The sequence below is a fragment of the Rhinolophus sinicus genome, linkage group LG13 (assembly GCF_036562045.2).
Source record: "Rhinolophus sinicus isolate RSC01 linkage group LG13, ASM3656204v1, whole genome shotgun sequence".
In the NCBI taxonomy this organism is placed as follows: Eukaryota; Metazoa; Chordata; class Mammalia; order Chiroptera; family Rhinolophidae; genus Rhinolophus; species Rhinolophus sinicus.
The window spans coordinates 26,762,586-26,906,764 of record NC_133762.1 but is presented as its reverse complement, the minus strand read 5'-3'; the positions used below and the strand labels follow the sequence as shown (position 1 = coordinate 26,906,764).

General features: G+C 48.0%; 2 long non-coding RNA genes across 2 annotated transcripts; both read right to left on the bottom strand.

Moving 5' to 3' along the window:
* Positions 1-74,175: 74,175 nt before the first annotated feature.
* Positions 74,176-82,233, bottom strand: LOC141568253 (uncharacterized). The gene is made up of 2 exons (XR_012491345.1): positions 79,628-82,233; positions 74,176-74,901 (listed from the first exon to the last, which is right to left on the bottom strand). It is a non-coding gene; the product is annotated as an uncharacterized LOC141568253 (long non-coding RNA).
* A 4,372-nt stretch (positions 82,234-86,605) lies between these two features.
* LOC141568198 (uncharacterized) lies at positions 86,606-141,564 on the bottom strand. Its single transcript, XR_012491244.1, has 4 exons — positions 141,320-141,564; positions 138,113-138,195; positions 89,278-89,386; positions 86,606-87,614 (listed from the first exon to the last, which is right to left on the bottom strand). It is a non-coding gene; the product is annotated as an uncharacterized LOC141568198 (long non-coding RNA).
* Positions 141,565-144,179: the final 2,615 nt, after the last annotated feature.

The following is a 144,179-nucleotide window of genomic DNA, read 5'->3' as shown; positions in this document are numbered from 1 at the left end:
CCTCGTGCCAGGGTGTTGTGCAGGGAGGCCTGCGGGGTCTCTGCTCCCGCTCCCCATACAAGAACGCAGGATATGGTGAGGCTAAAAAGGAACACCCACGGAGCCATAGGTAGGGGAGTCACACCACTACGGTCTCACTGGAGGCTGGGTTCACTGGACGTGCGACCTGCTGTCCGTTTTGTCTGCAACCCACCGACGACTCTCTTTCACTCTCCTCCACTCTCCTCGGCTCTCCTTCGTAGCCGCAGCAGTTATATTAGTGGCCAATGGCTCAATGGCTACAGCTGACGGCCAATCAGCCACAGCTGATGGCCATCTACTACCCGAGCCAGCACCCCTCCACGTGAGGCCGAGAGCCTGTAAACTACTTTCTGGGACTCTGCCCCCACACAGGCGAAGTGACCTTCAGGATCTGGGCAGGTAGGAAACTGAAGATAGAGGTCATTGTGTCAAACTAGGATTTGTGGGTGTCTCCTACTTTTTCCCACCCTAGACCGCATCGCTTTCCCGGTGAACTCAGAACTTCCGGGGCTCAGCAACTAGATACCGTTCATCGAGCTTCCCTGGAACACGACGCAGTGCCTGGCACCTCGAGGGACTCCATTAATGCTGGTAGAACGAATGAATGAACTACTATACAAGTAATGGCAATGTGTGTGTGCACGTGTGCATGTGTGTGTATATGTGTGTGTGCACGTGTGTGTGTGTGTGTGCACGTGTGCATGTGCACTCAAGTCTGTGTTCACTGTGGGCAGGTGCTGTGGGTCGGGTTTCAGGTCAGGCCTTCACTCACCAGCTCACTCACCGGGTGGGAGGGACTGGCCACACTTCTTTCCCATAATCCACAGCAAACTCCATGGTCCTAAGTTTTCCAGGTTCCTTCCAGGCAGGTGGGGACTCCTGGCCCCATTCAGGAGCTCAGTGTCTGCCTGGGAGACTCGAGGGGCTTCAGGGGCTCAGATGTCCCAGCCTGGGAAATCCCTCAGCCATGACTGAGCCAGGCCTGGGTGGGGCCTCAGCAGAATTCTCGGGGTCTCCTGGCCTCCCGATTGTCCAGCCCCTGCCCCTCTCCAACCACACCGTCGGGGACAGCCTTTCTCTTCTGGTGTCCCTCGTCATCCTAACGACATTTCTCACCGGATCACCCTGCCTGGATACTGGGACTTTCATACTCCTCACGCCACTCCCTACTCCTCACCTCCTTGCTGGTTTAACCTGGAGGGATCTTTCTCTTCGCACCTCCCCTCCTTCCCACCTTCTGCAAGTTCCTCGGCGGCCCTCTGTGCAGAACGCCCATCTGGTCTGTCTACCTTGCAAAGCCAGACTGCCGTTCTAGTTCCTTGACTCCTATGCCATAATTAAACAACAAAAATATCACTCCTGCTCTGTTTCTTTATCTCCACCAAGAGGCTGAAACTCAACCTGAACTGTTTTTGATTGAGCATTTTCTGGCCAAGTTGGAGCTGAGGGGATTTATGAGGTTGTAAAAGTCAAGCTTTCAGCAAGTCAAACAAATCGGGGTGTGACGGAGTAGCTTTAAGGCGTGTGAAGGAGAAACTTTAAAATAGGAAAAATGGCTGTGGCCAGGTATGCATTTGGAAGTTCCAGAAAAGAAGGGCACAGAGCTGGAAGCAAGGGGATTTTCATGACCACAAAGCTTGCCTGAAACTTGCTTTTCAAGAGCAAAAGATGCTGCAGAGTCACCCTCAGGGTATTGGGGCCAAACTCCTCAGCCCCTGGGTGTGGAGCATCACCCCCGTGTTTTAAAATAGAAATTCCAGCACCATCTGTAACAGTGCGTGCTCATGGTTAATCCTGCCTGAGTTTTCATTTAGACATAAGCTGTCTTGTATGTAGAACTGTAATTGCATTAGGGGGGAAATCTGTTTATATGTCTTGAAAAATTACAATAATGAGAGAGAGCAGCATAAACCCCCATTAAGTCAGAAGAAGGATAATTGTGTTTCACACTGCCTCCCCAGGCCGGCTCGCTGACATAGAGATGGATTTACTTCTGCAAAACAGGGCCCATCTTTGCAGCGTGGTACCCATTTCCTACTTAAGTACACATAACTGTGTAGTTGTATTTCTACATTAGTTAGGACCAATGCCTAGCAGTACAACTTCATGAAGGAAGAATTAGCTTGGGAGATGGGAGAACTATAGGCTGGTTTAATTATAGTTCTCCATGAGCTGTTTTATGTGTGACCTCAGACAGTGATGACAGTTCCTCTAAACTCTCACTGGTGAAAGACAATAGGGCCGTGACCAGTTTAAGACACCGCTGTGAGAGCAGAGTGGCGATTTGTCTAGTTGCTTAACCATCCACCGATAGTTCTCTTTTGGAAAAGTGGACAAGGAAGATTAAACACGTGGATTTTGCTGTGTGGTGAAACAGACACAAAGCAGCTTTGGTGCACGTGTGATTGAGTGTTAAAATGAGTGAGGCGGCCCCGGCAGCACGGCTGCAGGTCTCTGGGGACAAGCTACAGCTTATGGGTCGTCAGTGGATAATAGCATTCTAAAGGGGAAAAGCTGAGTTCATTTGACAAAAAGTGCAATTCAAGCTAGGGCTCTCTCTGTGACAGCATATCTTCTTTTACAATCACCTTCCAGAACATCCACTTATGAGCTGATTAATAAAAGTGAGCAGAGCAGCCCCAGGGCTGAGGTTCTAACTAACCTGGTTCCTGCCCTTCGCTGGCTGGTGACTCCTTAGCTGACCTCCCTGGCCTCAGTTTCCTCATCCTCAGGATGGGGCTAGTATCAACGACATTGCAGATTGTCATGTGGATTAGATGACGTTAACAAGGCTACAAATGCACAGCACAGGACAATTCCAATCCTCCAATGTCATTTCAGAGTAGGAAGCCATGCCTCCCCGTGAGAGACGTTGAGATCTTGCAGATGGTGCTTTGATTTCAGGTTGCAGGATGCAAAACAAACTTGGATATCTCTGATGAGACTCTTGCTCATGTATTTGTTCATTTGACAAGTCATCGCAAACATGGGTTATAAGTAGGATCTGTCACCTGTTTTGGGGTCACACACTAGGACAATGATTGGCACAAAGTAGATACTAAAATATTTGTTGAAGAAATTGATACTGAAATGAGGCCCTGCCCCTTGAACTTTTAGCTGACACAGTTCGACTTCAACTTTAAATAAAAGAAGTTTTTGGAAAACCCGATGAGAACAGACACAGCGTGAGCCAAAAAGCCTGAGTCTGGGACTGGGTGTCCAGGCTCTGGGTTCTAGTTCTGGCTGGATCAGCAGCTTTGAGATGTGCCCCGATGAGATATTTCCCTTCTTTAAGTCGCAGGCTATCTGTAAAATGGACAGAGACATAATTTATTCAGCCCTGTGTGCCACAAAACTCTACTGAACAACTGCTATAAGCTACACGCAGACATAGGTGATGAGGACGCAGTAGGAAACAAGACCATGTCTGCTGTAACATGTTTAGCAGCTTTAAACAACACACATGTGTTATCTCACAGCTCTGTAGGTCAGAAGTTCGGCACAGTGGGGCTGCATTTTTTGCTCAGCATCTCACTGAGCTAAAATCAAGGTGTTGGCCAGGGATGTGGTTCCCATCTAGGACTCGGGGCCCTCTTCCAAGTTCACTGATGTTGGCTGAATTCATTTCCTTGTCACATTTTCCACGTGGTACTCCCCGCCCCCGCCATCTCCAAGCCAGCAAAGGCACATTGAATCCTTCTAGAACTTTCAATCTCTGACTTCCTCTTCTGCTTTTAAAGATTCATGTGATTACACTGGGTCCACCCAAAGAATCCAGGTTAATTTCATTATATCCCCAGGTTCCAAGGATCAGGGCATGAACCTCTTTTTGGGGGAGGGGTGTAATTACTCTGCTTATTTGCACATATAGATGCATGTGGAAAGCACATTCCAGACAGAGGGAACAGCCGAGGCAAAGGCCCTGAAACACTAAAGGGTCTGTGGAACTCACTGAAACATTTTAAGCAGGGGTGCAAAAATATATAACTTTTTTTTTTTTTTTTTTTTAATATGACTGGCTTCTATATGGCAAAAATCAAGGCTGGAAGCAGGAAGACCAGTTAGGAGGCTAAGGCCATAGATGAAAGTGGCTTGGATTAGGCTATTGGGGCTGGAGGTCGTAGGCACTGGTTGGAGTCTGGATATCTTTAAATGATTTTAGAAAGTAGACAAGCAGAATTTTCTGATGAAGCAAAAGTTTTCTCAGTTCTCTCCTGGCTAACAACAGAAGGGGTGGCTTTGGAGAAATGTCATCTCTCCTGGACTCCGTGTAACCTCCAACCAAAACCACCTGGAATAATAGTAACTAAGCAAAATACACATTCCTGTGCAAAATCACCTTCCAAAGCAATCCCTTCAGCTTGCCACACTGAGAATAAGACCAGGTCTTATATTAATTTTTGCTGCGAAAGATGCATTAGGGCTTATATTCAGGGGATGTCATCCTGAAAAAAATCATCCTAAGGCTTATTTTCCGGTTATTTCTTATTTTCGGGGAAACACGGTAGACATACGAGTACACATCAATGGATACAAACTCGATTTATCAATAATCAGAAGATAGGAAAAAAATGAGGACACTTAGCAAAGAGAACCCTTTAGCTGGGCTTTGATATTAATAATAATAATAACACAGAGAGGCTGTCTTCTGACAACGACTCCATTGTTGGTTGGAATAAGTATGATTTCTCCTGGAGACCACGCTGTGGGAATCAAGAAGCATTGGAAGCATAATACGTTTGTTAAAAAAATTAGCCTTTACGATGCAAATGCTGCTCAGAAGTTGAAGGGTTTGGGGGGCCACCTTTTTACTTCTGCAGCATCCTGGGCAGCACACACAGACCTTAAAAAGTTCATGGGCAAGTTTCTGCATCCTCCTTTTGCTCATTCTGAGATCAAACCAGGCGGCCTTCGGCTCTGGCTTTGATTAGCTATGCATGGCCCGACTGCCTGGGACTCATGCAATAGACATGAATGGAAAACGAGGCTTGTAATTATTTTCAAAAGGCACACAGCCTGGTTTCTCCCCATGACGAATTACAGGCCTCTGGAAACGGTGATGGCTTCATGCAGTCGCACTCAGCCTCTGCTTGGAAGGGCCCCGTGCTTGGTTTTAATGCTCTTCTGTCTTGAAATTCCTAAGAATGTTTGAACAAGGAGCCCACATTTTAGTTTAGCACTGGGAAACCTTCCTCATTTTGATTTCAGTTGCTCACACCCTTCTCTCAAAGTTTTCATAGAGGAGGGTGACCTGGGGACATTCCTGGGACTGTGAGGTGGAGGCGTGTGTGTTCTCACAGCAGCTCCTGGATAGTTGAGAATGAGGGCCCTGGGGACATGAGTGAGGGCTCAGCTGAAGGAGACTCAGGACAAGCCAACCAGGAGATCCATCCGTAAAGGAAGGAGGCATCATTTTACCCAAGCATAGACAATCTGGGACACAGAACTGAAACTGCCCCAGCCCCAAACTTACCAAGAGAGCCATCAGGGTCCAGGTACCCTGACCAAACCCATCCTGAAGCAGAGGGCCTGGGCCAGGAAGTGGAAGAGGAACAAACTAACCAGGAGGCCCCTGACCACACTTCAGTGATGTTCCATGCCAGGCCAGCCTCACTGATTGAAATTCTGACTTGGTTTTCATTGTATGAGCTGAGTGGTGTTTGTAAGACCTGTGTTGTTTCACAAACGCGACGGCACTTATGAATCCCAATGAGCACCGTCTTTTCTGAGGCGGACCCTCGGGTGACACACCCACTGATCAGACACTTGGTTATTTCTCTTGGGAAGGGAGTTGCCTTTCATCTGGAGCCTGTGCTTCTCAATGCCTGAAAAGGGGCAAACCGCGGTCCTTGGAAGGTGGCAGGTACAGCTACACAATGTTTGGGGCCCAATGCAAAATAAAAACGCAGAGCCCTCTGACAAAAAATTCTTAAGACTTCCAAGTCAGTGACAGCAGGGCATGAAACCCAGCACGGGCCTTTTGAGCGTGGGGCCTTGTGCAACTGTGTGGGTTGCACGCCCATCCAGCTGGCCCTGGAGAGTGAGCTTGGCATTTACAAATGTCTGGAGGTGATTGAGGTTTAAGGTTAATGAGAAGGAAATGCGTTCCAACTCCGAGTAAGTTGGAGGCTAGGTAAGCAGTGACTATGGAATAAAGGGACAGATTTCCCTATGGTTACCCCAGCTCTGAGCATCCCGGAGGATGCCCTGGTCACCTTGACAACGACTCCATTGTTGGAATAAGTACGATTTCTCCTGGAGACCACGCTGTGGGGACCAAGATGCATTAGCTGCATAATACGTGTGTTAAAAAAATTAGCCTTTACGATCGCAGCTCCCTGAGTTCTGGTAGAATGTAAGGGACCATTACGGAGGCCTGGGAGAAAAACCTAGGAGACCAGGGATGGTGGAAATCTGCTCCTGAGATGTTTGAGAAGAAGTTTGGGCAGTGTGCCTCAATTCCCCCCCCTGTGAAATGTGGGTGATAACAGTACCTACCTCCTATCCTGCTGTGAGGCCTGAATGAGTTGGTAAGTGAATCACAAGACTGGAGGTTTATAGAGCAAGTAGATGTCACTGCTTTTGTTGCTCCTTCCACTCTTCTCAGATGGAAAGAGTGGCAGCTGTTTAACTGTCTGAGAGATGACTGCGCTTAAGTGTGTATCTTTGCATGTGACTCCCATGGCCTCAGTAGGAATTTCCAACAGTGCTTTGCATAGAGTAATCTTTCTGGGTTGGGGGAATCTCTGGACTCCTGTGAAATCAGTGTTAAAAATATCTTCTAGGTCACTCAATCCAGAGCCTGGGGTCACTGATGAGGCTCCGAAGGTGGACATGCTGGCCACTGTCTTGCACCCATTGCCGATGGAGCCGGGACGTGAACCTGACCTTTGAACATCAAGGCCACTGCTCTTTCTCTATCTTCATGGACTGCTCAGTTCTCATCAGAACAGTAGGAGGGGGACCGTGGGCCAGAGGAGTCATGGCTTCTTCCAGGACAGAGACCAGGGCTGGGGCTTGCATGCGTGGAGGTCTCCTGTGACCTCAGCACAGAGGAGCGGGAGCAGATGGGAGAGCACTGATATTTACTTGCTTTGTAAGGACCATTGGGAGGGGACCATGGCATGACGACAGCCCACCTAGTGGCCCAGGTCCCGCTATATACATCACATCTGTCCTTCTGGAGCCCCAGCAGGCCCTGCCAGTGCGTCCAACATTCTATTATCAAGCTGTCTGTCTCCATCAAGCTCTTAATTCGCATTTGGCCACACACTCGCAGCTCTCTGGGGACACCTGGCTTTTCCCTATTTGTTCGTTTATTCCTTCAACAAAAACTGGATTATACTCTGAGATGTTAAGTCCTGGGAATGGGACAAGAAGCAGGACAAACAAAGGCTCTGCTTTCCAAAGTTTTCTGGTCTAATGTGGGCAGTAGCATTCCAAGGGGTGGGGGCGGGGGCGGGGGTGGGGGTGGGGGTGGGGGTGGGGGGTAGGAGCCATCTGCCCTGGAGGGGAGGAGCGTTTTACCACTGAATTTGCATCAGTCTTATTATTTATTTTATTTTAAACTTTCTACAGATAATGCACTGTTGGCTGCCTACACCTGGGGCAGGCTGTTCCTATCACCCCTTGCTTACTATACCCTTGGATATAGAATTCCAGGAAATACATATGCAATTACCAGCTATTTCTCCAACATGTGAGATATGTCTTGCCTCAGGGCCTTTGCACTTGCTGTCCCAGCTGCCTGGAGCTCTCTTTCCTCATTTAGAAGCTTGGCTCATGCCTTCACTTCTTTCTATGGTTGCATGTCACTTCCCTGACAAACTCATAAACAAGGACACCACTCCCAAGGGTACTCTTTACTCTGTTTTACTTTTCCCCACAGCCCTGATAACCACCCGATGGACTGTGTATTTATTATTCCCCTCGTCTGTCTTCCTCAACACAGACCACTAGTGCAGGGCTTTGCCACTTTTGTTCATTGATGTTTCTCCAGAGTCTGTCCATTTAAAGAAGCTCAACAAACCTTGAATGGATGACTGGGTAAAAAGGGCTCATATGTGCCAATCCTGATGCTGCCCATGCCAGCTGTGTGACCTGGGGTGAGTTATTGCCTTTCTCTGAACCTCTGTTTCTTTTTCTGAGAACAGAATCAAGGCCAACCACAAAATGGTTGAGCCAATTAACCCAGGCCAGAGGTGTGAACACCTGTTCCCCTCCAGGAGGTAATGAGCATTACCTTCCCTCACCCTTTCTCCCCACAGCCTCTGATTTCATGTCCCAGGGGAGGAAGGGGGATCCTCTGAGCCTGTCCAGGCAGGACCAGGATTCCTCTCTGCTCACCAGACCCCCAGCCTGGCCTCAGAGGCCCATGCAGCCCAGCAGAGCAGCAGAAATGGTCTGGGAAACAGGTTGGATTTATTTCCTGCCTTCCCAGCAAAGTGCTCTAAGAATGTGCACATCCATGCTATCATTTCCCTCACGAAGACCAGGGGACAAGCCAGATGGACAGAGATATGCAAGACTTTCCCCCCTTGTAAAAATCCAATCCCGTTCTGTGGGGAAGTGGGCACCATAATCAAGGGAAGGAGGGATGGGAGGAAGGAAGGAAGGAAGGAAATATCTGAATGACTTGGGGAAGAAGATCCACTGGCAGCTAAAACAAACACACACACAGTCATCACCAGGAGGCTCGTCTCAACGGGATGGTGACAAGTAGAATATTGGGCAGTTGACCTTGAGGTTTCTAGTTGGATTCAGGGATGAGAAAGGAGAGATCACCACCCCATCCCCCTTCTCTGCAGTACATCCCACCCTCCTGCTAGCAGGTGAATCCAGCACAGCACACATTTTAACTCCAATTTCAACTTAAACTGCAGCTGCTGTCATTGCCTGGGGACCCCTATCTTTATACATGTTATTGTAGATCCGCTGCCCGCCGCTGCAATAAAGAACTCTCAATGGGTTGTCTGGAATTTCTAAATCATCACTGCGGACAGCCTGGAGGATAAAGAAACAAGACAGGTTGCCCTACAAGCATGATAAGTGCTCATAAGTGCTCTACTCAAGCAGGTGACCCTGGGGTCCTGGCCTCCTAAGTCAGCCCCTCCCAAACATCAGCTCAGAAGGAAATGTGCTTTCCTGTTATGAGGGCAACGGGAGCGCAACTGTGGCCACATACCCTTTGGTCTGGATGCGAAAACAGTCGCCAGCTTTTTAAATGACTTTTTGGTCCCAACATTGTTTTTGCAATTATCGAGTAGAGGAGAGAGGGGCAGATGGTCAGGTATTAGGTCGGCGATCCTCTAATTGAAGTCCTCAGACCCCCCAGGAGTGCAAGGCCATTTTCTAAGGCTCACAGACAGAGCGTTTCAATAGAATCCATTTCCAGATCCTTGACAGACATGTGTACTCTGTGGGTCATTTTTGTCCACATCCTCTTTCACAAATGCCCTCCTTCCACTTTATGAAAGAAAGCTGGATTCGTGGGGATTCCAGCAGGAAATGGATGGCACCCTCCTATTGGCTAATTTGAGGCTAGTTTTGTCCAGGTCCTATTTAAAACTTGTGGGCAGGATGCTGCATGCTTAGAACCCGGATCAAGGTCAGGAACAGAAGAAGCACTCAGGAAACGTTGGATGAAAACATACACGAATGAATGATCAAATGACTGATGACTGAATTCCAGAATTTCTCATTCTCTCCTAATTGTAGAACTCTGTGGCTTCTAGGACCAGTATGCACAGACTCGGAAGGGAAGCAAGTAGGAGAGACTTGGAAGCTGGTGAAATAACAAACCCTCTGAGTTCCTCTTGCATTTAGACTCAGTGCAACCATTTTTCCCCAGGAAAGGTTCATCAGCCCTTCTTGAAGAATGGGCCCCCTGCTTGCCATCAGATATTTTCAAAGTGCCAGCAGGAGATTAGTTGATGGGATGGCTCAGGTCTTAGAGGATATTGGGCTGCGTCTGTCACTCCCTGGGGAATTGTCATTTCTCCTCAGTACAGATGAGCTGTGATAGGGGGACAGAAATCCCCGAGAAATTGTAAATTTAAAACACACACCAGGAGGGAGCTTAGGTGGAGGTATCTGAATTAGATCAAATTTCACCCCTGGAGTCCAATTTGGAGGCATTGATAAGTGGCCCATTTTTTTTTGTTTTTTTTAAAATAATTTCAAATATTTGGTTAAAAAGCGGATATAAACATCCGGGTTAAATCCAACTGCTATCACTATTAAAAATGTCATAAGGTTGTTTATTCTTATGGCTTGTTCAGAAAGCAGCCTACCCTTCACAAGCCCGGCTGAGCTATTTGTAAGAAGGTGCACAGAAATGAACAATATTAAATTAGGTGCCTGTTTTTTCCTCCAAGCTACCCATATTCCTTGATTTATACTGAAATTCTTGCCCCATGTTTATTCACACTGTTTCTTTCCACGTAAAACTTATTACACACCTTCCTCAGGGCATTTTTTTCCCCCTCTTTTCTTTTTGTTTCCTTTCTTGACTCTGGTTAAATAAACTATTGATTTTGTTTTCAAGGTAAACTAAGGAGGTAATACAGTTCTGATTTGATAACTATAACCTTAATGCATTCAGAGTAAACACTCTTTAGGTGTTCAATTAGGGGTGTTTATTTTGTTTGTTTGTTTTGTTTTGTTTTGTTTTTTAAAATCAAACTGACCAAACAATGACTAACTGCCATCGGGATATCTGGATGGGCTTGATGGGCAGGAAGCTGCATGAGATGCTAATAATACAGAGACAAATTATTAAAACGAAAACTGATGTTAGTGGCTGGCGAGGCCATTCCAAAGGCATATGTTCTTCAAAGATAAATTAACACTGGGTGTCTTGGAGTGAACTGAAAAAAAAAATCCCACAATATTTGAGAAGCCAGCAGAACTTATTCTAAAACAGGCCACAACAAGCTACTTGTCCACTCTAAGACATTGAACATCAGGCTTCAAAGAGGCACATGCTACCAGGATACACTTGGCTGTAAGTGGCAGAAAACCCAAGTCCAACTGGTTTAAGCTTAGGAAAGCATTTATTGGCTACTGACAAGGAAAGGTTAGGGATAGAGCTGAACGTGGGCATGTCCAGTTTCAGAGGCTTCATTATCAGGACTCCCACTCTCTTTCTGTCTGCTTGGATTGACATCCCACTGAGGCACCTGCTATCCCCATGGCGACCTTAGCAGTGTCTGGCTTACATGCTTCCATCCCCAGGTTCCTCTGCAAGAGAACCCTTCCCTCCAGCAAAGGCCCAGGATTAGCTCTGATTGGTTCTGACTGTGTCACATGCAATTCCTGAGCTAATCACTGTGGCCAGAAGCATAAGATGTCTGATTGGCCAAGCCTGGGTCACATGACACCCGTGGAGCTGGCCTGAGATTAGCAAAGCCAGGGTTCCCAGAGCTAACTCAGAGTCCTGTTCCCAGAAGTGAGGGGGATGAATGCTGGGCAGGCCCAAAGACCGCGGGCTACCACACATCCATCCTGATAAGCCATCCTCCGGCGTCAGCCTGGAGTCCTTGTACTCCTTGGGCCCCTCTTGGCCTTTGGTGCCTGGACTCCATGTCTCAGGACCTCTGCCTTCCACCATGACCACCTGCGTCCTCCCTGAACCCCTGCTTCCATCCAGATCGTGCCCTTTCTCCACTCTTTCTCGGCTCCCACTCTCCAGGAGTGTCCCACGTGCCCTCTTTGACCCCAACTCACTTGCGTTTCTTCACCAGTATCCTGACTCCAGGTTTCCAGCCATGTCAGTGTGTAAGCATCTGAGCTCCCTGATTCGTGTGTGGTCTCTGACTTCAGACTGCCAAGGGCCCGTGGGCACTGGGTCCAGCCCTTCTCTCTCTCTTGCTCTCATGAGGAAATTCTAAACATGCACCCACCGTTTTCTCTGTTAATCATTGAGTGGCCCTGGGCCAAAAGCAATAAAACTCTGACACAATCAAAATTTTCATGGAAACAGAAGGAAATGGGTAGTTTGCCTGTATATTTCATCATACTATATTTATTATATTACATTACATTATACATATGAACACACACACTAAAATTATGGAGTACAATGGAAGATTACTTTTTCCATTACTGTTGAAAATTCAGCTGCTTATAAGTTACAGAACAACACCACATTAGCATATCACTCTTAAACACACGTAATGATTTTGTATAGCTGTCAATCATCATCATCTCCATCAGCAGCATCATAGTTAGCATTTGTTGGACACCATTCTAAGCACTGAACATTTATCTCATTTACTTCTCTTATCAATCTTCTGAAATAGGTACTATACTCTGAAACCAAGGCACAGAGTAGTTAAGCAACTTTCCCAAGGCCACACAGCTGGTAAGCGGTGGGGTCGGGTATATGATAGGATTGACCTTTGTTACCCTGTGAAATTGGAGGTGGCCTTAGCCTGGCTCTGGCCAGTGATATGTTACAGAAAGTGTGTGTTACTCTGGGAAGAGTGATGCTACAATCCAGTACTTTGTTTGCTTTTCTGTCTTAGTGGCACATGCTAGATGGTTGAGGAACTGCCTTCACGGGTATATAAGTGGGATGTTATAGAGTCAAGATGCCCATTGCCCTGGAATGGACATGGATTTGAGCAGGGAATAAACACTGTAGCTTTAAGTTACTGAGATTTAGGCTTTTTCCTTTTATGTTAATGCAGAATAACATCAGATATCAAAGGGAACTTTAGCCTCATCCAAATGTCTTCATTATTTTTAATAAAGGGAATGTATTCATGTATCACGTATGTAATTAAAACAGCACTTAATTAAAAGAAACCTGAGGTGCTCTCATGGCAGTAGAATTAATCCTTACCCTGTAACCCTAATAAATTAAGGCGTTCTAGATAGCTCTGTGTTCTCAATGGTTAATGATTAACAACTAACAGTTTCATTTTTATACTTAAAGAATTTGGTTATTACTGGTGTCCATGATTCGATTCTTTGAACTCTTCTGGTATATTCTAAGGTAAGATATTCAGCTATGTCTCCTTAAAGCATAATTTAACTTCTTAATAACCCATGTCAAAGAAAACGATCCTTTATTATCAAAGGCTTCTATAGCAACGCTTCTGTGCCAGGTATGTTGTAAATGCTTTGCAAATATTAACTCATTTAAACTTAACAATAACCTTTTGAGTCAACTGTTATTATTAATTAACTAGCCTGTGGTTTATGGGTGAGGGAGCCAGGATTTGGTCCAAGGCAGTGTGGTCCAGAGTCCTCTGTAGAGTTATTATATTCCTCCATGTTTCTACACCCAGGGATCTAAAACAGTGCTTGTTCCCATTATACCCTGTCAATAATTATTTGTTGAGTGAATGAATGAACCGTACTTGACAAAGTCCTTTCATTTACATTATTTCATTTGAATGTCACAGCAATCCATTGACCATTGACACGTATGCTTAGTATCCCCAAGTTACAAATGAAGAAACTGAGTCTTGGCAAGGGGAACAGCACAACTGCACTGTCAGGAGGTGGCAGAACTAGGCCTCAGATACAGGCATTGTAACTCCTCATTTACTGTTCTTTCCACTTAGCTCGGAAAACGGACCACTCCAGGCTGAATCCAGACCACAAGCTACACTGCACAGAACTGTACAGTTTGCAGAGTGTTTTTAAATATTTTAAAAATTCACTTCTCAAGACAACTCTTATTAATAGCATGTACACAAGGAAACTGAGGCTCAGGAAATTCACTCATTTAAGAGACATTTATGGAGCCCCTACTTTGGGGATGTTCCAGGTCCTGGGGGTACAGCAGGGAGTAGAGCAGATGCAAACAAGCCCCAGTACACTGGGGCTGTCTGGAAACCAGACAGTCATCCAGGTGGATGGAAGGTGTGGCTGCCTGAATCCCCCAGGATTCCCTGGGGTCACCTACTCTGGTTGTCTCACTCCAGATGGCAGCAGAGGTGCTACAGGACAGCCTTCTCCAGAGCATGCCAGATCTGTCTGCATGGTCATAGATTGACCAGAGGTTTGCCCATTCTGGCATTGCCCTACCAAGAAGGAAAAAAGAGGAGACCATTTCTTTAAAAAAAAAAGAAAATGTTTTGGTTCCCTATTTGTGGCTGTGGAATTGTTACATAGCGTGTTTCCCTGAAAATGAGACCGGGTCTTATATTAAGTTTTGCTCCAAAAGATATATTAGGACTTATGTTCAGGGGATGTCATCCTGAAAAATCATGCTAAGGCTTATTTTCCGGTTAGGTTTAATTTGCGGGGAAACACGGTAGCAGATGGCAAGTTGGGTTGAAAAGGATATGAGAGAAGCTTTGATTACTCATAAGCATTCTCCCCTCCTTCCAGAAGCAGAGGCATGACACTTACTGTCCCTTTGAAGCTAAGTGGGGCCATGGGACTCGTTCTTGACAACTGGTATAGATGAAAGAGGCATCGCGTGTCACTTCACTGAAGCATTTCACGGCGGGTGCGTGAATTCCGGGCATCCCTGCCCTGCCCTGTGATGGTGGACGCCAGGGCTGCGAGGGCCACAACACAAGATGGAAGTCCCCTGAATGATTGAGTCCACATGGGGACACTGCCCTTGAGGGCCACCCAGACCTTCAGTAGACTTCACATGAGGGAAAAAGCATAGATAAGCATGTAAGTTACTAGGCAAACAAACACATTTTTGATGTCACTACCACTGAGATTTGGGGGTGATTGTTATTACAGCACAAGTCCAGCCTTATTTGTTTAATAAGGGGCTATGATGGGCATAGGATACCTGTCTTGAAGCTGCCTCCACAGAGCATTCAAGACATATTTGGAGGGTATGTCTCAGATCAATAAAATTAAAATGAAACAGTTTTATAATGAAAATTTTATTTTTACTTTAAATACATATTTTCTTGGTGGGGCACTAATGGGGGAGACTGCAGAGAGTGGCGAACCTCCTCTTTCCAAGCCTTTGTTGGCACTACCACTGGTAAAGAATATTAAGAACACCAAGAACTCAGGTGTTTGGGGGTTTCTTAAGGGCCAACTCTTATTGCGACTTAATTAAGAAGTGTGGCTAAGAGGCGTCAGGCTATTAAACAGAGGTAGATGGAGCCCGGGGTTGACTGCATAGAGACATGGCCTTTATTAGTCTTCCTTGCTTCTAAGAAAGCAAAGTAGGTTTGTGTTCCACTTGGGGGCTAATCCATTAGTCACTGTGAAATCTCTGAGGACAGGCAGGTCCATTTCAGAACTAATTTGCAGTTGGCTTTTCATTTTAGTGGTTTTGGAATAGAATTCATCTATCTAAACCCTAGAGTGTTTGGGTACCGCATGCAAATATTTAATACCCACAGCGAATTTTCAATATAACACTAACAATTTGTTTGCCCTGATATCAGCCTCATTTGTCAAAGCTATTGACCCAGGCCCATAAAGAAATGTCACTCTTGCCCCCTTTGTAATGGTTTTATGCAAATAGCTTTCAAGACTTAATTCTGTGGAAATGTTTAGGGAGAAAGAAGATAGGGAGAGAGGATAGACCAAGACTGGAGATAAATAGAAAGATGGAGGGGAACGAAGAGGTAAGTGATGAGAGATGGAGTCATGAAGAGAAGGGAGACAGAAAAAGAGGAACAGTTCAGAGGGCCAGGAGCATATTAACTTACTGTTTTGCAACACAGAGGGGGTGCAACGTGGAGATGAATTCCTGTTCTGTGTACATCACAGCAGTGCTGTGAGGAGACACGTTCACAATGCTTTTGAAAGGATCAGCTACAACTCAGACAATTTTGACTCTTACTGTTTGAGCAGAGAGAAGCGGGAACAATATTTTGTAAGTGGAACAAAGATTGTCTGACAGAAGAAGGCAAACCCAGGGCCCACCACACTTTCCAAGAGATGTACGTATGGGCATAGATGGTTCACCAGATGCCACCTACTCTTGTTCCCTAACCTGATCTGCCCAAGAACACTCTTGATGTGTTGTCAGCGTGTCTGTTCTCTCCTCTCATCCCCTTTTCACAATTCTCCTCCCATTTTGCAAAATGAGGGCATGGTTTCCAGCCATCCAAAGCCTTCGTATGGTGCTTTGCCTCGAGGTGTCCACAGCTCCTGGGCCTCCAACAAAGGGGCACCTCAGCACGTTGGCATCTGGGGCCAGGCTCCTCTAACCAAGACTACATCATACTCTTTATCCATCTTTTGAAAAGATGCATTTCCAATATAAATATTCTTTTAACGTTTAAAAGCCATTACACTCCACTCTTTATATTGTTGGCATCAGTTGAGTACTACTGATCATGCCAGTGAAAATTCAATTCAAAATACGTTTTTAAACACTTAGAGACTTATGTTCACTATAAATTTATTTATATTTATGTATGTATGTGTGTATGTATGTATGTATGTATTTATTTATTTTTGGAGACCAAAGGAACAGAGCTGCCCCAAAGCACCTAGGCCACCTGCTTGTACAGACTTGTTTTTCAATATGCAGGGGGATCCTGACTTCCAGGGCCCAGGGGGGGGGCTCCCACATTTGCAAGTGGAGCTGTGGCCTAGATGAGGTCCCCACCTTAAATGCAGCCATTTCCCCGGCTGCCTTCCCACCGAGATGGTTTCATGAATTGGTTTTTTAACTTTCCATTCGGCACTGAATCTGATCTCATCCATTTCATTAATCTTGGTTGCATTTGCATTTTACTGTTTCAGTTTTTCTAAAAGAGCCATTTCCTGTCTAAGACCATTAATCTTTTAGACTTCTCCACGTCCGAGACTGTGTTGAGAGTTTAGCTAAAATACTCCATAATATTGAAAATCCCCTGAAAGACTCCAGTAATATACACAGATATTACAGACTCCACTTTTAGCTCTCACACTCAAGGTCATGTATCTGGGATTATTTATTTCATTTCATTTCAGACTATTGTATTAATTAGCCCTGTTAAGGCTAGATAGTATTTTGCATGGTCAACAGCACCTCTATGAAAATGTCCATCTTTCAAACAGTACCCAGGATCCAGGCTTTATTCGAAAAACAAAAACACAAAGCATCCTAACAAAATTTATCTAAACATGGGAAACTTCTGAACAGTTACAGACTCTGAAGATAAAAAAATAAATTAAAAACAAACCACTCCATAATATTGTTGCCTCAGCATCCATTTTGTGTGGCCAAGCAGCCTGCAGGGGCTTTTACCTGACACCTCCCATGACTAGTAACAGCTTGCAGAGTCACAAGTAAATAGAATTTCCTGAAATGACTCCCGCAATGACCCTTGTGATAAGCATCTCCACCAGAGCCTTCCCCTTAGATCAGATACACCCCCACCCCCACAAAGCTTACCAAAATCCCCAAACTCTGCTCTTTTGGATTTAAATGGACCAGTGGCCTTTGGGTAAGAAGCCCAAAGCACTCCTTCTGCAGACTAATAAAAACATGTATCCCAGGTCCTGTTACACTCTCTGTCCGAACCCTGCCTTGACTTCCCCATGTGGCCCCTCCAGGACCTGTGAGTAATAAACTCTCTTTCACTTTCCCCTGCCTCTGGCTCATTTGACACCCAACACCCAGGTCTCTACTTAAATGTTAATTTAACAAAGTCACAACAATCTGGAAGCTAGATTTCTGTTCCAAGATCATTGTTTACCAAGAATCTGAATTTTAATCAATTTATTATTTATTTGAACACTACGTGGATGGGAGACAAGTCCAGCCCTTTTGGGGTTCCAAATGCTGGGCCAGCCTTTCTCTCTAGCTAAGAGGTCTTGTCTCACCCACCAGCTCTGCTGTACGAAAATCAAATTCGTGTCTCAGCAAAGCTACACACTGTTGCATGTGATGGGCTGTGGTCATCAGTATTATCGGCTAAACACATAAGGGCCTCCTTCCTTCTTGGTAGTATTGCACCTCCCTGCCATACTTGAAGTTTGGTGCAGTTATGTGATTGGCTTTGCTGGTGACACGTGAGTATAAGTGGTATGTGTCATTCTTGAGTCAGTGTCCACTTAGGCACCTTATCATCTGCCTGCCTTGACACATTTTTAGAAACATGTCGAGATGAAGCCTGGGTCCCTGGATGAATGTGCAGAAATAGCTACTGTAACAGAGATGGAAATGTAGCATTTATGAGAATAAACTATTTCTTATTTTAAACCTCTGAGATTTGGGGATCTTTTGTTACTGCGGCATAAGCTAGGTTATCCTGACTAATACACCAAGTCATTTACAACTAGGTAAAGTTTCATTTACAACTTGCTCTATCTGTGAATTGAAAAGTTCTATATCCATCTTGCTTTGGGATGCCCTTTTTTTTTTTTTTTAACAGAACCTCAGTCCTTTACTGGGCCTGAATTTTACATCTGCCTTTTGAAACAAATTCTGCGACTGCCAAGCTTGTATTCTCTCCTTGGTATACAACATCAGAAAGGATGCAGGAGTTTACCACTGTGATGTTTTCTGCTGACTGCCAAAGCCCTTGGAGCATTGGGTCTGTGCTTATAGTGCTTAATCCTGGAGGCCATGACCTGTGTAACATTTCTCAGCAATTCTATTTTCTGCTTTGACCCAGGGTCAGAGACACTGGTCAATAAGCAAGCCCAGGGTCCACCAAAAACTGATTTAAATGTAAACAAGAAGGTCTTTACAAGAGAAATGCTATGTGCAGTTAATGGAGACCAAAGAAAGAGACTCATTAGCCCTGGAAATTCAGGAAAACTGATGAGTGAGACCAAAGGGCATGACCTGTAATCCCACTAAGCAGTGACAGACTCGCTGCCATCTTGCAGCTGTCAGTTCACCTGGTGAACAGTGAGCCCTGAAGGCTGGTGGGAATCTTCACTCCTTTAAGTCAACAACACAACAAAAATACCCCAAATCCATTTAAACAAGCATCAGTTGCAGAACAATTAAACATCTCTTTGCGACCAGGTGGATATTTTTCTCTCCATGCATGTACTTATCTCCCCATTTGTCTGAGGCCTTAGCAGATCAGAGATCCAACATACTTAAGCTTTGAGGAGAACCAGACCATCTGATCCAGCATCAAAGTCCTGAATGAGGTCAGCCTCTCCTGCAAAATTCTTGAGAGTACGCATTATCACATTCCAGTGGATCTGGCTTTCACTTTTCCTCTCAATTTCTTAGCTGTAGGCTTAATTGAAACCATACTAAGTTACTTGTGTGCTGTCTTAAAGGGACAGAAGGACACTTCTGGAAGAATGGAGGGAGAGAGTTGATAACTTCATGACTCCTCTTGCAGAACAAGCCCAATCTAGAGACTGAGTAGGAACCAGCTATTTGGTGTGATGTCAGAGACCCTCTACCAGCCATGGCCTTCCTCCCTGGACAGCCAGGTATCTACAATCCTATCATCTGTACTCTTTCTAGGCTGAGACACTTAACACCCCTTTTTAAATGCAAACATCATATAACTGAAAGATTTGATCAGTCAGGACCCTTGGTTGCATGTAACAAAAAAGCTGAGTTAAATAGCTTTAAATTAAAGGAATGTATAACATCAGATAACTAAGCAGTGCAAGGCATAGTTTGTTAGTTTCAGGAACAACTGGATCCAGAGGCTCCTATAGTGTTATCAGGTCCTGCATCATGTCTCCTGCCCTTTCAGCTCCTCCTCTCTCTCTCTCAGGCCCATTCTTAGACAGCATCTCCTGTCATGGCTGCACAGACTAAGTCCAGTAGAAAAAGACCTGCCACAATCCCAGAAGCTACAACCATAGTCTGGTTGTACTTCATTGGTCCTGAGTGTGTCACATGCCCGTCCCTGGACCAATCACAGTTGCTGGGAAAAAGGAAAGCCTTGATGGTCTTAGTCTATCTGACACAGGGTGGGTCGAACCATTTGTGTGAGAATTGAGGAAATGGTTTCCCAGGGGCAGTCGGGGTTTGATTCCCAAAAGGTGTTGCAATGGATTCTGGGTAGCCAGAAAAATAGTGTACATTACAAAAATCATATTCATTAAAGAGATTTATAAACTGAAGTGGGATGCACAGAAAGAATGTTGCGCTATCCTCTTGTCTGGAGATGAAACTCATGAACATATTTACCTGGGTTGACTTCTCAGATTAGGTACCTGTGACTTTGGGAAGAGAAGTCTCTCAATGCTGGGACAAAGAGTATGAAAGTTTGGACTGTAGGAAGGAATAAAAAGGTCCCAAGGTGGAGTACTAATCCAGGTTGAGAGAGGGAGCATAGATATTTTTTTTAACAATAATGCAAAAGGGCGCTGTGTCCAAAATGAGGGGAAAGCGACTTGGAGAGGCAGAGAGGTACACGTACCACACCCAGCCTCCCGTGTGAGGAAATTCCATCTTTCTTCCACCTACCCGCTCAGTACACCTTTGATGAGTGACTGTACGGTTAGGGATTTTGGTTACAAACAACAGAAGCCAGCTCTGGCCAACCTAAACAAAATGAATTTATGGAAGTTTCACTGACTGGAAAAAAAAATCTGAAGAAATATTCTCAAGAAGAGCAAGAACCAAGTCAGCTCTGGAGTTCTAGGGAAAAGTAACTGGTGGGTCATCTTTTCAGGGCCCCCAAAATGGGTTCCAGTCAATACCAGAGTGTGTGTCTCTTCTCCACAGATCCAAGTTCTCAGGGGAAAGGGTCCTTGATTTTCCTAGCTGGGGTCAAATGCTCACCCCTGGCCAGGATGGAAGTGGTAAAAGCCGTCTTGATCCACAAATCCACTAAGGTGTCATCCAATTAGTGTAGGAACTAATTCCTCAGAGCAAAATCCAGGTGCTGTTATCAAAAATGGTGGGGGTGGGGTGGCATGGGGGTGTCAGGGCATAGATTCTGGCCTGCAACATAAAACATTTCTAGATGTAAACCATAATTGACCACTGACCACTTTGGCTCTAGATGACCTTTGTTCTCCATCTCTTCTTGGTTTGTCCAGGCATAGACTAAAAGAGTGACCCCTTTCCTCTTGAGAACCTGTACAAGGACTCAGGTTCCAGAACATTCCTTGTAGCTTTGTCTGTGATAGTGAAAAACATGGAGCCAGTCTGAACGTCCATCACCTGGAGACAACAGCATGGAATACTATACAGAGGTTAAAATACCCTGGAAAAGTGGGAGTACCTGCAAATGCAATGAAAGTGAAAATTAACCTCTATCGTAGTAAACACCAAACTCGGGGTGGTTCACAGGTAGAGGGAGGCAAATGTGACAATGGAGGGTTATACAAGATGCTTCAACTGCACTTAAGATTGCTCTCTGGTGCAGTGGTTTATTGCACAACACTTTTCTATATGCCTGCAATACTGTTTTTTTAAAAATCAAGCCACAGTTATCCAACCCATGTCCAGAGCATCATCGGCTTTGCCCTGAAATGATTTCTGTCTCTGTGACTCTGCACGACTTCCTTAAAGAACCTCAGAAATGTGAGCACTTGCTCATTCCACTTAGTGGCCAGCTCATGCCCACTCCACCTTCAGGATCATGTTGGACACTTTTGCTGTGTAGTTGGGGACTGAGGCTGCCCTCCTCCCTGCAACACTTTGTCACATCATCATTTGTCTATTGATCATCAGTCAGGACTCAGGATGAGCTGCAGGCACGGCCATCTCCCCACGGGGACCTGGACATCGTCCAGCTGCACAGAACCAGAAGATCTATTGTCAAGTCTGATTCTGCTGGAATCGTGTGGGCTTCCAGGTGTTTGTAAGAGGACGCGGAGGCTATGATGTGCACAGAGAGATGCAGCTGGGACCTGGCCCGCCTGCCCTGTCTTCGTCTCCCAGCCTGGAGGGGCAGAATCCTGAATCCTCCTCACTGAGGCTGATGGGGGCGGTGAGACTGCCAGTCAGCCCACTAGCTTGCCCCTGGCCTGGAATTCCATCATCAGAGATTCTTTTTTTTTTTTTCCTTTTGGCTTCCTACCATTCCCTTCTCCCGGGCAGGATGGCTGGTAGAGCCATATCTGCCTACACCATAGCAGGGGCTTCTGGACAGCGATGAGAGTCTGTCTGGAGGTGGGACAGAGCATAGAGTGGGGTGAGTTGGGAGAAGGGAGAAAGCCCTGTACCTTCTAGAGGCTGCGCAAGCTTGTATCCTCTCTGCTTTTCCTGGGGCTTACACAAGCCTATGCTGGGGGCTTAGGGACTAGGGGAACTGTATTATCTCCAGGTCTCCTCCTATCACCGTATTCCTGAGTACTCCTATCACAGAGCATTCTATACCAATCATCTGACCAATGGTTCTTATGGAGACTTTCAGGCTGACAGGACGGTCCTCAGAGGGCATAACGTGATACAGGTGTCAAACGAGCCCCCACCCTCAGTTCAGCCAAAACAGTTCCATTTTTGGCCTGGTTTAACAAATGAATTTTTCCAATAAGGCTTCATTGGAAGAAAATCTTCGCATCAAAAAATTTTGAGAATGGCTGCTTCAGTTTAAGCTGGGATTATTTGATTTCAAGGCTGTTAATTTCAGCAGGAAAATTTAGTCTAATATTACTGTCAGAGTCAAGGTCACATGCTCACTAGATTTAGCCCTGTGTACTAGTTATTTATAGCTATATATCAAGATACCCCAAATTTTAGCAGCTTAGAGTAACATACATTTATTATCTACAGTGTTGTGGGTTTGGAATCTGAAAGTTGCTTAGCTGGGTCCTCTGACTCTGGGCTTCTCACAGGCTGCCACCAACATGTCCGCTGGGGCTGCGGTCTCATCGGAAGGTTCGCCTGGGGCTGGAGGATCTGCTGAGCTGACTCAAGTGATTGTTGGCAGGATTTAGTTCTTCAAGACTGTTGATCTGAGGCCTTCGGTTCTTTGCTGTTGGCTGGAGACTCTCTTGGTTCCTTACCTAGCGCCTCCACAAAGGGAGCTCACAACATGGCAGCTGACTTCCCGAGGGAGTAGGTGAGAGGGCAAAAGAGAATGTGAGCAAGATGGAAGTCACAGTTCTTGTCCTGCCCCAATTTCAGAAATGACAGCCATCCCTTTTCTGTATTCTCTTTGTTAGAAGCAACTGGCTAGGTCCAGCCCACACTCAAGGAGGGAGTTGCATAGGACACAATACCAGGAGGTGGGGGTCATCCAGAGTCATTTTAGAAGCTGCCAACCACATCATACCTGACTAAACTTCAGAGAGTTGTTAGACTAAATTGTGAGTAATTGACAGACTGCATTTTCTTCTATTTCCCAATGTTAGGAGGCATCTCTCTTCTGGAAATAATCCTTGTTCACACGACAGTTGTGAAGGGAACTCCTTTTGCTTTGCTGGCCTCAAACTCATAGAAAAATGTGACATGTCACACAAAACGTTCCTCACTTGTTAGCTGAATTGTGTGGGTTTTTCCCTCTAACTCATGCTTTTATGGAATGTTGAGGAAGATGGGAGATTTAGATTTTTTTTTTTCTTTATTCCTCCTTTTTAGGGAGATAAAACCTGGCTAGAGTTGAGTGCCTCCTAATCCCTAATAGAAACCTGACATTTTCATTTGGCTTTTTCACCCTCTCTAATCTTCACATAGCCTGAGGTGGGGGTGGGTTCCGACCAGCAGAGCATTACAATAATCCCACCCAGTAATAACAAAGGCTCCCCTGAGGGTTGCAGGGGAGATTGACATGTCACAAGCCCTTCTCATTTCTAAGGTGATGAAAAGTTGATCTGGGCCTGGTACCAAGCGTTGATTATCAGATTCCAAGCGGCACTGTCCCTGGCGCCTGGCCTTACTGGTGGCGCTTGTTGAGGGTGGGCTCCGTCGAGCAAGCAGGAGGGGTGACCGGGCACCAGGTTTGGGGGATTCAGGATTCCTGGAGCAGTTCCTGACTGGGATGGCTGGTTCTGGCAAAGACCAGGGCACCATGGAGACGAGGAAACAGACAAAATGACTCGTCTTGGCTCAGAGCCCAGACAATGTATGCTAATGCCTTCGTGCAGACAAAAGTAAGATTATAGAGATCCCGAGTACAAAAAATGCCCAACCTCAGATAATACTTCTCTTTAATCCATCCACTCAGAAACCCAATAATTTGCTGAGCTCCATAGTGTCACAGAGAAAACCATCACGTGAGTGAAATTGTTTTTAAGTTAATTTGTTCCTTTCCACAACTAGTACTCCTTTAGGGTAGATAGCACCAGTGCTCACCAAAATTCCAGATTCCCCTCCTCTTCCAGTCCCGCAGGAGGGTCATACGTTCCCACCTCTTGAAGTTATGTGTGGACATATGATCTTGCTTGGCCAATGCAATCTGAGAAAAAGTGACATGTGTTTTTGTTAGATAGAATCATTAAAGAGCTGGTGTATGATTCTCTATGGTTTCTTGCCATCCCATGGTGATCGTGGGAGCATATATTCATATGATAGCATCCTAAGATGTTAGAGCCTCTGTCAACCTAGGTCCCTGAGAGATGACAATGACCAGAGCCCTTCTAATAATTCCGTTAGACATATAGAAGGAGTTTTATGTGTTAAGCCAAAGAGATCTGGGTGCTATGTGTTATTGCAACAGTTCTGTTATTGCAGCAGTTCTTGCAATAACAGAACTTGCCTATCCTGACTAGTAAATCCTCCAGCCTGAACCCCAAAATATTGTTTATAAGTACATTAAAATCTTACAGCTTCTCATAAACGTGCTCTCAAATCAAAACTGGTTCTCAAGATCCTCCAAACAAAAACACAGAATTGTTACAGACAAGATGGCAGCTGACTTCTGAGAACAAGAATTGCTGCCCCCAAACTTGCAAATAATGAAAGGGAAAGAAGCGTTTAAAATCTCTGTCGCTGAAGACAGGCTCTTTAATGGTTCTGTCATTGGAGATCTAAAGTCGAAAATAGCCAAGTGTACACCTTTCAAGATCTATATTTCAAATGAAATGACAGGAGTGAACATGTGGGATTTAGGTGCTTTGTGTCATTTGGGAATTATTTGAGCTAAATAATTGCTGTCATACACATTGTGATGCATATTTTTCATTTCAAGCTTTTAAGAAAAAGGAAGTAGAAGGTAAGATAAAAATATATCCTACACAAGAGACTGGACAATTGTTCATTAACCACAGCCTCAGAAATCAAAGGAGCTCAGATTGTTTTTGTTCCCATAAGAAGTAAGCTATGAGGAGATGTGAGAAGGTTACAAAATTATAAGTATAAAGTGTATGAGCATGAGCTTGGCATAGTAGGCAAGTATTGCTTTTGCTCCCCAGCATTCATTCACATGACTTTTAATAAAATGATGTCCCCCTTTTATTTTCCTGGGGATTGATTTCCAGCCCACACTAGAAAGCATTAATTCTACCCTCAGGTCCAGGAATGAATTGTGATGGGCTTAGTTCAGAAATCTATTTCATTCCACCCCAAATCTGTGATTGGTTCAGAGAGGAACATTTAACCCAACAGAGCTCTGTAATAAAGAGTCCCAGAATCCTCATGGGTTAGAAAAAGCTAATCTGTATTTTTTCTCACTCATGGATCTGTAGGTCGTCAACTGGTGCATCTTTGCATCAGACTTCAGATCAGAGTCAGGTCCCCATGTCTCCATTCTGGGCTCATAGGGAGTCCAGAGCCTGCTCTTCGCATGCCCATAACATAAGGGAAAGAGCCTGAGCATCCCACATGAGCATATTTAAAACCTCTTACATATCACATCCACTAATATCCTATTGGCCAAGCAAATCACATGGCAAAGACCAAAGTCCCTGGGCTGAGGATATCATGCTGCTCACTCTCCAGAGAAATACCCAGAGGCCACATGGCAGAGAGAAGAGACTGGAAACAATAATCCAGTGTGCTATACCCACATGGCTCTGAACCATTGAGTGACAAGAGCAATAACTTCTTCCCTTTGTTGTTGAATTCAATTTTCCTGTTATTTGCAAGACAGAGGGTGCTGACTGAGCCCCTCAGGAGGCCTCAGAGTTCCTGGCCACGTTTGCACACTTGTTAATTTCTGTTTCAGAAGAACCTCGGAGACTCGCCAAGTGGAGCAGCAAGTTGGTGAAAGATCAATGACAGATGACAACAGAGGTGAGGATAAAAATTCTAGGATTCAACCCCTTCTCACTTCTGAAGCGGTATTTGGGCACTGGCGTCCAGCTATGAGCACGAACATCAGAAAATGTAGCCTGGGGCCAAGGCCACCCTGGATTAAAGGGGTGACTGAATCAGAGACTGATGAAATGAAATGAGCCTCTATTCATTTTAGACCTCTATGGTCAGAAACACACAGTCCTCTTGTACGCTTGTTGACAAAATTAACGTATGGATGTTAACCAGACAACTGAGCCATGCCTACAAATTGGAAGGTCTTGGTAATTGTTATTGATTCTCTCCCCTCATCCCTGAAAACATCTTAAATTTAAATGGAGTTGATCCAGTTGACAACCGTCAGCCAAGATCCTGCAGGGCCATGCCCTCCGCCACACAGGGGTTATAGAGCACCGGCTAGAACTAGCCTGCCAGGGTCTGACCCCAGCTCCTCCTCCTCCAGCTGTGAGATCCCGGGCAAGTGGCTTCACCTCTCTGAGCCTCAGCCTTCTCATCTGTAAAATGGGTCCATCACCCTCATGTCAGGCAACATGGCTGAGAGCACAGACTCTGGAGCCAGAGTTTTGGGGTTGTAATCGAAGCTCCACTATTTCCTGGCCGTGTGACCTGGGCAAATGACTTCATCTTTCCATTGCTCAGTATCCTCATTTGTAAAATGAGGATGATTACAGCCCCCACCTAACAACGTTATTGTGAGAATTAAATGGGTTACTAAGTAGAAATGCTTAGAAGAGTTCCTATCATATATTTATCACTCAATATATGTTGCTATTACTATTAAAAGTAGTAGTAGTAATAGTAGTAGTAGTAGAATTTTCCTTCGTCTTACAGAAGCTTAGAAATAATCATGATGTTATCATAAGTATAATGACCATTTCATATGATTCAAACTAATAGTGACCTTTATTGAATGAACTTGCACGTGCCTGGCACTCTGCTAAGCAAGTTATATGCTTTTGCCATAATCAGTCTCACTTGATGGTGACGGTGATGATGTTGACAAGCATGTCGCCTCCATTAACTACACAGATGACAACTACACAGAGGCTCAGAGACACCCAGTGATCCAAGTGATCACACAGGTCACAGAGTCAATCACGACAAGTCCAGGATTTAAACACAAGCCATCGGATTCTAGAGCCGGAATCTTCCCCACGTCACCATCCTACTTTTGTAGGACAGGAAAGATAAAACACATCCTCTTTCATCCCTTTGTTCATTCATTCAGTAGTATTCATGGAGCCCCTCCCATGTTCCCAATATAGCACAAGACAGAGAAGGTGCACTCACCTGTCTATCTATCTATCTGTCCACCCATCCATCTATCCATTCTTCATCCATCTATCATTCCATCACCTATCCATTTGTACATAAAACCTGCTATTTCTAGGATATAATATCTCTATCCCTAGCAGAGTCTCCATCATTCATGGGATGAACCATGGGTCTTCCTAAGGGGCTTCCCCATAGACGTCCCACTGGAAACTACTATGTCTAGACTCTGTTCCTTGGTCCATTATGTCACTCTCTACTGCCCAGATCCTAAGATTCATGCCCTGCTCTCCAAAATGCAACCCAACCCCCGGAATCCCATTTGGCCACTGGTTGGGAGTTTGGACGAGTCCTATTGCTGCCCAAGAAATGACCATGACACTGCTGGTTCATTGTCAGAGTTACCTGGCTCCTATCTCCAAACTAGTCAAGTTGTCTACACATCTCAAGATGTGGACTGATGCAGGCCAAATAGCTAGAGTGTCCTGATGGTTACGTCTCAGCCTCAGACCATTTATCTTTTGAAATGTACTTTCATCTTTTGAAATGCCATGAATTAATAGTGGCTTAAATTTTAAAGTTTATTTGGTTTAAATTGGGCTCCCATACTCAGAAATTTATCTGGATGAAGAGCTCTTTCAAGAATATTTAAATAATCTTTTAGTGTTAAAGTTGAATCTTCAAAGAAAATCTACATATTCAATTCTTTAATGAGCCGGATGCTAAGGTTTGGGGGTATTTTTTTAAGGAAATAAAGTTTGACATTTAGTTTTGGTTCTGTGATTGGCATTCCAGTAACTTAGCACAGTTCATTTGGGTGTTTGGTTCAATGCAGGTGACCAGAAAGACTTATTTATATAATTAAATAATACATATGTAAAACACTCACAGAAATTTTGAAAAATCACATTTTGGCAACAAATGAAGGTCTTGATTTATAATATAGGGTTTTCTACTTCAGAGCTCTGATGCTGCATGTGTGACCCAATCTGCCACCAAGGCCATCTCTTGGTTGTGGGAGGGACACTGGAGTTCAGCGTGGTTTTATCACTTGGTGTGGTTTTGGTTTTGTTTATGTTTTTATGTTTGGAAGGTATAGAACACCGTGCAGAGGACCTGCCTGGACTGAAAGGTCACATACGCTGTGCCAGTGTTGGCGTCTCCTCCAAAACTCACCCCCGGAGCGAAAGCAGCGGTGCAATTTCTGTCGCCTTCCAGTACAAGCCGTGTGTCAAGTTCCAAAGGGGACTTGATGAAGTGCAATATCCTCTGCCACGAGACAGTTGGTGGCCTTGTTTCCTTTTTCTAGGATAATATTGGCTTTCATATCGAGACCATCAATAACAGAGAGGCACGTACCTAACGATGCATATCTGCAGAACATATGTTTCCGCTGAATGTTTGCACCTTTATTTTTCCATGTGCATAACAGCCTGACTCCATTCATCTGTCTTACATCTCATTCAAGTTGAAGTCTATTAGGCAATCCAATTCCTGGCCTATTTGTGTTCCCTTGTTGCAAATCATTGTGGCTGATACTCTTGCACAGTTTTGTGTAGGAACCAATAGCTGAAACAATTCTGATGATGCTGAAAGAGCTCTCATAGTCCTTTTCAATGCTGTCGTAAATGAAAGGTGGCAATACAGACTCCTCATGGGAAAACAAGTGTCCATCTGACACAAACAGTGTACTGCAAATTTTTTTTTAAGCAACCGTAAAGCAGGCCAAGGCGTCTGCCTTTACTTCCTCAAATGCAAAACGAAATCTTTGGGAATCTCTAGATAAACTCATACCAGGACCTCACAGCTCAAAATTCAAGTTGCTCAGACCAACAACTTTGGGGCCATCCTGACACTTGTGTTGCTTTGGTTTTATTAGATTGGTGCAAAAGTCATGGTGATTTTTGCAATGATTTTTAACCTTTTAACCGGCAATTGCTTTTGCATCCAATCCATTTTACAAAAGCTGTTGATTCTACCTTTATAATACAGAGGGTGCCAAAAAAAATGTATACACATTTTAAGAAAGGGAAAAACTGTATTAAAATTGTAATACTCAATATATACCGATAAAAAAAAAGCTGAATACAAGTCAGTGTATACATATTTTTAGCACCCCTGGTATACCAAGCTTCAAGCACTTCTCCCAACGCCCCAGTTGCCACCACCTTGGTCTAAGCTGCTATTAAGACTCTCTTCTCACTGGTCTCCTGGGTCCATACTTACCCTATCCTTGCCCCTTTCTCCAGTCTGTTATTAACAAAATGATCAGAGTGGTCCTTTTAAGTATAAATCAGATTATGTCACTCCTTTGCTCAAAACCCTCCAAAGTCCTTCCACCTCACTCAGATAAAACCCACATTCTCACAATAGCCTACAAGGCCCACTGTGGTCTGGTCTCCCCACTTCTCTGCTGTTCTCTGTCCACTGGTCTCCCTTCTTCACTCTGCTGTGGTCACACTGGCCACTCTCTACTGCTCAAAAATGCCAGATGAGTCCCTGCCTCAGGGCCTTTGCACTTGCTGTTCCTTCTGCCTGGAATGCATACTCTCCCCAGATAAAACCGTCTCTCTCCTTCTCCACCTTCAGGTCTCTGCTCCATGTCAACATCCTCCAAGGAACGCCAGCCCCACCATTCCCTTCCTCACCTTCTTTCTTAGCACCGCCTCCTGATTAGTTCTAGATACATTGTATCTTTTTATCAATTGTCTCTGACCAGAGGCGAGCTCCATAGCATCAGGACCTTCATCAATCCTCTGCTTTAAACATCAAGCCCAGAACAGTGCCTGGAACACAATAGCTACTTGATAACTCGTTCTTAAATGAATGAATGAATGAATGATTCAGGGTTTAACTGGGAAACCAAGCAAAACAGAGCAGTCATGGAAATCCCAATGCCGAGCGAAATGGGCCACATGAACTTTAATGCCCATAAAAAGAAAAAGCCAAAACTAGGCAAAAAAAGAGTTCCATGAAATTCTTTTTTAGTACATCCCAATCTTCATGTTTTTTTTAAGAGACCAAGTAAAAACACTTTCATCAGCTTTTTTAAACAAGTGTTTCTTTGCCTGCTCAGCAGCCCCTGGAGCAGCTAGGTCCCCAGACGCCTGTCTAGTCATGGAGTCATTTGCACTTTGGAGAAAACGAGGCCGACGTGAGCACTCACTGCCTTGGTTGGTCAAGGCCAAGATCCACAGCACAAATGTCAGCCAGAGACGGGCCGTGTAATCAGGGGCTGCTGTGCTGGAACAGTTTGCATAATTGGAAGGCAAGGATGACAGCAATGAGGAAAATTAACGTGGACGTCCAACGGCTTATGAAACAGATGCTGGAAAATACATAGAGCAGAGGGCGTCCAACTAGCTCAGCCCGACTCTATCATTTACTTATTTTTTTCAGTGACGGAGCAACACGGGGGAGTGGGAAGGACTCGTGTTTGCAGAAAGTCATGGCTGTGGAATCGGTACGAAGACTCAGGTAGAAGTCCAGCTGCCCACTCTCCAGCTGTTTGGCCCTTGGCAAGGCTCCTAGCTCACCTCTCCCCAGTTTGTAAAAGAAGCCTTGTTGCCTATTTAAGCCCCTGGGATTTGGGGGCGGGGGGAGTGTTTGTCCCTGCAGCAGCATCTTGTCTGTCCTGATGGATGCAGATTCTTCTAGGTCACGTGAATAACAGCCCCCGATGCTGTCCACAGCCCTAATCCTCAGAGCTTGTGAATATACTATCTTACAGGGCAGAAGGGACTTTGCAGATATGACTAAGTTAAGGGTCTTGAGATAGGAAGGTGAACCTGGATTATTCGGTTTGGGCCCAGTGTAAAGCAAAGGGTCCTTATAAGAGGGAGGAAGGAGGGTCAGAGTCAGAAAGTGTGATGTGAGGACAGAGGCAGAGAGAGACTGCACTGCTGGGCGTGAAGCTGGGGATGTGTCATGAGCCCAGGAGTGAGGTGGCTTCTGGAGAGGGAAGGAGTGGCCCTGTCGACCCGTTTTGGGCGTCTGACCTCCACAGCTGTAAGAGAACAGATTTGTGTTTTAGGACATGGAGTGTGTGGTCACTTGTTACAACAGTAATAGGAAACTGATATGTCCCCCGGTGTTTTTTTGTAAAACACACAATGCTCCAGGGAACATTTTCTCTACATCTCTTTGGTATACGTGGCTGTTTCTCAAACTCAGATTTTTAAATAAAGGATATATTCTATGAAATTGTCTTCTTTTTCAAGAGTGAAAATGAACTTTCTGGCAAATGACAATTCTGCTTTCTGAATTTGAAGAAAATTTCATTCAAAACTGCTGAAGTGCCTGAGGTTAAATGCCCAACACCACTTATTAATCCATCACTCCCAGTTGAATGTAAGGCTCTGGGTAATTGCCATCCATTCTCATCATGACATTTTTTTAAAAAAATGGCACAGTTAATGGTTGGCCTGGGAATGAGAATTCTCAGACCTGGCCTGAAGGAACTCAGAGAGACGAGACCCTCTTACTGAGAAGAGTCCGCTCCCTGTCTTTGCCCCAGCCATAAACGTGTACCGGTGTTGTGTTTAGATCTGCAGTTGCCAGAAATGGCAAGACAGTCACCTTGCAGGATGTCTCCTGGTCTCAGAGCCCCATGTCACTTTGCATTTTGCTCCCCTGTATTTAACCCAGAAAGGGGTTAGGGAAAGTCACAAACTATCAGCACAATAAACGGTCCTCAACCTCGCCAACTTTGGTCTAGTGTGTCTGCACATTTCCACCATTTATGGCTAAACCACTTCTCTTTCTTTCTTTCTTTCTTTCTTTCTTTCTTTCTTTCTTTCTTTCTTTCTTTCTTTCTTTCTTATGAAAGTTTGTTGGGGTGACAGTTGTTAGTAGAGTTACATAGGTTTCAGGGGTACGATTCTGTAATACATCCCTTTTCATTTTTCTCCCCAGGAACCTGCGGTGGAGCAGGCTGTGGATTAGGCAGGATTCCGAATGGCCGCTTTGATGGATCAGGTCTGAGCCATTCTCTCAATTTGGTCACAAAGGTTAACAGAGCGCCATCAGCAAATCAATTAATCACTAACACATGCGGGCGTATCTTCATTCCCTTTCAGGCCACAGGACATGTTATAGACAGACTGCCAAGGCATTTTAAAGCTGTGAACATTCAAATTGCTTCTGAGCTGAAATCTACTACAACACAGCAGTCACTCTCCCACTGTCCATCATGAGCTTCAGGATGTGCTAACTCCGTGACTGGGCTAAGGGTGGTGCATGTGACCTGGCCTGGCCAATCAGATGGCAAATATCCCAGACCCGGAAGCGGTTCAGGATGAGCAGGGACAAGAGTTGGTCCAAGCTGAGTCCTGATGTGTCTGTAGCAGGAGTGACTGGGTGAGATGCTCCCTGGGGCAGGTCTTTCTGGAAATCTACCCAACAGCTCCCCACCCCTTATTCCTACCAGCAGAGCCCAGCCCCCAGTCCAGAGGCTGAGACTGCATTACTTGCTTTCCATCCTCCTTTGCAGTGAGTAAAGGTCACATGACCCAGTCCTAACCAGTGGAATCTGCGGGAGGATCTGTGGGGAGCGTAGGTGGGGATGAAGGGGGTCCTGGGAGAGAGTTGCCTGATGTGATAAAAGTGAGATGTGCTTGACAAAAGGTTTTCTTTCCCTCTTTCACTGGATGCTGTTGCATCAGTACACAATGCTTGGAAATATTGCAGCCATTTTTTCAAAGTAAAGAAAGGAAGTTACTCAGAGGCCTTACATTTTGAGTTACTGAATCACTTTCAGAGCTAACTATATTAAGTCTTCTTGTGTAGAAAAAAAAAGAGCTTCATAATTAAGCCACTATTACACAAGATTTTGTTACTATATTAAGTCTTGTAAATGCAGCTATTGGAAGCCATGTTGCTACCTTTATTGAACTCTGGGATGACATTCTTGTGAAAAAGGACAGAGCTGGAGCAGTAGTGCCCTGATGACATTGGTTGAGCCCCTGGATCCACCTTCACCTGAAGCCTCATGTCTGAGTTGTTCAGTTACATGAGCCAATACATTTTCTTTTTGCTACTTTTGTTGGGGTTGGGTTTCTTTCAGAATCGAATACATCCAAATTTTATAACTTCTGCATAACAAAGGATTGCATAAACAAAGACAAAGAGGAGATATGTAGCTTATACATAACAAAAGATTAATTTAATATGCTTCTGTAAAGCCATAAGAAATAATTATATAATAAATAATAAATAATTCAATAGAAAAATTGATAAGGGATATGAATGGGCTTACAGAAGAGAAATGCAAATGACCACTAAACATATGAAAAGATGAGAATTTGACCTTTAATTAGGCAAATGAAAATGACAATTAAATATCCTTTTTTTTTTCACTTAGATTGGCAAGGCAAAGCTTGCAAGAGTAAACAGATATTCCTATTGGTCTAACTAAATAAGAACAGGCATTTTGATGGGTAACCTGCAAATAGCTATTTAAAAATTAACAAACATAAGAATGTTCATCTCTTTTGTGTAAATCAGGGTCCAGGCTGGAAAATAGAAACCATTCCAATATGAAAAACAAATAGCAAAAATGGGTTACACAGGTGATGGAAGACTTGGAGACCAAATAGTACATACTGACCAAACTAGAAAGCAAGGAAGCCACTACCAGCTTTGACGATAATGAGAAAACGAGGAAGTATAATTCTGGGAACCCACGGCTGGAGTCACCCGGAAGAAGATAGAATCACACACAGATTTTTCTTTAGAAGCTACAGCCATGAAAGCAAGACCCAATTACTGCTCAGGGCAAGGCAGGAGAAGGAAAAAAAAATGTTCAGACTTTCACTTCCAGAAAGATGGAGTAAATACACTTTTCCCTATTCCTCCCTCTAAGTACAGCTAAAGTCCCTGTAAATTATGTATAAACAAATATTAGCGAAGCCTTTGCTTAGTTTCTTAGCCTCTCAGCTGCTCACTTTCTGCTTGTCCTTTGAGCCTCTTGGGTAGCTTACGAATCACAAATACTTCGTATGAATCACAAAAGAGAATAGAATACTACAGAAAATGAGACTTACTTCTAGAAGCTTCCATCTTCTCTGAGATCTCAGGCCCTGAAACACTGGCATTCTTGATAGCCCCAAATGCCAAGTCTTCTGTCCACAGATTCATGAGCTTGCTGAAAAGCTCTCACATCCTGTGATGCTTACCCATGCCCCCCACCCCCTCATCCACTTACAAATTGGCAAATTCTCAAAAGGGAAAAGAGACGGAGACCGTGGGCCTCATATCTCAGTTGCTCTCTGATGCATTCAAATCAGGTTTTCTCCCAGCACGTTGCTGTTTTCCTCTCTTGGTCTTTTGGAAAGATGCGGTTCTGCTTTTGAAGGCTGCCTAACAGACAAATGGTAAATCATGCCAGTAATTACTGTTTCATGGAAACACAAACTAGTGATAGTACAGAGATGGAAACCCTTAGAGAATACCTAGCCAGAGCTTCCAATTTTTTAATATGTGAATTCTATTTTTACAGAAAAATACAAATGTTTTCAATTTTAGTACCTAATTACTTTGGAAACACTATCCTTGAAAAAAATATTCATGAATGACAATTGTGAGGAATTCTTGCACAGATGTGAAAGCACAGCTTTGGAAGTCAGACCACCTGAGTTTGAATCCTGCCTCACCGGTGACCCAGAGTAAGTCAATTGATCCCTGTTGGTCAGAGTTTCCCCATCTGTAACATGGGAACGCTAAGCATATCTACCTCGTGGAGCAGCTGGGCGAATTAGACAAGGTAACATCCATGAAACACAGACCCGAGATCGTGAGTCCAGGAACATGTTCGTAAACAAATAAAACAGTTTGCAGGACAGAGTCCCTCTCTAAGCTGATTGCGGCCCTTGGGCACCATTGTTAAGCATCTGCCCTTGTCCAACCTCCTTACACTGCAGATGGGGGCACATTTAGGGGAGGGAACCTGCTGGGGCATGCATACAGCTCGTTAGTCCTAAAACTGGGTCTCGGGCTGCAATTTCCTTCTGATGCATTTCATCAACAATGCCGCGTGCCCTGGAAGCCAAGCAGCTCATTTCCGTGGAAGGCAGAGGGGTCGCAGCTCCCTCAAACTGCGGACACTTCTCTCATTGCACGTCTGCCCCAAATCTGCTGTGATCGTTAGCAGAGCCCCTCACGCTCTGGCTGAGAGAGGACAGGGCAGCCCAGACGTATCAGCGCTCATCTAAATTTTTAATAATGCTCCGATCTTCAGATCATCAGGGTAATCAAACCCAAATTAGCCCGATACTCAAAGCCAAAGCATAACAAGGGGAACGAAAGGGATAATGTTTCTTTAATGAAAATTTCATCAGAGCAGATTTCTCATTGAATATTAAGGGTCTCGGCTTGAAGCCAGCATCAGAGCAGCCTGCTGTGACATTGACCTTTGTCCTTCAGAGGGAGACACAAGTGCAGAGTCTGGCTGGCTTCACCTGCTCAGGGACGACACAGGTGGTCATCCTTGCATCTCACCTGAAGGACGCCCTTGGGCCGCGGGGGTGGGGTGCAAGTCAGCTCAGGCCCCCCAGTCCTTTCCAGGCACCTCCTGCTCCCTGGTCTCAGCACCTCCCTTGTTTCTCTGCATCTCGGTCCCTCCCTGCCCCCCAGCACTCCCCCTGAGACCTCCCACACCTGACTCCATAGCACCTCCCTTCTGCCAGCTGCTCAAGCCTAATCCTAGGGGTCATCCTTGGTTTGCTTTCCTCTTCCTCTGTTCCACCCATCAGCCTGACCATCACACATACATCCCAAAGCTGGCATTGGTGACCCTACCCTGTACCTCCCTGCCCCTGCCCCATTGTGGCCTCTTCACAGGCCCGGCTGCTTCTGCCCTCAGTCCACACTCAGCCCGTGTGTGAGAATCTCAGTCCTCCTTGCTGTGGGCTATACATTTTCCCTCGCAAAAAAATAAAAATAATAATAATAATAATAATAACAACAACAACAAAATAAGTGCAGCATGCAGCTTCTTTATTTTATACATATTCAGTTACACAAAGCAGGGAGCCATCAGTATTCACATTAAGCAAAGTTCCAGCTTCAGTGAAGAAGTGATTTATCTACTTATTTTTAGGGCCTTGTCTTAGGATATCTTTCTCTCATGGGAAGGTTGCAATCCTGGTTCTCCCAACTATGCCTCCTGACAAGCCTGGGTGGAAAGATAGGAATGCTTGAAGGCCTTTTCCTCCTCTCTGATGTAGACAGAACAGTATGTATCCTCAAGCTCCATTTTATTTCTTTGAGAAAAAAGATTACATAACATAAGAGTGGATTGATTAGAGGGTATTAGGGAAGGAGACAGGAATTATTTTTTTTTAACCAGATTTTTGTTTCGAGGCAGCAAACTATAAGGTGAATAAGAAAGGGCATGAACATAACTCTAAAACAGAAGGAAAATCACTGTTTTTAAGAAACTACCTAAACAGCAAGAGAATACATAACAGGATGTGTTGATGGATTCTGAATCTTGCCAAAACTAAAATAGTTTTTAACAAAATATTTGAAGCATCGCTGTAAACCTTGACTGCGTCATGTTCTAATGTATTTAGTAGAGATGGGGCCCTCAGGGAATTAAAGCCAATATTTAGGTAGAAATGAACAACTAGACTGGAGTTAATTTTTGATTTCATGATGGAGGCGAAGAAAACATGGGGACTATACAAAGGAAGTCCAGACAAAATAGTACTCATCCTGAAGTTTCAAAAAATTAAGCTAATTTTATGTAGTTTTATTTCAATTGTATGTATTTCTTTCTGTCAAACATTAATATTTATGCATGTTGTATTTTTTTTTCTGTGTCTTACGGGAAAAAGATAAATAAATGATAAAGAGGCAATGACCATCAGGAGTGGTTCAGCCTGTGACATCTCCATGATCTACTGGATTTTCACAGCGTCGGGACTTAGCCAGGAGACCATGACCCAAACCAAGTCCTCCTGAAGTGAGAACAGTGTTAAGATGAGAACCTAAATCAGCTCCAGTTAAAAGGCAGCATTTTGTTCTGACCAGAGAGGATACTGTCTGTGGGGTCTTATAGTTGAAGTCTCTAACCAGTAAATTGGTATCTATCAGCACATCTCAGATCTTTTCTAAGTTGGTCTTTGTATTCGTCAGACTATCCCAATTACAGTGGACAGAATCTAAATTGAAATGACTAAAAAGGGAAAAAAGAAAAAGAAAAAAAAAACACAGGGAGAGGAGGAATTATTTGTTCATGCCACTAAAAAGTCCAAAGGTAACAGCTTCAGGCACAGCTGGATCCAGGTACTCAAGTGGTGGTGCCAGGAAGTGGTCCCCTTCTACTTCTTGGCCCTGCCTTGCCCTCAGACAGGCTCTTCTTCGGTCCTGGCATCTATTCACATCCTCAGCAAACCACATAGAAAAATGATTTTCTGTCCTAGTTTCAGGAGAAGTCCCAGAAGTGAGTCTCCCTAAATCACATGTTCATCCTCGATCCAAACTCTTTGGCCAAGGGCATGGTATACGGATGGCTCAAGCTTACTGCTGTTGCAGAAAAAGAATCTAGCCTCGAACTTTCCAAGCAAGGCTTTGCTGTTCAGAAGAGCTGTGCTGCCCGAAGGAAGTAGGAGAGAGAACTCACAAGTTTTTACATAACCTTTTTATGACCCAGCCTGAGAGGTATCATAGCAAAATAAGCCCTCCGAAATTCGAGGAGAGGGGACAGACCCAACTCTCATGGGAGGTGTGTCCAAAAAGGTGCAGTCATGTTTTAAAACCACCGTACACGACAATCAACTTAAAATACATCCTGACACTTTCTGCTGTGTACCTCTGTAGTGCCCTCCCACATGGACGGAGTGGACGTCCCACCTTACTTACACTGAGCTTGGCCATGTAACTTGCTGTGGCCCACGTGAGCGGGCTTTGTATAGAACACACTAAGCAGAGGTTCCATATCTGCCTGATTTGCAGTGGCCTCTTGTACGCTGGCCTTTCACCTATGAGCATGCTCCTGCTCCAGCCAGAGTCCCAAAACAACAGACACACGAGCTAAACTGAGACCATTTATAGCCTGTAGCCAAGCCCCGCTGGTCTCTAAACTGAGCCACAGATGATGAGACAAGGCCAGCCAAGATCAGCCTAATCGCAGTCAACCCTACAGATGCTTGAATGTGAAAATAAATGTTGTTGGAAGTCCCTGAATTTTGAGCTGGTATGTTATGTATCACTATTGTGGTAAAAACCTACTACAGTTCCTTCCTACTTGGAAAATGGGCCTTTCCTTGTCTGTCCTTACTGGACACTGGCTCCAAGGAAGTCCCTCGGGCCATGGTCAGACAGAAGCAGTGGGTGGTGGGCACATTGCAAGAAGGGTCTGCTCTTGGCATCCGTGGGAGAAACCACAGGTCTTCCTGGTTTTCTCAATCCTTCTGCCTTAAAGCAGGTCAGCCAAGTTCACAAACCATCTCCCTTGAGTCAGGCAGGGTCCAAGGACCTGCCCCTGCAGTGGATGACCCAGGAAGGAAAAGACAAAGAAGAAGAAACAAGATGTTCTCCGGCTCACTTGCTCCTCATCTTCCTGCTTTTCACTCCCAAAATAAATAACTCATAAACATTTTCACTCTGATCATCTGAGACAAGACAGAAATGGGTACAGAAATGAATCTATCGATTAAGCATCGCTCACAGATCTGCTTCCTTTTTTTGATAGAGACCATAATTAGAGGGCTGTGATTTTCAAGTCAGTGAAATGCTAACACATGTCATTGGGCTATAAAAGGAAAACCCAAAATAACGTCACGGGGAGTGGATCTTTTGATAAAATATTCCTAAAGGGATTGAAGCTGCATAACATTTTCTATCCCTGAATTGACAGCTTCTGCCTCCAGTTTCCAGATTGACATTCCGGAATGTTTTTTTTTTAATGTACCAAAATGTGCTTACTGCTTACCTCACCCCCTCCGATGAATTATCTCTTTTGCATTTTTCAGTTAATTTTAAACCTGAGACTGATAACTTTTGTAGTGCTGAGTCACTGGTATACCAATGGCCCGATTTTCAGCTCTCTGTAAGCAGAGACATGGGGCCTGGAACTAGTAGAAAAGCAACACTCAGCTTTTATATCCCTTAAGAGACAAACAAAACCCTCTGGCCAAAGGAATCTCCAGTGCTTTCTGAGAATGATTCTTCTTCTGGTAACAGAGAAAGGGAGTCTTTCTGGCCAACTGTCAGAATCTCAACAAGTCAAGAAATACTTTAGTAAGTGTCCTGGGAACATTTTAGTGGTTATAAAAGAAACACAAGGAGAAGGCTCTCTCTTTGGGGAACCTACAAGACTTAGACAAACACAAGATTTTAAAATTTTACAAGAAGGATGTGTGTGTGTCTGTGTGTGTGTGTTGTTACCATGCCAGACGAATGTGTTAAAATTAGATACCCTGAGCCTCCACTCCAGAAAAGTGCTTCCATTATAAACTGTGTTTTAATTAAGCATTCCTGCTTTCCCAGCTAGAACATACACGCTATGAATTCAGGGTCTAATTTGTAAAGATCTTAGCAGCATCTATTCCCTCTCAAACCAGAGAACAAGGAGTCTTCAGTCAGTTCTGGCCAACAATTTAAGTCACGACTCTAGAAAGCCTGAGAAGACACATCTCAATGCAGGCTGGGAGAGTTTAAAAGAAGGAAAACTTTTCATTTCACGAGGAATTGTCATGTTCCCTTGCACAGGGGTTGTATTTTCTCAAAGGCTGACATTGCTCTCAGGCATGAGGCCCAGGAGTGAAATATGACCTGTTTCATGTCAAAGCCAAGAGTGACCCCAGTGTAGACCTGAGTCCTGCTCTCAATTTGTGCCTGGTCAGACACAGCTGCTGAAAAAGGCCCTGTTGCTAACAGTCTAAAAGGATTTGTACTCCCAAACAGAGAAAAAAGTGAAGTACCCTTTCAATATTAATATTTGGAGCGCCCTCCGCCTTGGCCCTCCCCGCCCCCCCCCCCCCCCACACACACACAGACTCTTGCCTTGCCTCTACCGTGAATTAATCTGAGCCGAACTTGCAGGCCCTAAAGTGAAGCTCTGAGGCCCGAATAGCTACTGAGCAGTGGGTACAGATAAACCAGGCAGATGCCAATTCCTTCATTTATGTTGTACAGACCTGGCAACAACAGGGTGTAAGCTGAGAAAACATGGTAAATAAGAAGGAGAACATTAGAGTAACCCGTGTTTAGTTCCTGCTGAGCGTGTGCTGTTCACTATTCCTAGATCACTGCTTTTCCCACTTCCCTGTTCACAAAACTCCAGATCACCTTAAATCACCACTTCTGAGATCCCACCTGCTTTCCCAGACTCCCCAAAGCATGGCCCCTTGCCCCCTGCTGGCAGCCTCTCCCATGAGGGTCCCAAAGCCTGGGTGGGCATGGAAGGGACACTCTTATCTGCGGGTTGGGGCACCCGTAGTGGAGGGGCACCCAGGCGGCAGCTGAGGTTTTTTATTAACAGCTGAGCGGATTGTGATCACAGCCCAATGTCACACCCGCTCCCATCAAAATTAGAAGCGAGTTGGGGCATCTGGGCAAATGTCGCAACCTGTGGATATTTCTTTCACGTCAACGCTCCAGAAAGGGGAGCTGCTGTCTTTCTGAAGTGGCTCGTGCCACGACAGCCCAATCAGAGAGGAAAGTGCTCGGTGCCTCTCTCCATCTTCTTGGTCTCGATTAGATGATTAAGAGGTGATTGTCTGTGCAGTGGAGAGGAGCAGCGAGAGGCCCCAAAGTCAGCGGAGCCCAAGGCCTGTTCAAAAAACGATGAGGCACTTAAGTCTTGGAGGGATGGTATTGATTTCGCCTGCGCCCGCCTGCAGGACCGGGAGCCCGCACTCCAGGCGGGATTAACCAGAGCGCCCTTCAGTGCACTGCTGTGGCTCTCACTGCTCCGTAGCCCTGCTGAAACCTGGGCCTGGGGTCTTCCGGGGCCTGGCAGGGGCCCTCCCTGCAGGTGGCGACAAGCACTGGGCTGAGGGCCGGGTGGGCGTGGAGGCCGCTGATGATTGCTGACACCCTGGTGGTCAGCACGTCTCAGTGGCTGACTGCCTGGCCTCGAGTAGGGGCTCCTGGGTCAGCACCTGCAGCTCGGCCCCCACTCGCCCACCCTGCTCTGTGTGGGGTGTGCGCAAGCCTTCTCCTTTCCCTGTAGCCCAGTATCCCTGTCGGCCAAATGGATAGATTATCTCAGAGAACAGTGGATGGAAACGGGAGGTCCCAGCAGCGGGATCCGTGGAGGAGAATGTAAAGCGGCTACAGAGTGTGGAGCCTCCAAGGCCACATGGTGAGATCACGTCTAGTCATTCTTAAAAACAGACAGCCAGTGGAGAAACTAGGACCCTGTCTCTTTCTCTCTGAATCTCAGTCCAGTGCTGTTTCCAATAAACCACAGCTATGCATCCAACTTCGGGGCTGGAGCCCTTTGGCTCATGCACTTCAGCCTGGACTACTGGGTGTCCCAATAAATAAAAATAGTGGTGCTAATGAAAATCGTCTTAGCGCACGTTCCCTAGAAAACGGAAAGGAAGAAAACGGTTTTGTGCTGAAGCTTGGAGGAGTGCAATGCTAGGATGCAGGAGGGAGGGGAACAGAGAATGAGGCAGGAAAGGAAGAAGAGAAAGTGCGGCCCAGCGCCACCCAGCTGGCCACAACCCAGGGCCTCAGCTCAGGTCTTACTGGTCCTCAGAGAGCCCGTGAAACTGCTGTAGAGATTCTTGGGGTGGGACAAGTCAGGCTCACTTCCCTCGGCCACCTCTTGGGACACTCCATGGGGCACGAAGTCAGTGGTACCACTACAGCTGTCCACACAATGACCCCATGAAAGTCACTGCCCTCAGGGACCAGGTTATAACATAAACAAATGACTACAGGAAGGGTGGGGACTGGGCAAACTGGGGAGCCCAGGTCCCCTCTGAAGGAGCTCTTGCCACTCAGCTCTAGCCCCCTGTTGCTCTGGAAGAAAATGGCCACATTCTATAATATTCTTGTTTTTCAATGAGTGCCTGTAATTGGGACTTTTTTCCCCTCTGTTTTAACTTTATATATTTGTTTTGACTGTGCCCCATTTTTTCTCATGTAATTTTTTTTGTTAGAATAGAATTTGTACACCTAAAATTCATCAATGGCTTTTAGTATATTTGCAAAGTTGCATAACCATCACCGCTCTTTAATTCCAGAGCATTTTAATCACCCCAAAAAGAAACCCCATCCCCATTAGTAGGCATTTTCTGTGTCTCTCTTTCCCCAGGCCCCCACCACCATGAATCTGTTGGACGTCTCTATAAACATACGCCTGTTCTGGATACATCACAGAGATTAAATTATACATATGTGGCCCTTTGTGACTTGCTTCTTTTAGTTAGCCTAATGTTTCCAAGGTTAATCTATGTTGTAGGACTTCATTCCTTTCGATGGCTGAGCATTTTATTGAATGGATATACCACATTTGTTAATCCGTTTGTCAACTGACGGATAACACTAAACTCCTTCGTTAGAGTTTTTAAAGCTTAAACTCCATGGACCTTTCCACAAAAACTGGAGGATGGTTTTAGAGTGTGGTGGTCACGTGGTGCAGAATGAGACGGTGACAAGTGTAGGTCAACGTTGACGGATCTCTTCTGTACAGAGATGAAACTGCCAAAAGTGTTCCTTGGTGATGCCAGAATGTCATTGGTCCCATTTGCAGAGTGATTTGCAGTCAAGTTCCATTAGTCCTCCCAGTCCCTGCCCAGGGGCGAGGGAGGGAACTGGTGCACTCCTGCAGGAGAGGGCATTGCCAGGCGTGCAAGCAGCTTTTGGGACTAAGGGATGGAGTCCTGAGCTGGCTCTGAAAGTCGGCCCAGGGACTCTTGTGTTAGGCACGCCCACCACTGACGACTGACAGGAGATGCCTGCTGCTCCCACAGCCCTAAACCTTCCTCCTTGGGAAAGGGGCAGTTCTCCCAGTCTTTTCCTCTGCTTTGTATCAGATTCAGAAGCACAGGCTGGTTCTTATCAGGGCTCCCGTGGCCTGGAGCCAGGATGGCAGAAAGCCTGCGTCTTTGGAGGGTGGGGAGTACATGAGCTCAGGCCAAAAGCTGCCTGCTCTGCTCTTTCTTTTTTCATAGGATGCTGCAGAGGCTTATTTCACATTGCCCCCTCTAATACCATGTTTCCCCGAAAATAAGACCTCGCCAGACCATCAGCTCTAATGTGTCTTTTGGAGCAAAAATTAATACAGACCCGGAATTTATTTTATTATATTATATTATATTATATTATATTATATTATATTATATTATTACATTATATTATATTATATTGTATTACATTATATCATATCATATTACATTATATAAGGCCTGGTCTTATATTAAAATAAGACCGGGTCTTATATTAATTTTTGCTCCAAAAGATGCATTAGAGCTGACGGTCCAGCTAGGTCTTATTTTCGGGGAAACATGGTACTCTTTCATCTCTGCCTTAACTCTGCTCACGTCAGCATACTGTCTTTGAAACACTGCCACAAAAAGATCCCTTTTGGAGAATATACTCTGGGGGAGACCTGGTCCCCATCTTCTCCTACCTGCCAGCGCATAGAGCCCACGTTTCAGCTCATAGCAGCCTGTAATTAGATACCCAAGCTTCACACCACAGGAAAGCTCTAGGACGTTACTTAGAAGAAGGGTTGTACACAAGTCAGGAAGACAACTATTTTATCCTCTGAGGGCAGAAGACAATTTTCCTCCTTGTCCCACAACACATTTGTAGCTAACAGATGAAGTTGACAATTGTCAGAAAATAGGCAGTCCCTTCGGGCTGGACCGTGGCACTTGCCCCGCTCAGCACCAGCCATCAAGGAGAGTTTTGTCTCTGGGGGTGTCTCACCCAAGTTGGCCTCTCAGCTTGCTGCTCTTCACTTATCTCCCTGAAACAAATTCCCTAAAACTGATTCCGTTAAGTCCCATCACTTCTAAAGCATACAAATCTCCTTCAGAATTTTTTAAAATTGGCCTCCAGCACTATGCTTTCTCAGCAGCCCAACACAAATTTCACAGGTTTCCAAACCTGCATTTATCAAAACTGAAAAGATCTGAGCTTAAAAATAAAAAGGACCAAATAATCATGCTCTCTGAAGCTTCAAGAAGCATTTAATTGGGGTAATGGACATAAAAGCACTTTTGCAGTCATTTCATTTTATTCACTTGTAAGGACAAATGTAACTGCTCCATTGAGAAGTAACTAATTGATCAGTGGTATAGTGATTCAGCACATATTTTTGGAACAACTGCTCTGTGTAAAACACTGTTAGGTGTGATGAAGTGTGCAAAAAAATGTACAATTCCATCAACCGAGGCAAATAATGTCAGGTTGCTTTCCTGCAGGAGAATTCTGCTGGGCTCTGAGACACCGTGGTGAGCAAACGCAGACCTGATCACTGCCGGGAGGAGGGAGTGAAGCATTGCATCCACTCAGTCAGGAACTGTAATTTAATAAAGGCTTGTGCTAAATAGGAGGTGAGTTAGCGCCAGAGACGGCGAAGGTGGGAAACGCCTTATTTCCGGCAAGTGATTTATACCCGGCATGGAGAACGTTGCTGTTGTCACTGTTACTGGGTCTCAGGAGGTTTGGGTCGCCAGTGGATCTGCTGATAACTCTGTCATACGCCGCAGCCAGCAAGCGTGCCCTGAGCAGATAGGGCCCGTCCTGCTCAGGGACCTGGCATTGCACACAGACGTGGTACCGAGCAGTGAGCCTCCCAGTCTGGGAGCGGCTTCAAAGCCAACTGACTAAATGTGTGACTGCACGGTCCTCGGTCCTCTCCTCCTTAAGCCACCACCGCACAGTGTGGGGTGACTCTAATGCACAGTGGGGATCAAAGTGGTTGCCTTCCCGCCTGGTCCCAGTCTGTTTGTAGAGGCGATAGGCAGATATGAAAAGTTAAATGAGTGTTTAAATGGAACTAGATGCAATGGCAGGAAATCTTAGTGATGCAGGCTCAGAAACGGCAGAGGCTCTCAACCAGGGACAACCCCCTGACCCCAAAAAGGGAACATTGGGCAATGTCTGAGACGTTCTCAGTTGTCACGACTAGGGAGGATGTCACTGGTGTCTGCTGGGGAGAGCCCAGGGATGTAGGCTAAACATCCTACAACATACCGCACAGCCTCTGACAGCACAGAATGATCCAACCCCAAATGCTAACTGTGCTGAGGTTGAGATGAGGGAAGCAGAAGTGGCTGGGGCTTATGAGAGAGGAGGGTGGTGTCAACTGGGTCTGGAAGGAGACGAAGTCAGGCAGCAACAGGAGAGGGAAGCCTTCCAAGAGGGGATGACAACACCAAGAATCACCAAGGTCTCCCTGGCCTCAGGGCCTTTGCACCTGCTGTTCCCTTAGCTTGCAGTACCCTTCCCAGGGCTCGTTCACTGACTCACAAGGGCCCTCCCTGACCACTTACATGACCACCTCGATCAGCTCTGTTGTCCTTTATAGCAAGTATCACCTCCCTACGTGCCACACAATGGTTGGTTCAGTGTCTATTGCTTGTTCTCATACTAGAAAGTAACCTTCCTGAAAACAAGGACTTATATGGTTCCCTGTCCTGTCCCTGCACACAGAGTGGCCCCCGGCAGGCGTGGGTGCTCTGTAATCACCGGCTAGTGAAGGACTCAGAAGCAGAGCCCTCTCCCTCTAATCTCATAGGTCCACCTTATGTCGAAATGGAATGGTTCTTCCTACATCACCCAACTTCTTTACTGATTCTTAGATCGTAGAGACTCAGAGCTCCGCTGGGCAAACAAACAAACAAACAAACAAACAAACAGCCATTTCCAAAAAGGAAACTGGAAGGTGACATCGCCTTGTGCTGGGACAGGCACAAAAGACCCCTCCAGTTCCTGAGAGGAGACTTTGAGTCACGCCAGATCCCCAGGGTGCAGGCTTCACGCGGTGACCCTCCATTTATGTTTCTCTTTCTGGCTCTCAGCAAGCCAACAGCTCTCTCCTGGCTGCCATTTTCAATCATTTAAGTTGAAGAAAAGTGAAAAACAAGTAAAATGCACTTAAGAGACTCCTTCAGGGGTGGCACTCAGGTTGAAATGAATGGTCTCCTGTAGGGGTCTTTGTGACGATCACTTATTTATTGAGCCCTGATTATGTTTCTGGTGCCACCAAGACAGAAGGAGATGGGGGGCCCCCTTCCTGGGGGCTTCCCAAATCGGAAGGACAGTTTGTGGCTCAGAAACGTCCCCGCTGAAAAGACAGTGACATGTCATGGTGAAAGTGGCCTTATGCCTTTATTACATGTTTATTTTTAATGATGTTCGTTTATTTTCTGATCTAAAGGTAATATAAAGTTGGTAAGATATTCTTGGAAAATAGAGAAAAAATAATACCCGACTCCAACATTTTATTGCATGTGTAAAAAGTCTATTTGGTTTATAAAATGAGGGTTTAGTTTGAGAATGCTCCCTTCAGATTCTGCCTTGATTCTCACCTCATAACAGCAGGTGCTTTCTCTGTACCGAGGAGTCTTCAGCACCATAGACGTTAACGGCTGTGAAATAGCCCACCCTGTGACGTACAGCGAGTCCTCCACTGCTGGCACGTGGGCTGTTTTCTCTTTTGTGTCTTTTTCTTTTTTGTTCTTGGTGTAAACACACTGCGGGGAACATCCGTAGCGACCTCCAGTTACTCTCGGGATCATTTAAGCTCCTAGTGGGGAGCAGGCGAAACCTAAGGCTAAGCTGGGAATAAATCCTAAGCTTTCCCAGGGTTCTGTCTGCAGAGGTGAGGTGGGCGTGAAGACGTGTGAGACCCCAGAAGCCGCCCAGGAGCCACGCCTGGGCACCCCAGCATCACCGGGAGGGTCTCTCCCCAGAGTGCCCACCCCCAGCGCCTCCCTTCTCAAGGGAGAGCCCAGGGCAGGGTTCGGGCACCTGCTGGGTCCCAACTTTCAGCACCAGGAACCACTGGGCACAGGAAATACTAAAGGATTCACAGAAAATTCACTTTTTAAAAATAGAGTGTCTCTATCTGTTCTTCTCCTGTGTTTTTGCTCAGTAGACGCAAGGGTCAGTTCTGGGGCAGGTCCATGAGGCTCTGAGCTCCATCGACAACAGAAGCTCTACTGAGGCAGAACAAGCCTCTGGTTGTTCCGTCTCCACCGTGAGTGGATGGAGGAGACGCGGGGCCCCCTCAGCATTGCTGGGTGGGGAGCCTGCCTCACGGGGACATTTCTCTCTCCCAATGCATTGAAGCAGACGGGAGAATGGTGGAAAACTGGACGGACATCTCCAGTTTAAAATCAACATGTCCATGAGTCTCTTTGCTCTAAGAAATCAGCTCACATATTCTCAAGCTCATTTTGAGTTAATATAAAAGCTCAAACTTTTGGCCTGATAGCTTAATACTGAAGTGCCCCTTTTAGGGAGCTATGTCTAAATGACTTTTCACAAGTGCCTTTTCCTTTTGGGAAGAGCTGTGTGACGTCAGGCAAGTTACATAACCTCTCTGTGCTTCCCTTCCCTCTCCTGTCCAATGGGCATAATGACAGTGATGTCCTGTGTAGCTGGGAGCCTACACCGTGAGATGACACACCCGGTCCCACCAGCACCTCTCAGAGGAAGCACTGATTGGTGAGCAGTTCCCGTCGCTTCTCTCTTGACTCCTAAGAGGCAGAATGGAACTTTGCCCCCTGCCTCTGCTCCCAAAGATGAGCAATGACAATGACGCTGATGGTTAGTTCATAACAAGCTCCACAATAAGAACAGTCATCAGGCAGGGACACACTTGGATTCTCTCCAGCAAAGATGTCAGGAGGAACCACAGGAAACAGAGTGATGTGTGATCCAGAGCAGACAGACCTCCCCTGCCATTTCCTTGTCACTGGGAAGAGACCAACTCTAAGTTTGACAAATGCGTAGTGAATAAAAGGTTGGAAGTAAAAAATGAACTGACATAACGATATCCACACAAATGTTCTCAGCATTAGCGAGACTCGATGAGCCTTGAATATCTGATTAGAGAAAAATAAAACAGACAAACGCACGCTGGGCACATGCACGGAGTCGGAGCTCCACTGAACGTGGACAGACGATCCTGGTACTGCCGCCTGGGGACATATGCGGTGGTTGGGGACCCACCGTCTAGTATGAAGGTGCTTGGGGGGCAGCGGGAAGTGCGTTGTGTTGGGGACCCAATGGGCTGCTTCCCCTGGAGCTGAGAGCAAGGAGATCTGGATGCTGTTGAGGGCGGCAGTGTGTCCAGTCACAAAGGCTGTGTCAGTGCTGTCGCAGGCCTCCTCCTGCTCCTGGCTCAGAACCCTGAGAATAGATCCAAGGATCTCACGATGGACGAGGAAACACCAGCTCTTACGCATGAGGCTGGTTTGGAGAAGGCAGCTTGACCGTGGGCCACAAACCAGCTCTCTGGTGTGACCTCCATGGACAGGATTCCCTGCAAAACCGGACATAGAGGCATCTCAGAGTTAACTGCCAAGTCCGTGGGCCTGACGCTGAGCTCTGTTCCACTATCAGGAGGGAAAGTTATCATCTCCCAGCCTCAAATGACAGTAAATTGCTCATTTTAATAACAGCTTCATAAGCCCCAGCTTATTTGTATTGTAGTTGGCCAGTGAGCCCATTAGGAAGAGGCAGAGTCAAGTCTGAGTTTGTGATAAGTCAGAGGAGGCCAAGGTCGTCCTTGGCAGAAGCACTGAGTCAGTGGAGACTTGATCTGGAAGAGGCCCTGGGCCACTGCTTTGCATGAGCCCATACTTGTCCCCAGATCACCAGGACGGTAAATTACAGATGTCAGCTGGGTACACCTGGTGTGGCTACATGAGGAAGCAATCCACCTATTCGAGCTCCATTGGAAGGGTTTACAATAGGCCGTGGTGCTCATGGAATTGCAAACACACCCTGGGGTCAAGCAGAGCTTCAACCAGGAGTGACTTGGCGCCCAGGGGACGTCTAGCAATGTCTGGAGACATTTGGGGTTGTCACAACTGGGGGATGCTATTGGCAGCTCATGGGTAGAGGTCAGGGGTGATGCCACACATCCCACGACGCCAGGACGGCCCCACAGCAAACACTGACCCTGCCCAGAACGCCAGTCGAGCCGAGCTTGAGAAGCCCTGAGTTACAGCCACAGTTGACTGTTCCTTCTTCTCGATATTTATTGCCAGAGTGATGACACTCAGCTGGAGGGCTGGCTTTTCATCTGGGCATCGCCGCTTCTCACAGAACCAAAACTGTGCGTAAATCAATTCTCCTGTTTGCTCTCCGGCTTCTTCCTATTGTAATGATCTCATTCCCACTTTTATCTTTCTGTTACTGAGAAAACAGTGAAAAATAAAACAGACTGGAGAGTCACTAAACATTTTGCTTTTCTCACTTAAAAAGAAGTAATGTGGAAGTGACTCATGGAAAGCAGAAACTAATGAAGAAAGATGACATGGGTCCGTCAGAAAGTTGCTCATCTCAGGAGAGGAGCCAAGAAGAGTCTACATGTGAAAGTGGTCAGTCACGTGAGTCACCCACACAGAGAGGAGTGGGGGCAAGGGGGTGGCCACCAGGGAAGCAGACTGCTCCCCCAGAGCTTCTCAAACTGAGATCCATTCAGTGGGCTGCGGCCAGTGTTTTAAAACGTTAAATAACAGAATTGAGTAGAAAATGTCAGAAGGTATCACTTATGGTATAAGTGAATATTGTTTTATGAAACTTTAGATTAATACATATATATTAATACATATCTATATATCTGTATAGATCTATATATCTATGTATATATCTATATCTATATCTGTATCATCTATATCTATCTATCTATCTATATTAGAGAGAGAGAGAGACAGAGAGACAGAGAGACAGAGAGAGAGAGAAACTAGTTGTAAAATAGTTGTGGTCAAAAAGCTTGAAAAGCAATGGAATCGGTGAAATGATGGAGGACTTGAAAATAACTAAGTATCTGTAAGCAATTTTGCAAGGAAATTACTAACTCCGGGGAAAACAAAAGATGCATAAGAAAGAAAATGCAACCATATTACAATAATTGGCTCTGCAGAGAATAACAGCTCCCTGGTCACATGACGTAAACGCTGATTATGATGTAATTAAAATAGTGGTTTGCTCGTGGACAGTGATGGGAGGTATGGTGGCAGGTGGGGCAACAGCCCCACAGAGGGGGCAGCGGCAGGCAGCTCCCCCCAGTATCCGACCCCTGGGTATAACCCTAGAAATCCCAGTCTTTAGCTGTGCACATGGCATTCCAGGCTAAAACTCGATTGCCCACGTGCTCTTGCAGCTGGTTGTTCCTTCCCAATGCTCCCGCAAATACTGGGTGCGCCCAGTTTCCCTCTCCCCTTCCTTCCTGCCTAATGTAACGTGAACCCCCTTGGGCCAGGTGGACAAGAACAGTGTCCTAGGGTGACAGACAGCAAGAGAAAAGGATGTCAGAACACAGCCTGTGCAGCTGCCCAGCCAGCTCTGGGCCGACCGCCCCGAGGCTGCCACTCGGCAGGGAAACCAGCTTCTGTCCCATTTAAGCCGCCGGTTTTTGGGGTCTCGGCCACAGCTAGTGATCTCGTACACCGATAAGTAGGGAGTGCACGTGATTTGGATAGTGATTCTTTTCACTTTAATATGAAGCAGGGATGAAACTCCAGCTTCTTCACCAAACTCATGATTCCATGAAGATGGGGGATGAGGTTAAAGTACATGGTACCATGAGGAACGGATTTGTTCGCGTAAAACTGGGAGTTGGTTTGCCTCAAGGAAAATATTAATAGGATGGGCACGGGCATGACAAACTTTGTGAAGATACCCTCGAGGGACTGAAGCTTGGGGAACCGTGTCTGACAGGACCTGTCTTCCATTTCCTGGCTCCATCTGTGGACAGCCTGTCCTTCAAATCCATATCCACTTGGGAAAGGTGACAGGAGGGCTCTCAGAACGGTGAAGGAACTGGGGTCAGGGGTCAGAGGCACAGAACTCTTCTCAGGAAAACACGAGTGAACCAACCAACAGTCCAAGATACACTGAGGCCACCACAGCCGCCCCCCAACTCCTGACGCCATGAGGTCTCTGCACGAAGCCCCCTGATGCCTGAGCTGAGCTCCTCCACTTGTGACTCTAACAGGAGACTGAACCTGTTCCCGCAGCAGCCCCTCCATTTGTGGCATGAAGTAGGCTCATATTTCAGAGCCGCTGGGCTGTGCTGTGGCCTGACCTCTGAGGGTCACTCTCTGAGTTTGCTCCCTAAGGCCTGTGTCGCAGACCCTGCAATTAAGCCCTTGTCTCTCCACCCGACCCTCCCCCAGGAGCATGTGCACAAAGGTTTCATTGTCCCCTAGGGTCTGACTCAGAGATGCCCTCGCCTTTGGTTTCCACAAACACCCACTGCCTACCTGGGTCAGGGGTCACCCTGAGAAGCAGTGGAGTCTGGACTGGTGGGTCCGAGTGACCCGAATTCCTGTGTGACACCAGCTCGCCAACAGGAAGCCAAGGGTCCAGAGGGGACCAGATGCAACGTAGATGGTTAGAGGGTAACGTCCACATCTCAAAACACTGGGGAAATTGAAAAAGTCCTTTTTATTAAACCGTGCTGTTTCCCCAAGCTTAAGGGGACACAAGTGTCTTTACTGACTGTGTCAATACTTTCTGTGGAGTGAAGGGAATGTTCCCAAGAGGCCTTGAAGTCAGCCTTCATTTTCCCTTAATATAAATCCTCAAATCTGTGTATACAGAGTGTGTTACATCCAGCTTGACCTTGGTCAAGGTCCTTCACTCGTGCTTCTCCACCTGTAAAGTGGGGACAGTGATTGGACCATCCCTGTGTGCTTGTCAAAACCAAATGAGACAGGGCCAAACATCCATCGCCACCAGAGGGCCAAAGCATGGAACCGTGGTGACAGTGAGAGGGGCGCTGGGGAGGGTAGTTGATCTCTAGATTCTGTCAGAGGAGGAAACGCAAGTCCATCTGAGCTTAAAGAATCCCCTTGCCTGGCCAGGGGCTCTGTAGGTGCGGAAATGGGTGGGAGGGCAGTTGTGGAAACTGTAGAGAGTGGGCATGGAGTCACTTCTGCTGCCAGGCCTGGGCCTACCGTCCCTCGGTCCCCACAGGTCATTGCCAAAGCCAACCTGCTGAGTGGACAAGCGACCGCCCAGGAAGGCCCCTCACAGGCATTGATCCCCTGAAAGCTCAGTTTGCCTAAAACATCCAAACGATGCCTGAAGCAGGAAATGTCCTGGGAATGTGACTCTTGTCAGAGGCCCTGAGCGGGGACCTCAGTGAGGCCGGGACGTCAGGAGCCACCGTGTGACTAGCATGAGCTGACTTACGGTTTGGGCAAAATAAACATGTCTTAGCTTCACCCAATGGGGACGAAACTTCAGGCCTCTCTGTGGACAGTCACAGATTCTTCTGTGAGAAGGGAGAGTCCTCCTACCCCCTCCCATTGTGGAGACCCAACCTGGAGATGGTGTCAACCTTTCTCAAAGAGCCTGGGACTTGGGACTATCTAACAACTGAACTTTCTTTCATTTTCTGAGACTCTGTTCATGAAATCAGGCGTGTTTTCAGTGTGCCGAGGCAGACACTGACTTATGAGAAAGGATTCAGAAGTGGCGCCCACTCTGCTGAGCTCATCCTCTCACTAACCCTGGGCTGGGGAAGGTCTCCAGGACTCCCCTTGTCTTAGAGGAGCTGCTTCGCCAGGAGCTGCAGAGTCAGGGTGATAGGAGATGCCCTGAGATCCCCACGCGATGGCACAGTGTGACATTAATGGAAGAAATTAGCAGCCTCAGCAACATTAACAAGTAGAGACCGTGATGTGTGTTTGGTGAAAGAATCATTAGATGTGTGCAAACATTCCACATGCGGTGGAAGGGCCGCGAGCTCTGACAAATGATAAATGAGAAAATTAGAGGCTTCAGGGAAATGTAAATATCATCCTTTGTAAGTCTGTTCCTTGGCAGGAAAAAAAAAATGTTTCCCCAAAGCAAGAGGCCTTCCTTCTACTATTTCCCCATGAAATGCCTGTGACTGTCTCACATACGTTTACTTATCTTGATTTGTCTTTCACGTTCCCACCAATGCCTTGGCAGTATATGGGAGCAAAAGGCTGTCGTTTCAACCGATTTTCCTCTAATTCAGTGTTTCTCAACGTTTATTTCATTATCACCCCCTACGGAGTCATTTTAGACACTTTTTTCTTCATTGCCCCTCATGAAATTTTAATAGCACAGGAATACGGTACAATGGTTTATGTACTGTAGCTACATCTGTGTTTTCCCATAAAGAGGGTAAGATCTTTTCACCTCCCTAGAACCAACTTTTGTCCCCCTGGGAGCAGTATCACCCTGTTGAGAACACGTGTTCTCATTCATGCATTCACTCACTCAAACATGCAGCAAGGATGCCCCTTGTGCAGGCTCTGGACACCGGGGACACGGCCATGAGCAGAGCAGATGGAGATGATATTCTGTGAGGATGATGGATAGCGACAGATCAAAGGGTGAACATACACCACATCGATGCAGATAGATCGATAAAGCAGAGTAACTGGAGAGGGGGTGCCAGGGGCAGGGTTCCAGGTTGACCAGGTGTCCCGAGAAGGCATGGCTGATGAAGGTTTGGTTTTTAACTGTGGCAGTGGGCCATAAGCTGTGTATGATCCAATTTATGGAAGCAACTCAGCCTTCCTGTATCCTATGACATACTTAGGTCAGTGAATCATGAAAAGTCTCTTTGTTGGTAAATTTTATTTTACAAACAGGGTGTCACGCAGGGTCTCTGGTCCCGCTCCCCACATAAGAACGCAGGATGTGGCTAGGCCAAAAAGGAACACCCACGGAGCCATAAGTAGGGGAGTCATATCACTATATTCTCGCTGGCGGCATCCGCCTCTCTGCAATCCGCTCTTGTTAGCTCAGCCACCATCGTCTTGCTAGCCCCCATTTTCTGCTAGCATAGCCACAGCAGTTATATTAGTGGCCAATGGCTCACTGGTTACAGTTGACGGCCAAGGAGCCACAGCTGATGGCCATCCAATCACAGTTGATGGCCATTTACTACCTGAGCCAGCACCTTTCTATGTGAGGCCGAGAGCCTGGAAACTGCCTTCTGGGGCTCTGTCCCCACAAATCCACCTCTCTGCAATCCATAATTCACACTCCACCACACCACAACTACACCACCACCTCGCTAGCTCAGCCGTGGCAGTTACATCAGTGGCTAATGGCTAACCGGTAACAGACGATGGCCAACTAGTCACAGCTGATGGCCATCTACTACCTGAGCCAGCACCTTTCCACGTGAGGCCGAGAGCCTGGAAACTGCCCTCTGGGGCTCTGTCCCCACACAGGGCATCCGTTATCACTTAGGGAAGTCACTTAGCTCCTCCAGACATTTGTATTTTTACAAAAAGAGATTTGACTATGATGGTTATGATGTCATCTCATCTGCAACAATAGTGTAATTTCAGGAATTTAGAAAACAGAGATGGAGGAAGCAAAGAGAAACGAGAAGTCAGTGGAACTTTCACGAAGGTGGTCATAGACTGAGTAGAAGTTCAGCCTAGCGTTTACCTACTCTTTGTGACCTAGAACTGGGTCATAACACTAATTTGATGAGTTGGAACCACTGTAAAAACAATTAGCATAAAATAGAGTAGAAAATATCATAGTGAATCACATGAAATAAGGATACATATTATATTGTAGAAATTTTATTTCAATTTGCATTTGTGCCCATGTTTGTAAAGTAGGATCCATTGTAAAATGTACTTCTTTATTGGGTATCCTTTGCCAAATGTTTGAAAGGTGCTAGACTGAAAGACCGCAGTGATTTCACGACAGAACTTTATTCCTCTTTTCTGGTGGGGGATGTGCTTCAGCTTTACCAACTCCGAGCACTGGCTGTTTTCTATGCTAGAGAAAAACTGATCTGAATTACCCCATTCCAGAAACTTCCCAGAATCTAAGGAGCAATCAGACAAGACTAAGGGCAAACTCCCCCAGTGGTGCCTTTTTCCATAGTGTGTTTTAAGGGACCATGTTGGCATGACGGTTGTTAAGACTATAATGAAAAACATTAGCAGAAGCAGTGAAAATGCAGGACTGGAAATCAGTGGGACACCTGGAAAAGGCCCTGAGCGAATCTTCGTGTGGTCTCAGACCTTCACCAACCTACAGCAAGCCCTGCCCCTACCATGGACCACTTCCAAAGCTGACCTCACCTTCAGCCAGACTACACCTCTAGTCTGGCTCAGGCCCCATTCCCATGAGGGGGCTCTCCTTCAGCCGGGCCCCGCCCTTGCCATGACCTGGCTCATGGTGTGGCCCACCCTCCAAGTCTGGCCACATAGCTGCCTGGCCACACCTCCTAAAACCTGGCCACATCCCTGACCTGAAGCACACAGTTTTATCTGTGGTAGACCCTCCCAGTTTTCCAAAGCAGAGAGCATTTCAATCTCCTCTGCCTAAGCAAATGAAACCAGTCCAGGCCGTGTTCCTGCATTTCAACCACAGCCACCTCCAGCTCACTTTCTACTGTGGTGGAGACAGGTGGACTCTTTCGTGGACTAACAGAGGACTGCTGAGACTTGCTCTGCAGGGTGCTTGGGCTCAGGGCACCCATCAGAGAAGGAGGTGGACAAAGGTCCCACCCTCGGAGGTAGCCTGTCTCAGAGATTCTGTGGACAAGAGCAATTCTACCATGAGCACACGGCCATGGTTTGGCGCCTGTGAGTTCTAGTTTACATCTCACCTGGGAAAGGCAGGGAAGCTAATTAAAGCGACTCCCCCAGAACAGAGCTGAGGTGGAGGGAGGCAGTGGTGCTTGGGAGCAAACACTGGCTGTGCCAGTTCCACGACAGGCCAGGAAACGTTCCTAAAACACCTGCAGTCACTTTCTAAAGCAATTGCTGCAGCTGGCTCCCCAGGTTCCAGCCCCCAGGCTGGGTTCCTCTGAAACCATGACCCCTTCCAAGGTCCTCAGGGGCATCTGCTTCTCCTTCCAGGGGGAGGGAATGAAAACGTGACACCACGAAGCAGCAGACAGACGCATCCAGGATGTGGGTCACCCACAGGGCCACTGATCTGGAAATTCAACAAATAACGACATGAAAAGGAAGATGAAGCAAGTGGTTTGGAAAAGGAAGGGAAGCACTCAACCAGGAGGTTTTACAGACTTAACCGCCAAAGGCCGGTGGCCCTTGTTTGCATCCTGATTCTGCATAAGCACTGAGAGAGAGACACTGGGAGACAAATGGGGCAATTTGAACATAAGCAGTGATGAGGATACTGCAGCTCTGCTAGACAACGTCCTCCTGAGGGCCTGGGATGTGCTTTGAAACACGTTGGCAGAAAGAGGGGGTCAGCTGGAAGGAGTGGGGCAAATCCTGACTGAGGTTGAACCGGGGCGATGGGTACTTGGCGGTTCATTATATTCTTCTGGCTGAAAACATCCATAATAATTGTTTAATTGTGCTCAGTTTATTGTTTAAGATTGCTATTGACTTGAGGAAGTACAGCAGAATGTTGCAAGTCATTTTGGCTCATGCCCAGGTAAACCCGGCATGAACAGGGCACTTCACATGGGCATGAGCCCGTGGCTGCGGACATCCCGCTTCTTCTGTAGACGGGACTCTGGGAAACCTTCGGCCTGGTCCCGTGTGCCGGGGAAAGAATTTTATTTCACTCCATCTGAAGCTACCAGCTTGCTCATTACAGAAGGGGCCCGCTGATGGCGATTTTATGCAGAACTGAGCACAACAGCCGGGGCCTGTCACCCCAGCTCTCAAATGAAGATCCAGGGGTATTTTCAAGCAGAAATAATGGGCCACTGTGGCTTTTTAAAGAGCTGTGATTTATCTCTGGGACCTTGTCCAGGCTGGAGCTGTTGGGGACCATCCCAGGCGTCCTGGCCAGCAAGGAGGTTCTAGTACCGCCCGGCTTGTCTGCAGATGGAGGACAGCTGAGGCTTTGCCTGTGGAGGTGACCTGGCATTGGGGTGACCCGTGCTGGGCACAGAAAAGCAGCTAACCCAGGTCGCGACAGGAGCATGTCTGTGCACTCCACGGAGATAGGAGATTTGGACATTTTCTGTTGGATTTGAATCACGTGATGGTTAACTGGGATAACTGAGAGTCCAGGAGGAATATTTGCAGGCGGGACCATGTGGTTTGGTTGCCTTCATTACTCAAAAGCAGGAATTTGTGTTTGCGAAGATGTGAATTATGTATCTTTGATTGAAAACAGCTCCATGTGGCTTCTGCACAGAAACGCACATCTTTAGCCAGTTAACTGGCCTGTGACGGACACCGCCCAGGGCTCTCCACCCAGGGCTGTGCCCTTCGTCCTCACTAACAGGACCTGGTGGTCACTCACTCCCTAAACCTGTCCCGCCCCTGCTGCTGTACCTGTGTGGCACCATTAGAGCCATGAGGTGGAAGCCGACGGCTGCTAGGGATTCTAGGAAAGCGCCATTTTCCTCCTATTAAGCCTCTTCCGCCTTCTCCCTGCCTCCTCCGTCCCCGCTGGCTGGGGGCAGGCAAGAGGTTGAGCAGCAACATCTGCTGTGAGAGTGGAGGCCCAGCCGAGGATGTTGGACAGACTGGCAGAAGGAGCCGGCCCTTGGTGACATCACTCCGACCCCTGGACTGATTCATCCAGAACACGGCAGCCACCGTCTGGTTAAGCTCCTGAAACGGGATTCTGTGGATTGGAGCTGGGCGCAGCCCTGCCTGGAAAAGCATCCACAGCTGCCCTGAAGTCCACTCACCTGTGAACTGGTTTCGCAGCAACTGGAGTCACCAAACTCACTTGTTCTAGGGTGTAGACAGAATGCAGCTGTCACCCTCCACTCCGTGGCCACCTTCACAGGTATGAATCCCCAGGTCAGTGGAATCATCCAAAAATAAATCCCAAATTATCGGAACTTCTGCACCAACCACTTCATTCCCTGGAGAATCTCGGAAGTGTGGGGCATCCTCCTGCATGTGTCCTCCATGGAACAAAAGTTCCCGAAAGCTCTAGAAATATCTAGGACTAAAAGTGGGACTGGGACTCTTGACCACAAGGGCCAGAACACCTATTCAAACTAAAATGAGCCAAAAGAGGAATATTTTTGCTGCAGAAACTCAATGGTACTGCACTAGCTGGCTGCAAGCACAGCTAGATCCTAGGGTTAAATGACGTTATGGGGATGGGCTCTGCCATCTTTCAGGTCTGCTTTCTCCTGGTTGGCTCCATCCTTGGTCATGTTTCTCATAAGGTGGCAAAGGTGCCCCCCAGTTCTCCAGACTCCCACCAGCCTAGGAAGGACGGTAGAAAAAGAAGCCTCTTTCCCACTCCAACCAAAGTCCCAGGACTGACTCAGTTCAGCGCTGGGCTCACAGACCCACCTCTTGATAGGTAATATCCCTCCTCCTTGTTCTGCACCTCCTACGCCCCTGCCCTACCCCCTGTATGACTGTTGTCATCTGCCTGATAACAAGGGGTGATGACATGTACAGTATTTCCTCAAAGCCACTTCTGCAAACAGCTCACGCGTCATTCTTCCCACTCTGTTGGGAGAAAGACGGTCAGATCCTCACGGCTCCCAGGAGGCCACCTGTTTCTGTCAAGGCCAATCGGGAGGCCCCTGGTCAAATTCACAGTCAAAGAGAAAAGTGAGGAGCAGGAGTGTTAACATTCACCAGAGCCTCCCAAGGGCCACGTTCTGCGCTCCGAGCTTCCCTTACATTAAACCGACATTGTAGGTCAGAATGGTCGCATGTAAGCACTTCACATGGTTCCCCTGGTATCATGTCCCTTACTCTCTAAACCACGTCCGTCTCCTCTCAGTCCTTCAGCAGATATTTACTGAGCGGCTACCACGTGCCAGGCCTGCCACTCTTTGGGGAAAGTGATGTGACTACTACTTACAGGCATGGAGGGCATTTTACCCAGTGACTCATTAGTCCTGTGTGCGTGTGCCTGTGTGTGGCATGCACATAACAACACACGTACAGCCGTCCTTCCATATCCTAGGAGGGGATTGCTTCCAGAAACCCTTGGGGACACTGAACTCTTGGGACGCTCAAGTCCCTTATACAACATGGTGTAGTATTTGCATATAACCTATATTTGCACAGAGGCCACAGCAGGGGGTGTCTACACATCACTTCATTCCTGTGGAGTCAGCAACGTGCTCGGTGTGTGGCAAACTCAAGTTTTGTGTTTTGGAACTTTCTGGGTTTTATTTTTTTCTCTGTCTGCTGTTGAATCTAGTGCTGTGAAATCCCAGGATAGGGAGAGCTGATTGTATTCACTGGTCCCCCTGGCGTGTGTTTGGGCAACAGGGAACTTTGCATCACAAACACGCCCAGTGATGTCAGAGGCACCATGAATCTTAATGACGGCTCCATCCTGGTATCCAAGAGACCTCAACCTGCAGCTCAGCCACTGCCCCCCACCCCCAGCCCACCCGCTGTGAGAACCGGTGGCTGTATTGGAGCCTCCAGTTGAAGGGATTAAATTACACCTAGAAGGACCCATATTGTGTCCCAGCTAATGACACAGTTAACCTCTGGTTAATTTTCTGCTTCCTGGTGTCCTGGGAACGGGGGTGTTTACTCTGGTTGAGACAAACCTTTATTAATGTACATTAATGTGCCAGTGTGTTTGCTGTCCTGGGATGAGGGTTTTAATAGAAATCAGCCTGTGGAGCAGGGGGCCGCTGAAGTTGCAGAATATGAATGAGGTCCTTTCTTTACTCTCTCTCTTCTATCCTGACTTGCATGACTAAGCTTTGTGCTTTCATTTTGTTATTTTCTTAAATATGTTTGTTGATTATTGATCTGTCTCCTATGGAAGGACAAATTATTTGCCCACTGGGCAGTGGCTTAAATTTGGCAGGTCTCTGCTGTGACTGCAGCAAACCCAAGCCAGACAACTATACTTGTACTGGAAGAGACAATCCCAGGAGAATTTACATGGCACAGGGATGTAAGGATCAAAATTACATTGGTCTCCAGCAAACTCATTAACAGGAATCTTGGCAAAGGAGGGGTTGGTGGGTAAGAAGGAAAGAAAAGATCCTCTTTTCTAGCTCAGTTTAGCAAAAAGCTCCAAAGTGTCTCTAAATGAGGCTTTAGGTTCCCTGGGAAAAGAGAAGACGTTGCTGGTTTTTACAAATGTGGTTCTCAACTCTATTAGACCCAATGCCACCTTTTTATTTTTTGCACAAATATTTTCTAATTTCCACTTTAGTATCTTGAAATGAAATTCATAGATAATATAACCTACTTACACGTCTTTTAAAATTCAATTTAATGCTCTAACTATAATATATAGAGAAATATAAGAAAAGTAATTTACGTACTGTAATTTGTGATAAAATAATGCAGATTTCCACGTGCAAATGTTCTGGCCGTTTGGAAGAATGAAGTCAGCTGTAGATCCCGACTGCTCTCAGGTGTGTTGAGGTAGCATCTCAAATGCTATGAGGCTCATTGGTATTCGTGATGTGATGCTTCAAAGTGGTGAGTCCCAAGCAAACCAGGACTACCTGAGAAAAGAGCATCGCAGAGGAGGGCCCAGAGAGTAGAAAGGATTGGAGATAGAGCTGGTTTGCCCCGTTGGAGGAAGAACAAGGCTCAGCGTGGCTAAGTGGTGTAGGGATTGTGAGGAACGGAAGCCAATGAAGTCAGGGTGATTCAGGGGAGCAGAGAGAGGTCGCCGACACAGCACGTGGGACTAACGCATGAGTTACACACCACTGTGAATTCAAATTTCACTGCTGGAGATTTTTAAAAATAATTTTTAAAATGACCCAGGAAAGTGGATAGTGTTTCTGTGTGTACATTTCTATGAATTGTAACACATGTAGAGATTCATGGAGCCACCACCACAATCAAGATCCAGAACAATTCCATCACCCTCCCCACACCACCAAATCCCCTCATGCTATGCCTTTAATAAACTCCTGACAAGTATTGGTCTATTGTCCAGCACTATCATTTTGTCTTTCTGGGAATGTCGAATAATGGATCATAATACAATACGTAACTTTGGGGGGACTGGCTCTGTCACCAACACAGTACTTTGATGTGCACTCAAATTGTGGCCTGGATCAGTAGTGCCTTCCTTTTCACAGCCGCGTAGTATTCCAAGGTATGGTTTGTTTGTCCATTCACCCATTGGAGGACATTCGGGCTGTTTCCAGCTTTTCTGTATCTTTGGGTTATTTTTGAGAAGTTCACTGCCATGATACTCTGGAACTTGCAACACTCTGCAGGACAAAAAAATACTTTAATCCAAAGCTCTGCTCTGTATTAAAAAACGTCCTTCATCGATGAGGCTCTTAGGAGTTTTAGGGACGATATCGTCTTCCCTCCCTCACCTCCTGCTGGCAAGTCCCTACTTTGTCAGCATGTTCACTGCAAACAGCAGAGCATAAAATATTTCCAAGCCCTCTTTCCAGCTTTACTATATGCCTTAGGTAATCATTTCTACCCCTTCTTTTTAAAAGGACCAGAACTATTTAAAAAATAATAAATTTTCTGATGTAAGGAACCTTAAAATAAGAACAAAATCGAATGATTAAAGAATGGTCCTTTCCGTTCCAAGTAGCCCAACCAGAATGTCCGGAAAATAGGAAAGCCTTCCTGTCACCTGCTGTCCAAATGGAAACAAACTTACAAAGGAACCTGCAGACTCTCTCTGCTGACACCATCCTGTCCGTAGTCTTTCCTCTTCATGAGCTTATTCAGTCAAGCCCTGGTGGGTCGGGTTTTGTTTGAGGTTTAACAGGATTTCAGACTTGGGGGTGGTCTCTTTGGATTTTCTCCTTTTTCCTTTTGATGCTTAGATATACCCCACGAAACCAAAGAAACAACCAGGGCCGTGGCCAAGAGGATTGGAATTACACAGGATGTAATTCCCTTTCTTGTAAATGTCAAAGAGTGTACCCCCTGGGGCTTTCCTGACTTTCCTGATGCCAGAGGCAAAAAAACACTGAGGTTTGTTTACATACAGATGCAGAATTGGCTATATATAAATAGAATAAGTATAAATACATATCTATCTTTCTCCCTGCACCAAAAAGTTGGATGGGGGCAGGACTCTTGTTCCCTGTGAGCCCCCAGTGTCCTAAATGGTGCTGGCACCTATAGCACCTCAGTGGACAATGGTGAGGAAGTGAGTGAAGGAATCGAGTCACTGTCTCCCAAATTGTATCGCCCCCCCCACACACACACACACAGCCACAGGTGTAACTACCAGATAGAAAGATTCCTGTGTGCCACCTCAATTCCTTTCATGAAGCACCGGTGATGAGCAGGTAACAACTTTGGAAGCATGGTCCCAGCCCCAAATCCTCCCACTGCTTGCTCACCTGGGTGGACCTGTCCCATGTTAGCAGAGCCTTATCCCTACCTCACACTTCTCCCACCTTCCCACCTGGCAGTTTCTGGAGGTAGGACCCCTCACTGCCTCAGGCTAGCCCACCGGGACCACGTCTAGCTCCCAGGACTCCTGCTGCTTCTGGCCTGACGCATCCCTTCTGCGTCCTCCACTCAGAGCTCCCTGACAGCTGCCCTCTAAGCTGGTGACACTGACATAATTAGCAGCCTGCATTCCACCTGGCTTTGCGTAATCATGCGCACTTCGTGACCTTATCTGGACCATAATTACTGACTTTGCGCTGACATTCCAAACTTTCCAACTCTACACATGTCTTTTCTCCCTCCTAACGTTTATACTTCAGTGGGATTTTCAAGGTGGTTATTGCGGTCACTGGTTTTCCCAGACATGACTCTGGCTACAAATTTGTAGCCAGGTATGGTTTGTAACCGAAAAACTCCAAGTGGAACTTTCCTTAGAAGAAACCTGATGCCTTTCCTTTGTCCCCGTTCAGTTTCATCTCTTCCTCTTTCCTGCTGGCTGGGCAGTGGGTGTAATGGCTAGAGCTTGAGCTACCGTCTTGGGCCATGAGGTGACCCTGGGAAGGGAGGCCACTCATGGCAGAAGAACAAAAATGAAGAAATGGGGCTCCTTGAGAGCTTGGTAGAGCACAGTCCCCAGGCCCAGCCGTGGCCTACCCACCCCCAGCCTGTTATATGAAACAAAAATAAGTTTATATTGTGCTTAAGCTTCCGTTATCTGGGTCCTGTGTCACTCACAGCAGAATGTAAACCTACTGATACTTTAATTTTAATCTATTGCCCATAAATCATACGAGATGCCAAATGCCAGTACATGGAGAGGCCGCAGAACAAAATAAGAAAACAGCCTGCAAAGGGTTTGGTCGTTCTCTTTTCAATATGTAGAACCAAGAGGGGAGCCAATGCCTTCATCCCAGTTTGTCCCAACTGGGGTTACATTTATTTCTTCCTTTTTAAACATCTTTTTCAATGTCATGATCCTTGATACAGCAACAACGTGAAAAAAAGATTGAACTCACCCAAGTGTGAAAGGAAACAGACAGGTCCAGGTGGAAAGTTCCCGTGAATGGTGGTGCTGCAGCATGAAGCCCAGGTAGCCACACTACCTGGTGCCATGCTAGCCCAGACTCCAGGCAGGGCGGAGTGAAATGGGGACAGAGACTGAGTAATGGAGACAGAAGCAGAGCGGCCTCACCTAGAAAGTGTTGAGCCCCTATGAACAGAGAGAAAGCAAAACGATTCATCTTGAGAACATAACCTTGATTCCTTCTGGTCCGTGGATGTCCATGAGAACTAGTTTGTGTGGTTTTCATTCTTTGCATGTCCTTTGAAGAACTCTGTTTTGGAGCAGGAAAGACCCATTCAACACTGCATTGAATTCATTTGATGTTCTAACCAACGCAGCCCAGCACACACATTAAATGTGCTTAGACAATTACCCAAGGTGATCAAGACACCTTTGTGACTATGTGGGGGTGGGTATTACTGACAGCCTGCCTGGCATCCCCCACTTCTGTCCTCCTTACCCAGTGGTCCTTGGCTTTTTCAGGAATATCCTGCTCCCCTCTGTGTCCTGTGGGCCTCAGGGAGGCAGACCCCACCCCAGCCACAGAGCTGTTGCAAGCATAATCCCATCTTCCTTGCCTGTGATAGGGTCAAACATGCACATGTGACCCAATTGAAGCCAAAGACATCCTAGGTGGCATTGGCTAGGGAGTTATGAGCAGTGTTATCCTTGCTCTTCTGGAAGGGAGTTGGGAAGTGGCCCTGTTTCTCCGGCTGGACAGGAACAAAGACATCAGACAGGAGCAAGACAAAGCCTCGATTGTAGTGAGCGGAGCAGAGATGGAAAGAACCTGCGTCCTTGAGGACACCTTCAGGCTGCGGAACCAGTCGCTCCTGCCTCTACCCTTCCAGTCACATGAGTCAACACGTTGTGTTACAGGTCAGCCTTCATGACATTTGGACAAACGGATCTTACTGCCTATTGAATTTACAGTGTGCGATGGAAGGCTGTGAGCTGGGATTTTGGTGTTGGCATTGCGATTATCGTCCTCATTTGTTTTGTTTGTCTACTTTGACCAAGAATACCCAGAACCATGTTTGAAAGGTGCCTGGAACCTGTCACCATGGATCTCATGAAGGGAGAGCACCAAACAGAGGTGATTCTTTCATGACCAACAATGGGTTGGAGTTTGGAAATTTAATGCTGCTAAAAATGAATGAAGGAAAATCATCACAAGTGCTTCTCAAGATGATAAACCAAAAAAGATAATTTCCACCCAAGACCAGAGCTTTCTCTGACTCTGTGGGATCTACTTAACTTAAAATTATCTTTTTCCTGAGATCTTTTCAAGTCAGCCCAGCTGACCATGGTCAGTAACAAAAGTGTGAAATGGTAAAAGCTGTAATCACACTTCCTCATTTGATTGTTGTTTGTGTGTGCACAACACAAGTGTGCAAAGGATACACAGAGACAGATGAAGAAAGTACAGTTCATTTCTCCAAATTCATCATCACCCCCCCCTCTTTTTTTTTTATCTGTGAAACTTCTCATTTAATCTCCATCCCCTGAGGTGATGTGATGGGGACACAAAGAATGTCATCATTTGTTTTAGTCCTGAGACCCAGGCCAAAGGAATCCCTTGGGAAGATTTTAATGTTCAACATTCCTATTTCCTTTAGATTTCCCAATATAATTCCCAATGTAATGCATATGGATGGGGTTTTTTCTTAAGAGAAAACAGGGCTTCGGGAAAGTGTGGGTCTGTTCGATCCGTCCCCCTCCTCCACTCCGTGCACTTTCAACGCCGGACCTACTCCGATGGAAGGAGAGAGGCTGTGTTCAATATAAATGCAAAACGCTCCAGACACTCAGGATTATCTGTGCTTTGCATGAATAACGACAGCAGCTTGCAAGTGGGCAGGACTTGGCGGAGAGGCCCCTTCGCAAATCCGCTGTGGCACCAACACGTTCCCTGAAGCGCCTGTGAAATCTGCCTTCAGTTGCTAATTTCACACTCCAGGGGCAGAGCTGTGAACAGCTCAGAGCACGTAATTCTCATTTTCATAACAGTTTCCTTAACCTTCAGCCACTCTTTTGTGGCATTTATTTGCCACCTTTTAAAAATTGAAACGTTCAGTCCCTTTAAGGTTACTTAACGGGTTGGATTTGCTTCATCATATTTTTAATTTGCAAATAGCACAGATTTTATTTTGTCTTTAGATAGTTTGCAGAGCTTTCTCTGACTGGGTTGCATTTTTTTAAATCAAAATGAATGGTTCGCATATTCTGTATCCATTATTCCCCCTCCTGCCATTTTCTAAATAATGTAGGTACTTTGGATGCTTCTGTGATGAGCAAGGAATGATTTTCAAATGTGCTGTTAAAATATGCTTTTCATCTCCCTTCTGATCACACAGTGAATTTTCTTCTCTGGGTTTTGCAGACCTGAGAAATACTCTCCTCTTCTAGAAGGAGTTGCAAGACACAGCGGGAGGGTCCTTTGGGAAAGATAGGGGGTGAGTGTGAGATGATGGAACCAGTGCGGTCGATGGATCAGTAGTCATCACTCCAAAGAAGGAACTTTGTAAGAACTGGTGGCCAGATTTATAAACCCCAGACAGGCTTATACGTGAGACCAGGGTTCCTGTTGTCGGCTGACTGGGTTGTGCTTTCCCATCAGTGAGTCAGTCCAGATGGGACAACTATTCAGACCAGAAATTAGGATAGTATGGTTCAGTAGATATATCAAAAATCCACCAGTTTGTTTCTGATTTAAATTGGCTGGTTAGAATTCTTTAATAAGCCATGGTTCGCATTATTGTACATTTTGAAGTGAAATGGGTTTGATATCAGGAAATGAATACCACTCGCCCTAAATTTTAATTCCTGCTACAATTCTTTTCAGTCCTTAGGATGTGCCGAGCCTGGGGATCCCCGGATGAAGGCAAGAACTAGTTTCCTGTGCCTATTGTTACAAATTAGCACAAACACGATGGCTTAAAACAATAGAAATGTATGAGTTCTGGAGGCTCGAGGCCCAGATTCAGCGTGTTGACAGGGTTGTGCTTCCAGAGACTCCAGGGGAAACTCCATTCTTTGCCTCTTCCAGTTTCTGGGAGCTGTGGGCGTTCCCTGACTTGTGGCGACATCATTCCAGTCTCTGCCCCTGTGGTCACATGGCCTCCTCTCTTCTGCACATGTGTCAGGTCGCCCTCTGTCTCTCACTTACCAGGACACACAACAGCATTCAGGGCCCACCAGATTATCCAGGGCAAGCTTCCTTCTCAAAATCCATAACTAAATCACATCTTTTGCCACATGAGGTCATATTCACCAGCTTTGGAGATTAGGACATGGGTATATCTTTTGGGGGGTCATCATTCAGCCTACCACAAGGCCCTCACCTTTCCCTCATTTAAGATGGTGAAAATGGGGATCCTCGATCCAGGGGTGTTGCATTCGTTTTCTATTTACTGTCATAATACATTGCCACCAATCCAGTAGCCCCATTTCACATTCTTCCCACCTAGTTTTGAGTTTTCTACCTGTCCCCTCCAATTTCTATCCAGTTGGATTCTTCACTTATTTTTCATTTCATGCCTCTACTGAAGTAGATTCCTCATCAGTCCTCACTGACTATTGCAAACTCCACCCCACTCCACAGCCAAACCCCCCATGCAGTATGATCTTTTGCTGTAGGGTTTACTAAAACAACAGTATTTTCCAGCATGTGCATTCCCAAAAGTCTTTTGTGATTCTTCTTACTCCGGCAACATGTCACCAACCAGACACCTGAAGATATGCAAGATGATTTCCGGCATATCCCAGATGAATATTTTTTTTTAAAGGCTGATATTTATTTCAATGAGGTTCAGGGGGAAAAAACATAATCAGAAAATAAAGCTCGTGTTTTCACAAATATTAATGTTTAGGCGGCAGGTCTAGGCAAAGTAAAGAAAATGGAGTCTGTTCAAAGAGATATAAGTAAATTAATATACAAGTGAAATGCAGGTATGGAAAAATAATGGTGATGGTAAACAGATTACTCAAGTTTGGAACACCCTGACCCACAAGATAAAGTCCAAATTAGTTTGGTACAAAGATTTCAATTCTCTGAGCCAATCTTTCTCCCAGCATTACCAGCTGCTGAAAACATATGTCTCTTTGGCCAGATGCCCCTTCATGCTTTCCCTGAACTAACTGCTTCAAGCACACGGGTTTCCCCAGCTGTCACACCTCCCGCATCCGGCTGCTCCTAAGAATCCTTCAAGACCAGCTCACACCTCACCTCCTCCAGGAAGCCTTCCCTAAGCATGACAGCCCCTCTGGATCTTTTCTATTCTGTCTATAGTGCCTGTTAATTGAATGTCTCCTTTGTGATTTATCTACGACACACCTGGTTCCTTTCTCCCTGATTGATATCTCTAAAATGCAGGCATTACTTCTCACCATAGGCAGTTCAAAGGTAGTTTTGATACTCTGTAGACATCCCCAAGGTTCGGTTCTCCTTTGGGTAGAAAACCAGAGGTAAACTAGCTTCAGGCATGGCTGGATCCAGGAGCTCAAGTCATGTTTTCAGGGCTCCATTTCTTGGCTCGGTCTTCCTCTGTGTTGGCCTCACTCACAAGCAAAGCCCTCTCAGCTGAGGGGCCCAGTTTTACATCCTGACAGTAACAGGTTCTGGGTTCTCTTTCCCAGTAGCTCTCATTGGTCTGGTTTGGGTCATGTGACCATCAACAAATGACTTTGGCCAAGGAGAAGAGAGAATAGAATATATTGATTGGCCAAGCTGGGATCATGAGCCTAAAACTGGAAACTAGTGGAGTCAATTCTTCACAAAAAGTGAAGAGGAGATAGAGGAGCCATAAGTCACCAAAAAGAAAAACATGCTGGACGTCCAGGAGAAGCAGAAACAGAGGACAAAAGCAACAGCTGTGCCCCACAACATGTTTGTGAGTGACCAAGGCAGGAAAGGAACTCAAATAGAGCGTGGAACACACTGGAAAATAAGAGGATGCAATCGGCTATGGAAAGAATGCATTGATGAGAAAGTCGACACAGCTGGGTACGTGTGGGCATTTTGTTATTGTTGTTTGGTCAAGAAAGGAATTGTGTAACATGTACCTACTTAGAAATGAAAGAAAATGTGCAAAGGAATGTGTGTCAAGTATGACATATTATGCGAAGAAAAGGCAGTCTGGAAATTACTGCCAAAGACTGAAGTCAGTAAATCCTATTTCCCTCAGGATCCCCGATTTCTAGAGAGAGATTAAGTTCTATTTACCTGTTTTTAAATATTAAACTTGCACCTTGGGGACTTCATTCCTTAGTCAAGAGAAAGAATGTCTGTTTTTGTGGCATGAGGCTCACTCTCTCCATTGGGTCTAATGCTCTGTCTAAATCTTCAGTGTGATTTGGGGCTGGGTTGATGTGGATGGGTCTGCTCTTAGCTTCTGTTAAGCAAAGAATAATGTCATAGGCAGTAACTGGCTAGAACAGATAGGCTTCAGTAGTGGTGGAAATTTAAGAGAGAAAGTTGGGGTGATTGTGGAGTCTCTATGTATTGTCATATATCCTAATAGTAAGAGTGGCCCAAAAAAGGAGAGAAAGGATTAAGAACTCAACATCTCCACTGGCTGCAGGAATTACTATTCACTTCTCTTTCTATCCCACGTGACCCTTTGCAAAGTATTTCGTTGTCCCCATAACCTCCATTCTCAATACTCCCCAGGCCTCACACAGGCTGGCCTCATTTCTGGTCCTTCAACTTCCCAGGCCTGTTTCTTCCTCTGGGCCTTTGCATTTACTGTTCCCTCTGCCTGGCACACTGTTCCCTCAGACCACCCTGTGGTGAATCACTCTCATCCTTTAGGACTCAGCCTATATGTTGCCTCCTCAGAGAGGCCCTCCCAAACTACCCAAAATGAGACAGTAGTCCAGCCCCCACGTCATTCTTTGTCCTGTCACTCAATCTGTTTCCTTACTGCATTTTCACAGCCTAAAATTATTGCCCCTCAGTCCCCTGTAGACTGAAACTCCTAGCAACAGAGGAACCTTGTTGACCTCAGTCACTGCTATTTGCTGAGAACCTTGCCTAGTAGCTGGTGTACAACAGACACTCGATAAGTATTTGTTGAGTGAATGTACGACTTCATTAACAGAAAGTGGTGTCATTCATTTTCCTTTGGGGACGTGTTGCTTTGCGTTTGGATTGTGTCCTTCCCTTTGTACGCTTCTGATCTCTAGTGAGATGATGCACTCCTGGAGGGCTCAGCCTCTTGTACGACACCAGAGTTTCTTCTCAACCTCATTGACATTTTGTGCTAGATACATCTTTGTTGTGAGGCTGTCCTGTGTGTTGTAGGATAGTTACCACCATCCCTGGTCCCCACCCACTAGATACCTGCAGCAGCCCCCATCCCTGTTGTCACAACCAAAAATGTCTGCAGGCATTGTCGTTGTCTCCTGGGGGGCAAAATTACTCCCAGTGGAGAACCCCTGTATTACACTAGTGGCATTGTGAGGGCCAAGAGAGTGCCCAGTTTACCCTTGTTGGGTGAGGAGGTGGGCTTCTGTTTTATTTCCCTGGAGGAATTTAGGCCATGGGACGAGTGCATCAGCCCCCTCACTGGTCCCTAGGTTTCCACTCTGGTCCTCACTGTGATTTGTTCACCCTGCCAATGTTGCCAGGGGTTATTTGAGTAAATATATCACATCCCATCCTCTTTGATCTCTGCTCAAATCCCTTTGGTGTCTCCCCATTGCATCTGTTATGGCAAGAAATCCTTCGCTGGCTGTCATTCCCACCTGGGTCACTCCCCTCCAGCTATGCTCCAGCTCAAAGCCTTTTGCGCAGTAGAGGATGACCAGCTCGTCCTGGTTTGCCTGGGGCTTCCTGGTTTTAGCCCTGAAGTCCCACTCGGTCCCACGCCAACCAGGACGGTTGGTTATCAGAAGACATGCTGATGACTTGATCAAAGGGAAAACAAGGAATCGAAGGGATGGCTGGAAGCATCGGTGGGTGAGGGCTGACTGCGCTGAGGGCACCAAGAAGGAGCCAGTCCCCTCACCCTCAAAGCCCAGGCAGAGGCAGAAGTAGACGCAGAGCCTTTCCCTCCCATTCCCAGGGGACCAGAGAGCCCGGAGCCTGAGTGTGCAGGGGATGCATTCCCTGTGATTGGGCAGTGAGAGGGGTGAGCCAGGGTGTGACTGCAACCGATTTACCCCAAAGGAGCGTGGCTCCCTCTCTCCATGGTAATTAAGAGGCCAAAGCGCGTTCCATCCACCAAGAGCCTGGGAGCTTGGATCTGTCAGGACTCGCGGCTCCCACAGCCTCACCTGGAGGCATGTCAGGAGGTTCTCTACAATGTGCCCACCACTTGTCCAAGGGCCAGCTTCTCTGGGTGTAAACCATACAGACTCTGATATTTGTAAAGAAAGAAAAGGGAGGGTGGGGAGGACAGGAAATGACACAAACTCTCCGATGACTTTCTCTATTTCAAAATTCACTTGGAAACTTCGAGCGTCACTCCGAGTGTCTCAGGAGTGGCTGCTATCGGCGTTTTGGGCAAGGCAATTTTCATTGCTCTGCAATGAAACAGTGTCGAATTGTCTGAGGTCCTCCAGGCCATTTGGCATCTCTGACTCATGCCCAATAGAGGTCAATGATCTACCGCTTTCTCTAGCAACTGTGACAACCCAAAACCCCCTGGTGCATTTCCACTCCCTCGGGTTGGCACGCTAATCTTACACTCCAAATGCCTTTACAACCCAGTGTGGGTGGTGGAGGTCGTGTGGGGTGGGGGAGACATAGTCCCAGCAGCATCACTGCCTGGGAGGCTCTTTCTGGGGTGCCACGCCATGCAATGCTGAGCCCTGATGCCTGCCAGAGAATCCCAACAAATATTTGCCATTTCTGCAAAGAGGAAGGGATACTATTTACTGAGCGTTCAGCGTCCCAAGTTAGACAATTATAACAAAATGCGAGGAAAGGACTGGAAGATTCATGGTACCCAGCAAGCAAGCTTCTTGGAGTACTGACTCTGTACCAGGCTCAGTGCCTGGTGTGAGCAGTGCAAAGAATAAGACTGTCCGGACTCAGGGAGCTGACGGTCTGGCCAACAGAGAAAAGTCACGCACCGCAGCCACAGCCATGAGAGAGAGCCAGCCCTGTGACGGTGGGGGTTTAAGTGTGCAGGTGGGGGTCTATGGTGGGTCTAAGAACATGGACCCAGCACCAGGCTGTCTGGGTTCCAATATCAGCCCCATCACTTTAATTAACTTAATTACCACTCTGAGCCTGTCTAGTGCATTCTGCAGAGTGATTTGAAGAAGGAAGGGATGGAATAGAACAGAACAGACAGAACAGAACAGAACAGAACAGAACAGAAAAGAATAGAATAATATCACATAGTAAAAGTAAGTAGTGTTCATATTTTCTCTCAGATACATGTATAAATATGAGTCTATACTGGTTTGTGATGCAAAATATATTTCATACTGTGGCTAACTGAACAAAAGCTTAGAAACACAGGGTAAAGAGCAACTGTGTAAGGGGTTACTTTTGCATAAATGGGTCATAAAACAGGTATAAAAATGTCATGAACTAGAAACTCGACGTCAGGTTTTGGAATAATTTGCAGGCGTGGAGCGGCTGTATGTGCCACATTAGTTCAGGTGGTTCCCCAGCCCCCTCGGAGGTGCAGGATGGGTCGTTTCTCTCACTACAAAGATGAGGAAATGGAGACTCAGCCAGCCTCTCCGAGGTCACAGCTGAGCGGCCAGAGCACCAGGTCCCGGAGCCCCAGACTCCGACCCGGGAGGGTCCTGAGCACCAGCTGCCCACCCCCACCCCCCCGGGACCAGAGCTTCACCCACGTCACCCAGTCTCCACAGCCTGCGGCACGAGACGCGTTCCTCACCGCTCACCCTCTCCAGCCGCCTCTGCAGTGACAGGTAGGCTGAGAGACTCAATTAGGTTTTAGGAAAGAGACACCCCCACCGAGACCTCATGGGTACAAACTCCCCCATTCCTCTCCTGGGAGAAAATCTTCCTCTGGCAACGGTAACACTTGTAACGCTGTCGGTCGTCAGGTCCTAAGGAGGCCGCCTGGTTTGAGCCCTGGATGTGACGAGGGAAGCACATCCTCCAAGTTTTTATTCCACCACAGCCTGTGCCCGTCATCCTCAGGCTAAACGAGCCAAAAACAGAACAGAGATGTGGAAATGGCAGGATTTCTTCCAGAAGAGAGCAGGCGGATGAACTGGGGGGAACTGGAGCACCGTCCTGCGGGGATGGGTGAGCAGCGCCCCTAGTTTACGTTCCGTTCCCGCACATGCAGGGCTGTGTGGAGGGGGACCTTCCACACTGCCACCACCCCTCTCTGTCCGTCTGTCCGAGGAGCTCAGGGCTGTGGCTTGTTGATTGGGGCGTCCAGGTGGACTGGTTCTGGAGGCTGCGCTTAGTTTTGGGCACAGGAGCTTTGCGGGAAGGTCCACAGGCTCCATGATGCCCTGTGTCACGTGTGTCCATGACGGATGCCCACGTGGCAGGTGCCAGGTGGTCAGGGGCGCAGCTTAGGGAGCCCCCACTCATTTCCTCTGTCAACTGAGCGGTTGGATTGGGGGGCCTCGGAGATCACTTCCAGCACCCTCCAGGGCCAGCGCACGGTACTCATCCCTTCAACAGGCCTTGTCGAGTACATGCTGTCTGCCAGGCAGAGCTCCAGGCTCTAGGGATGCAGCCGAGACCCCAGTCCTGCCCCACAGACCTTGCACTTGTGGCAGGAGACAGACAATGAGCAAGACATCAAAGCAACAATATCAGAGACAATATCAGAGAGTGAACCGTGCAGGGAAGAAATTTAACCAGGCTGAAGTGGTGGAGTGATGGGCATGGGTGGGGACTCGGGCAGTGAGGAGGGGACATTTCACCTGGGTCCTGAAGAAGGAGAAGGAGCAGATGGTGGAAGGGGTCAGCGAGGGGCCTCAGGCAGAGACAGCAGGGGAGTGGAATCTGAACCACAGCCCACCCCGCCCTTCCCAGCCGGCCCTGCAGGACCCACAGAGACATCCTCCCACCTGCCGCAGACAAAAGTCTCTGCAACAGAAGAGTGATTAAGAGCATGGACCCAGCACCAGGCTGTCTGGGTTCCCATCTCAGCCCCATCACTTTAATTAACTTAATTGCCACTCTGAGCCTGTTTCTCTGTTTAGAAACGAGGGAATAACAAATCTGTGATGAAGACAAATGAACCAGTCCTTATACAGCACTTAGCCCAGGGCCAGCACACTGTGCGGCCTGAGGGCTGGACACCACATCAGCAGATATCCTCAGAGGTCAGAGCGGGTAAACCAACCCACATTCAAACTGGACCTCTGGGGGCACCTTTAATGATAAAATTGCTCCTTTTCAGAATGAGCAGAGAAATTCGTGCTCAGACTTGCAAACATCTTTATTCTGTCTTGACATCAAATGGTCCTCCAGAAAACCAGGGCTCACCTTCCGACTATGGACAGCAAAGGCCAGGCTTGTCTTCACTAGGGATATGGATAGGGGTCAATGAGCCACAGACCCTAAGAACAGGAAGGACCTTTGGGACTATGTAGTGGTTACAAGGCTGGGCTCTGAGGCCAGACCCAGGTTCCAATCCCAATGCCGTACTCACCAGTTGTGTGACCTTGAACAAGTTTCTTAATCTGCCTAAGCCTCAGTTTCCTCATCTGTAGAATGGGGATAATAATCATAGAGTGGCTATAAAGAACAAGTTTCCTAAATCCATTCATCTATCCATATATTAATATAGCATATCACCTAAATGTGAGTGGTCATTGTTCACCTTATTGTCATCACCCAGGGTGAGGAGGTGGCTTGAAATTGTCAATGCTGGTGGGGTTTGCAGACTCACATGCTGTTGTCTTGCTGAATTCCTTCTTCCAAATTCCCCAAGGCAAGGTCCTCTGCAAACCTTGAAAGGTGTTCTTTTCCTGTGTCCTTTAAAAGGTACCTACTTTCACAGGATCGTCACATTCCTGCTGCACAGAAACCCAGCCGTGGAGGGAGGCTGCCAGCTGAGCGCTGTATTGGTCCTGTCCACAAGCTCCCGGAGATGGAGAAAAGCCCCCTAAATTGCACCAGGACTCCATGAGAGCAGGGAAATAACCTGTGATTAAAGCGAGATGTCACAATCAATATGCAAAGGCTGTGACTAAAAGTCAAGCATGCTTGCCACCAGAACATCGCTCTTAATTGAGCCTGTGCCTACATTTTTACAGGTGACAAGGAAATTAATGACAGTGTGATAAACCTTCAAGAAAAATGAATTACCCCTGCTCCTTGCCCCTCCCTCTGCTCTCTGTTTAACCTGCACTCTCCCTTCCCCCACCCACCCTTAGGGGTCCTGGAGGTGCCCATTACACATGTGGGGCTGCAGCATTCACAGCAGCCCCTCCCTCGCTTTGCGTGAGTTGTTTCCTGGCGCCGTCTGCACCGATTGGGGAAGAGCCAGTGTGTCACTCAATGCACTGAGGGGTGTTTACTGAAGAAGGGACAGAAAACAGACAGGTACCTGCACAGAGTTGTGGGGGGTGGGAGTTGGTGCATAGTGTGGTCAGACCTGTGGCTTCCCCTGGGGTGAGCCCTGCATTCCCATAGGATGTGGGGAGGGCAGGAGAAGGAATGGGTGTGGGGGTTCAGCAGAGGCAGCAGAGCTGAGTGAGGTGCCCTGGCCTTGGCAGCTGAGCTAAAACAATATGTGTACAGGGTGTGGGATGTCACCAGGGGCTTCCAGAGTCATTAGGATTCCGGCAGAGGCTCCACAACAGGAACGACGGGAATACAGGGAAGAAGCAGAAATGAGAAAGTATCAGCTCCTCCCCCACTGTCCCTGCTCTGCCCAGGACCCCAGACCCGGGTGGAAAGGGGCTGCAGGTGGGCTTTCTGCAGGAAGCGGACACCAGCCCTGGAGCCAGTCCTGTGTCATTGCTGCACAGACACCAAGAACCAGGAGCAGAGGGAACACACAGGGGGCAGGGCATGAGGGGAGGGCACTGGGTAGGGAACACCAACGGGCCATCAGCGGGGCTGTGAGCATCTGTCTTTGCAGTGACCAAAGGGACACAAAGTGACAGAGACCAGAAGGTTCCTGGGCGGCGAGTCTCCTTCCCAGAGGTCTCCATGGGCAGTGGGTCTGGGGGAAGCAGAATGCACAGGGCAGGCTCTGTGCAGCCACTTCACGGGGGCCCTGAGACTCCACGTCTCAGCCCCTGGCACGAGGGCTCCCCGCCTCGCCTTCTCTCCAGTTTGCGTGACTTGTGTGAGCACCAACGTCTCCATTCGTGCTCCCAGCCCCCAATAAACGTGGCCTGCACCCTGCCATCCGACATCTTTCGGTCGTGCCCCCCACACCTGGCCCAGCCTCGTGCCCGTGCACAGCCTCAGACAACGTACTACTCGGGATGGAGAGGTCCCAGGAATGCCACCTGAGGCCCCTCTGGACGGCGCAGAGGAAGTCGTGTTTGAAACGCTCCTGTCATCCCTGAACCCAGGGCTCCTGGCAATACCTGCACGACAGGGGACTTGGCACCACGTCCTCCTGGCCATGACCACTTTTCTTAAGGAGGAAAAGCAGAAGGAGGGGTCAGCTGATCAGGGCGGCCATGTCTTCCAAAACATCTCCCACCCGCAGGTGAGCAGCCTGCCCTCAGATGTGCCCAGGCGGCTGAAAACCAGCAGATAATAGATGCTGGGAACTTGCAGAGTCCTGCCCAGATTTCAGTTTTAAGAAATAATTCGCAAGAAATAATTTGCTGAGTTGAGTGTCTGCCAGGAGTCCAGGCTGACTGGCGTCTCCCTTGGCGGCTGTTCTCAGACTCGGGGCTGGGGGTTCTTCCTGGCCTCAGGGGACCCTCACAGTCTGCAGGGAGCTACCGAGTGCACAGGCGGATTCAATGGACATTTATGGAGCCCTGCAGGCAGCCGTAGCTTAGCATGTCCCTCCTAATTAGAGGACAGCCGGCCACTTGTTCCCCATCAGAGCTTACAAAAGACGATTGCCTTGGTCCCAGGGAGCGTATGGGAGCAGGTCAGATACCGAACTCTGGCGCCTGCCACCTGGCATTCCTCAGAAGTGACCCTTTAAGGAGAGATGGCCATTGTGAAGAAGATTATTGTGGGGCTTTTATTCTGGCCTCTGCAGGGGTCAGCTCTGCCCACATGGGGACAGGAGGACAATGTCGTGAACTAGCCACTGCCCTGGCATGGTAGCCCAGGGGTGGTGGGGGCTTGCACGTGACAACAGATGCAAATGCCTACAGGCCAGGGGTCAGGGGACTCATGCAGGAGCAAAGGTGGGGGCAGTCTTGGCTCACAGGACGGGCCTGTCTCCAGCCAGTGGCAGCCACGTGGAAATACAGGCCCAGTATTGCCAGGCCTTCCAGTAGCCGGGGCAACCCCAGGAAAATACACATCACTCTCCACTCCAGAACTGGGACGTACATCAGGACAGGACAGGGCCATGTCCTGTCACATCCCTGTAACCCTGAGTCCTACCCCTCTTCCCCCAGAGAGCCTTCCTCGGCCACCCTCTGAACTGTGCATTGGAACTGCATTAGCTCGGGGGGCAGCCACCCTGAACCTGACAGGCCTGCTGGGGCGGATCCCAGTTCTTGCAGGGAAAAGCCCTCATCTCATCTGTGTCTGTAACCCCACATACCCAGCCCAGCCACACCCTTGTTGCCCATGGCATTCTAGAATGATTGCTTCTCTCCATGGGTCAGAGGTCACACTGTGGACTCGAGGCCCAACACCAGCCAGCAGACATATCTTCTTTGACCCTTTGGGCGTTTTTTAAAAAATATGAATCCAACAACAATGTGTATAAAACTTGAGATTTCACTTGAGAATCTGATTCCTTGATTCTTTTAAGGTCTCAGGAGATGGGTCCGCCCTGGGCCCACATCCTCTCACAGTAGCCATTGGTGGCACAAATTCCAGGCTACCCCCTAACATGGGCTTGTGCTCTACATTTAGCCACAGTCTCCACCCTTCCCCATCGTCTCCCAACACGGAGGCCCAGGATCTGCCACCCAAACTCCTGTTGTGTGGTGTCCATATGTCACTTGCTAGTTGTGTGACCTGGACAAGCTCCTTTCCCTCCCTGGTGTTTCCCCTTCAGTGACGGAAATTATAATAAAACCTCCCCATGCGGTTGGGGGGATTGGCTGAGTCCACACCCAGAACGTGCTGGGGTGTGTCTGGCAGGTGGTGGTCCCTCCGTAAGTGCTGGCTGTTGGCTGGTTGGGTCTGGCCCCCTCACTCCTTTTGTCACTCGCACTGGGGTTTGAGACCCTGCTATAAATGGAAGAACCAGATCCAGCCATTTCTCTCCAGCCTTTCACCCCCACCCCTCCCCAGCGCCACCACCCACCATGTCCACACCCGAGGGTGAGGACAGAGAGCCTGGAGCCCTGCCTCGTGGGGTCCTGGCTTCCCCGCCTCCTGGTCACCATCCGTCACTGCAGACACTTTGGTCGACACGCTCAGATCCTCCCGCACGTCTTGTTCCTGGATGTTAGTCCCTCATCCCACCAGCAATTTCAGGGCTGCACAGGAGACTTAATTGAGTCCGCAAGAGCCTTCTTTCTTTGACCCCACGTGCTATCAGTGAGTCACTTTAGAACTCACCAGAGGTAATAATCTTTGAGATACATATACCGGGTTAAGTCCTTTGAAAGCGCTCAACAACTGTAATCCAATTACTGTTGGCTGTATTTTTTTCCCTACTTCACCCCCAACCTCATCCAAGCTGTGTGTCAAAGTCACCACACACACACACACACACACACGCACGCACACCACACACGACAGAAACACACAGCAGATGCCAATTCTGTGCCTCGCCGCCTCACATAACAGTGGGTGTGCTGAATAGTGAACAGTTGATCTGCATGAACCAATGTGAGACATGGTGGAAGTCTTGAAGCTTTTCAACTTACAAACAGGTAGCAGGCTGGGTTGCCATGGGAGCAGGTGGACCGATGCCAGGGCTCACCCTCAGGGCTCGTGGCCTCCTCTGATTAGCAGGTCACACGGGGCTCTGCGAGGAGGCAGAGGCATGGCCTGGCATTTTAATGAAGCCTGGCTTACTGTGTCTGAGCGTACGAGTGTGTGCGGGTGGGAGAGAGTGTACGTACGTGTGTCTCGATGTGTATGAGTGTGTGGCAGAACCCTGGCCTGTAGCCACTCAGCCCTAAAACCTCCAGAGCCCACCCGGGAGCAGACCCTGGGGAAAACTGTGAGGTCAGGCCCCGGATGCAGCAGCAGGCCATGAGCTGGGTCAGCTGCCCCTTCCCGAGGACCCCGGACCCATCATCTGACCCACACTGGGGTCCAGGCTCTCAGGACCTTGCCGACAGAGAAACAGGCAGAATGTGGCTGTAATACCATTAGCCAGAGCAATTCTTATTGTTACTGTGTGGTTGCTCTCAGCTGTCTCCCAGCCAGAAGAGGGAAACTTAGACACAGACACACAGAGAGGAGAAGGCCCACGAGGACAGAGGCACAGATGCCAGTGATGTCGCCATGGGTTGTCAGCATCCAGAAGCTGAGAAAGAGGCATGCCTTTTCTGCCTCAGCGTCTGCAGGAGAAACCCACCCTGCCAAGTCCTGGACTTTGGACTTCAGACCTCCTCACCTGTGGGAGAATAAATGCACTGGCTATTCCTTTTGCCAGGAACACTCCTCCCAGATTTTCAGATAGCTCGTTCCTTCTCATCCTTCAGACCTCAACTGTCACCTCCTCAGAGAAGCCCCCTTCATCATGCTATTTAAGTAACCCCTACCAAAGTCACTGTCAACCCTGCCCCACTTACTTCCTTCATGGTACTTACCGCTGCATGCAGATGTCTTGTTCATTTGTGCATTTACATCATCACTGTCTGTCACACTCCACTAGCATGGAAGCTCCATGAGGACAGGGACACTTCTGTCTTGTGCCCTGATGTGTCCCAGCACCCAGCACAGTGTCTGGCATGGAGCAGGTGCTTAAGCCATGCTTCTTGAATAGTCACCTTGGAGAATGGAGCCAGTGTGGTCTGTCCAAGTTCTCTGGGTAAGAACCGGATGGAGCTTTGAAGGAAATCCTTTTGCAAAACCCTAAGAATGGTGCCCTACCAGGGAGTCTTGAAAGCAATACCAAGCCTTCATCAAAGAATCAGCCTGAGGGGGTTCTTAGGTGGTCCCGCAGGCCTTTGCATCACCTTCTAGAGACCCCACATTGAAACCAGTCCATGTGCTGGGATTCTTTCCTTATTAGTTATAAATGTCCTCTTGGAAGATTCCATAACCTTCTCAGCCACGCATTCCTCCATCTGAAGACAGATGATTCATCCATCTGGCCAGTCGATGGGCACCTACTGTGTGCCGGGCAGTGTCCTTGGCACTGGGATGGAGGGAAACTAAGGAAGTCCCTGGTCCCCTGGAGCTCAGCGTTCTCCTAGGGAAGACCGTCACTAGATGCGTAAATGTGTAAAGTAACACTGTCATTTCCAATGGTAGTAGAATGAAACCGATCGATGTGGTCAAAAGTGTCACTGGGGTATATGAGGCCGTCTGAGCGGCTGGAGAAGGCTGTTGAGGAGGGAACTTAGAGCTGAGATCTGAATTATGAGAAGGAGAAAAGCAAGGGGGAAAGTGATCCAGGCTGAGTGAGCCTGAGGGTGACATACTGCTGTAGAGAGGAGACTGCTGAGGACACAGGACAGTGCGTGGGAAGATTTGTGGGAGATGAGGCAGGACCCACAGTAAGGCCACATCACTACAGTCAGGAATTAAGAGTTTCATCCGAAGTGTAATGGGAGAATTTCTAGCTTGGGAAATAGAAAACAACCCTCTGCCTACAGCTCAGAGAATTTACCACAGGGGGACAAGAGAGGAATCCAGGGGACCCAGGAGGAGACTGTGGGAGTCATCCAGGCAGGTGGCCGGGAGCAGGTAACCCAGTGGGGATGGGAGACAGAGAAGGTTGATCTTCAGGGCTTCCTATTGTCCATTTTGCATCTTTATGGTCCCATCTCCTTCCTTCCCTTGGTCTGCAGCTAATTCCCTTTTGGACAACTAATCATCAACCTGAAGATCTTCGTGAAGCCCCCCATCTTCACCATCTCCTCCGCAGACCAAATCTCACACGCGAGTTATCATCAGCCCTTTCGCTGGTGAAGCCGCTCCACAGAGCTCTGAAAGGTTTTGAAATTACAGGTACATTTAAATGCCTCGCACTTTCCCAGGCTTTGTTAATCACTGTTTTCTGCCTAAACATGAAATGGGGTTACATGGGGTGTTTACTTGAAATTGCCTACGTGAAGGAAAAAAAAAAGAAGAAAGAAATTGCCTGTGTGTAACAAATGTCAGCACATTTCTCTGAAATTGCTCTCTATAGAGAAAGCTTTGCAGAAGGCCCAGCTCAATGAGTGGCATTAAGTGGGCGTATTAGTTTTCTATTGCCGTATCACAAATTACCATAAACTTAGCAGCTTAAAATAACACGCTTGTTATCTCACAGTTTCTGTGAGTCAGGAGTACGGTCAAGACTTAAGTGGGTTCTCTTTTCCAGGGCGGGGTCTCATATGAAGGCTCAGCTGGGGAAGGGTCTGCTCTCAGATTCACGGGGTTGCTATCAGGAATGACTTCCCTGCAGGCCTCAGACTTAGGACCTCAGTCACCAGCTGGCTGCTGGCCAGAGACCACCCTCACCTGTGTCTTCCCATATGTGTCTTCCCAACCTGACGACTTGCTACATCAAAGCAAGGGAAAGAGTCTGCTAGTGAGACAAAAGTAACAGTCTGCTGTGAAAACCATTTGCCATATTTTACTGCTTAGAATCAAGTCGCAGGTCCTACCTACACTTGGGGGGAAGGTATCACACACGAGCATGAACACCAGGGGACAGGGTCATTGAGAGTCATCTTAGAGTCTGTGCACCCCACTCCACTCTGGTATGTGTCTTCTAAGATGACCCCAAAAATCCCCATCTCCTGGAATGCTCTGCCTTATGAAATCCACTCCCCTTTAGTGACTTGCTTCTAACCGATAGAGTATCTCAATATTGATGGCACATCAATTCATGATTAGCTTACACAGGAGAGTGCCTTCCGTCTTGCTACGTGCCTTTCTCCTTTGTTAGATTTGATGAGACAAGTTACCCTGTTGTGGGGAACCCAGGTGGCAAGAAACTGAAGGGGGCCTTCAGCCAACAGCCAGCAGGAACTGAGGCTTTCTCAGTGAAAAAGCCCAAAAGGGACCAAATCCTGTCAACAACCATGCCACTGAGCTTGGTAGCGGATCATTCCCACTTGAGCCTTCAGACAAAACCCCAGCCCTGGATGACATCGTGATTGCAGTCTGCAAGAGACCTTGCGCAGAGAACCCAGAAAAGCTGAGCCCAGAGACCTGACCTGCAGAAACTATGAAATCATGCAAGAGTGTTGTTTAAGCTGCTGAGTTTATGATAACTTGCTACTCAGCAATAGATAATGAATATAGTGGATACACAATAAATCATCACCAAATAACTGAATGAGTGAAACAATTTAGATGGAAACTCTGAGTTTGGTGAGGTGTGGCCAGGAGGGCACTCAGGCTGATACCCTCCTCGCCCCAGGCCACTGAGCAGGGGCCCGTGATCTGGGACCATCTGGGACCATCCCAACACCCACCCACCTGCCCCCCTGCCGTGGCTGGAGCAGGTACCAGGCATCGTGCACAACAAATCTGAGAACACACCTGTCCCTTCCTGGAGCTCACTGGCCAGAGCGTGGAATCCTCCAGAACTACCTCTCACACACAGAGCCCATTCTGGTCAAGCAGGCAGTGAGGCTGGGGACACCGGACCCGCTCCCCTGTCACCTCAAGCAGCTTATGTACCAGCATTTGCAGCTTACATGCGGCGGAGAAGCCCGGCCTCCAAAACACCCCGAGGCCTCGTGGGCTGCTTGGCAATCAGACCAGCTACCTGTAAGGAGGCGTGACTCTCATTTCACTTAATTGAAAAAGCCACATCATCAAACAGAGCTTCCATACTCAGTGGCCCTTTCTTCCCTTGCCAGTGACCATTAACCTTTACAAAGATGCTTTATGAGCCATTTGCTGAGCCTCATTCTCCGTGCCAATGTGTAATGAGGCTCGTAAAGGGCCAGACCAGGGAGGGGTGAACGTGAGAAATGCCACAAATGAGAGGCCCGGGCAGAACAGCCCCTGGGCCACCCAGCTACATAGGAGCCAGGAGTAGATGTGTCAGCAGACACACCAGGAGCCCAGCCCTCAGCCACCAGACTCTGGGACAGTCAAGCCCAAGTCCTGTTAAAGTGAGTTTGACTGAGCCAACAGTGGCAGAAATGAACTAGTGAGATCCTGTCCGTCCTCTGGTTAAAGCCCTCTGTCATGCAGGGTGGCATGTGCGGGGAGGCCTGCGGGGTCTCAGCTCCCGCTCCCCACATAAGAACCCAGGATATGGTGAGGCCAAAAAGGAACACCCATGGAGCCATAGATAGGGGACTCATGCCACTGTATTCTCGCTGGCGGCTGGGTTGGAGAAACAGGAAACAGGAGCCACACAATTCTCAACCCTCATTGCTCCGCTTACAGGCTCAGCCACCATCTTCTTGCTAGCCCCCATTTTTTGCTAGCGTAGCCACAGCAGTTATATTAGTGGCCAATGGCTCACTGGTTACAGCTGATGGCCATGCAATCACAGTTGATGACCTGAGCCAGCACCTGTCTATGTGAGGCTGAGAGCCTGGAAACTACTTTCTGGGGCTCTGCCCCCACACTCCACCCCTACAAGCTCTCGCCTCACAATCTACGTGACAAGCGTCTTCCGCGAGGGGCCCTGTGTGAGGACCCTGGAGGTGAATGCAATATCCTGGACATAGCCAGGCTCTCTGGGCACAGCCAGGGTTTCTCAGGGCACCACCAGTACTTCTAGGCACAGCCAGACTTCCTGGGCTTCTTCGGGTACCACTAGTTTCCCCGGGCACAGCCAGGGTTTCTCAGGGCACCACCAGTACTTCTGGGCATAGCCAGACTTCCTGGGCTTCTTAGGGTACCACTAGTTTCCCCGGACATAGCCAGGGTTTCTCAGGGCACTGCCACTCTCTGTGGGCACAGCCACACTTCCTGGACTCAGCCAGGGCTCTCAGGGCACTGCCACTCTCTCTGGGCCTCTCAGGGTACCGTGCTAGAACAACAGCGACTCACAGTCAAGGTGCTTACATATTCTCAATGGCGGCCAGTCAAGACACAAAAGCAAATATCCCCCAGTTCCACTACATGGTGGTGTGTTTCCAAGCAAACAGTCAAGCGGTCCATTAAATTAGGGATGGAAGGCAATTCCCCATAGTCCATAGTCATTCGCCAGGGCTGTCCCGGGGGTGAGGGACGACCTGGACCTCACACTTATTTCCCATGGAGGACTCAGCAAGCGTTTCCTCCTGGGACTACAAGTCCTGCATCCGGGCTGCCTGAGCAGGAACTTCCCAGCCCACAGGGCCGGAACGACCTTTGCTTTCGCCAGCCTTTGCTGGTTTGGGGACCGTCCACGTCTTCCCACCCCTCCACATCTTCCCACCCCTCCACGGGGGTCCAGCTCTCTGTGGCTGCTCTTCCTGGTCTTCCTGTGACTAAGTGTTCATACACACAAACTGCTCCACCGCCCTTTGTAGATCTTTGGCCAGCACCGTACCCTGCTCACTGCGCCATGTGGCGTGCGGGGCTGCCTGCAGGGTCTCAGCTCCCGCTCCCCACATGAGAACGCAGGATATGGTGAGGCCAAAAAGGAACACCCATGGAGCCATAGATAGGGGACTCATGCCACTGTATTCTCGCTGGCGGCTGGGTTGGAGAAACAGGAAACAGGAGCCACACAATTCTCAACCCTCACTGCGTAGCTTGCTAGCCCAGCCACCATCTTCTTGCTAGCCCCCAATTTTGCTAGCCTAGCCACAGCAGTTATATTAGTGGCCAATGGCTCACTGGTTACAGCTGATGGCCAACTAGCCACAGTTGATGGCCATGCAATCACAGTTGATGGCCATTTACTACCTGAGCCAGCACCTGTCTGTGTGAGGCTGAGAGCCTGGAAACTACTTTCTGGGGCTCTGCCCCCACACCCTCTGCCGCTCCCACCCTACCCAGAGTAAAAGCCAGTGGCCAGGGGCCTGCCTAACTCAGCCCCTCCTCACTGCCCTGATTCCCCTGCCCCTTGACCCCTCGCTGTCTCCTCTCCTGCAATACTGACCTCCTGGCTGTGTCTGGAAAGACCACGTCAACCCACCACAGGGCCTTAGCACGATCATTCCCTCTGCTGGGAAAGCTCCTCCCCCAGATAGTCTCAGGCCTGCCCCCTCTCTGTATCTTTCTCACAGAGGCCTTCCTGACCCCACTTTTTAAATACCTTCCCTCCATCACATCCTCCACACTTACTGTGTACCTCCCAGCTTTATTTCTCGCCAAGGCACTGACCGGGACCGGAGAGACCACACCTCTGACTGATTTACACGTCAGTGTTTGTCTCCCTACACCAGGACGTACGCTCCACGAGGTAGGGAGCTTTCTGATTTGTGCACTGCTTTGTTCCCAGTACAGTGTCAGACACGTAGCAGACACTTCATAATAAATATTTGTGGAGTGAACGAGTGAGGGAGCGAATGAATGAATGAATGAATGAATGAATGAATGAATGAAAGCATACCTGAAAGACAATCCCTGGCACCTGGAAGAACTCGGTTATGAAAAGGGTGGAGTCCTGGAACCAGCACCCCCACTCCACCCCACCCCACTCCATTTGCTGACGGGAAGACTCAGAAATAAAATTGTCAGGCAGGACAGCACAGGCCCAGGGCCTGAGTGGCAGCTGATTGGTCGTCACAGTAACGCCCCCTGGAAAGGGGCGGAGACATGAGCAGGGAAGAAGGAACATCTGAGAAGTCCCTGCTCCCCCAGAGGCAGCCTGCTGTTCATTCAGAGTTTCCGGGAGCATCTTGTCAGTCCTGTGCGTGCTGCCTGGGGTCCCCTCCCCACAGGCCGTCCCAAGCAGCCCCTCCCCATCACTGGGTCTCAACTCTAATGCTCCCTCCTCACAGAGCCCCCCTGACCTCAGGATCTAACAGGACCCCCTCCATAAGTCACGCCACCACGGTCTATTCTCCTCCAGAACTGCAGTCTGCTTCACTCACTCATTTCCTTGCTGATTCTCTGCCAGCCCCCAGTGAGGATTCAGCACCGTGACAAGGGGACCTCGCCTGTCTTGTCCACTGCTGAACCCCTGTGCCAACCTCAGCGTCCCACACACAGTAGGTGCTCAATAGACTTTCGTGGAATGAATGGTTGGAGGAAACCAGTTGCACGTGCACTTTGGGGAATTACATACAATATTGGTCCTTTTCATTTCTGAAAGCACTTGCAAAGTCCACTGCTGTCATCTCGGGTGGGTTAGGGGTCGCCTGATGTGAAACTAGTTATGAAGATGGGAGGGTGGCCAGTTATCTTCCCCAACCCCCCTCGGGCTTTTCTATACTTCAGTAAAAACGTTACATTTCTTTCTTTTGAGTCTGTGTTCATTGAAGCTCCCAGGAAAGATGGAATATAGCAATTATTTGCTTTTTCTTTTCTCCCCTTTGGCACACAACAAGATCTTTCAAAACGTTGGTGCAGTGTCTGAACCCCCTCCTCCTCCCTGGGAGGACCGTGGCGGAGCATTCCAGGGCTTTGGCCGGGCAGGAGTCTGGAGTCCAGTGACAAGACCCTCGTCCCCTCTGCTCCTACTCCCTGCCCGGGTCACATCACAGCCTGGACCTCAGCGCCGTCACCTGGGAGACGAGGACAGTGAAGAAGCCACGCTGAGGTTCCCACCAGCTTTGACCTTCTTTACTCAGGCGGGTCCCTGACAGGGTGGGGGTCGAGCAATGAGGCTGAGGTCGGGCTCCTGGATCATGGGCTCCCCTGACATTGAATTAAACCATTATCAGATGTGTTTCCACAGAAACACCTGTCTTAAGGAGGAGGTGGATTCCTGTCATTTGAGGGTGTCACTTCACACGTCAGGTGCATGAAATGAGTCAGGCACACTCTGCTCCCCCTCCCCTTCTGAGCCTTGGTCACCTCAACTGGATGTCCCCTAGGGCCCAGCGGTGCGAATTGTGTCGGGACTCACCACAGAGCTTGATGGGGTTTGGGTGGCTTTAATCAGAATGGCGAGTTGCAAATGATCCAGGGACCGGGCTTGTTGGGAGGCCTCTGTTGACCAAGTTCCTCGTGAATTAATCATTTAATAGACAAAATGGAAAAGTCCTTCTTATCTTCCTCCTGAATGAGGCTGAACTAGGCTCTGGGATCTGCCTCCAGGGTGAAGCTGTTGGCAGGCCTGGTACCAGGTCGTCTGATGAGGTCTCAGGGGAAGGGACGCCAGCAGGACACGGTGCTTGGGGAGACCCTGTCACAATGTGCAGCAGATGAGCCCCTGTGGGCAGGCACCCCAAGCTCGGGAGGCTGCAGTGGCCGAGTCTGGGGTGCCTGTGGGGTGCCCACTAACCCCATGCTAACTGGCATGGCTCCACTGGGGCGTCTGAGAGCCAGAGCCGAACTCCTTAGGCCCCCATCAGAGAGCAGGTTTGAATTCTGGTACAGAGCAGCTTCCGTCTACACTCTGGGTCACTGGCCACACTTCTCGAAGTGAGTGCTGGAGTTCCTTGTCCGATGGGGCTGCTGGGTCACAGATGACGCTCAGCCAGGCGGGGACTTGGTTTCCTCATTGGCTTGAAGGAGGGTCTAATCCGTCCCTGAGAAGGTGGAACCCAGGACTGGCTGGTCCCAGCAATGGATTCTCTATGGATTAAAAGAACAACAAAGCACATCACAACGGATTTGCACAGACACTGTTCAACATGTACAACTCTGTGCCTGTGAGGACACAGTGACATGGGCACAGAATGCCCACCAGTGGGGGTTCAGGGGGGAACAGCACTTCCCAACCCAGGGCCTGGGAGACAAAGCCAAGGGGCTTGCGTTGGTGAGAGACATGTCCCTTCCTGACCTTCTCCTCCTGTGGTTTCAGAGCAGCTCCGTGTCTGCCAGCAGTGCTTCTCCAGAGTCTGCCAGGGCAGGACATGCTCACATCCGTGGGTTTCAGGTCTGACCATAGCCCTGTCTCTCCTTGAGCCATCGAGAGTCAATTCATGTTCCCAGTTCATCACAAATGGTCCCCAATTATTGTAAACTACTGACAAGAAGTAATGAATGTCTTACAAATGTTCTAAATGAGTTTCTTAATAAAAATATGGACATGACTTGATCATCCAGGGGCCCATTATCCACCAAAGAGATGGACGGTGTCCTTGGCTTCTCTCTTATCCTCTGAAGAAAAAATGAGGGAAAGTGAAAACTACACAGGTTTTGGAATCAGGCTGCCATGGGTTCAAATCCCAGCTTGGATACTTTCTGTGTTACTCTGGGCAAAGTACTTAACTTTTCTAGACTTTAGTTCTCTCATCCATAAAATGGGTATGATACCTACCACCCAGGTTGACATTAACAGTAAAGGAAGCAGTACAGGTGAAATACCTCATGTCACACCTGGCACTTTCATTCTCTTCTTTCCTGTGCCTGGCTGGGCCACCACCAAACATGGTTTCACTGTACATTAGGAGGTCATTAATTCAGGTGATGTTATCAAGAGCCTCCGAGGGGGGCATTAAAGACAAATCATCTTGCTTAATCTATTTTGTCTCCTTCTTTATTCCTACTGTTAATGATTTAGAGAAAATATAAATGGAGGTGTTTGTGAGAGGTGCTGACACTTTGTGTCCCAGGTTCTCCATTTTTGAAACAGCAATAACTCTTAGCTATCTAGGAAGAAATGTGTGATCAGATAGTGTTAGTGGCAGGTGACATTCATTGAGAACTTACTACATGTTATACTAGGCACACATTAGTTTAATCCTCACAACCACACTTTGAGGTCAGTGTTATTATTAGACCCATTTTACAGATGAAGAAACTGAGGCAGAGCTTAAGTGACCTAGCCAAGATCACAGAGCTGTAATTGGCCGAGATAGGACCTGAACCCAGGTGGTGTGACTCCAGAGCCTGTGTCTTTCACCTCTGGGCTCCATGAAAGCTGTCAAGAGCCACACTTCTGCAGGGGTGACATAGCCCCTGAGTTGGTTTTCATTCCAGCCACACTGTGTCACCCTTACATGGGTCTCAAAGACGCTAGAGTGTTATGCCCAGAAATGGTCAGGAAGAGTGTGCCCTGGAGTGGAGAATGAAGAGCTGCGCCATCGTGGAGCCCTCAGAGAGTGCTCCTTGCAGCACTTCTGCTCAGATGTTGCTCCTCCAAGACCTGCAGCTCTGAGGAGGGTGGGCTCAGAGCCAGGAGAAATAGAGGATGAGCACTGAGTCCCCAGACCAGAGGGGACGCCGCATACATGTGTCCCATGAGCAATGAGAGAGACAAGGGTGAGTATTGGGAAGTCATGGGTTTGCTCACCAGCATCTGTCACCCCTTCTTCTGATTTTTGGTTCCCCTTTGGAAAAGTCGCTTCTCCCCAACTCTCAGTCTCTGGGGTCCAATGGACATCTGTACTTCTCCCTGTCCGCTGCAATTGGTTCAAAGTGGAGCACATGACAATAATTGGTCAAATGAAGCTCAATCAAAGGGTTGTTCCGGTGCAAATGGAAAAACGAGCCTCCCTTTACACTGGGATAACTAGGCTGGGAGAAGGTAAGCGTGGGCTTCTGCCTACAAATAAAACCAGCACCAAAGAAAATTAGACTTGAGAGGTACAGAAAAACTGGGTCCTGATGACCTTTTTCAGCACCTGGATACAGCAATACCTGAAGTCAGTTTCCCTCTGAACTCGTCAGTTATGTGGGCCCTATATTTGTCTCTGTTTTTTGTTTGCTTAAACCCATTTGAATTAATATTCTTAATTTCACACCCAAAGAGTCCTGACGAAAACAAAGACCAAGAAAAATCATGGATCTATCTGGTTTGGAGTAGCCAGGCTCAATCGTGCCATCTCTTCCCAAATGTGAAGACTTAATCGTGGAAGTCACCCCCAGAAAGCTTGTCTCTAGCCCAAAATTCCCTGGGGTGGGGGATGAGACATCATGGGTTTAATGGAGGGGAAATAGGGGGAAAATAAAATTATTTTTTCATTCTGACATTATTTAAAGTTGGCCATGCACACAGCATATGAAAACTCTTGCTCAAATTGCATGTAATTTGATTGGCTTATGAAAGAGAAATCTTTCTAGAGGTTGGTCTGGATGCTGTTCTTCCCACAAAAGTAAAATTAACGGCCTGTGATGAACGCTGTGAATCAGTTCCGATTATGAAAGGAGAAAGACCGTCACCATGAGAGTCTGCGCTCCCCTGTCCCCTGAGCGTGCCTCCAAAGAGCCCACTTATTAACAAGGTGTTACATTTTTCTCTTCTGACTCAGGACTGCAGTTTCAAAGCAGGGATCCTGCTAAGCGTTGGCACTTGCTCAGGAAGGAGGGTGGGGTGTCAGGGGAGCCCCACCCTGGAAGGCCAGACCAGCCATGGTGCAGTCAAGGGTCTGAGCTGTGAGCAGCACAGGCCCACCTGGGTGAGGTGAGCACAGTGGGCTTTCTCTGCCCCACAGAGTGGATGAGATGGGGAGGACCAGGCAGGAACCACAGGAATCCGTGGGGCCAAGACACGGCCTCTCACACCCAGAACTGACTGATCAGGCTGCTGACCTGGGAGAGGTGACCTCCCTCCATTCCTTCTTCCTTCCTTCATTTGCTCAAAACAAAGTCCCAGGAAAGAGTGAGTGAGGGGCCAGGCCTAGACCGGTGCCCCCACCTCAGGAAAGGGTGGGAGAGAGAGTACCTCACCTTAGGAGGTGTCACCAAGAGTTACCCACAATATGCTCCCATGTGGGGAGGGGCGATTCCCAAAATGAAGGCTGGCAGCTTCAGAAAAGAGGAGTGAATCAGGAGAAACCAGAAATGATCGCTGTCCCCATATGTCACTGGGACAGGACCACAGTGAGCCTGGAATCCAGATGAAGGACTCAGCTTCCCTCTAGAGGCAGGTGGGGGCAGGCGATGTAGGACAGACCTTTGTCTGGAAAAGGCAGCTCTCAAGACTCTACATTCCAATCAAAATGCTGCAAGGCTGTACTCGCAATGACTATCACTTTTGTAATAAAAATGATTTTGTATGTGGAAAATAAAAAAGCTACAGGTTCTGAGAGTAACAAACCAGAAATTGAGGCTAATGGGTACAAATGCCATCAATCAAGTCCTCTGCACACTTTGGTCCCCACTGCGGCTCCAGCGCTGTGCTCAGTGCTGGGGGTGTCGGAACAGTGAGTCTCATGGAAACACCCGCCTCCAGGTGCCCAGCTGGACTTTCCGTTTCACTGCAGACTGTCCTTCAATTGTCCATAATACAATTAGATCAGGAACAAATTACTTGCTGCATTTGCCTTGTGTAGACACAACACACACACATCTTGCTGCTAACATTTCTTGGGAAATGGTGTCATTTGTCAGGTTTCCATTTCTCAGCAGTGGCCTCTTTCCTTCTGGCCCATCATGCTTGGTGCTGAGCAACATGTTTTCAGGGCCTTTCACCCCACTCCCTGAGGAGCCACCCAGAGGGCAGCAGGTGCAATCCCTGCACACCTGCATGGAGTCCCATTCCCACGGGGGTGGGCCTGAGGGGTACCCGGAGGTGTGCAGTGGCAGCCTGTTCCAAATGCCCCCTCCTCAAGTCCTCAGAGAAACCCCCACCCCATCCTAGAAAGTCAGATCTGGAAGGAAGTACCTCAAAGACATCTCATCTGGGGGTTTCATCTCCAGTTCATCTAGGAGAAGTTCACTCAAAGGGGCCCAGCCGTGCTCTCAGGCCCTGGATTTCTTAAGACATCACACAGCAGAGCAAGTCTCAACATCACAGGTCCAGTCCACTGTCCCTGGTAAGAGGAGGCCCATTACCCAGGGATGCTCTCCAGGCAGAGCTGGGATGAACAACCATGCAGCATTTTATAATTTGCAAAGGCCTCTCAACCCCATGGGGTGGGGTCACATTTGACCTTCATAATAGCTGGCCAATGGCAAATGATATGCATTTCACACACCTAAGAAAACATTGATCAGAGAATGCATCATTGTTCTATGTGCCACTAAGAGAGAAAAACTGACAATTATATTATGACAAAATGATAAGTCTCCATAGATCATGTGACACAACCAGATTAGAGAAAAGGGCACCTCCTAGAATCAGTGTGATTCAGTGCTCTTTCCATTTTATAGATTCAGAAACTGATTCCAGGGGGCTCCCTGAGAGGGAAGATGGCCTGCCCTGCTCAGCTTACAGGTGGTGGTAGGACTGGGACCTCAACTTGCCTTTGGCTCAAGAAATTTCAATGATGCTTCGACATTTCCACTGAATGTTGGCATGAACCCTGAGGTTCATTCACAAGAAGAAAGGATGGATAAACTATGGCAGAATCTACAAGCTGTGCCTGGATGACTATGATGCTTCTAATAAAAGTCTTTTTAACCCAAATTATCTGAGACATCTACCCAGATTTCCTTTCTCAGTCTATGCTGGTTCTCATGAATAGTTGGACATGGATTCACATTTGTGTCTAACGTTTCTGTTTGTTCTCTTGGCCTGTTAGAAGGAAGGTAAACTAGGGGACACTTAACCTGTTTCCACTCTCTGGTTCCCTGATATTAATTTGACTACACAGGATCTTTAATGTTCGCCATCACAAAGATTCAATTTCATACATAAATGAGTCAGTGTCAAATGATAGGAAGAGGGGGGCAGGCCATGTTTTCCTGACGCCTCTTAAATGGTTTCTTGTTTCAAATTGACACAGATCAGGGACCATGGATTATGCTGACAGGCACACAAATTGTCTGCTACTCACCAACAATACCAAGGTCTGTGTTCTTGTTGGGGCAGTTGAAGTTGACTGCAGAGGATGTTCGTGAACTTGAAATTGTGTTGTTTACCCGCCAGGGACCTTGAACTTGAGAACTTCCCCCTCCACACAAAAGTACAGATGTCATGCCTTGTGGGAGTATTGTAGGGACATAAATTAGAGCAATTAGAATGTGTTGGAAGAAAGGGAAGTCTGCATTACTAATTAAAGCATCATTACAGGGCTTCTGAGAGGCTGAAAGAGACATGGTGTCAACACTGAAACCCCAGAAGTGACAGGAAGTGACCACATTTGGAGCCAGAGGTCATTAACACAGGCAACTGAAGGCTCTCTGACTCTGACAGGAAGGAAAACTGACATGCGACAATATGTTAAAGTGAGCATTTTAGTATTTTTCAGCGGCTATAATTTTCAGATGATGACTTCAGGAATCTTTTAAGGAGGATAATTGATTACCTGACAAAGAGCCTGTAGTATTTCTTCCTCACAATGGAAGAGGGAAAGGCAATAATCCAGCTCTTTTGAGCAGAAAAGGAGCATTTTTTTCAGAGAAAACATTGCAGTTTATAGCAATTGGAGCCAGAGGAAACACAAATGCATCTCGCCTGCTTGACAAATAAAATTTAATTAAGAGACTCTTCATGCTGGAAAACAAAGTCCTGCCTGTGCCAGGCAGGGAAAGCGACAGTCGAGGATGAGTCTCCTTGAAACACAGCCACGTGTTGGTCCCTTAATTATTCATAAAGGTCCTTGTGGCTGAATTTCACTGCTTCACCTATTTTTAGTTAATTCCTTACTTTTCTTATTCCAAATGCTACTTGTATTACTTAATGAAATAGGTAATTCATCCCACAATAAGCACAGATGAAACAGAGAGGCTTAGGTTTCTTCCCTCAGGGAATTTGAATAATTTCAACACCTTACAGGGACATAAACCGGGCACTGAAGCTATTTGGTTCCCCACCCAAGCCTGTGGCCCTGGCAGAATCTGACCTTCCCGGCCAGCTGGGGCATGCCAGCGGATGTCCTCAAAGCAGGTACTTCCACCCTGACCCCTTCGCCAGTCCCTCCAGGGCCCCTGTGACTCTGGATGTGTCCTGGGGCTTCTCCTGGAAGCCCTGCATTGGGCTCGGTCCCCAGAACGAGACACCACTGCTGACTGACTCTCAGAGCCCGGCTGCCAGCGCCAGAGCTCCTTGCTGAACATCTCCCGACCACCTGCTCTGATTTTCTCCCGAGGTATAACCAGGGCCCTAAAACAGAGGTCTGCCATCCCACTCAGGGTCTTATCCATGCTAATAGGCTGTGGTGGGGAACAAGGAGATGTCGTGATTCAAGTAAAGCTTCCTGGTGTGCGGTGAGACATACAAGCTCACCCACAGCCCCTTAGTGCCTCCATCCCCACATCTGCTGAGACCCCCGAGTGGAGACCCACACAGGCACTCACACCCAGTGGTGTGCAGAGGAGAGACAGCTCTGAGAGCCGACTGGGAAATGCTCAGAAATTTTACTACGTGGTTGCCTGGAATCAGGTATGAGAATTTATACCACAGAAGTCAGCAATTGCTACAAATCAGGGCTTCCCCCGCCCCTCCAAAGTACCAGTTTACCAACATTCACTGCAGTCACATCTCACGCACAACCCTGACTTTTGGGTGGAAACCCTTGTTATCAAATTTGGGGATCCCCTTGCAGTGGCTTCCATGTCCAACCCTAGCTCCCTCCTTTTACCCACTGCACTAGGAGGTGATCATGAGCCCCAAAACCACTCTGCTGAGACCACTTCTGCTCCTCAGCAGCGTCCACTAACAGCCCCCTGGGTTTGTTCTAAGACATCTATCTATTCAGTCTTTACAGATATTTAATGAGCGCTCACTATGTGCTGGGAGCTGTCCTAGGTGCTGAAACGACTTGCCTCCAGAGCAATCAGATGCTGGGTGGTTCAAAGATCTCAGACATAGGACTCTATCCCAATACATTTATCAGACAAGGAAGGGGGGTTGCCATACGCCCCTTGTAATAAATCAGCCTAGCCTTTGTGGGCCAAGCACACACACAAAGAAGATGAGAGAGTCAGTACTTCACTCTGATTCAAGCAACAAATCTCAACTCTGCACTTCACAGTATTTCACTGTGGCAGAGAAATGGGTGGAGGTGGGGTTCTCTGGTCATGTGCCCCCCCAAGCTGTCCATGGCAATGCACCCTAAGTCCTAGGGAGCCACGCCTGAATCAGCAGGGAGACTGGCCAGACCCTGTTCCCCATTCACCCCTCACTCCCTGCTCTCCAGGCCCCCACACCCCTCCAGCTCCCTACACTGTACACCCCAACCCAGAGGCCCCACCTCTTCTGGTCCCCACTGTGGCCCAGTTGTCAGTCACGCCTGTCCAGTACAGGAGAGCCAATGAGGGGGTGGGGGAGGGAGGCCGGACAAGGGCCCCTCAGGACAACATGACCTCAGAAAGGAACGCCAAAAACACAGTCAGACCCATGACTTTGTGAAGCTTCAATGGCCAGCAAATCCACTCAGCCGGCTCAGTCTGCTTGGCACACATGGCGCCTGTCAGCTTCCCACCTGTTGTTACCTGGCTCTCCAGAGACGCCAGACCCAGGAGATGTGGGCCGATGGCTCAGATCTGCTACATCTGTTTGACTATTTGATTACTAACCTCCTTGTTCTATTTCCCTGATTTTTTTGTGTCATACCTGATATGTCGTGGGCCCTGAATAATATTTTCCTGAATGAATGACGCAAACTTTGATTTGGGAAGGGGCTGTTGGCTTTTGACCTTCGAGTAAGAATCATTTTCAATGCTTTCAACATTCAAAAAATCTTTCATTTTAATTCATTCATCAAAGATATTTTTTTCTTTCTGAGATATCGATGTTGTTCCTTTTTTAGTTTCTTTGTCCATGTGGGAAATAAGTAGCAAATTGCCCGAATGTGGAATGTAGGTAGCAGAGCTGTCTTAATTGGTTAATTTGCTTATATCTCTACTGGAGTGCAATCACAACGTGTCTTCACGAAACGCCGTTTAAGTTATTGCAAGTGTCCTTTCCTTCCACAGCTGCAGGTGGCACGGGTGGGGCGCTGTGGGGAGAGTGGAATATAGCCCCACCCATTCACCTTGAATAAAATATCCTAATTTTCACACACCAGCCACTACACTGTAATATAGGGAAGGCAGACACCTGTATGCATCATAAGAGGCTTAGGAGATTTTCAAATCCTGGAGGAAGCCCCTTAGTTTCTGTCCTTGGAGCTTTGAATCCCATGGAGTCCTGGCCAGGGGTCCAGAGGCTGCACCCAGACCAGACCCACTGCCTACTCCCAGGCTCGCCCCCACGGGCCATGTCCCCAGGGGCCTCCTTCCCCGCTGTGAAGCTAAGGGTAGAGCTACTGATGCTCCAGGGCGATGTCCTGTGAACTGTGTATGAAGCACAGGGGGACGTTACCTTTCCCAGACTCTCCCTCTGGGCCAAGGTTCTGCCTCGTTGAGAGATCCAGCTGTCTTTAGTGATGCTTCGGCCCAAAGGACAAAACCCTTCCTGCTACAAATCTTTGAAAAAGAGGTAAACCAAGGTCACAATTCTAAATATCTGTACGTTCAGTAGCTTTTGGCCGTCTGTCCCATCTGGGCTTCAGCAGTCACTCCTTGCTTTGAGCTCTGCTCGTGCCAGGCCCCACGCTGGTGCTGGAGATGCAGAGATGGAACCTTGGTCTTCAAGAATGGAGATGACGCTCAGGAGTCTGTGTCCTTGGGGTCCTGGCATTTGGACAATCTCCAAATGATTTCCAGGTGATTGCAACTGCTCCTCCAAACAGAAAAAAAACACACAAACATGTATTTGCTGTTTTCTTCTCCGCATCAAACCCAGTGGGCTGGTTTCAAAACTATCTGTCGTTGGCGAGATGCACTCAGCAGCAATCTATGGGCTCTTGGTCGCCCCATCAAGCGAGACGCCGGGGTAATTGGGACCATTACTGTCACGGCTGCCATCAGGATCCGTGGCTGCAACAACATCAAAGGGCATCTCTCCAGAAGTGTCATCCAAGCACCCGCCAGACAAGGAGCTTTTATCAGTGTGTCCGAGCCCCTCTGCAGGGCCACTGCTGCTGAGAAAGCCGACGTGGCCACAGAGGGCGGCAGCAGCTTCAGAACCAGCCGAGAAAGCGATGGGGAGTCAGGTCTGCCACGGCCGAAGCAGATCATTTGTCTAGAATTGGGGTTCTTGAAGGTTCTAAATATCCAGCCCAGCAGCCTAAGGGCTGCATCTCTAAGGCTTCATTCATGAGGGCTGACTATGTGCCAGCAGTGCTAGGTCTTTATGCTTTCATAGGGCCTTAGGCTGGAATCTTCCAGAAGCGAACCCTAACACTGGGCGTGAGGGTTTCCCAGGAGGAAGGGAGACGGGAAGGAGAAGGATTATCACACAGACCCTGGTGGGACACTAAGCAGGTGACCACCGTGGGACATTGGGCTCAGTCCCTCTGGGTCCTGTGAGAGACGGCGTGGAACAGGCCTCAGAGGGGATGTGCTGGGGGGAGCAGCTGGGGTGTGTCCCTCCAGCTCCCATCTGGCCTTCACTGAGGCTGCTTCCCAGAAAGTCCGCTCTCAGCCCCACTGTCCAGCTCCGCCCTCCACTAGAGTTCCTGCAGCGGAGGCCTCAGAGGGAGAGTCCCAGGGGCAATAAGAAGCCACCACAGGGCAAACTGGCGAGGGACGAAGGGACAGAGGCACCCGCTGTGTGCTGCACTGACTGTCACTGTCCCACAAAAACCAAACTTAGGAAAAGATACATAGTTGATTTTAGAGGCTTTAAACATAACCCAGGGCAGAAATAGAAGAAGCTGATTTTGTGGGTGGAAAATTTGAGTCCTAGGCAGATGAAATGAATCATTCACCAAAGTTAGAAGCAAATTTTGCTCCAAAAATGTGCAGATTCACAGTCTCCCCCAGATGGTAAGTGACAGACCACAGGCTACATCCAGCCAGGAAATATGTTGTGACCAGCCCACAACTGGTTGGTTTGTACAGCTCGTTTTTAACATTAAAAATGATAAGAGTCCACAAGGTATAAGTAGAGTAAATCATCACATTGCATACTTTAAATATCTTACAATTTTAATCATCCATTGTACCTCAGTAAAGCTGAAAAACAAAAGAGATTTCACATAAAAACCTAGATTTCTAGCTTTCTTTGAAAAATCAAAGATATAACAAACCGGATGTACCCTCCACCACACAATTCTTGACCTGAGCAAGTCACGGCCGTCTTTGCTGGGCTAGGCTGTGGCGTTGAACTTGCCACAGTCCTCAACACTCTCTGTTGTCCTTCAGCAAGGAAACAGAGTCATCGCTATTTAATATCTCTCAGACGGCTGGGCTTTTGTGCCATGGTATAAACAAACCTCTCTACACATCTCACTACTAAAAACAACAGAACGAAAGATAAATCAAGAGAACCATATGTTTTAAGAAAAATAAGAGCGTTTATTTCTTTGTGAAAATGAACTCCCTATGCAAACAAAATACGTTTTGTGTTGAAAAAATACACTCAGCTCACTTCCCTCACCTGCACGTCCTATCTGACCTCTGTAGGCATACGATCCCATTCAGACAGTCTCTGGGTACCACCTCCATTCACCTCTTCACAGCTCCCCTAACCAGAGCAGGGTACTGTGGCCCCTTCATTCAGGAGGAACAGTCCTGCTCACATTTTCCAGATGACATCATCCCTGCAGGAGCCAAGTCTCTGTTTGGGGGTGTTTTCTTCCATTCTTTGTTGTTTTTTCCCTTCTTGGACCCAGGAACCAATCCAAGCCATGTTTGCTTCCCCAACGTGTTAACACAAACAGCCTGCGTAGCAAACTAAAGAGGCATATGTTACCTTAATTACAGTGGGGGACACTCAGAGCTATTGAAACACTCGAGGAATAGACAAAGCCCTCCATTTGGGAGGAAAATTAGTTGTACACAAACAAGAGCGCATTTCGTCTTGAATTAAAATCTTCAACGTTCCCGTGGCAGAGAATTTTTTAGCTGTTTCCTTTTTTTCTTTTCTTTTTTTTTCTTTTGGGCGTTTCATCCCCTCCTTTCCGTGGCAGACTTTCTTGGCCCTGGGGCCAGGCTTTGAGGCCCCACGAGGGTTTCTCCTATAATTTCCCTGCACGGTCATTCTCCTGTCTTTGTTGAAGTTTCAATTGCTCCAGCCCACCTTGGGCCACGACCTGCCCTCCCCAGCCCTGTGCCTTCCTGTGCACAGTGCCCTCTCCGCAGCCCCCAAGAGTAAAAAGTCATCAGTCACAAGCCACTCCTCCCCAGGACCAGGCTCTGCCGAGGTGAATGAATGATTAAACGTGATGAATAACAGTGACCGGAAAACACAACGTGGGGAAAGTGTTCACTTTAGCTGAAACTCCCAGATTTACTGCCACAAATAATGAAATCATCAATCTTCCATGCGCATAGAAAATGAATCCGCTGAGGAAAGTCTGAAACGGGCAGTGAAGGAAAGTCGTGCCTCCTCCTAGGGATTCGTGCTCTGGGATCTCCCTGCTCGGGCTGCCCAGCTATTCCCCCAGGCACCCCGGGGACTGTGCCCAGTGGATGCCTCTCCACCAAGGTCTTCAGTAAGGAGGAGGGAGTTGCCAACACCTTCACCCACTACCTTCAGCCGCCAGGTGGACCCTGACCCCAAAGTGTACTAACTCAGGACTTGGACCATCAGCCCTCGCTTTCTCAGTCATCATCACACTTATGTGTTACTGTAATAAAACAATTGCATTTTCATCAGTTCACTGGGAACCTCCCAATAACACTCTCCCTAGAATCTGGGAGATGTATTTCAAGGCTGCCAGAATCTAGGGCACACTTCTAGAACTTTCTATCATCCTCGTGACCCACCCGTCAGGACTTGCATCCATCTGTCCCAGCATTAGGAGCAGAGGATGGTCCTCATCTCACCTCGACTGTCCACGGGAGCCTAGGAAATGCAGGTTTTCGCTTTTGGGCTCCTGCAGCCCAGGAAGCCTGAAGGATGAGGCCCAGCTGACCACGTTCATCACAGCTTACCTGGGCTGCAGCCTCTGTTGTCTCTGACACAAGGCCCCACTCACTCAGGTCGTCCGCTGACCTGCAGCCAGTAGAGTTTGTGCTGTTCTGGGCACCAACATCTTCACTGGGGTCATTTTCACTCTTGGGACCCAAGGAGGAGCCCTGAGGTCGGCCACGTGGCCAAGGCAAAGAGAGTTTGGCTCGACCCCTTCCTCCCGACTTCCACTCCAAGGCCAGCAGCGCCCTTTTCACTGCTTTCCCAAATTAGAACACAATATAAGATTCTTTTTAACAGCAAGAGTTTAGGGGCTAAAAGAAGTTTGAAAACTACCCATCTATGTTGCCGTCCTAATAGAAAAGCTGCTGAGTTATACTACACGGTTTCTGAAACTATGGCGGGTCCCCACAAAGATGATTTGGGGACCCTGAAGAGATGACCATTGTCTGTTTTAATAGTGTAAGACTATTTGGGGTGTATCAGAAAAAAAAATTAGCACATCAAATCCATTATTTCACTGATACTATTGTCGAAGATGAATACAAGGGTCTTTTTTCAAGAAACTGATTTAAAAGAAAAATTTTCATAATATTAGAGGTAGTAGAACTGACCTTTGAACAACATGGCGGTTATGAGTGCCAACCCCCGATGCAGTCGAAAATTTGCATATATCTTTTGATTCCCCCGAAACTTAACTACTAATAGCCTACTATCAACTGGGAGCCTTACCAGTAACATAAATAGTCAACTAATAGATATTTTGTATGTTATATGTACTGTTTACAAGCTCCCCTGGCCTTGCTGGCTGTACCTTTGCACACTCGCTTTCTCCTCTTGAGATCCCCTCCCTCATCCTCTCACCTCTCCCATCCAGCCCAGATTCACCTGTCAGCTCCTCTCACCAGACCTCCCTACCACCCTTCTCTGGGCTGCATGACACCTGTTCACCTGGAGAAGCACACCTGAGCAACCCTGCCCAGTGCGGCCCTGCTTCTCTATGGAACTAACCGACCACAGCAGTGGTCTGGTGCTGTCACCATCCTCAGCCAACAGCCGTGGGACACAGACCCCTCCCTCTATTGACAGGGGCCTGACAGCCTGCTGTGGTTCACACGCCATCTTCCTGTGTTAACATCCTCCTTCCTGACTCGGACAGTCTTTGGGTTTGTAGCAGATACTTTGGTCATTTTCCAGCACATTAATAACCAGTGCACAACTTTAATGATTCGTGTTGGATATTAAAGCACACATTTTATGGGTCGAGAGGTGAGCATCAGATGGGCATGGGTCACACTCTAAGCTTCATTTTTCACCATTAGAACACCCTAAAGAATGCCTGGAAGCATCAAGTATCTGCCAATATATTCGTAATTGCAAATTAATCAGAGTTAATACATTCTAATGTTTTGAGCACATCTCCATAGGAACTACGTAGAATGACCTTGGATTTGTTCTTGACTCCTCTCTCTCTCTCACACATGTCATTTTCAATTGATCAGCAAGTCTTGCTCATTCTATTTTCAGTATATCCTGAATCCCATCACTTCTCTCACCTCCACCTGGACCAGGCACCATCTTCTCTCACTGGTCCCTGGGCTCCATCTCGCCCCCTACAGGCCATTTTGCACATGGCAGCCACAGGAAGCCGGCTCCGTACCTTCCCTAGATCCTGTCCTTCCTCTGCTCAAAACCCACAGTGGCTCCAGCCACACCTGAGACAAACCCAAGTCCTCACCATGGCCCACAAGGCTCTGCACCTGGTCTGGAATTGTCCTAACTTTCTGACTGTATCCGGCCTTGCTTCTCACTGCTCACTCTGCCCAGGTGCACCGGCTCCTTTTTGACTCTCCCTCTCCCCATTCAGGTCCTGCCCTCCCTGGGAAACTCTTCCCAGACGTTCCCATGACCCCGTCTTAGCTCAGCTGAGACTTCAAGAGTGGCCTTTCCTGACTCCCCATGTCTCACTATCTATTAGGGTGAGACTCATCTCAATTCTCCTCGATTTTTCTCAGTTTTAGCATTGAAAGTCCTGCATCCCAGGAAAGGCCTCAGCCCTATGCAAACCACAACCACTGGTCCTCATGTGGTCCCTCCCCTATCCTGTAGGCCAATCACTTTCTCTTTGCCCCTCCGGGGCCGCAGTACACCCTTCTTAACCCTGCTTTGTGCCCCTGAAGGCTGACCTCTAGGACTGCCTCACCCATGCTCCCTAGACCTTTGGCTACACCACTGGACCACTGGACCACTAGAATTTGGCTAATGGGAAGGACAGGCTGAAGGTCAGAGGGTGAGGAAGCAGTTAATTCAAGATGTCAATTTCCTGAGCTCCCGCACTGTTGGCCTACGGTTTCAGTAGTGGTCGCATCATCTGATGTCCTCTGACAGGTATGCCCTCTTCTAGGTTTCAGATCAACCCTTTTTCAAGAATGCCACTCCTCTCTTGACCTTTCGCTTGTTCCCAGCCGCAGCACCACCCTCACTGGTTCCCATAGCTCTGTCCCACCTCTATTAACCATTTCTTCGTTAAACTCTTTCATCACTCCTTTGTGATCAGACCATTTGTTTCCTGCCATTTGTTCTCTGACGGATACACTTAGCTAGTTTTTTCTCTTCACCACAGTCATTACTGCCTGAAACACTAGAGAATTGCATCAAATCTAAGATGCCATCAGTTAGAAGACACACCATTACTTTACCTAGTGCTAAGGAAGAAAAAACACTGACAACTGAACCTGTGATTGTTACACATCACTAATAAGATGCATCCTGATTTTAGATATGAAAATGTGAAACCAAACCATGTGTTTCTGGATCAACCAAATGCATTATGAATTTGTTTGCTTCCATTAGAATGCAAGCTTTCTGAGCTCAGCCATGTTCTCTCTTTTATTCCCTGCTGCATCCCAGAGCTTAACGCACAGTAGGAATTCAAGAAAGATGTTTGGATGGAGGAATGGCATCCAACCCTCGCTTGCACTCCTGTTCCTGGGGGCATGGCCCTTGCACTAAACATGCTGAGCCTGTGACCGAGCATTTACCACCGACCTGCAGTGATCTAGAAACGTCCCATCCTCCTCAACCGATGAGCCTTTCCAGACAGACGCCGGCTTCTCTCCCAGCCGTTGCACCAGACCTGACTGCTGAAGTGGGAGCTTTTCAGAGCTTGATCCCAAGGTCACCTTCCCCAGTCCCAATGCTGTGGCTGGTTAGTTTTCCTGCAGCTTTGGACATGTGGGGGCCAAAGACTGGGGGAATGAGATGGAAATGTGTGTAAAAAAGAGCCCGTGGGGATTTGCAGAGGTACCATTTCCGTGTTAATCACATGGGATTTTTCATATAGGCTCCCTTCCAGCTTGACGTGAAAGGATGTAAACTCCTTCCTTCCATTGTATTTACCAGCCTGGGGGGACGGGTAAGCCTCATCTCCATCACACTTAACTGAGTGCCCGTACTAAGGAGATAATGTCCCTTTCATCCACATCTGTCTTGGTGAATTGACGTCTGTGTATGCAGAATCCTAACTACACGGGGTGCACGGCCCCCCTGCTCCCTGAATCCCCCCAAAAACGTTAAGTAATGGCTTTTGGTAAGGACATAATGATCAACATCTTATTTCACTTTAAATATGCAAGACAAGGTAAAATAAGGCTCATACTAGGAGCAGAAAACACGGGACTATCTGTGAGCAAGGAAGTGCAGACAGAACCGGGAGATGAGGCAAGGGATGTGAGAAGACAGGAAGCTCCACGCAGCTGAGGATGGGAGGAGGGTGAGGATAGGGTCATGGAGTGTGGGCCAATGACAGGACACCTCAAACTGCCGCAGAGTTGAGATGACCTGCGCTGGGAGACAGAGGAAGCATCTTTCAAGGCTCTAACGAGCAAGAGGTCACTAAACTAAGTTACCAGGGCTTCCAAGAGACCATGGGAGTTATTTCATGACAGGCCCTGACATCGCAGAGTCTAAAATAATTCTTTGCTTGGCTGTTCACAGTGGGGAAGATGATGAAATAGTTGCCAGAAATAAGACAATCAAAATATGTTGTCTTTTTAACAGAGGCCAAGTGTGTGTGTGTGTGTGTGTGTGTGTGTGTGTGTGTGTGTGAATATATATAGGAGGGAATAAGAGCAAAAGAGATAAACAAGTGAAGAAATGAGGAAAGAAAGGAAACTGAGGTTATTCATTTCCTGATATTGTAGTGGGGCTTTCTGTGTCACAGTTAAACTTGAAAAGCCCCCTTCAGCCTGCCCTTGGAGCTCTGGCTCATACCTACCTGCAGGTCCCAGCCCTGACAGGGACACGGCGGCCCCCACAGGGCTCTCAGGGAGCCACAATGAGGCCACATCCACTATCTTTTGTCCTGTGGGTCCTGTGTCCCCCAGGGCCTGCACAGAGTCCCCAGTGTGAGCACAGTGCTTTCCCACACCCCTCAGCTCCCTTCCACTACATCCGAGTTTCACAAACCACATACATGAGATCATATCACAGGACAAATGCAAGTGGCACTGGGTGACACTGTTTCCTGTACTGAGCCCTTCGCTGCTTCCAATTACCTCAAAGGCAACATCTTGATTTGGTGCTAATAGGCCTTTAGCGCGTCTCTAAGCCTCGCTAATCATCCTCTGGAACAAAGAAAGAACAGGCTCGGGCTCAGTGACAAAGGCAGCCCCTCTGGGCAGGTTTGGTGTTTCTGTTTCTATGCTTACGTCCTTCTGCAGCAAAACATGCTGATTTGCCCTTTACTCTGCTGGTAACAGTTTCTCTTTCAAATAAGTTTCTTAGTGAAAACAAAAACAGATTTATTTAAAGAAAAATATCAAGTGCATCAGGTGTCAGTAAACCTAGGCCCGCAGGCTGACGACCTGCTTTTGTAAATTGAGTGTCACTGGCACACAGCCACACTGATTCATTTGTAGATCATCTCTGGCAGCGCTGCTTTCAAGATACAGCAGCAGAAACCTTGTGCCCACAAAGCCTCAAAGAGCTACCCACTGGCCCTTTACAGAACACGTTTGTCCGCTCCTGGAATCATCGATCATCTTGGTCAGGTGCGGGGGTGGGAAAGCCGAGGGGGTGGCCTGCGAAGGGTTTAACTGGGGTGAACAGTAGGCAATGGTTCAGAGCTTGGGCCCCAGGGTGACACAGCCCCAGGAGAACGAACCCCAACCCCCCACTTACCATCAACTTCCTTCTCCTGAGCCCTCCTCAGCTTCCTCACCTATAAACTAGAAAACAGGCCCCACTTCATGGGACCCTTGTGTAGAGTGAGGAGATAATGCAGGAAAGGCACAGGCTGGCTACCTGGGGTACAGCAGTCGGTCGGGAGTGGCCATGGTCATCATACAAGTGTAGATGGGGAGGAAGCGTACCTTTCGCCAGCTGGAGTCACAGTTGTTAAGGAGAGGAACTTTCACAGGGCGGGGAAACTATACTGAGAAGCCATTGGGCTTGGAAAACATGGGCCCCAAATTGAAGAGACCACAAAGTAATAGCCACTCTGACATGAGGTGGGATAGGGAGGAGAGATCAGGAAGGAGGAGGTAGAAAGTAGGAGGGAAAGGGTTGCTAAGCAACACCTCCTGATACTGGAGTCGGCAGAAATGGCCAAGGGACCAGGGCATCGATAAAATAACCAAGGCCACCTCCCTCTGTGCTGCTTCAGAGTCACCAGTAAAATGGGCCCATCACAGCTGCCCCCAGGAGGTGGAATTTAGGGGACTGGGGAACAAGAAGGAGCCCGTGCCGTGGGTGATGACGGGCTCCTTCAGAAGTGAGAAGAGCATCAACCAGATGTAGTGGCGAATAAGAGCTCAGCAGAGGCCAGGCATGAGAGCAGGCGGGGAAGGAGAACCGCCAGCTCAGTGAAGCGCAGAAGTCGTGGGGATGGCTGCGGACTTCCCACAGATGCAGGATTCAAGCATGTCTACCAGCCAACGCCTGGCTTACGATGAGATGCTGTGGTCCTTTCAAGCCAGAACTGTTTGTGACCTGAACAAATTTTTGGTACCACAGAGAAGGTACCTTCTCTGTGGTACCAAAAATTTGTTCAGGAAATTTGTTCAGGTCACAAACAGTTCTGTGTCTCCACAGGTACCGCTCAGTTTGGCCGTCAGCTGTAACCAGTGAGCCATTAGCCATTAATATAACTGCCATGGCTACATTAGCAGAAAATGGGGGCTAGCAAGAAGACGGTGGCTGAGCCTGCAAGAGCGGATTGCAGTTGGCAAGTGAGGTTGGTTGGCAGAGAGAAGTAGACGGCAGGTTGCGGATAGTGTGGCCCCTGCTTCCTGTGTCTCCAACCCAGCTGCCAGCAAGAATACAGTGGTATGACTCCCCTATCTATGGCTCCGTGGGTCTTCTTTTTGGCCACATCGTGTCCTGCGTTCTTATGTGGGGAGTGGGACTAGAGACCCCACATGCCGCCCCGCATGACACCTTCCCTAATATGCCTGCCCTCGGCTGCCTCCTCATCAGACAGGGCAGATCGAGTGGCCTCTCCTCAGATGGCCGCCCCTTCCCATGTGTCATGTCACTGCTCCTTTCCTTCATAGGACTTGTCCTGGTTTGATATCACCCTGCATTAATTTCATTGACACATTTACTCTCCACCTCCCCCACTCGAATGTAAGTTCCAGGAGGTCAGGGACACTGCCAATGCAGGCCACCACTGCGTCCCCAACACCCAGTAGGTGCTCAGCAACATGTATAGGACAAATGATGAATGACAGTGGCCCAGGTTTGCGGGGTGCACAGTGTGCCTTCATTATAATGGACAGTCATAATAACAACATCACTTTGTGTTTCAAACCTGTTTTGTAGATGGCAGGTACGTAAGCATCTGCCACCCTTGAAAGAGAGAAAGAAACACAAATCTAGATGTTTAGCCAGAGAGGGAGAGAAGAAGGAGAGACTTAAGAATAAGTGAGGGACATATTTTGTAGCTTTGAGCGAGAGCATGTGTTTCTTCCTGGACTCAAGATAATGGAAGGTACTCAGAGGAGAAAAAAACTTGAAAATGTCAATGCTTTATCCTCAAGATTAGCACACAGCAGAGTATCAGGGAATCTGTAGTAATGGAGGCTTTGGGATATATGTACATTTTTAAATTAAGAAGCAGGAGAAAAGGCAGCGGGCCCCAAGCCCAGAACTTTGGAAGGTCCGTCTGCGACTAGCCACCTGATGCCAACCGGCAGACTGGGTGCCTCTCCGGCAGCAAGGCCACCGTTTCCCCGCACAGCCCTTTCTGCCCCTGGTTTAAGGATAACCAGCCTTTTCAGGCTGTCTCTCAAGAGCTGCTGGAAGCAAAGCTGCCAATTACAGGCTATATCTCACAGCGTTTCTACAGAATTCTCCCTTCCTAAACCCAAATCCCTGATTCCAGGGCGGCCTCTTGACCTGATTCATCTGTAACCATGATTGTGATTCGCTGACAGTGGGCTGACACTCACATGGCATTTATTGCGTGTGAGGGCTATGGTTCTAAGTGCCCTGGTGCATTACCGCACTCATTTCTTAGCTGGACGCGGTCACAGCCTTATCAGGAGCCACATGTCATGGCCTATCAGGAGCCACATGTCACAGACCAGCAGAGTCAGGCTGGGCAGGGCCAACACTCCCTGGGGCCCATGGCTGCAGGGCCCCAGAGCCAGAGGCCAGGCCCACACCTCTGACCACTTACTATGCACTGCCTGTGTCCTCGCTGGTGAAAGAGGGGCCCCGGTGACAGCCCCAGACACCGATATTGCTGCAGAAGCCTCTTTCTGGGAAAAAGTCCTACTCTTCTGCTGGGGCTGCCTCACTCATTTTAACATTCAATCACACGTGCACCAAAGCTGCTTTGTGACTGTTTCACCCAACAGCAAAATCCACGTGTTTAATCTTTCTTGCCCGCTTATCCAAAAGAGAACTATTGGTGGATGATTAAGCAACTAGACAGATTGTCACTGTTATCTGTGTTCGTAGAACAGTCAGAGACTGATGGACTGACTTCCACTGACAAGAAATCTGATTAAATCTCCTTGGTTTCCAAGGCTACGAGCAAGCCGCCCCCAGGGGACAGCAATTACACCTATTTATGTTTTCCCACCTCCCCAACTAACCCTTTATTCCTGAACATGCACTTTTAGGCATCGGGCATTAGTATAAATTACACTATACAATTATTTGTAATTAAGGGAAAAAATGTGTACTGTGCTGCAAAGATTAGCCCTGTTTTGCCAAAGTAAATCACATTTCTGCCGGGGTGCCAGCCCTGGGAGGCTGCATGAAACACAATTAACTTTCTTCTGACTTAATGGGAGTTTATGTTGCTGTTTTTCATAATCATAATATCTCAAAGCATATAAACAGTTTTTCTCTAATGTAATTGCATTTCTACCAACAAGACAGCTCGGCTATAACTAGAAACTCGGGCAGAATTAACCACAAAAGTGTATTATATGGATGATGCTGGAATTTTGTTATAAAACCCATGCACAGGAGCTGAGAACTTTGATCCCAAGACCCTGAGCGAGACCCTGCAGCTCTTCTGCTCTTCAACAATAAAGTTTCAGCCCAATTTCATGAGCCATTAAAGCCACCTATGTCCCAGTTCTGTGCCCTTGTGCCTCAGAACCTTCCAAACACACCCCAGGCTACATATTCCCCAGTTGTACCGTTTCTCCTTTACATATCGATTTGTCTCAGACCCATTAAAAGCTTAACTTGTACAACCCTGATATAATCCCTTCTGCTCCAAGCTCCAACCCAGACTAAGCCAGAAAGTGCTCAGACAAAACCAGTTCAGACTGTATTTCAGTCTCTTGATGGAGAGATAAACACAGGAACAGCAATTCATTTTGTCACAGGATGTAAGTCAAACATTCTCCACAAAATGCCTTCGATAAAGATGCAGAAGGAAGAAAGGTAGCTTATACTCACTAAGAGAAAGGTCCCTCCAGGTTAAACCAACAAGGAGGTGAGGAGTAGGGAGTGGCGTGAGGAGTCTGAAAGACCCAGTATCCAGGCAGGGTGATCCGGTGAGAGATGCCGTTAGGGTGACGAGGGACACCAGAGGAGAAAGACTGTCCCCGACGGTGTGGTTGGAGAGGGGCAGGGGCTGGAGAATCGGGAGGCCAGGAGACCCCAAGAATTCTGCTGAGGCCCCACCCAGGCCTGGCTCAGTCGTGGCTGAGGGATTTCCCAGGCTGGGACACCTGAGCCCCTGAAGCCCCTTGAGTCTCCCAGGCAGACACTGAGCTCCTGAATGGGGCCAGGAGTCCCCACCTGCCTGGAAGGAACCTGGAAAACTTAGGCCGAGACCTCCAAGCCAGAGAACCATGGAGTTTGCTGTGAATTATGGGAAAGAAGCGTGGCCAGTTCCTCCCACCCAGTGAGTGAGCTGGTGAGTGAAGGCCTGACCTGAAACCCGACCCACAGCACCTGCCCACAGTGAACACAGACTTGAGTGCACATGCACACGTGCACACACACATATACACACACATGTGCATGAGCACACACAGGCACATACACACACAGAGGCACCTTAACGAAGGATAAGGTGTAAAACCTAGACATCACCATGTTTGCTCTTTGAACAGTGTGGGGACAGAGTCCCAGAGAGCAGTTTCCAGGCTCTCGGCCTCATGTGGAAAGATGCTGGCTCGGGTAGTAGATGGCTGTCAGCTATAACTAGTTGGCCATCAGCTGTAACCAGTTAGCCACTGGCCAATGATATAACTGCCGTGGCTGAGCTAGCAAGCGTGGATTGCAGCTAGCAAGTAGCTCTTGGTTAGTTGGTTGGTTGGCAGAGAAGCAGACGGCGGATTGTGGAGCCTGCTTCCTGTGTCTCCAACCCAGCCGCCAGCGAGAATATATCCATAGCTCCGTGGGTGTTCCTTTTTGGCCTCACCATATCCCGCATTCCTGTGCGGGGAGCGGGAGCTGAGACCCTGCATGACAAACAGCAATAGGGGGAAGTAACCAAGGGACACCAACTCAGCCAGCCCAGGGCCCCACTTCTGTTGTGAGTCTATTTGCCCTGCTTCCATTACTCTGTGTCCTTGATGGGGAGAAAGGGAGGGAGCAGAAAACTGGACAGGGCCCAGTCTGGGGAAAGGAGGCTTCAGAACTCGAGGCCTGAAGGAAGGTAATATGGGGTAACACAGTAGTTTTCAAAGCCTTTTTGCTCCTATAAACACACGTACCCAGGTTTGCCAGATTTAGAAAATAAAATTGTATTTCAGATAAACCAAACATATTTTTTTAGTGTAAGTATGCACCAAATATTGCATGGGACTCAGTTGTACTGAAAAATTATTTGTTGTTTATCTGAAATTCAAATGGAACAGGGATTCCTATATTTTATCAGGCAACCCTCCCCTTCCCTTGCCTTTTCCCCAGGACACTTACACATTTTTTTCCCATTGAAATCTAACACAAAAGCCAGTTACCCGCCTCTCTGCCCCCACCCCCAAACCCCTGAGGCACCTCCATGGACTCTGTGGCCCCAGTTAGAAAAATCACAGGTGTAGTAAATGGTTTGTGTCCCAAAGCCAGACACAGCTTCGCCTGGATCCAAACCCCACCTGCTAGCCTTGTGACCTTGGACAAGACCATTTATTTCTCTGAACAGCAGTTTGCTCATTAGATTCAGCTTATGGTTGAATTTGGGTGTTTGCACATCTGTGTGTGTCAGGACACCTGCCTTCTCAGCCCTCCATCCATCCCCTGCCTCTCTCCCACAGTGCTGTCCCCTCCTTTGGGACAGAGAAGGGAGGCCGCTATGGAGCAGGTTGTCTGGGGGGAGCAGAGAAGCAGGTACAATTGGGCTTTCCCTGGAGGACTCCCGGCGTCTCTCCCTGGATTTGTTCACCTTGTAATTAATGGTGATAGGGATTTCTTATTGCATCTCTACCTGCCATTGTAGAACCACTAGAAGATTTTAATTAAAGCTATTCATTAAACATAGAAAGGGGATAGGGAGGACAGACGGGAAGACCCCTGGCTTTGTCGCGTGTCCTTTTTTGTTGTAAAGGAGAAAAAGCTCATCAAAACAGCCTGTCTGGGTGTCACTTGGTGTTCTAATAAGCAGCTCCAAGGGCAATAGTGGCGGGCTTGGCTGGTGGCACGTTGGACAGTTGCACATGAAGAGTGCCTGCCTCGGGCCAAGTTGATGCACACACAGCAGATGAGGGGTGGGTGTGAGGTTTAGGCTTTGAGTATATTTGCTGTTTTATTGTGTTTTTCTTTTTTTGAATTTATGAGTTCTCCTGAAACATGACTAACGTTAAGTGTCCAAACTTAACTGCTTGAGTGATGAGTTAGGTAGAGAAAGCCTGACTTGGAGAATGACAGTGTGTGTGTGTGTGTGTGTGTGTGTGTGTGTGTGTGTGTGTGTGCCTTTGTGTGTCTGTCTGCCCAGAAAATGGCTCTCATTCAATGACCCTGAAGTTCTGGTCCACATATTAATATTTGCACAAATACACAGAGGATGCTCATTGATATGTGCAGTCCATGCGCCTTGATTTGGGCATGATTTTTGTCTCCATTGGTCTAGAATTGGTGAGTTTCAGTGCTGCCACCCGCACCACAAGGCTGATTTCCAGTCTATTGATTTAGCCTGGATGGGGACTCGTCCTGTTTCATCCTGCTCAACAGCGGTCATGACCTCAGAAGCCAGGAATTCTCTCCACCCAGACACCACTCCATCTCGAATGCTTCATGCTCTCTTAACATGACTTTGAAACACGAGTCCACATTGCTCAGTGACTGTGGCTTCTGCCTCATAGTTCAACGTCTGCAAAATCTGGTCCATAGCTTCGCACACCTCAGCCTTGCTTGAGACGTGGGTAAATACTAGAATCACTTTATGAGCACGTCTCATGGGTGTGAGGTGATTGGCGGAGCCCTCCCCCAAGGACCGAGAGGCATACCCAAGAAGTGTTTGGCCAAGTGGAATCCAGATGTGTTACAGGAATTTAAAGACAACATCACGTTAGTTATCTGTCACACATGGTGCTTCTGTGTCACGTAAGTCCAGGAATTGGTCTGGCGGGGGAGCTGTGTGTATCTGCTACCCAGGCGAAGTAGGTCTCTTGGACAGAAGATTCTGGACTGGAAACTCAAGTCTTAACCATCAAAGTGTCAAGCAAATGCCAGGTCCCACTAAACAGTGGCTGTTTTGGACCCAGTCCTTTAGAATACTGAGTTAATTCAGCATTTCCAAAAGTGGACCTTAGTGACACTTGAGTACACAAGATAATTTTAAATGCCAGGCCCATATATGTTATTTATTCTTAAGGTATGTATTTATTTTACTGTATATTGGGGGGGGGGGAAAGGAAAACATAGGCACATGAGTTCCATGATTTCACAGCCATAATTGCATGGGTGGAGGTTTAATTTTTAAAAGTGAGTCCATTTAAAGAAGAATGCTAAATAGTACTACAGATGGTGAACTGAGATGGCCCAGAACAACAATCGTGAGGGGGTGTGCAAATGGGTGACGCTTGGGAAACGCTGAGTTACTGGCAGGCAGGGTGGTTTGGGCCCTGGAGTTTAAGTACCATCATTGTGGTTGGAGGGGGCCCTCCCCAGCTCATTAGAATCACAGAAAGGTGTCAGGGTGACCTCACCCCTGGCCCAGCGTGGAGGGAAGGTTTGGTCATGGAAAGAAACTGAGTCTGTTTTTCTCCACACATCCCCCGGCTGATGTTGGAAGAAACAAGCTTGGGTTGGCTGGCCTGGCTTCACTTAAAATATTTAAAACTGGCTTCTTTTGCCCTTCAGGCTGATGTCTTTCGGATGCTTACCTCCCATCTGAGCTGTCCATCTGCAACAGAGCTGGGCTTTAGAAGGCATTTAGCTCATATGTTTTTGTATCAGAGATGCTGATTTATAGAGCCTCTTAATTATGGCTGTTTTAATGAAGCGGGTTACTGTCCCCAAGGGGAGGCTTAACACGTAGAGCTGCTTATCGGTAGACACTGCTGTCATTTAAAAGGATTGTTAAAATTGCACTATAATATTGAGTCAACATAAATCTTTTGACTGGCTTATTTGGGCAAGGAAGATTGCATCTAACAAGTCAATGTGCAAGGGAGCACCCAACAGTTAATTGCCTCTGAAATTAGTAGGATGGAAACATAAGCAGTCAAGACCCCGATTTTATGCCCAGTGAAAAGAACAAACGGTTCCACAGGCGGCTTGCTTTTTGCCAACACAGCACTGGGAGCTGCTGACCGCAGCAGGCGAATTATGCACCAGGTGGCAGCTTCTGCTGCATTCAGGGAGAAGGGTCTGACAGGTCAATGGGCAGCAAGCTTTTGTTCTTTTGGCTTCTAAGGAAGTGTCTGGAGACTCAGAGAGGGTGAGTTCTCATTACCAACTGCTTCCTTGTTTGTGAAGAACAGGTACAGGGTTGATCCTGCCTGGAGTGCCCCACATTCGGGCATCCAATAAATATTTATTGAGCACTTACTATGTGCCAAGCACTATACTTAACCAAGCCACTAAGGCACTTTTCGTGGAGAGATAACGTGGGCTGAAATAACCCCTGGCTGCAGGGTGGTCCTGGGTAGCTGGAGGGGTAGAGGGGACTTGGAGAAGCTGTTCTGGTGGTTGTCATGACTGCCACCTCCTCCAGGGAGTAGCTAACATTCAAGTCACTTATAGTGAGCCCCACCCACCATGGCAGGTGAGGGGTGATTCTAAGCCATCCATCTGTATAAATCACAGTATTTAACCCTCACAACCTAAGAGGTGCATAGCATTATTAATCCCAGTTTATAGGCAAGGAAACTGAGTCACATAGCAGTTAAGCAATTTAATCAGTGAATAAATAGCAGTCAGAATTAGAACCACAGTTCCTTGAACTTCACAGTCTGTGTTAACCACTCTGCCATCTTGCCTCTCCTCCAAGGATCTGTCGTGGCTAAAACCAGATAGCGTCCTAAAATTTCATCCACTTCTGAACCATTTGTCAAAGACTCTCTTTTCCCCATTGAATTACCTGGTCACCTCTATTGAACGTCAGTTGAATATATAAGTATTTGTGGAGTCTGTCTCCTGCTCCACTGATCCATGCCTTTTTCCTTAAATCACTACCACCCTGTCTTGATTACTGTAGCTTTATAGTAAGTCTTGAATCAGATAGTATAAATCCTCCAACTTTATTGTTTTAAAATTTATTTGATTATTCTAGATCCTTTGTATTTTCATGTAAATCTTATAAATCAGCTCATTAATTTCTAAAAATGCCTCTTGGAATTTTGGTTGGGATTGCATTAAATCTATGGATCAAAAAAATTAAAAAAAAATCTATAGATCAGTTCGAGGAGAATTGCCTTCTTAAGGATAATATTGAGTCTTTTAATCCAGGAACCTGGTATCTCCTTCCATTTATTTTAGTGTTTAAGTTCTATCAACAGTGTTTTGTAGTTTTTAGACTACAGGTCTTGTGTATATTTGGTTACATGTACCTCTAAGTATTTTAAAGTTTTATGACGCTATTGCAAATACAGTAGCAATAGTATTTTGAAATTTCATTTCCCAATTTTTCATTGCTAGTAGATAGAATTTAAATTGATGTTTTCTATTGATCTTCACTCCTGTGATCTAACTTCCTCTGTACTTCTTGTCAGTTATATTGTTGATTCTTTAGGACAAGTGCCTCTTTTATCCATTCTTGATCCCTTCCTTTTTCACAAATTTTCCCCACATTTATATGGGCCCATTAAAAAGGCATAATGTTTGATCTCATTTCTTGCAAATGTAATCGAACTGTGTTACCATTTTTCAACATGATTTCATTCTTCAACTCACTTTCATGCAACACCATATCTTGAAGGTGTTTCCAAGACAGTAATAAAGATCTACAAATTCACTGTACAGTATTCTGTAGTTTGGAGAAAACCGTATTTATTTAACTGTTCTTCGGTTGAGGGACATTTGGATCAATCCAGTTTTTTGCTATTACAGGCACTGCTGGAGTGGATATCCTCAGGCACACCTCCCTGCTCAGAGGGCTAAGATCTTCCCCAGGACAAACAAACTGTGACTAAGGGTGGACTAACTGGGTCATGGGATACAAACACCTGACATTTTCAGAGATGATGACCTCCCTCTGCCTGGAGCTCCTGATGAGACTCAGATCCTCAGGGCACCACGTTGAGCCCACGAGGGAGAGGACAGAGGAGCTGGCCCTGCTGGGAAGAGGAGAGATGTGTGTGCACATGTGCATGCAACTTGGGAACCAGGTGTGGATTTGTACCCAGGCATGATGGGGGGGGTGCCTAGAGCTCCTTGAGGAGCTCTAAGGAGGGGAGAAGATGTCCTCCTGGCAGCAGCCCTCCTGTGCCTCCTCCTGCCTCCTCCCTCAGGCCCTGCTGCTGGCTCTCCTCCTCCCGCTGTGTCACTGCGGGTTCTCTCCGTGGGGGAGGAGGAAAGCAGCCTGATGGATGGGTCTGCATTAGATGCTGCTCATTTGTGTTTTCCAAGCTGAGGGAGGGAGCACTACTGAGGTGTCAGCAGCCCCTGTGGAAATGCAGGGGTGGAGACAAGGCTTCCTGGGGTTCCTCATATTTCACAGGTTGCTTTTCGGGGTGCACATATGAGGCTGCCCTCTTGAGACGGGTGCCGTTCTGGAGAGAGGGCTGCACCCATGACCCAGTGCCTCCTGGGAACTTCACGGGTCTGATGCATGGAAAGGGTTGGAGATGCCGCTCCCCCAGGATCTGCGTGTGAAGCCCTGGGCTGAAAGCCCTTCTCTGGCTGTTTCGAGCTCCATGACCTTGGCTGAGGCACCTCCCACCTCTCAGACTTGCTCTCCTGCTCTGGAATGAGGCACCACAGTGGGCATCCATGATTTCTGTCTCTGCGTCCATCCCTGTCTACCTTTGATTTCCCACTGTGGACTCAGCCCCCTCACCCTGAGCTCTTGTGTGGACTGGGTGGACTGTGACCCAGCTGTGGCCAAGAAGAGCATCCATCCTCTTGGACACTTTAATTGGCTATGGGATGGACATGTGACCCACAATGGGCCAATGAGAGCCTTCCCTGGGGCTTTTGCTGGATCTGTTGGGAAGAGACTCTCAGTGCACTAGGCCTGCTGGGCTGGTAGGACAGAAGCTGGCAGCTGCTAACAGTCATCTTGGTCACCCCACGGAGACAACCTGCTTGACAGTGAAGCCAACTCAGAGGAAAGCAGAGCCCAGACACAGAGAGAGACCGAGTCATGGTTAAATTGTTGGAGCCCCTGGACCCAGCTGGGCCTGAAGCCCAGTATACCTACCTGACTTCTAATTACATGAGCTAGTAGATGTTCTTTCTTTACTTAAGTTTGTTTGAATTCAGTTTCTGTCACTTGCAATCAGATGAATCCTGACTAAGAGAACCGAGAGTTTGACCTTAACATCTAAGTGGCGGGACCAGGCAGACTCACAAAAGGGGTTGCTTCAGAAAGGCTGTATCCTCAGTATTTGGGACCAGGCCTGCTGATGGGCTTTTCCAGGAAGGCAGGGCTGTGCTGAGGGGCCTCTGCCGCCCCCAGGATGGCCCTGGGCGCCTGAGCACCTGGCTCACAGCCACTTTCCATGGATCACACAGATCCTGCCCATTTGGCTCAGCCAGGCCCGGTCAGGTAGTTCTAGACAAGGAGAGTCAGCAGTGGCTTCCTGCAGAGTAGAATCTGAGTGGGGTGAGAGAGGAAAGGTCTATAGGCCACACAGCACACATGAGAGATGGAGTGTCAGTGTCAGTTTATCCGGTGTCAGTCCTTGTACCACTCTGGCCTGGATGATGAGCTCCATGAGGGCAGGGAGGGTATATGGCCAGTTCACCACCTGTAGGGGGCATCGCCTCTCAGAATCTAAGTCAGAACCTATCCGTCCTCAAACTCAGCAGTGGCTCCCGCCTCACTCAGAGTAAAAGCCAAAGTCCTCAAAAGGACCCACAAGGCCCTAGTCCCCTGGTCCCACGCCACTGCTACAGGTTCTCTCTCACCACAGGCCCTTTGGACCTCCTTTTTCATTTTCTAGGCCCTCTCTTCCCAGAGTCAGCCACATGACTCACCTCTTTCAATTTTTGCTCAAATGTCACCTTGTCAATGAGGCCTTCGCCACTACCTCATCTGACATGGCACGTCTCATCTGCTTGTCCTGCATATCCAGGACCACTGCATACACAGGGCAGATTGTGCCTACACAAGGCGCTGAAATTCCTGGACACCAAGCCTGTGTCCTGGCATGGGGCTGCTTCTCCCAAGAGGAAGGGGCACCTTTTTTAACTGACATCAAGGCACCATGTGGGGTGGCCCTGACCAGAAGCATTAATTATTCATTCATTCAACCAACATTTACTGGGTTCATCCCATTGTGTGCTGGTCTCAAAGTCACAGTCACCCGCTTGGGCAATTTCTGCTGCAGGGTCATTAGGAAATGCTCCTCGTTCCCACCTGTTCTAAATTTGTTTCTCAGCCTTCTCTGAGCATCGGAACATCTTTTCTGCTTCCAGACAATTCTCATTTTGCCTCAATTAGCCAGATCCCGTTTTTGTTGCTGGAAACAAAATAGATAGCTCACATATGTGGCCCATTGTTTTGGGTAAGGAAGGACTCCCACACCCTACTCCATGGTGGGCATGGGACCTAAGCCAGGCCAATCAAAGCAGCCAACCCTTTGCCAGCATGGGTGGTTCTCACATTAGTCCAGTGAGAGTCAGTTTGGGATGTCTTTGTCTCACAAATGAAAGTGTCTCTTGACTGGGGTTGCTGAGCTGGTGGGACAACATCAAGGAACCAGGGACAAGAGATAGAGACAAATCCTTTATATTAATAGTAACATTCGAGCTCCTGGATCCAACCTCTCCTGAAACCCCTAGACTTGCCCTTTGCTGAGCCAATTACTTTCTCTTTGCCTTAAGTCAGTTTGAATTGGGCCTACATTGTTTGCAATCAAAAACAACTTTTGTTTAATACAAAGACTACAATACTCTAACGTGAATGACAATCTCTGTGTTTCTCCAATGGCTGCATAGATAAATGTGATAACTAAATGTGAGAACACAGCGCACACTAGGTCCTGCTTGCTTGTTACTCACCTCCCATCTCCCGGGAGGACTCACACATGAGCATGCCAGCAAGAAGAAAAGAGAGGAGCTGCAGGCTATTTTTTTAAGTCAGCATTTCAAGGTCAACAACAGAAGTATTACATTTCCCTGCTTGCTAAACCCACACACCTTCCCACATCAGCTTTTTATCACAGTCTTGGGCCACCCAAATTATTCCAAAATAGACATCCTAAATTCTAAGAAGACAAGCACAGCTAGTGTTAATGAAATGTTTAATGCCTGTTATAGCTCATATATTAGTTTTACATCAAATTTATGGGCCTGGAGAGGTACATTTATAATATATGATGTGTACATTTTTATTACATCGGAGGACCCACATATAATTAACATGGACTGTAGATTTATGGCTGTCTTTATAAGACTTGAAGTGTAATTTCATTACTTTTAAATATTTACAGAGGTTTAAAGCTGTAGCTTTACTTTATGGCATTATTGTGACATAATGTGGTCCCGTCTGTGACGTGTTTGATGCGAAGCCCTTGGCTAGGAAACAATCCTCAAGGAGAACCTTGGGTCCTCGGGGGATGTGAGCAGTGTTCTGATGACCCAGGGGAGATGGTGTCCAAGGGCAGGGTCTATAGAGGAGACAGGACATTTACATGGAAATAACCCCCAGCAAGTGGGCAGGCAGGGCTGCCTCAGGGCTCAGAGAAGACCTTCCTGTGAAGCAGGAACCGCAGAGGAGACTTTGGGGGAAGAGGCAGGACTGGGCTGGGCCTTGAAGGGCAGGAGACAGAGGAGCTGGGGACGGAGATTGCAAGGGGACCAGGGGGTGTTACCATGTGACAGTCGCCATCCCTCAGAAGATGCTGAGGATGATGTCCCAAGCTCTAAGAAACTCAGGTTTTCTTCTGTTATTTCCCCCACAAATCCTCCACAGACCCACTTGAAGAAGAGACACGAGAAGGACAAAGCATAAATCTACAGAGGGCTGACAGTCCTCTGTGCCTAGAGGAGAGAGAGTCTAAATAGACAACTTGTTCTAGCACAGGTGTCAGCAGGGGACTGAGGGTGGGCGCTGGCTCCGCGGTGGGTCCCATTGAAAGCTCCTCCCAGGAACTGTGTCATGTAATTAAACAAGATTCCCACTGTCAGGAAATGTGTGTGTGTGTGTGTGCAGATGTGGGTGTAGGCATAAATGGATGTCTGTGCACACTATAGAGTCATCAAGTCTTTACTATTCAGGCAATATTTACCAAATACCTACTACGTGCCTGGGATTGTGTTAGACCCTTAGGAGTCAGTGGTTAAAATGGGAAACAAGAGACAGACAAAACCAAGCAGTGCCCGCTGCTAACCACTAAAGTTAATTGTGTGATGACGTGAGGGAATGAGGGAAACTAACCAGACAACGTTTGAAGATTAACGGGGAAGCAGGAGCACCGGGCCCACACACAGGAGGGCGTCCCTGAGGTGGTGACACTGAAGGGTGCATATGTGCCCAAAGGTCTGCCTCCTACTCAGACTCCTTGTCACAGCTCCAAGTGCTGAGCTCTAGACGCAACTCGACATCCCCCATGAGGTCCACTCTGCCCTCAGGTCCATGTGGCTGAAGGGAAGCTCCTGTTTCTCTTGCCCAAACCTGCCCTTCCCTCCCTGCTTCCCAGCTCAGTCTGTGGACACACTGTTTACTGAAAGATAGAAAGAGCCAGCATGGGAAGAGCCAGTCAGGAAAGGAGCATTCCAGAAAGAGGGAGCAAGTGCAAAGGTCCTGGGGCAGAAAGATCTTTCTGTCATGGAGGTATAGAAGGGGGGCCAGGGCACAGCCAGCCCTGGAAGAGGGAGCCAGGTGAACCATCACCCCAACACCACCCTCTCCCTCTTGCTGACCTCCTGACCTCCTGCTGGGGCTCCCAGCCAGTGGGGAGGTGTCTGCAGTGATCCAGGGAGAGGTGACGGTGACTCCAAAAAAGTGAGGACAGAGGAGATGTACAGAGGTGGGCCTGTCTTGGGGCCAAAGCAGAAAAGCCACTCTGGGGGGTTCCAGGTGGTATAAGAACAGGAATGGCTCTCAGGTTTGGCTTAAACTGAGTGACAGCTCAGTCCATGTATAGAAATGGCCTGAACGCCTGAGCAAATGGGGGATTGAGAGGCCGTGGGAGTTAGAGCTGGAAACGTGACCACAAGCTGCTCTCACCCTGTGCCACCTCCTGTAAAGTCCACCTCTGGCCTCAGAAGGAGCAACAACAGGAATGAGCGAGGCACCCAGGATGGCCCTGTTTCAGGGCAGCACGGTGCTTGTGTTTTGTTTTTCCCATCCAGTAGGAGGAAGTGAGCGGGGGCCAGAGCAGGCGTCCACTGAAAAATCAATGGCTCATTAGAGTTCACCTTCACATCCCACCCCTGCCCTGTGAGTCCATTAAAATGGGCTGGGATGGAGCAAGATTCAGCCTCCAGAGGGACCACAGCAGGGCCCAGGTCCTCTGTGCAGGGGCCGCCCTAGCAGGGCCACTAGCTCCGTCCCCAGAGCCTTGCCAAGGGCCCTACAGGAAGGAGACCCACTGCAGCGTGTAATAGATCAGGAAATGCAACTTTCGTTATTTTCCAAAACTTAACATAATCTTGGCTGCATTAAAGCATGATGACTGAAGCACAAATTCTGAACTCCTGGTTTGCATCCACTTCTTCCTAGCAGTGTGACCTCTTTACTTGAATGCTCTGTGCCTCAGTGTCCTCATCTATGAAATGGAGCAACAATAGAATCTTTTCTTAGTGTCACTTAGAGGATTAAAAGCATGTTCCCATAACAGCACTTAGAACAATGCCTGTCATGTTAACTATTATTTCCATTTAAGTCCCTGTTCTGCAGATGGTGACAACTTGATCTCAGATGATTTGGTGCTGATCCATCCCTTTTTCTGAGGATTTACCTGGTACCAGATGACAGCAGGGACCAACATGGTCCTCAGCCCCATCTCTCTGAGCAGGAACTGGCTGAGACATATCCACCCTTCAGCCTGGATCCTGGATTGGCTCAAGTGGTTGCCATGGAGATACTCTTTATGCCTGTCCATCCTAGCCTGGCTGGTCCCTCTGCTGCTCTGTGACACCTGGGGCACTTGGAAATCACCCCACAGCTCCAGCACTAGGAGTGACAAGTGCTCTCTGCCATCCTTCAAGACCTGACTGCTCGGGGAACAGGTTGTACATGCAGATGCCTGAGAGGGCGGGCTAGTGACCTAAGTGGGTGAATGTGCTGGTGAGAGGCTGCAAGACAGGGGTGTCTGCTTCTCAGCTCTGCCAGGTTGTCGTGTGAGGGAAGCCAGGCCCTGTGTGGCTTACTTTACTGGTTTTGCATGAAGCCAGGGTGAAATAAACTGTTTTTTCTTATATTGGCAAAAATACAACTTTTAAAAAGCAGCATGTGAAAGCACGAATAAAGGGCATACAGATTGGAAAAGAAGAAATAAAGCTGTTCTTATTTGCATTCATATGATTTGTTTATATAGAAAACACCAAGGAATGCACACACACACGCACGCACACACGCACACGCACGCGCACACACACACTCCTAGAAGTTAAAAGTGAGATCAGCAAAGTTAACCCACAAAAAACAACTGTATTTCTATACAATAGCAATGTACAATTAGAAAAACAATTTTAAATACCATTTATAAAGTCTCTCCAAAAATGGAATACTTAGGTATAAATCTAACAAACATGTATAAGGCTTTATGCTTTAAACTATAAAATCACGGAAAAAATCAAAGAGGACCTAATTAAATGGAAAGACATATGTTCACGGATTGGAAAACTCAACATAGTAAAGATGTCAATTCTCCCCAAATTTACTTACAGATGCAACACAACATCAATCAAAATGCCAGCAGAAATGTTTTTATAGATATAGATAAGCTAAACCTAAACCATAGAAGCAAAGTAGCTAGAATAGCTAAAGCGATTTCGAAAACAGATACTAATGTTTGAAGAATCACTACCTTGCTTTAACATGAACTATAAAGCCATAGTAATCAAGACAGTGGTATTGACGAAGGACTGGACACATAGATCAATGAAGGAAAGTAAAGTCCAGATCAGACCCACACAAATATGGCCAATTGATTTTTGACCAAATACAAAACAAGTCAATGGAAAACAGGTAGTACACTCATCAAATGGTATTGGAAGTGGTCATGTATGTGGGAAAAAAATATGGATGTCAATCTAAACCTCCCACCTTGTATAAAAATTAACTCAAAATGGGTCACAGATTCGAATGTAAAACATAAAACTCCCTCACCCCCACTGGAATGGTGGTTTGGAATAAGAAATTAAATTGGTGGTGGTGGTGGTAAGGGGAACAGGATGGATTTCCTGCTCACCCAAGTGTCTGGACATGGGTTCAGCACAAAGTCTGACTTATGCTCATACTTGTGGGACTGGGACATCACTGAGGGTGGCGCAGGGCCTGTTTGCTCCCTGTGTCCCCAGCACCCAGCACAGCCCTGGCCCGGGGTGAACACACACGGCCTCTGTGTGGCCCGTCCCAGCGAACCTGCCTCCATCCATCAGCCAGGGCATCCAGGAAGCCAGGTCCCTGGTGTCCCTGCCCATCACAGTTCCGGGAACCAGTACCCTGCCGGGAAGCTGCAGCTGACAGGGTATCGATCAGAGTAATGCTCGATGGAAGCCTTGAACTGCCCAGGCTTCCTGCAAGACCTCTTTGATCCTGGCTCCAGGAACCTGTGCTCCCAAAGGCCAACCAGAGTGTCCTGGAGGCTTCTGCAGGAGGCAGGAGGCCAGGCAGTGGGGCACATGCAGAAGAGGACCTCAGGGGAGTCGTCACCTAGGGTTCTGCTCTGCCACCACCTTGGCCCCAAAAGTCGGCATTCTTACTTTTCAATCTCTATTACTAAGTAATTAATAGTAACAGTTTACTCTGTGCCTGGAGGCCAAGGCACAGTAACTTACATGTCCTGGGTCTCATGCTGCTGAGACTGCGGCCCACACCAGGGTCACCTCCTTCTGCCCCCACCTTCTCTCTAGCTGCCAGCCACACACCCAGCTCCAGGGGGGATCAACCGAGCAAAGCCAGTCACAGGATCCACCCCCTGCCTGTGATTGGTGGGTGTTGTTCATGTCTGACCAATGGGTGTAAGAGGCATGTCCTGGGGGTTCTCGGACAACTTTGTTTTCAGGAAAAGATGAGTTTTGTAAGGAGAAAAATTTTAAAAAAAAAGATAAAATAAAACAAGAACGCTGTATCATGCAGGGACTCATGCGGGGTCTCTGCTCCCGCTCCCCACACAAGAACACAGGATATGGTGAGGCCAAAAAGGAACACCCACGGAGCCATAGATAGGGGAGTCACACCACCATATTCTCGCTGGTGGCTGGGTTGGAGACACAGGAAGCAGGAGCCACACGATCCGCAATCCACAATCCACTGTCCACTTCTCTGCCAACCAACCAACCAACCAACCAACCAACCAACCAACCAACCAACCAACCTGCTAACTGCAATCCGCGCTTGCTAGTTCAGCCAGGGCAGTTATATTAGTGGCTAATGGCTAACTGGTTACAGCTGATGGCCAACTAGTCACAGCTGATGGCCATTTACTACCTGAGTGAGCACCTTTCCATGTGAGGCTGAGAGCCTGGAAACTGCTCTCTGGGGCTCTGTCCCCACACCCACACACACTTGTTTTTGCCCCAATCTCTTCGTTCTTGCTTCACTGTTATCTGGCCCCCTGTCCCACCTCCCCTAGCTCCGCCCTGGCCCAGCCCCATCATACCCTGGACCCTGCGGTGCCTGGCTCCTCCCTGGTTCACCACCTGCAACCCCTTTTCCCCACAGTTCTCTCCCCATGTGGCCCAGGGGGATTTAAAACATTGCTCAGGTCCGTCCTGTTCTGGGACATCCCGACTATCATTACACTCATAGTAGAAACCAAACCCCTCACCCAGGTCCAGGGCAGGGCACCAACCTCGCATCTCCCACTCTTCTGTCCACCTGGCACCTGCCATGCCAACCCCGAGCTCCTCTGACTCTCCAAGTGGTGCCACCTATACTCTGCCCATACTCTGCCCTCTGCCTAGAGCCCTCTGCCCCATGCCCATATCTAACTGGCTCCTCCAACTGCTACAGGTCTCTGAGCACAAGTCACACTGTCCTCAGGTCCCCTCTGAAATCCCTTGCTGACGTAGCAGCCCCGTTACTCCATTTCCTTTCCCTGACATGTTCTTTCTTCCTAAGATTTATCCCAATCTAACATTACATTTTATACTTAATCATATATTTGTTCAATGTCATTCTCCTGTCACTGAAATGTAAACTCCAAGAGGGCCGGAATGTAAGGCTTTTTTTCCTCTACTGCTGTATTCACACAGTGCCTAGAAATGACACCTGCCACTTAGGGGGCCAACAGATGATTGTTGAATAAATGAATGGAAGAAAAAGAATGGAGACGGACAGCAGGATGGTGGTGGGCAGCATGGTTAACACTGGGGTGGAGCCTCCTGTGTGTATTCACCACTCTGAGGGCTCTACATCCTATTCATTCATTCATTCATTCATTCATTATTTCTCCCAAACAAGTCTTTACTGAGCACCTACTAGGTGCCACCGCTATTAGGAATTCTAGGAGTAAAGCAACGAGCCAAACAGATGAAAATCCCCTTATTTCAGAACTTTAAATTTTCATGGTGGAAACCAGACAGAGCAAGAGAGAAATAAAGTACATGTGTGTTCGATGGTGCCAAGTGCCATGAAGAGAGCTGAGGGGGCAAGAAGGAAAGAATGTGGCAAGGGGCTGGGTTGGGATTTTTTTTTCAATGGGTGACCAGGCACAGCCTCACTCAGAGGTGTCATTTGAGTCCAGACCTCAAGGAGATTCTGGAATCCTCCCATAGTCCTATGAGGGAAAGACCACTGTCCTCCTTATTTTCCACATGAGGAAAGTGAGGCTCAGAGAGGTGCAGTAACTTGCCTGTAGTCACACAGCTGCTGAGTGGCAGAGCAAGTTCCAACTCCTGCTGTCTTGTTGTAACTCTGCTCCTCCTGGTCTTACCCAGACCCTCGAGGTGCTCGGGGCCTGGGGGTGTCCTGGGCTGTGTCCCCCACTCCAGCTCTAGGGCTGCTGTGATGGCTGCCCAGGAAGGAACCTCACGCTTCCTCTTGGGGCCTCTCTCCTTCCACCCTCCCGATTTTCTAACAGGCAGGGAGAAAAGACATTGTATGGCACAGCTAGATTCATTTCAATATTAATTCTGGAACCTCATTTTCAGCAAATAATTAAATTACTTTTAAATTACAAACAGAATATCCATGCATTCCCTCTGAGTGAGCTCGGTCGGGTGGATGTGGAGGGGAGAAAAATGAAAACGGCTCTGCAGGAAAGGGTGGCCTGGCGTTTCCCTCCAGTTCAGTTCCCAGCATGTCTGAATCAACCCAGGCTGCCCTTCTGGGGCCCAGTGCGAATGGTCCCCTCCTTTGTCACCTCTGAAGGCAGTGAGCGTGTGTATGGGGGACCCTCCTGCCCAGGCACCAGACAAACCCTGCAGCTTCTCCTGCAGGTCCTGCTCCCTGCGGGCAGCTGTTCAGACACGTACTTGTTCCCGACAGCCCGCCTCCTCCCCAGACCCTAGAGCTACTCAGAAGGGGACACGCCAAGTTTCCCCTAAACCAAGGAAAAGGAATCACTGTCAGGTTCAGGCCGCAGAGAGGCATCTGCAGTGAGGCCGTGGGGCGTCCTGACGTGGGGGCTCCTGCACCCAGCGGACAGTCTGCCCCAGTGCTCAGAGTCCCCGCTGGGAGAGACAACCGGGACGTCTCCTCCCTGGAGCTGTGGGTCTGCAGTGTCACTGTCAGAGCACAGTGGAACCGTCCCCTCCTTCTGGATCCTGGGAGGGCCCCTCCCTGCACCTGCGTCCTAGGCCATGTCCGGTTGGAGTGTCCAGGTGTCCAGGCCCACGGGGGTCAGCGCCAAAGGGAGACTCTCAGGGGAACAGCTCCTGGCCCCTGAGCAGGTGCAGCCTGGGACCATCCCCAACACTTTGGCCACAAGTGACTGAGGCAGGAGGGCCTGGGGGGCAGACTGTGGGCCAGAGGGAGCTGGTTCCGATGCTGCTATGTGGCTGCCAGCGGAGGAGGGCTGGGCGCCTGCTGCCCAGCAGCACCGTGGTCCTGGCAGGGAGGGGGCCCGTCTGAGCGGGACTGAGGGCACGGGCACAGATGGTGACAGCAGCCCAGAACAGCCCTGCCCTTCAGAGCCCACCCTCCTGAAAGCACCTTCTGTTGGTTTCCTTCTTCTCCTTGACACTCTGCCCCCGCCAGCCCCGCCACCCTTGTCCTGGGACACGTGGCTCTCAGCACAATGCCCTCCCAGGAGCAGATGGCAGCCCCCAGCCCCCATGTTATGTCGTTCCTGCCTTTCACATGAAAATGGGGGAGATGGCCAGACAGATGTCCACCAAGCTGGCCTGGCCAGCCAGTGTGGACTCGCGGCCACATCCACACCAGGTGCCCTGGACAAACAGCGTCTGGTTGGCACCACTCCCTCCTGCGGCCGGGGTCCCTCTGAGCCCTGTCCATCCTCTACCCATGACAACCACATGGGTTTTCTCTCTGCCCCCCACCTTCTGAAGCCACAGTGATGGGAACCCCCAGTGGGCTGGACTGTCCCTCGGCCTGGTACGCGGGAGCAGGGCCATCCATTCTAAAGTGACACCCAGCCCCTGTGGTGAAGGGCAAGAGGGGCATCGCTGCTGGACCAAGAGCAGCACTTGCTGACCCAACGGGGCCTGGCACAAGGCCTCCTCTGTGCCCTCACGAGACTCTGGGGCAGCGGAGAAAGGGGTGGTCACCCACTGTTCATTCATTCCTTCATTCATTCCTTCATTGGACAAACACCATGGGGATGCCCCAGTCAGAAGTGGGGATGACAACAGTCCCCACTCAAAGCTAGTTGTAGGATTACTGTGACGGTGGTGGGAGTGCCTGGCACGGCCTGGCTCAGAGGACGCGGTCACTGGTGTGTCCCCTCAGGCCTGGGCTCTCCCTGGGTGCCATGCGAGCCATGGGAGGCTCTGAGCGGGGAATCCTATGGCTGTGTGAACAGTGGGTGCAGGTAGTGAAAGCGGGAGCAGGAGCCCAGGAGGTTCCCGCAGCCAGGAGAGCAGCTGCCCAGAGAGCCTCCTGTCGGCCTGCGGCAGAGCTGGGGTGGCAGAGCCAGACACAGCCTGCTCTGCCCTCCACTCCTCAGCCGGGCCCCTGCCCGCCGCCCTGAGCCTGCTGACTGCACCGCCACCAGCTCACTGGCGACAGGAAAAGAGGCCGGGCCTCGTGCTCCCAGAGAGCCCTCAAGCCACTCACCCCGAGTCTGCAGTGTGAGGGGTCCCCTAGTCTGGCTGTGGCTTCTCCACTCCCAGAATCCAGCTGCCTCTCGAGGTGCAGCCAGCGCAGGACCAGGGTCTGGTCACAGCCCTCCCGGGTAGGAGACGTCACAGGGTGCTGCTCGTCTAAGAACGTCCCCACAGCATCGCGCTGGGCCGATGAGGGGAAGGGAATTCATTCTACTACCCCAGATTCCCAGACTGTGGGGACAGAGGCCAAGAAGCAAAAGCCAGATCCCTGCCCTTACAAAGCATCAGTTTTCCCATCTGCTAAATGGGTGTAGGGAGAAGGCAAGAGTCACTTGAGAGAATTCTGCCAAGATCGTTGCCTAGACGGTGATGGTGATTGGATGTCCTGCCACCTTCTCTACCACGTCACCATGTTATGTCTCCTTATCACTCTCTGAAATTACCTTCTTCTTACATTTATTTGCTTAGTCTCTATTTTCCCACCAGAATCTGAGCCCCATGTGAACAGAGACCTGGCCTGTCATATCTATTGCTAGATTTCCAGGCTCTAGAACAGCGAGTCCTGGTACAGAGTCAGGCTATAGAAGAGTTTGTCGAATGAATAGATTAGGTAGATTAATGGATGGATGATGAAAGAATGAATGAATGGGCTTTGCATGACCTTGGCCTGTTCCTTGTCTGGACTCATCACTCACCATTGTCCCCCTCACTTACTTCTGTCTCAGGACTGACCAGGATGCCTGCTCTTCCTGTCCCTGGAACACTCTTCCCCAGATATACTCATATTTCATGTCTCACCCCTAACCTCCTTCAGGTGTCTATATAAATGTCACCACTTAGTCCTTCTCTGACCTAACACTGCAAACCATCGCCAACTCCTGGCATTTTCTATCTTCCCACAGTGGCTTCCATTGCTCCACAGCACTTAGCATCTTCTAATATAATACTAGCTTCTCTATTGTGTTTATTATCGCTTACTCCCTACCAAAACATCAGCTCCAAGAGGGCAGGGCTTTTTGTTTTAAGGGCTGATCTGTCCCGCAGTCTTAGAACAGTGAGTGCCTGGCATATAGTAGATGCTCAGTAAATACTTGCTGAATGAATGAGTGAGCTGGAGGTCAGACAAAGGAGCTGGGATAAGTGGGCTGGGGTAAGCAGAGAGGACTTCCTGGAAGAGGGGACTTGAGTTGGGACTGAGAAGATTTGGAGAGGCATAAAGTTGGTGGGAGAAAATTCCAGGTAGCATAAAGGATTCAAAACCAAACCCAGTTCCCCAGGGCCTGGAGCTGGAATATCACAGATACAACCTTTTGTTTGCTTGTTTCCCCAAAATACTTAGATCTTATACTGTCTGACAATGGTTCTTAGAAAATTTTTTCAATGTTTTATTCATCCTTAAATTCTTTAAAGCTGCAAATCAAACAGTCACTGTGTGCTTTGCTAACCAGGGTTCCCAGCTCTTGTGTTGCAAATAACTGCTCTTTTGCATACCAAGCAGACCTCTCTCTATCCTAGGAAAAAGAATTTCTCCTGGTTTTCCTTGCTCAAAGTGGGTCCACAGTGAGGCAAAGCAAACACCTTCTCTTCCTGATTTGCATTATGCAAAACCTTAATTTCCTCAAGTTTCTGAAAGCACTGTGAATCATTCATGGACTCCAGACGGCAAGGAAATGCACTGTTTGATATGCCAGTCCATATAAATTAGATTTATTGGGGGAAAATAAAGGAATCTTAACACTATAAAAGACAAGAATAATCACTCCTGAGCATGGATGGCCCATAAATTTGCTTCTCAGGAAAAGAAATGGGGCAGCTGACCACAAACATATTGCTAGATTTACGTCCTTCGTTCAATTATCAAAATTAAGAGGATACTGGACTTGTGTCTCAATCAAACTCCTGTGCTGTCAGGGATGGAACGGGCCCTCTGTGAACTGGGGGCAACTGGCCTAAGAAGAGGCTCCAGGAAGGCAAGGCAGGCAAGCAGGATACTGTAGCAAGAGCACAGTATGAGAGAGCTAGCTTTGAAGCCCCGCTGCGCACGTTCATTAGTGTGTGACATCAGGCAGGTTACTTAAGCCCGCTGGGCGTCAGCTTCCTCACCTGTCATTGGGGATAACACGACCAGCCAGGTGATTGAAGATTAAATGCAGTTCTGGATGGAATCTTTGTTGGGCACCTTCTGGGTACCAGGCTCTGGAGACCAAAATGGACAAGGTCCTCAGGATGCTTCCAGAGAACAGATAAGGGAAGAAACCTGTTGCCTGGGTAAGCTCAGACACCGTGAGAGTAACTGAGGAGAAGGGCAGTAACATTAGCTGGATAACACGGTCAGACCCAAGACTGGGACGGGGGGTGTGGGTGAGAACAGCGCTCTCACCTGCTGGCACAGGTTAGAGCCAGTTAGCATCATAAATCCGTATGGATCTGACCACCAGCAGCCGGTTGTACTGGGTTCTGTCGTTGGGTGTCAAGACGAAGTGCAAACCAAATATACTCATTAACAGATGTAGTAGTATTATTACTATTACTTTTATTACCGTTTTACAGATGAGGAAACTGAATCTTACCATGGAATCTACAAGCCGCAAAACATCCCTAGTGATACGCTCCCTATGTCTTCCAGCTCTAAATTCTTTGCCTGGAGATGACTGGAGAAGGAATATCTTGCTTTTTTTTTACCAGTTCTTTAGCTATTGTCTCTCAATTAAAATCCCACCCTCCATGTGCTGCTTTGTGACACTGGACTGTCTCTCCAAACCACATTTTGGCTTTGCTAGCATTCCCTGTTGGGGTTTGCCAACAGTGAGGGCTAGAGGGAGACACGGAAATGGGAGGAGGAAGAAAGAATTTTCTCTTTCTTGTCTGTGTCCTGTCCCTGCTTTGCTGCTTCTCCCTATTTGTTTTACTGTTTTTAGTGCCCTTAGACATACCAGCATCAACCAGCCAGTGCTAGATAATTTTCAGCCCCACAGTTTCAGTCCCGCAAGATCCTTCTTCCAAGCTTCCGTTTTAATAATTACAACTTCTTCCCGTTGTTCCCCAGCCCTAAGGGGGTAGTTAATTTCTGCAGCTGCAACCTCTCAGCCGTGGAGGTTCCCCCCAGAGGCGCAAGGGACAACAACTCCACACTGGACTCCCAAGCCCAGAGTACTGGTGCCTGGAAGAAGAGTCCCCACAACATCTAGCTGTGAAAAACTGGGGATTTCGACCATCTGGGTGGGATGGAAGGCAGCAGGAAACCCAGGCATCCTCTTAAAGAGCCCGCACACAAACTCTCTCACTCCCAGGCACTCACCTTGGGCTCCAGCAGAGGGACAGTAACTCCAGGGTGTTGGAGACATATGGGGGGCAGACTGAGTTGTGTGGCTTCTGAACAAGGGCTGGAGGACAGTCAGCATTTTCCCTGTGAGGGGTATTCCATGCAGCCGACAGGCTGACACCATCTTTGTTGAGCGGAGTCCTCTCCCTACACTTACGGCCAAATCTGAATCTGATTCATCTGGTGAACTCGGCAGCTTCACCCTGCTGACTCACTGGAACCCCGCCCCACCCAACTCCCCCAATGGCGGAGGCACTTTCTCCAAGAGCAGCCAGCCCTGCCTGCATTGTTCTCTTTCTTAGGAAACTGTCCAAGTCTGACAGACCCCAGGTGCGGGCAGTGACTGGCCTCCTTGTGCTCTGAGACTTTTGCTAAGGAGCTTCAGGCTCAGCACTGGCACCAAACCAGAGTTACATTAACCTGGTGACCACAAGTCTTCCCATGGTAGTGATTCCCTGAGACCCCGTCTCACTCAACTTACATACTGTATGAGGCTTTATCAGTGGCTGAACCTTAAGGGAGCTGGCAGGAAGCAGCAGGCCTCAGAGTGTCCTGGCTTTTTGCGGAGCTGCCCCAGGCCCAGTACTGGTAGCAGATGTCCTCGGTTCACAGCGTGGCCTCTCCCATGTACCTCCAGGGTTCGTACAGGCAGTGAACAACCTTGGATCTCTTTATAGCTCTTACTAGGTAGTCCCTAGCTGGTCACAGGCAGTGAGTGACCTGGGCCTGCACCAGAGCCCCTCACAAGAGGCCCCAGAACCAATATACTTGGAAGTTGGCTTCATACCACAGCAGAACATTGTCCAATTAGCCCCACAAGTGGCACACCCAAAAGGCAGTCTCAACAGGCACCAGACTCCACTGGGGCAAATCCCACTCAGTTGGATAAACCCACTGCACAGCAGCCAATAAGCTATGGATGTGGCCAAACCTCACAGCCAATCAGACTGAGGGTCAATCCCACCTACTGATGTGCCAATAGCAACCAAGGCTCGACTATAATAGGTGGTCACACACAATCCACACAAAGGACACTCCTGGAACACCCAGTGCAGGTGACCAGGGAGACTGTGCCACTGGGCCAAGACTGGTGGACATAGCAGATCTCCCTAATACATAGAAACAAACAGAGAGGCAGCCAAAATGAGGAAACAAAGAAATACATCCCAAATGAAAGAACAAGAGAAAACTCCAGAAAAAGAACTGAACAAAATGGAGGCAAGCAACATACCAGATACAGAGTTCAAAACAATGATTATAAGAGTGTTAAAGGAACTTAGTGAGAACTTCAACAAAGAGACAGCAAGCATAAAAAAGGACATAGAAACTTTGAAAAAATAAATAAATAAATAAAAATAAGAACCAGTCAGAAGAGAAGAATACAACAACTGAAATGAAGAATGCACTAGAAGGAATCACCAGCAGACTAGATCAGGAGTGTCCAAACTTTTTTCCACGTTTTTCACCAAGGGCCATATGCAGTAAAATACACAAACAGCCGGACCACTCACTCGAGGTGAAGGATGTATTGCCTCACCTGGTTTATTTAAGTAAACAAAATATATTTTTGGAATTTGCTGTGGGCCAATTAACAATGGATCATGGGCTGCAGTTGGCCCGCGGGCCACAGTTTGGACACCCCTGCTCTAGATGAAGCAGAGCACTGAGTGAGCAATTTAGAAGACAAGGTAGCAGAAAACACCCAATTGGAACAGCAAAAAGAAAAAAGAACCCCCCCAAATGAGGATAGTTTAAGAGACCTCTGGGACAACATCAAGCATAACAACATTTACATCACATGGTACCAGAAGGAGAAAAGAGAAAGCAAAGGATTGAGAATCTATGAAGAAATAATGAACAGACAATAGTTTAGTGGTTACCAGAGGGTAAGGGGGTGGGGGTAGATGATGAGGGGAAGGGGGATCAAATATATGGTGATGGAAGAACTGTTTCTGGGTGGTGAACACACAATGGGATTTATAGATGATGTAATACAGAATTGTACACCTGAAATCTATGTAATTTCACTAACAATTGTCACCCCAATAAATTAAAAGAAAAAAAAAAAGAAATAATGACTGAAAACTTTCCTAACATGGTGAAGGAAATAGGCATACAAATCCAGGAGGTGCAGAGTCCCAAACAAGATGAACCCAAAGAGGCCCACACCAAGACACATTATAATTAGAATGGCAAAGGTTAAAGACAAAGAGAGAATCTTAAAAGAAGCAAGAGAAAGGCAACTAAGAACTTATAAGGGAGCTCCCATAAGATTGTTAGCTGATTTCTCAACAGAAACTTTGCAGGCCAGAAGGGATTGGCACAAAATATTCAACGTGATGAAAAGCAAGGACCTACAACTAAGATTATTCTACCCAGCAAAGCTATCATTTAAAATCAAAGGACAGATAAAAGAGTTTTCCAGACAAGAAAAAGTTAAAGGAGATCATCATCATTAAACCAGTATTACAAGCAATGTTAGAGGGACTTCTTCGAGGTAGAAAAAAAAAAAAGATCAAAATTATGAATAATAAAATGGCGATAGCTACATATCTATCAATAATTACTTTCAATGTAAATGTATTAAATGCTCCAATCAAAAGACATAGGAGGGCTGAATGGATAAGAAAACAAAACCCTTAAATATGCTGCTTACAAGAGACTCACTTCAGATTGAAAGACCCACACAGATAGCAAGTAAAGAGATGGAAAAAGATATTTCATGAAAATGGAAATGAAAACAACAACAACAACAACAAAAAGCTGGGGTAGCAATATTTATACCAGACAAAATAGACTTTAAAACAAAGGCTATAACAAGAGCCAATGAAGGACCCAGTAAGCCCACTTCGGGGTATTTATCTGAAGAGACTCAAACGCTACTTTGAGGAGACGTGTGCATCCGTATGTTCATTGCAGTATTGTTTACAATGGCCAAGATGTGGAGGCAGCCTGGGTGTCTGTCGATGGATGAACAGATAAAGAGTAGGTGGTACATATATACAATGGAATATTGCTCAGCCATAGAAGGGAATGGGTTCTTGCTGTCTGTGGTGGCATGGAAGGACCCGGAGGGAATTGTGCTGAGTGGAGTATGTCAGACACAGAAAGACAGATGCAATGAGATTTCATGTATATATGGAATCTAAAGAACAAAATAAACAAACTCATAGATACAGAGAACATTTTGATGGTTGCCAGACGGGAGGGGGGTAGGGGATGACTGTAAAAGGGGAAGGGATTAAAAAGTACAAATTGGGGGGTCAGCATGGTGGCTCAGGAGATTGGAGCTCCATGCTCCTAACTCCAAAGGCTGCCGGTTCAATCCCCACATGGTCTAGTTGTCTCTCAACCACAAGGGTGCCGGTTCAATTCCTCAACTCTCGCAAGGGATGGTGGGCTGTGCCCCCTGAAACTAAGATTGAACCTTGAGCTGAGCTGCCGCTGAACTCCCGGATGGCTCAGTTGGTTGGAGCACGTCCTCTCAACCACAAGGCTGCCAGTTCGACTCCTGCAAGGGATGGTGGGCTGCACCCCCTGCAACTAACAACGGCAACTAGACCTGGATCTGAGCTGTGCCCTCCACAACTAAGATTGGAAGGACAACAACTTGACTTGGAAAAAGTCCTGGAAGTACACACTGTTCCCCAACAAAGTCCTGTTCCCCTTCCCCAATAAAATCTTTTTTAAAAAAAGTACAAATTGATTGTTACACAGTAGTCATGGGGATATAGGATATAGCATAAGGAATATAGTCAATAATATTGTAATCACTATGTATTAGATGGGGAGTAGATTTGTTGGGGTGATAGATAGGAGGAGTTTGGGGAACAGGGTGCAAAAGGTGAAGGGGGTAAGAAGTACAAACTGATAGTTACAAAATAGTCGTGGGGATATAAAGGAAAGCATAGGGAATACAGGCAATAATATGGTAATAACTACACATGGTGCCAGGTGGGCACTAGACTCGTCAGGGGGATCATTTCTTAAATTATACAAATGTCAAACCACTATGCTGTACACCTGAAATTAATATAAGTACTGAATGTCAAATGTAACTGAAAAATTTAAAAATGTGGGGGAAGGTGAAGGGGAACAAGAGGTCCAGATTTCCAGGTATAAAACAAGTAAGTCATGGGGATGTAACGTACAGCATGGGGAATATAGTCAGTAATATTGTGATAGCGTGGTACGGTGTCAGATGGTTGCCGGACTTCTCATGGTGGTCACTTCTTTAGGTATATAAATGTTGAATAACTATTGTGTACCCCTGAAACTAATATAATGTTGTATGCTAGCTATACTTTAATAAAAGTCTTTTTTAAAAGAGAGGAAAAAGAAATTCTATTTTGTTTTTAAATTTAATAAAGCAACTATCAAAACTTCCCCTTTTCCTCTAGTTAAACATCATTTCAACAAAACCCCCGTCTAGCTCCTCATTAGCTATGAGAAAATGGGAAAGACTAAGGGGAAGCCCCTACAGGTCGGATGTCTCTCAAACGTTCACATCTGGGAAATGATTCTTGGTATCTAGTCGATGCTCAGTAAATGTTAGCTCGATGGCTGAATGAATGAATGCAGGGGATTGCCTCTTCCCGAACCATCCATCTCTGTTGGGTATTGGTCACATCTTACCCACCCTCTGTCTTCTCTGAGTTGTACTCAAAGAGATAAACCAATCTTTCATTCCCACCAGCAAATTCTCTCCCAGGTTAAATTGATGCAATTCTATGACCAACGGCTGGCAGGCCATGAGTGTGGTGGGTTTCCACTGTTGGATCTCAGGGCTAAATGCAAACCCAGCCCTGCCTCAGTGGCCTTCTTGGCACCCTTCCCAGATATCCACTGTGACCCCGTGGCAGCTAAGGGGCTGTTTGACGCCATGAGAGCCAAGCCAATAGCCTTCTCAGCCTTTAATCTCAACTCAACGCTGATGTGGTTCAGGTGCCAGGAAGCCACATGTTTCGGAACGCAGGCTGTCCTCCCAGCCCCGGGATGTGACTCTTGATGGATGAAAGCCAGTGGCTCTCCATCCCGTCAGACCCGATGACCTCTCCAGAGATGAAATGTACTCAATGACCTTTCCACTGCTTTGAAATGAAAGTCATAAATAATTAACCTATAACATCACACGTACTTAAAGACCCATTATAATGTGCTAACTGGATTACAGAAAAGAAATAAAAGGAAAATAGTTTGTAGTAAAACAAATCACATTTCAGTAGGCAAACGAACAGGCACAGACACATGAGGAAACGTGAATAGTTAGATCTTGGCCGACATCTGGAGAGTAAGTTTGGATGTGAGAGAAGTCAGATCAGGAGTCGCCCCACAGCAGAAGGGCAGATACGTAAAAGTGTGAAAGAGATACCTAAATATAGAAGATGCATTACAAAAGGTATATACATTAAAATCTTGCAGAAATATTTTGTTTTGATATAAAGTCGACACAGGTTGTAGGCTAAGAGGGTTAAAAAGGCTCTTCACAATGTGAATGACCAGTTTGTCTTTTGTAGACTGTCCTAAATGTTATGCTTATTATTTAGCTATTGTTTTAGAGTTTTCTGTTTCTTGAAGCCAAAAATATCCCATCTGTGACAGGTAGAATCACTTTTGCTCATTACTATACCCCTTTCTGTTTGGTGAGCAACGACTTTGTAAATTCCAAAACAGGAGAAATACATTCATATCATCAGAACCTTGCACCCCTGTGGGGTGTGGGTTACAATCCCCATTTACAGATAGGAACACTGAGGCCAAGGACATGGGGAAGTGACTTGCCCAGTGTCAGACACTCAGGCGGTGGCTGAGCTGGGACGTGGCCCGGGCCTGCGCTGACTCCTCAGCACAGATCCCCTGCCGCGCGCCCTGCATCCAGGAGGCCTTCACACGTCCGGGGTGTGATGCCTTTTCCAGGTCTCCATACCCTCACTGTCCACGCCCCCTTATTGCTAACATTTTACATTCTCATTATTAGGGTGACTTCTCTGGATTAAAACCTGAGTTTCTAGACATTTCTTATCCAATATGTATATCTCGTCTTGAAAAAACTAATACATATTCATTAGCACAAATAAGTTCTTCATTAGTTCTCAGAGGTGGCAGGCTCTGAAAGAAATGGGCCATGGGCCAGGTAAGACTTGAGCTGAGTCTATTCATGGTACCAGGGTGAGCTTTCATTCATTCATTCATTCATTTCTTCACGCACTCACTCATTGAATGCTTATTAAAGGTACCCTGTGTGCTAGACACTGGGCTGTGTCCTGAAGTCACAGCCTTGAGCTAGCCACAGTCCTGTTCTCATGAAGCTGGCTTTCTAGGGGGAGGAGACAGTCAATAACCACATGACTAAGATGATCACAGATTTTATAAACCCCAGGAAGGAAGGAAATAGTACAGAGTGATGGAATAGGAAGTGACCTCATAGGAGACCGGGGCTACCTCAGACAAGGTGGTCAGCGAAGGCCCCAGGTGTAGGAGCTAAGACTCACCTAAGGGACAGGCCCCCCTCCCATGACAACACGGGTCTCTGAGAATGGCTCCTTATGCCCAGGGAGCCTGGCATGAGGAATAGGGGATGATGGGTAGAAGACAGGGAAGCCAGATAAAAAGGATGAAGCAAGAGGCCAGAGACGAAGCCCCTTCACCTACTCTTCTATGAGGGGAGCTTGCAATGTGGGAGCCCTGTATGGCCAGGGAGGAGCCCTGGGGTAATCCAGAGCCAGGCTGAACGGTGTGTGACTCGGAATTTCCTTTGCCCAACCTGCTGGTCCCTAAAGTACAGAACGGAGACTCAAGAGCTCACTGTCCAAAGCAAGCAGAAATAGAAACAGTCTACGCAGTGTTCCTTTACCATGTCTGCCCTCGGGGCCCTGTGTGTATTTAATCAGGCTTCTGAGGGCCAGAGCACTGACGGGGAGGATTGTGTGGGCTTGGAAGGCTGGAGACAGTCCCTCTCTCTCTCACACACACACACACACATATATACAAACACATATACACACATATACACACTCACGTAGACACATATCCACATACGCATACATACATATATACACATAGACACACACTACCCCCCACACACACACACACACAGACACACACTCATACATCTATGAGTGAGACTATTATTTATTAATTGCTGTAATTAAGACAGAAACCCTTTTCTACAGCAAGCGTGTTTCTCTGGGAATTGAGAGGTAGACAGAAGCACGATTCTTACAGAATCAAACAAATCCTGTTTTTACCTGCTCACGAGGTTATTTTTGTGATAGTACAAGGATTATCTGGGACAGAAGATCTGAGAGAGAATTAGCTACAAGCCAGGAGGTTCTCTGCAGAGGTGTCGATTGCTGAACCCGACTCACGAGTGAGGAAAACCCGAGGGGCCTCCAGGCCTCCTTGCCTGCTGATGGAGCAGGACTCTTGTCATCCACTGCGGGCTGTGTTCTTGGAGGCAGTGACCCAGTTCCAGTTCCTAGGGGAATCTCCGGAAGTCACTGGAGGTGTCCACCCTCCAGGCATACACAGAGCTGCAGCAGGTCTGGCTAATGGGCTTTGAGCACAGTGATGGTGTCACCCACAGGATGGGGCACTTACCTGCCAGTGCGAGACCCCGCCCCACGCTGTCTTCTTCTTGTCAAGGCAGTGGTGACATCAGAGAGGGTGGCTGCTCCTTCACCCTGGGTCACAAGTGAGAAGACTGAGCACAGGGCCCAACCACCCCTCTGCAGACCTGCGCTTTGAGTGAGAAATCAACCGTTTGGGCACGGCCTCTTAGCTTGGGGGGCTGTTTGTTACGCAGCATAAAGCAGCCTACCCTGACTGTGGATCAGGGTGTTCAAACTGATCCCGTCCCCAAGAACCGCTACCATTCACTGAGCACTCCGCACTCAGTCATTGTGCTCTTTTGTATAATGTATGTACTATACATGATAAACATGTGCATGTATTAATTATTCTCTGTTCAACAAAGGAGGAAATAATAATAATAGGTAGCATTCACTGAGCATTTAAAATGTGGCTGGCATTTGTTAAGCACTTTAACATAATAAGCTCCTCAAGTCTCACAATCGTCCTGGGAGGGAAGTGCTTTTATTTATTCCCGTTTTACAGATGAGGAAATTGAGGCTCAGAGTGGTCATGCATATACCTAAAACCACACCGCCAATAAGTGGCAGAGCTGGAATTTGAACCAAGGCACATCTGACTCCTGATGAGGGGTTCATGCTGAAGTCCCTGTGGGGCACTGGTGGTGACCCCGATAGCCTGGGCAGGACGTGGAGGCCAGATGCCCAGGGGCTGTGTTCTCTGCCCTTTGCCATGTCCAACCCTGAAGGTGCCTCCAGGAGCGCTAGCGTCAAAGCCGGCACAGGCTTTCGTCCTGCGGCTGGCTGGAGGTGAGATTATGCCTGTGGCAAGGGTGCTGTGCAGTCAGCAAAACCCTTCTCCTACTTTCCCTTCAGCCAAGCAGTCCTCATCCTTCAGCCTCTATCGCTCTTCGTTTGGAATGGGCCCTCTTTTGAGCAAACCGCATTCATTCTGCCTAATTTGCTCCGCAAAAGGAATCATCCTTATTTTGGGAGCAGTCTCCTTTGGGAGCAGAGGTTTCCCAGAGAGAGCACTAAGGTGGGAAATGCAGACAAACACACCTCTGTAAAATAAATGGATACAATTTGTCCCCAGGGCCATAGCCTGTCATGGATCCTGGGCCTCACTTCACAAAAGGCCCGAATCCAAGACTTTTGGAGTTTCCTCCAAATGAGGCTGGGCCTAGGGTTCAAATGAAACCGTGGGCTATGCCACCGACTAACCATCTCGAATCCTGACCAGTTCCCATGACCCAGCACAGATCAGAGGCTTTACGTGCACTCACGTATCCAGCCCCACTGCCAGCCCTGTGAGGAACACGCTGCTAGGAGCCCATGCCACAGACGGGAACACTGAGGCACAGAAAAGTCAGGTGATTTGCCCAGGAATTTGAACCCAGGAAATCCAGCCACAAAGCTCATACACTTCATTATAGGCCCTTCCTACGTCTCCACCTTCCCCCCATCCCCGTGCCCATGCCTGAGTGCACCTGGAATTATCGTTTTGTTTTGTTTTCTAAATCAGTGTAGTTCTTATTTTCTGAACAGCACTATGACAGTGTTCATTTGTCCACTTCAACATTTCAGCCAGCCCGTGGTTTTCATAACCCTGTTTTGGCCTATCTTCATTTTCCTATATGCCAGGAGCCCCCCAAGAGGTAAGTATCCTAGGGCTCCCCTCTCTGACTGAGCCTGTTCTCAGCGGCAGTGTCTCCCATTCCAGAAGCGCTGGCTGGCCTGGGAGTTGAGAGCAAGGACCTGGGACCAAATACCATGTCCTCAAACCCCAGCTCTGCCGCTCCTTACCCACGTGACCCTCAGTGAATCCCATCACCCCTCTACCTTCTTCACCACAGTGGAATGGTGGTGATAACAGCACTCCTCATAGGGCTGTAGTGAGGAATGAGGTGACATGTACATGTGAATACCGTTCCCAGCATATAGTAGGTGTTCAGTTAACACTACACATCATATTGGCTCTTCAGGCCCAGAAGCACTAGGATCCCTCTCACTGGTGCATTGGGAGGAGGGAGGCTAGATTTCCCTAGATGTCCATCAGGTAAGGTCAGATATTCTGAGCCTCCGCCATTAGAACGGAGGAGGGGAGTGAGGGTGGCAGTGGCAGGGTGTTCCCCATCCTGTTTTATAGCCGAGTCTATGCAAATAGGACCCAGGTCTGGCTTGGCTGCTGAGGACACAGATCTAACAGCCTCTCCTACACACACCCCACCAGGGAACAGCACCCAGCACCCCCTGCCAGTTCCCTGCCAGTAGGTGGTATGATGGATGGAGGGGAAGCCCTGCCACCCACATCTGAGCCTCCTCCCCTCTCCTGATGGGCTGCTCCCAGCAGCCTGGAGCTTTATCATCCTCTAATGTCAGCCACACACTGTGGAAACAAGGCCCACCTGCGAGGGCCATTCCTATTTCTTTTCCAAAAAGCTGTTTGGGCCAAGAGCCAGAAGAGAGTGGCACTTCTGTCAGCCCCCCCAGGACTACCTTCCTCCAGCCTGTTGGCCTGCAGTGTTCCTGTCCCTGGAACAGCCCATCCCAGCCCTGTCCTGGGGTCTGAAAAGCCCCCATTCGTCACCCCACAGCTCTCAGGGGGCTCTGATGAAGCACAAATAGGTAACTGGGGGAGTCTCCCCATTACCCACGGGCCCCTATGGCACTATGATGCATGTTTCCCTCAGCAGGGAGCAGGGTCGGAGCCAGAAAGACGGGGACAGAGGACGGGCAGGCTTTGATTGGAGAGAGGGTGACATGAACACAGGATCTGGAAAGATCTGGAGGCTGAACTCAGCCCTGCACTGGGAACCTGGGCCTGAAAAGTACTGGAAGGCAAACAGCAAGGGAAGCAGGGGGTGCCCTCTCTGCAGGCTGGGCAGAGGCTAGCTAAGGCCTGCCTGCAAGGGATTGGCCTGTGGGACCGGGCCCTCTGCTGGAGCCCCTCAGGCCTTCTGGGTAGGAAGGCAGCATAGCCAAGCGTGGCTGTGGTGATCCAGGGAGAGGAGCCGAGGCCAGAGCCTCCAACTATCCCCGCCACATATACCCAAGGACCTGCCGCTGGGCCACACCCCAGCTGGAACCCTGGCCACCGGGTCCAAAGCCAGACAGCCTGTGCTCAAATCCCGGCCACTGTCCACCTGAGAGGATTTCAGTCACAATAACAGGAGATGCAACGAATGAAGGTGCCCATGCCTGGGTACTTCCTTACCTCCCTCAAGGAGAATACTGGAGCAGGAGGGCCAGGGCTGGCAGGGGCTCCACTGAGTCATGGGTTCCCCACCCAGGCTCCTCCTTTGGCTCTGTCAGCCTGGTGTGGTCCCTGCGGCGTCCCTCATGGTCACATGTTGTCAGGGACCCCACCATCGAGTCATTCACTTATCCGGTCGTTGTTTATTAATGTGGCCATGTGCTCAAACTGCCCCAACTCCTGGGGGAGGAGCCCTCATGGAGCCGACGTCTGGCTGGGAAAAACAGACAATAAAGAATAACTCAGTATATTATACAGTATATTAGAAAAATAACACAGGGAACAGGTGGGTGCACAGGGCACGGGGAGGGTGGCAATTTTAGAGAAGGTTTTGGTGAGCTGCTGACTCCGAACAGAGACCTAAAAGTGGGGAGCTATGGGGTTCCATAGGGAAGGGCATTCCCAGCACAGGGAACAGCTCATGCAAAGGCCCTGAGACAGCTGCTTGGTGAGTTCCAGGAACAGTGAGGCCAGAGGAGATGGAACCGAGTGAGTGATGGGGAGAGAAGCAGGGCAGGTCAAGGAGGATGTGGGGCAGAGGTCCAGTAGAATCTCATAGGAGGGTCTTGGGCTTTTACTCAAAGTGAGATGGGAAAGCCCTTGAGGGTTCTGAGAGAGAAGGGATGAGGGACATGGCCTGACTGAGATTCTAACAGATTTCCTGGGGTGGGAGAGGGAGATCAATGAGGAGAAGACTGAAATATTCTAGGCAAAAGATGATGACTTGGATCAGGATGGTAGCAGTAGTTGTGGAAAGACGTATCACGTGTCCAATACCCAAAGCAGGAAAGCAGAGGACACAGGTTGAAAAGGAATGTTCCTCACAAACCCTTTCTTTTCAGGAAGAAAGATTTTCCCAGAATCCCCCAGAGCACAAGCCTGCACCTCATTGGTCAGAAGTGGGTCAACATCCACCAATCACAGGAAAAGGGACAGGATCCTGTAATTGGCTTACATCCTCATACAAGACTACCTTCATAATTTGTGGGGCCCAGTGAAAAATAAAAATCCAGAGTTCTTTGTTAAAAAATTATTAAGAAGTTCAAGACTGCAACATCAGAGCCCCAAGTCAATCATGAGGGCCTTTTGAGCAAAGATCCCTGTGCAACTGTACAGGTCACATGCCTTTGGAGGCAGCCCCGTCCCCATGACTCACCCCCTGGGCTGAGCATGGGGCCACCCAGACAGACTGCAGGAGGGAGGGTGTGGGCAGTGGGGCGGTGACCTGGTGTGGGCCACAGCCTCAGCAGCATGAGATCCAGGACAGGTGTGTTACTATGCCTGGCTTTGCTCGTCCCTATAAGGGGGTAATGGCCCAGGACGTTGCTGCGAAGGTGTGGGTGATACCCAGCAAGAACAGTAATTATCCTCATTACCTCTAGGGACCAGATCCCCCTCTTCCCCAGTCTATGGGTTGTAACTTGATGACTCCAGGAGAATTTCTCTTCCCACCCCTCACCATTTTGAGTGCCTGCAACACCCCCTTTAGTCACGTGCCTTGTCTGCGGAAGATCCCGGAAGCCCCTGTTTTGGAAATCAACCTAGAGGCGGGGGCAGAGAAAAGACAGAAATGTCATCATAATGCTGCACATTTCACAAAACACACTAGGAAAAGCACAACATGTTATAGAAATAAAAGATTCTAACAGCACTTCCGTGCTGGAGAGTACTCCCAGCTTCCTTTTGAAAACACTCAAATGCGCAGGCCCGGTGGGCAGGGGTGTATGACTGCTCTGTTTTACAGAAAGTAAAACTGTCCTTTGCGCAAACACCTCCAATGGCTTCCCGATTCTAGGCATGAAAAGCAAAGCGCGCCAGTCACCTATGTGTCCTGGTCCCTGCCGGTTCTGATGGCATATCTTCCCCGCCCCCGCCCTCACTGCTCAATATACACTGGCCTCCTCACTGCTCCTCCAACTCACCAGGACACTTCTTCTCACCTCCGGGCCTTTACACCTGCTTTCTCTTCTGCCTGGAACCAGCCATCTCCATGGTCTCTCCTTAGGTCTCCATTCGAGGGTTTGCCCCAGAGAGGCCTTCCCCGAATAGCTCACCCATGTCTTTGTTGTCGCACCTGCTGGATTTATTTTACTGGCATTTACATGACAAATACGCACCCATGTGTGTATTGGCTTTTTGTCCCATTCCAGCAGAAAATAAAGCGCCTGCTTTCAAACTAACCTCCCCCCATAGCCGCAAAGCTCCTGAGACTTAACAACAAGGGCTCCTCAGTTGCTCCCAGAGGCCGGGCCTGGACATCCTGGCGCAGAGCGCCCCCTGGGGGTCAGCGCTAACCTGCAGGTCGTGGTCTCCGCGAGAGGTGGGGTAGTCGTGCCCATTACTGCGTAGTTGTGGGCTCCTGGTCACCGCCCTCAAGCACCTCACTTTACTGTTTACAAAGGTCTTTCACAGCCTTCTCATATACCTCATTGCAATGGAAGAAAGAAGAAGAGAATGAAACACGCAAAAGAGAAAAGGAAAGACTATAGAGTCTAGCTCACAGATATGTTATGGGACAAAGAAAAAATAGAAAGTCTAGGAAAGAAAGAAAATGGAGGGGAAACGACGACAATAATCAGGAGAGAGAGAGAGAGAGAGAGAGAGAGAGAGAGAGAGAGAGAGAGAGAGAATAGTCACACCAAGTCAGGCCGAGCCCAACCTAAAAGGGCCGGTGCTCATCGTCAAGACAATCCCAGCCCCAAACGTGGGCAGCTGGGAGTCAGCGTTTGGATTGGAAGCAGGCAGGCAACCTGGCAGGACCAGAGTCCAGGTAACCGTAATCTCTGAGCATTGCACGATCCCTGGCGCCACCTGCTGGACG